Below are 127,134 nucleotides of genomic sequence, written 5' to 3'. Positions count from 1 at the left end.
ATGAAAATTGGGGTGAGGCTTCTGAGGATAAGGGCAGGTGGGTTCTAGGAGCTCAGATCTGGGAATGTGCACTCCATGATGGCTTCCAGAAAGGCTCTGAGAACAGGGAACTGGCCCAGGTGAGAACTTCGTGGAGGTGTGTGAATGTGTGAGTGTGAATATGTGTGTGTGACTGTGTGTGGGAGCATGTGAATGTAAACTGTGAATGTGTGTGTGAATGTATGTGAGTGAATTTAGTGACTATAAGTGTAAATGTGTGAATGTGTGTGAATTTGTGAGTGTAAATGTGTGAAAGAACGGTGAATGTGAACGTGAGTGAATGTGTGAATGTATGAGTGTAAATGTGTGAATATATGTGTGTAAATTTGTGAGTGTGAATGGGCAATGTGAATGTGTGAGTGTAAATGTGTGAATGGTGAATGTGTGTGAATGTGTATGTATGACTGTAAATGCATGAATATATGTGTGTAAATGTGTGTGAATGGGCAAATGTGTGAATGTGTAAGTGTAAATGTGTGAATGAATGGTGAATGTGAATGTGTGCAAATGTGAGTGTGTGAATGGTGAATGTACGTGAATGTGTATGTATGATTGTAAATGCATAAATGTATGTGTGTAAATGTGTGTGAATGTGGTGAATGGGCAAATGTGAGTGTGTGTGAATGTGAGTGTAAATGCGTGAATGAATGGTGAATGTGTGTGTAAATGTGTGAAAAGTGAATGTGTATGCATGATTGTAAATGCATGAATGTATGTGTGTAAATGTGAGTGTGAATGTGGTGAATGGGCAAATGTGAATGTGTGTGAATGTGGGAGTGTATGTGAGGAAATGTGTGAATGTGTATGAATGGGTCAGAGAATGTATGATGTGTGTGAATGGTGTGAATGTGTGTGTAATTGTGTATAAATAGGTGTGAATGTGTGCATGTGAATGGTGAGCGTGAATGTGTGTGCGACTGTGTGTGCATGTGAACAGGTGTGAATGTGAGTGAATGTGTGTAAAAGGGCAAGTGTAAGTGTAAGTGTGAATGGGTCAGTGTGAGTGTGCCTCTGTGTGTAAATGTATGTGAACGGATATGTGAGTGTGGACGTGTGCACATGTGAATGACTGAGTGAATGGCGAGTGTGCATGGGGATGGGTGAGTGTGAATGGTGAGTGCCCATGTGACATTTGTGGGACGCTTGCTCGGTTCACTTTATCCCTGCTGTGGCTGGCCTAGGGCAGTGTAAGGCTAAATGCAGCGTGCATGGGGATACTCACCCGACGGCCCCAGGCTCCTGGTCTCAGCAGCTCTCCCACTGGAGACTGTGTAGATGGCTGAGCCCCTCCTTGGCTGGGCTGTTTGGAGACTTGTGCGCTGGGGACGTGCTGCATCTGTAGCGTCCTGAATGGTCAGTCACTCTTGCATCCATTCATTCAGTGGCCATTTCCCAGGCAGGCACTGAGTTACAAAGAAGATCAAAATGCCCCCCTCAGTGGACTCGGGACTACTAGAAGAGAGAGGATGGAGGGGGCAGGGCTGAGAAACTCCCTATTGGGTTCTATGCGTACCACCTGGGTGATGGGATCAACCATACTCTAAACCTCAGCATCACGTAATACACACAGGTAACAAACCTGCATGCTTCCCCCTGATTTTAAAAGAAAGGCTGAAACAGAGAAAATAAAATAATAAAATGTGGTTCCTACCGCTGATGCTCGCACAGTGTAGGGGAGGCAGAGCAGCTGTGGCTACAGCGGTGCGTCTGGGCGGTGCATCCGAGGTTCTGGGGACAGAAGTGGAGCTGCCACCTGGCTTGGTATAGGGAAGGTGCCTCAGCTAAGGAGCTGGCACCTGGGAGGCCGCCTCCGGCCGGGACAGCCAGTGGAACAGGCAAGTGGACACCAGGTTGCTTGAGCTGAGTAGGCCTGGAGCTCAGGAGAGTCTGGGGCTGGGAAGAGGTGAAGGTGCTGGGAGAGCTCGTGGAGGAGGCAGAAGGAGGGCTGGGGCAGCTCATAGCCACCACTGTTAAGAGGAGGGAAGCTGGCCGGGTGCTGTGGCTCACGCCTGTAATCCCAGGACTTTCAGAGGCCGAAGCAGATCACCTGAGGTCAGGAGTTTGAGACCAGTCTGGCCAACATGGTGAAACCCCATCTCTACTAAAGAAAACAAAAACCAAAAAAAGAAAATTAGCCGGGCATGGTGGTGCATGCCATTCCAGCTACTCAGGAGGCTGAAGCAGGAGAATTGCTTGAACTGGGGAGGCTGAGGTTGCAGTGAGCCGAGATTGCCCCACTGCACTCTAGCCTGGGTGACAGAGTGAAACTCCATCTCAAAAAAGAAAAAAAAAATAAAGGAGGGAAGCCTGTAGTTCTAGCACTTTGGGAGGCTGAGGTGGGTGGATCACCTAAGGTCAGGTGCTCGAGACCAGCCTGACCAACATGGTAAAACCCTGTCTCTACTAAAAATACAAAAATTATCTGGGCGTGGTGGTGAGCCCCTGTAATCCCAGCTGTTCAGGAGCCAGCTGGGAAGCTGCGTGACAGGGGCCTCAGGTGGTGGGCATCTAGGGTTCCTCCACTTGTGGGTGCCCATTGGCATCAGTGGTGCAGCCGTTGGTGGAAGCGGGTTTTGGTCCTTTCTTGTTCGACACAGGGCAGGCGGCAGCCACGGGTCCGGCTAGCTTGAGGCTGGGCCCTGGGCGCTCCATCTTGTGCTCCAGGAGCATGTGGTTCTGTGGCGGGAGCCCCACGCAGGCCCTGAGGATGCTCTCGATGCAGCTGCGCTGGCGGAAAAGCGCATTGATCACCCGGCTGTCCCGCGGCACCAGCGGCGCCTTGAATAGGAAGCTGAGCAGGGACAGCACCGGGTGGATGGTCTGCGGCTCGGGGTCAGCATCCGCACAGAAGCTCATGCGCTGGCACAGGTCGGTCAGCAGCGCCAGGTCTAGCGTGATGGGTGCGGCCAGCAGCGAGTCCTCGCACGTGTCCTGCAGCACCACTGTGTTGGTCTCGCCCAGCATTAGCTCCGAGGTATACTCATCCAGCGGGAGCTTGCTGTCGCCCACTTACGGCATGTACTTGATGACCACGCAGGGGTCGGGCTCCTCGTCGGGCGTATGGAGCAGTGGGTTGCTCTGCACCATGTCATCCACCACGTTGCTCTTGGACACCTCCTTAGAGCGGAACTGCAACGGCGCCGACAGGTTCTGCCCATCCTTGTTGCCCAGGTGGTTGTAACTCACGATGGACATGGTCTTGAGGTCAGAGCTGATGAGGAAGTCCACGAACACGGACTTGACTTTGGTCTGGCCAGACTTGAAGTCATCTCCGCCCAGGAAAACCTGGCGCTGACACGCGAGCTCCAGCGCTCCGGGCAGCAGGGCGTTCTGCGGGGACCCACTGAGGAAGGCACAGCCCTCCAGGATGCTGGCGACGGCGAAGAGCGTGGAGGGAGACACCTGCAGGCCAAGCTCAGTAATGCGCAGCAGGTTCTCGGCCGTGTCGTTGAGTCCTGGAACCACCTCACAGAAGCGCTGTGTTGGCCGTCCACAGCACCATGACTCTGTCCAGAAATCTGGGATGTCCTTGTGGATCTGCTCCAGCTGCTGCGCGCGCGCGAGCCCCGGATGAGGTTGTCCGCGATGAACTCGGGATGTAGACGGAAGGCCGAGGCTGCAGGGCTTCCATGAGCTGCCACAGTTGCTCTTGTAGCTCCCAATCCGGCACCTTCGCGCGCCGCATCGCCTGGGAGAGGTGCAGCGACGAGATGTCCCAGCCATGAAACACGAGGTCGTGGGGCGCCACCATGGGCAGCAGCGCACTGAAGGGCACAAACACCTCCTGGCCCTCGGCGTACAAGTCCACGCTCACGGTCCCGCCTGAGACAGCGAGCCGTAATAGTTGGCCTCCTTGCGGCCGCTGCGCCTGGGCCAGGACAGACGCAGTGGGTTGGCCGGCACCGCGGCTGTGAGCTTGGAGCGGTTGTTCCCGCCCCAGCGGGCAAGCATGACCCCGAACCGGGGCATCTGCCGGGCGATCCGGAAGGTGAAGCGCGTGGTCGTGGGTGCACCTTGACGACGCGCATCGTCTGGTACTGGTATTGCGCCTCGATAGCCTCGGGGCCCGTAGACTACGTCTGGGCTCTCGAGGAAGACCTGGGCGGCGGCCTCCATCGCAGCGGGCGGCGCGGAGTCGGCTCAGGCAGCGCCAGCTGACAGCGCGGCTGTAATATTTTTATACTTAAGCCAAACGTTTGACGTCTAAACCTTAAAAACAAAGGGGAAAAAACCCACACGGATTTGTTGCACTGGAGGGCACTGTATTCCAGTGCTTCCTGAGAAAGAAGTCCTTTGGCCCCGAGTTTGCATTGCCGTTAAGCAGATGTGAGAATGTTGAGGGGAAGGCAGTGTTCCTGCTCTACTTTGAGACTTTCTCCATTCCAGGTCATAAGTCTAGTTTTTTAAAAGCAATATCCGTATCCACCTGTGTTTTTCCTCCTAATAATTAGAAGGATGATTATCTGGAAAACTAAGCATAGATTTTATTGTGCAAATATTTTAGAGCTTCTTTTAAAATTGCCTTGAAGATCTGATGTGCTATTTCCTTTTTGGGTGTCCTCAATGGAGTACAGCATTTATTTTTTGCAAGCAAATTTCTGGAAACAACCTAAAGTCACTTGGTACCAAGGACATGCCTATTCAAATCAGATGGTGCTAGATATACTTTGCCACTGAAAGTAACGGCAAAAACCACGATTACTTTTGCACCAACCTAATAGATATACGAAGGTGCGGATTGTGTGACATAGATTCTCAACTATCTGAGAGTCATCATTAACTCTCTTCCTGGCCACCCACATGAAAGTCCTGTTGCTTCTGTGATATGTTATTCATAATAAAAAATACCCATGCAATACTTCCCAACTGCAAAACTAAGGCATTGAAAGTAACTTAAATCTTTCTATGTGGCCCTCCCTAGCGCATGCGTTAACTCGGGTTCATTATTTTCTTGCTTCCCTTTTTATATACTTTTATTGTATAAAATGTATATATTATATAAAAATTTTATATAATTGTATTGTGTAAAAAGGGAAAGGTATTGGGTACAAATATATGAGTCATATCTATTAATGTGAATGGGCTGGTCTACTTAAAAATGTCCTATTGCATTGAAATGCAAACCCCAATTTTATGCTGTATGATAAAACACAGAGATTGAAAAGGCTGAAAGTATTGTGTTGTATTTTAATTTTAATTGTTTTAACGTTATAAAAAGAATATCATGTGTTACGTGATCTTTTGCACTTTTTAAACTTAAAATTATATTGCTATGATTCATTCAGGTTGTTATGTTTACCTGAACTGGAGTTCGTTTATCATGACTGCTATTGACTATTACATTCTATAACTTTGACATTATTTATTGATTTTACTGTTGGTGGGCTTTTAGGTCGTTGAAGGTTTTGCTCTGAAAAATAGTGATATCATGAACATTCTTATACATATGTCCTGATGCACAAATGCAACCATTTCTCTAATAATACACTTCGGTTAATTGTGTTTAACAATCTCCAGGTAAGAATGTAGTCATTCTGCTGTCATTTTCTGCATTCCAAACAAAGTTAGGCAGAAAGTCATGAAGAAAGTTTGCGGAAGGATTAGTTCAACTTATTTCTTACTGACTGGCTCAACTCGAAGGAGCCAGAATTATTTCTGGTCCCTTGGACATGTGTATGGTCTTTTTTCCTCTTAGTACCTGTTGTCAATATAACTGAGACAGAATAGTATAGATATAATACAAAATGTGTAGAAATAAGCAGCTGTAATATGCATATGGCTAGATGAAGTTGGCAGGCCCGGTTCCATGAGACACTTCAGATGAAGGTAGGCCTCGTTCTCATTCTAGTCCTTCTTGTAGTGCAGCCTCGTTGAAATCTGGAATGTTTTCTTGGACTGCCATTTTTCATAACCATGTGGGCGAGTGTGGCTGGAAATAGCAGGAAATCCTGTATCATCCATGAAAGCAGCTCTCCCTCCAACCAATATGATAAACAAAAGGATATTTCTGAGAGTCCACTACCTACACTCAACTTATTCATTGAATATGCATTAAATGTATGCTAAATCTAGCATTGTAAACCACTTGCTATTCTTGTACCATAGGCTTTTTATTTTGAAGCAGAAAGGTTACTAGTTTTAAAGGTGTCAAAAATGTAGCCTGGCCCAGCTTAAGTGTCCTTGTTTATTTATCTTAGATCTTTGGGACTGAGAAATCTAAAAAACAAAACCACCCATATTCCATAGGTGACAGAAAGATCAAAGAGCTTGAAGGAAGCAGTCAACTTGAACATCAGAGTGACGATGAGTTAAAATGTTTTCTTTCTTGCATTTATCATGTTTTTCTTTAAACTCAAATTCTTTTAATTAAAAAATTGTGTGGGTACATACATATATATATACTTATGAGGTACATGAGATGTTTTGATATAGGCATGCAAAGTATAGTAATCATGTCATGGAAAATGGAGGATCCATCTCTTCATGCTTCAATCCTTTGTGAACACGAATTTCTTGAAGAGCAGGATATGCATTCAGGTTTTTAAGAAGATGATTTTTTTATTCTGAAGATCTGACCGTTTGCTTTCCATTTACAGGTATGCAGTAGGATCACTCAAGTCACAGTTTTGAATGTGCACATGCGATTGTATGCCAGGTGAAACTTTCTTCAACCACAACAGAGTTCCAAGTCTCTCTCCCCTCTTAATAGGACCTTTATACTTAATTGGCTTAATGTAGAACATTTTGACACAAAAACCTAAAAGAAGAAAACTATAATTATTTATCTGGGTTTCAGTAACTTTGGATTTGAAATTCAAAAATAGCAAATTTGCAAAAACAAAAAAAAAGAAATAAAGTTGAATGAACTCAGGAGAGGAATAGATGAAAATGACAGAATGATATTACAAAGGAAAACTAAATTACAGGACGCCAAAGGAAGAATAGATTCAAAGGAAACATTAATAAAGACATTGAAGAATAACAGTGGGGAAATACTAGCTAGTTGGAAAGGGTGAATGATTCCTTAAGGCCGGGCACGGTGGCTCATGCCCACAATCCCAGCACCTTTGGAAGTCAAGGAGGGTGGATCATATGAGATTAGGAGTTAGAGACCAGCCCGTCCAACATGGCGAAATGCTGTCTCTACTATAAGTACAAAACATTTAGCTGGGCATGGTGGCAGGCACCTGTAATCCCAGCTGCTCAGGAGGCTGAGGCAGGAGAATTCCTTGAACCCGGGAGGCGGAGGTTGCAGTGAGCCAAGATCACGCCATGGCACTCCAGCTTGGGTGACAGACTGAGACTCTGTCTCAAAAAAAAAAAAAAAAAAAAAAAAAAGTGAACCCCAAACAATGTTAACTCCAAGACATATTCTAATAAATGATTGGACTTTAACAATAAAGAGAATGGAAATACTGGAACAAAAATGCAAACCTTGCTAAATATCAAAAGAACTAAAAAGGCAAAGACCCAAGTAGAGAAACAGAGTATAATACAGTAATTATAAAATAAAATGATGGTATTGGGTACAAATATATGAGTCGTGTGAATGGGCTTATCTCATCTATTAAAAAACGTTCTGTTGGGTTAAAAAGCAAACCCCAGTTTGATGTTGTATGGAATAAAAACACAGCGATTGAAAAAGATGAAAGTGAAGAGCTGGACAAAGATGTGCCAAGCAGTAAGAAAGCGAGGGCTGTTGTCCTGTTACCAGAGACTGGAATTCAGGCCAAAAGACACTGAAACAAGACAAAGGAAGATAATGTCAGAGGGTAAGTGCCACAAGTCACAATGAAGATATAGCAGTTACAACTATCCATGCACTAAACAACAAACACAAGTCATCTATATAAAGCGGAGACCACAAGACGCCAGGAGACACAGATAGAAACTCACCGATAATAGGAGACTTTAATACACTACTGGCACTGCGCACCTGTCAAGTTGGCATAAAAATAAGACTCTAGAATTATGCTGTCCAATAGGGTGTCACTAGCCATATTGAATATGTGGTTATTCAGCACGTGAAAGGTAGTTAATCTGAACTGAGATGTGCTTTAATGGTAAAGTATACAATGGATTTTGAAGACTTAGTACTTAAAAATGTAAAAGATCTCAATAATTACATATTGATATAATATTTTGACAACCTGAGTTAAATAAAATATTAAAATACCATGTTTCCTTTTAATTTTTTATTATGGCCACTAGAAAATTTAAAATTAAATGTATGACTTGTATTATATTTCTATCGTATAGCTCCACTATAGAAGGGCTAAAACTCCATCAGGTGGGTTTTATGAATATATATTAATCAAAAGATGTGCAAGACTTATACACGGACAACTACAACAACCGTTAATATAACAGTGAAGGAAGACCTAAGTAAATGGAGGATATGATATGTTCATTGATTGCAGGACTCACTACTTTAAAAATATCAGTTATCAATATGATCTGTATATTTACTGCAGATTCAGTCAAAGCTCTGTCAGGATTTTTGGTGGAAATTAGCAAACAGATTCTGTAATTTATTTGGAAATGCCAATGACCAAGAATTGCCAAGGCAACCTGAAAGAATAAGAAAGTCTATTCCAATTTTGCATTCCAGAACTAGGGAAAAAACCTCTTGGTAGATTTGAGGATGCACTGGGCTTAGTATAAGCTGGACCCTCCTGAAAAGCTACTTCAACCACCTGACTATAAGCCCCTAGTCTGGTCAACCACAGTGGCCTTTTAGATCTCCGGGTTTAGTGTCAGTTTTGAGCAAGTGTCCAATAATCTCTGAAGAGCCTGATAATTTCTTCCCCAATGTGCTGTCATCCTGCTAAACCATCACAGGTTCCTTTGGGGATGGCTAGAAGTAAGGTTTACATTATAAATCGTTGGGTGCATGGCAGGACCCTTACTCAAAAGGACTGAGCCTCCCTTTCATTCAAGAGGCTCTGGGACTGTGAACCGACTCAAGCCTGGCAATTTATTGGGGATTGCAACCCCTTATTGTGATGACTGAAGTCCACATTTTGTTCAACAGACCTAGAGCATTTCCATTTATACAAGTCCAATGAGGCTTTAGTTGGCTGCTCATCTATTCAGTTCTAGGGTCACAGTGATTACTAGCCAATGTCACAAATCTCAGATGTTTAGATGAATCTGATTACTTTCTGCTCTCGGTGACCTTGGCATTGACTGTTAAGTGCCACTTCAGAGGACCCAGTTCCATGGCAGAAGTTTCTCTTGTGACATTGGGCCCACAGAGGACAACCACTGTATAGCTCCTCAAGGATGTGGGTTCCCTCACGAGATACCTCCCACAGCCTTGGTGAGGCGGGGCTCCTCTGGACTCACTCCCAATAGGAGTGCATATATATGTTCATTAAAAGGTATAAGAAGCTTCATAGCAGCAATTTTATAATCACCTAAAACTGGAAACTACCCAATGGAAGAATGCAGACATAGATGAAAATAAATGTGTATAATGGAATATCATATATCCCAAAGAATGTCGATATAAAAACATAAATTACACAATCGTGATGTAGAATGTAAGAAGCCACACAAAAAGAAGGCGTGCTGTTCAATTCTATTTATACCATTTTTAGAAACAGGAGGAACTAACGCATGGTGTTAGAACTTGGGATAGTGATTGCCTTGCCGGGAATAATGTCTAAACGGTAGCACAAGGGATCTCTGGGATGCTGGTGATGTTTTTTTCTGGATCTGGGTGCTAGTTACACAGATGTATTCACTTGATGGAGTTCATGGAGTTGTACATGGATGTGTTGTGCACTTTTATGTGTATATTTTATACCTGGATGCAATTAAAACAAGAAACAAAGCCAATACCTGGAGTACCAGGAGACCTAGCTTCATCTGAAACTTAGAAGCTTTCAAAAATATTTCACATTCGACTCTTGCACAAGTAGCAGCATTTATGATGTGTGGGATTTGAGTAAATAGAAGTGTCTGTCCATTATGGTTAGCATTGCTGAAAGCGGCTTTGTTTATAGATCGTGAAGCGAAACCACAAGGGCCACAGGAAGGAATGACTCCAATCAGCTGCAGGGTTTCATGAAGTGTGTGCATGAGGCAGAAGTTTTCAGGGAAAGGGGTGAAAAGCCCTCGAAAGTGCATCAGCAGGAAAGGATCATAAAAAAATATCTATCAGCTACTAGGCTTATTACCTGGATGGCAAAATAATCTGTACACCAAACCCCTGTGACATGCAGTTTACAGTATAACCAACGGGCACATGTAGCCCTGAACCTAAAAAGTTTTTTAAAAAATGCATCAGCTTGTTTGGTATACTGTATGTCCTTTCTGTCCTAGGTTTTATCATTTTGAAAGAAGAACAAAAGCTCTATGTATGGGACCTGCATTAAACAAATAAGCATCACCACCTCCAGTAGGCACCCTAGGTGTAGACTCCACCTCTCTTCCCTCTTCCAGATATTCAAACAGCATGATTGATAGCATTTTTGCTTTGATAAGGTTTCTCCTGGCCCATAATCATTCCAGTGAATGGTGTAAACACAGTAGATCCAGCAGAGCACAAGACATCCACACCCTGGTGAGGCCTCTGACTTCTAGGATGTAAATAAGAATGAACAGACCGAAGAGCTGCCCTGGGGAGCTTTATGACCCAGGAACATGGTGTTAGCCCACTGATTCCAGACCAGGTACCAAAGCTTGAAGCTGCCAGAACTTGTTGGGATGTCCCAGTGTTTCTCACTCTGTCTAGCCCAATTTTAACCTCCCTCTCTGCAGGTGCTAATAACCATGTTGTAAAGATGAAAGCATTTAAAATGGTACTTGGTACATAGTAAGCCTTAAACAAATATATTACCTACTATTACTGTATGGCATTTGGGGGGAATGAGGCAGTCCATTTAAGTGCATTTTCTAGGTACCTGGATCTTGACTTCTTCAAGTCCACTTTGAAAACAGCTGTCTTTTTATGGGAACCTATTATAAAAGTATCACACGTTGCCCTAGTCTCATTGTTCTCTCAGTGATCTAGAAAAGTGATTGTAAACAGCACCTACTACATATGGTATTTTAATACAACGAATGATACCTCCTGGGTTTATTAAAGTGCATGGAGCCCAACCAAACAATTCCAGATTGTAATGTGTCTTGAGTTTGTCTTGGCAACCCCTCAGCTCTTGCATCATGCTGCTGTCACTATGCCTGCTCTCACCAGCCTCTCCTCCCTTCTAATAGGCTGCCACCTGAACAACTGGCTTCACCAGGAGTGCTACAATTATGTACAAAGCAACACTGAGCAGGCTCAAGACAAGAGCCAAGAAGTTACTGTATCAGTTAAGTGCGCACACTTTACAGTATGAGCTGTGTCTAAATTTTGGCTATTAAGGGGCCGTTTTCCCATATTTCCCATCTCTTAGTCCTGTTTCACTATTTGAGGTTGCTTTGTAAGTAGTATCTCTATATGTGGGAGTTCCCCTCTAGTTAGGATGGGGATCATTGAAATGAATGGATACATGGCTATTTATTTCATCACACTGGCACCCCAAGCTGATGCTGAGTATAACTGAAAATTCACAAGTGTGACCCTCATTGTCTGGAAGAGATAGAGGTGCTCTTTCGCCTGCTCTTAGGGTCAGCCTCTAATATTCAACCTCCACAGCCTTGGCCAGTAACACCGTGGTTTCGTGGGAAGAGGAACCAAAAACCTGAGTTCAGGTCCAGACTTCACCATCTCCAACTGTGCTTGGCAGGTCCCTTAACTTTTGGCACCTCAGTTCAAGTTCCTCATCTCTAAAATGGCATAGTCGTGTTTGATTCCCCTTTGGAAAAGGCAGGTGAGATAAGTCAATGTGTGAAGGCATTCAGATGGAAAACATTGTGTTTGCTCCCTGCTCTTTTCCTTCTTCCAAGTTTGGATCCCAATTCACAGCCCATACTTGAAGCCAAGTTCTTGGAAGCTGCTCCAAAGACAGTGGTGTAACTGGTTACATCTCTGGTTTTTCATACTGTCAGAACTGTGAGCCCTTGAGGCAGCCAACATTGGGCAAGGACACTAAGAAAAGAGATTGGGGCCAGGTGCAGTGGTTCATGCCTGTAATCCCAGCACTCTGGGAGGCTGAGGCTGGCAGATCATGGGGTCAGAAGTTTGAGACCAGCCTGACCAAGGTGGTGAAACTCTCTTCTATACTTAAAATACAAAAATTAGCCAGGCTTGGTGGTGAGCCCCTGTAATCCCAGCTACTCAGGAGGCTGAAGCAGGAGAATCACTTGAATCCAGGAGGTGGAGGTTGCAGTGAGCTCAGATGGTGCCATTGCATTCCAACCTGGGTGACTGACTGGGTAACAGAGTGAGACTCTGTCTTAAAAAAAATAAAGAGGTTAGGGACCAAAGAGTTGGATGGTTGTTTGTGCAACCCCATACCTTTGAGCAGAGTACCATCCAGAGCCATGGTGATCACACGTCTGGATCTCGTTGGAAGACTTGCCAACATATATTAGCCCATGGCCCGGCTAGTGCCAAAAAGGAGAAATGTGAGAGCAGAGCTCGTGGCGTCAGACATTTCCAATTTTCATTTGCCATATTAGTCATGCAGTGGATCCTGACAATTCTGCTTTCACTGTACCTTTCCCTGAACTTTCTGTAGTTTATGGGAAGGTTGTCCTTCCAGAATTTTAATATCCTAATTCCGATGTAAACTTGGTTATTCCCTGGCAACAGAATTCTGCTTCGCGATGTTAGCATATCAGTAAATGTATTTATTTATTAGCATTAGCCTCCGTCAATCTACTTTGCTTCAGGTCCATTAGTAAATGGGATAAGTTGTGCTTTTCTATTTTTCTTTGCTCATTACTGGCATGGGGATCACTATGGTTAGATTAAGCAAGAATAAGAAAACGACATGGCTCAGAAAATAATCTTAGAAGTTCTAAAGCAATGTTGAAATGGTTAGTTCTACTAATCGAATCCTACCAAATGTTGGAATTAAAGGAGAAATAAACTCTGAACTAGACAAGTTTGTTTAACACTAGATAAATCTCTTTCACGGTTGCAAACATAGAAGAGGGAGATTCTTAGAAATAATCTGAAATGTCAAAACAATTTAGCCTCAACTGAGATGAGGAGAGAAGGTGGGAAAGGATTAGAGCCAGTTATCTGAAAAGTTATGAAACATGGAGGAGAGGCTGCTTTCTCAGTGGACTTGGTGCAAACCTTGTTTTAGGCACAATATATCCTTCAGTATAGCAAGAACTCGATAAACGTTCAATTGAATTAAACATCTTGGATTTCTGGTGTTAACACTCACAGAGAGATACAGTGAGCGCACTCAACCTTGCACTTTGAAACAAACAAGCAAAAGCAAGAGCCTGGTTATTTGACTACTGATTTTATTTAAAGACGTTTTATTCTTGTTGATACATATGCTGTGAAGAGAAACTACAGAACGTGGCCATTAAGCCTATTATTTAAAATAGTTTTAAAAGATGGGTTTCAAAAGTTTTATGCCTTGTAGCCAAGCTCCAAGTCAACACCTTGATCAGGATATAATCCCATCACTTTGGAAACTAAAATTTATCCTTGGGAATTGAGGCAAATATCAGACAGTGTAGTAATTGATTCACTTTGTCCTCCTTCTGTGAGTATTAAGGGAGCATTCGCTTTGTCCTAATCCACACTAGTCTCTGTATTAGATATCTGTATTGGAATTTGATTTTGATCAAAACCAGAATCAAATTCTTATGTCAACTTTGACATGACCAGGTATTTATCTATAATAAAATATTCCTAATTCTTCCCACCTATCATTCACTAACCTAGAATTCTAGTTTAGGGGTTCCATTATCTGAACACTTTATTTTCCTCCACTAACTTCTTGCTTGCATAGTTTCTGAGGAGAAATCGGGTATAATTCTTATTTTTGCATCTCCATAAGTAATGTGTTTTCCTCTGGCTTCTTTTAGGATTTTCTTTTTAAAATTAGTTTTAATTTCTGTGTGTACATAGTAGGCACATATACTTGAGGTCCATGGGACTTTTGGATACAGGCATGCAATGCATAATAGTCACAGCAAAGTACAGTATCCATCACCTAAAGCATTTATCCTTTATTTGTGTTACAAATAATCCAACTATACTCTTAGTTATTTTAAAATATGCAGTTAATTTTTTTACTACAGTCACCCTGTTGTGCTAGAAAATACTAGGTCTTGTTCATTTTTTCTCTTTTTTACCCATTAACCATCCCCACTTCCCCCCACTACCTTTCCCAGCCTCTGGTAACAATCATTCTATTCTGTATTTTCATGAGTTCAATTGTTTTAATTTTTATGCTCCCACAAATAAGTGAGAACAGGCAAAGTGTGTCTTTCTGTGACTGACTTATTTCACTTAACATAATGACCTCCAGTTCCATCCATGTTGTTGCAAATGGCAAGGTTTCATTCTTTTTCATGGCTGAATCCTATTCCATTGTATATCCATTTGAATGGATACATTTTCTTTATTCATTCATCTGTTCATGGACTCTTAGGTTGCTTCCAAATCTTGGCTTTTGTGGATAGTGCTGCAATAAATAGGATGACTTTCTTTATGTTTGTTTTTCTGTAATTTGGAAATGATATGCCTCGATGTCATTTTTTGTTTGTTGTTTGTTTCTTTTGGCATTCATTTGGCTTGGTGTTCTCTGAGTTTCCTGAACCTGTGGTTTGATATGTCACATTAATATGGAAAAATTCTCAATCATTATTGTTTTAAATATTTCTTCTTTTCCTTTATCTCTTCTCTTTCTGTTCTTATTTTACCTAATCTTTTAAATTTATTTTTATTTTTGAGACAGGGTATTTGTTGCCCAGGCTGGAGTGTAATAGCATGATCTCAGCTTACTCCAGCCTCCACCTTCCATATTCAAGTGACCCTCCCACCTCAGCCTCCCAAGTAGCTCGGACTACAGGCATATGCCACCATGTCTGGCTAATATTTTTTATAGAGATGAGGTCTCACTATGTTGTCCATGCTGGTCTCAGACTCTTGCTTGAGCAATCCTCCCTGCTTGGCTTCCCAAAATGTTGGGATTACAAGTGTGAGCCACTGCATCTGGCCTGGAGGATTCTACTGATATATCTTCAAGATTAGAGATTCCTTCCTCAGTTGTGTCCAATCTCTTTATAAGCCCATTAACGACATTCTTCTTTTCCTTTACAGTGTTTTTTATCTGTAGCATATCATTTTGGTTCTTTCTTAGGATTTCCATCTCTGCTTACATTGCCCATATGTGCCCATCTGTTCTTGGAGGCTGCTTTATCCATTAGAACGCTTAGCACATTAATCATTGTTGTTTTACATTTTAAACAACAAAATAAATCATTGTTGTCTTAATCCCTGCCATGTCTAGTTTTGATGCTTGCTCTGTCTCTTTAAACTGTGTTTTTTTGCTTTTTAATATACTTGTAAATTTTTCTTGATAGCAGAACATGATGTACTGGGTAAAAGGAACCATAGTTAAATAGGCTTTTAACAATGTAATGATAAGGTATGGGGGGAGAAGCATTCTACGTCAGTCTCTTGGTGAGCCTGCGTCCCTCTACTTTGAACTTCACCAGTTCTTCTCAGTCCTCTCCCCATGTCCCTTAGGCCAGGCAGGATGATTAAAGGTGACTGGAGTTGGGCATTTCCCTTCCCTAGGTAGCTTAGTTTCTGATAAAAGCCCAATAGGTTAGGCTCTGGTAAAGCAGTTTCTCCTGAGAGCAGGCCTTGTTCAGAACAGAATGCCCTGGAGTGTTTCAGAATGGTTCTTTTTCTCCTGCCCACTGCTGGAAGTATGAAGGGATTTTTCTTCAATATGCACTGTGAGGACCTGATAAAACTCCTAGAGGTAAAACACATGAAAGCATGGGGCCCCACTAGGATGGGTCTTACTGTAAGAGTTTTAAACTCTCATACTTGTCCACACTGTGCTAGCAATTGTAAATTAATGTTAAGGTTTTCTTATCCCAGTAATGATTCCTTAGGAAGTTTCTGCTTGTGAATCTCTGCTCTACTAAGTTATGATTCTCTGAATCCACCTGTCTCTCCAATTTTGAGGAAATCAGTTTGCCTGTTGCCTCACTTCTCTGATGAACTTAAGGGTTGTTGATTTCTTTAGGGTTGGTTCAGCTTTTTACTTGTTGTTAGGATGAAGTGGTGACATCTAAGTTCCTTAAATGCCAACCAGAAACTGGTAGACTAAATAATAATTTTCTTCTTTGAAGAAACTGGAAGACTAAACAATAATTTTAAATAAATAGATTTGGGTCTGATTTTCAAGGCTATACTATCAAGCTCCAATTATGAAGGCAGGTAGGAGGACATTGGAAGTTTCTGATGGGAGAGATTTAATGAAAACAGTGCTTCATTGAGAAAATATCATTTAAATAGAGAAATGAATAGGAGTTAGCTAGATCCTGATAAGGGAGAAATTGTTGGGGAGACGGAAGGTGTCAGAGAGCAGGAATAGCCCAGGGTGACAAGATAATTCACCATCCAAATCAGGGAGACTTGAAAAGTGAAAGGGCACTATTAATAATTATGCTGGTGCAACAGACATTGGTCAGTACTTTCCTGGGTAATCTGGGATGTGTAATTTCACTACATTTGGGGAGCTACAAGAAAGTCAGAATGAAGAGAACAATATGTGGATGGTTTTATTGGGAGGTAGGTGAAGAAGGTACTCGTGGCTGGTGTTTCAAGTTAAGTTGGAGCCAGTGGATTGTGTCACTGTTCCTCATAATCAGATGGCCTTGAGAAGCCATTGAGCAAGGAGATGAAAGGATCAGATTTACGTTCTGAAAAACTGGATGGATAAGGGCAAAACAAGGTGGGAATAGCAGTTGGGAGATGATTATGGCTTAGATTAGGATAATGATGGTGGTAGAGATGGGTTCTAGAGATATTTAGACTTGGGGATGGGCTAGTTATGGAGAAGAAAATGAGAGGGAGGTGCCAAAGAGTCTTCCAGATTTGTGGTCTGTAGAACTGGCTGGATCATGATCTCTCTCACTCATTTAGGAAGCAATAAAAGAGGACCAGGTTTGGAGGTAAGGACAGGAGTTCAATTTTTAATACATTAAGTTTGAGGGGAAGTGTGAAGACGCCTTACGAGATGCCAAAGATATAGATCTGCAAATCAGAAGAAATCAGATCTAGAGCTATAATCCTTGGAGTCATCAATTTGTATATGGTAAGCAAAGTTACTGAGAAGATAAAAAGGCCCAAGATTGAGCCTTAAAGCTCATTTGGATATTAGGACAATGAGAAGGTTCCAAAGGAGACTGCCAAGGAATAAACAGTAAGGTTAGACAAAAATTGGGAGTGTGATATCACAAAAGCCAAGAGAAGAAATTATTTTAAATAGGAAGAAGTGGACAATGGTGTAAAATGCTATTGAGAAATAACTACGGTGAGAATTGAAAAATGACAGTTGCACTCACGTGACAGTTTACTTGCTAGCATGACAACAGCATGGGGGAACTGCCTTTGTGATCCAGTTACCTCTCTCCTTCGATATGTGGGGATTACAATTCAGGATGAGATTTGGGTGAGGCCACAGAGCAAACCCCCCATATCAGGTGGTAAAGGTATGAATTGCTATTATGCTTTGGGAGAATAATTTGGCAATATATATTACTGGTAATAATGATGCTATGGATAATTATATACTTTCACCCAGCAACTCCCATTTTTGGGATTTTTTTTTTTTCTTTTTGAGGTAGAGCCTTGCTCTATTGTCTTGCTCTGTTGTGCAGTAGCACAATCTCGGCTCACTACAACCTCTGCCTCTTGGGCTCACGCAATTCTCCTGCCTCAGCCTTCTGAGTAGCTAGGACTACAGGCATGCACCACCATGCCCAGTTAAATTTTCTTTTTCTTTTTTTTGTATTTTTAGTAGAGACAGAATTTCACCAGGTTCTCTCCAGGCTGGTCTTGAACTCCTGACCTCAGGTGATCCACCTGCCTTGGCCTCCCAAAGTGCTGGGATTACAGGCACGTGCCATCGTGCCTGGCCCATTTTTGGGAATCTACTCAAATTATAAAGACCTATATACAATGGGAAAAAATAAAAGAAAAGTGCCCATTGGATTTAGTGACATAGAGGCCTCTGTGAAAATCTATATGTTTTTCAATTTCAAAGGCTCTTATCCTCTACTAAAATACTCGAGTCAAATGGAAAATAAACAAGAAATAATTTACCATAAGACTGTTGTACACATTGACTTAAGTTTTCAAATATTTAACATTTTGTTTTTTCAAATATTTAATATTTTAAATGTTACTCATTTTTTTTGCTTATAAAGAAGTTTGGATTTTTAAAAAATTTTTGGGTTTTGTTTCTAAGTATGGATTTTTAATGGTTGGATATCCCAAGTTAAATAAAGGAATAGAGGGTTACCTACGTATTTTTTTAATGCTTACTTTGGAGATTTTATATTATACAATACTAAGCTCTGTGGTTGGATATCAATAAGGCATTTAGGCTTTTTTAGGAATGTTAGTGCTTTGATCACTGTAGTAATTGTTTAACCATTCGAGGTCCAACACCTCTACACCTTGCCGCACAGCCTTGCTCATTAGAAACATCAGTCTGTCTACTCTGTTTCAAAGCTGATTACACGCTTTCTGAAGAAAGAGGCTGGATGCCGATTCACTTTGCGGCTTTCTGTGACAACGTTTGCATCATTATTGCGCTCTGTAGGAAGGATCCTGGTTTGCTAGAAGCTGAGGCAACAGCTGAGTAAGTCATTAAGCACTTATATCAGGTTAAGGTTCATGTCTAGGCAATAATAAAAAAAACAAGAAGAAAGAAAATTAAATAGAATATAAATTTCTGCTTTTCATGGCTTGCCGAACACACTGCCACTAAAAGGCGATTGGCATGGGTAATTTGAAAGATATGTAAAGTTTACTCTGCTATCCTTTCTACTCACTGTCCCTAGAATTTAAAAAGACGAGAGCTCCTATCAACCTATGCATGTTTTCTGAAAGAATAAGGACTCATTCCTAGGGAGTTGTCCCTAATCTTGTTCCAATAGTATGGTTCTGCAGATTAATTTTTTCATGTTAAATGCTTTACTTAGTGCCCTGGAGAAGCCTGAGACTAGGGAGGGGAGAATTGCTCTACATTGGATCCTACACAACCAGGTGGCAGCCCTAGGACTTCAGATCAAATGGGATAGGCTTTGGATTACAGGAGAAATATCTAGTGGTATCTGGAAGAGAAATACATTAAAAAGAATAAAATAACTTTGAAATTAAAAAAAAAATCAGTCTTTTGTTTTACAATTTAGCTATGGATCAGCATTTAGGATACAGGTGTAACTTCTCCAGAAAGTACATTCTTGGCTGGAAATCTAAAGCCAGGTTATTATTTTGGATCTCTGAGCCTGATTTAGAGCTACTTTCATTCAGGTTTTTTAGGTTTTTGAATAACCTGCCCACTATTATTCAGTGGTCTAGGGCTAGCATAATGGCTTGTTAGTATGAGGGACACCAGCTTCTTCTTGACACATTTAACATGTGGAAGCCACCAGAGGAGGCTGGTGTCCCTCAGATGCCAAGTCCCACTTTCACCATCATGTCTACATTGTAGCAATGAGAAGAAAGAAGAGGCCAGGTACAGTGGCTCACACCTATAATCCCAGCACTTTGGGAGGCCAAAGCAGGCAGATCCCTTGAGGTCAGGAGTTTGAGACCAGCCTGGATAACATAGCAAAACCCCCTCTCTACTAAAAATACAAAAATTAGCTAGGCACGATGGTACATGCTCATAACCCTAGCTCTTCTGGAGGCTGAGGGATGAGAGTCACTTGAACTGGGGAGGCAGAGGCTGCAGTGAGCTGACATTGTACCACTGTACTACAGCCTGGGCAACAGAGTGAGACTCCATCTCAAAAAAGAAAAAAGAAAAAAAAAAGAAGAAGCTGGGAAATGGATAGCCAAAGAAAAGATCTTCACTATCTAAAAATCAGATAAGAGTTTTTGAGCAAAACTGTTAGTTTTTGCCACAATGAATAAGCTGGGATTTGAAAACTGGGCATCAAGTAATGGGTGTAACTAATTCCTGAGCTTCAGTTACATCATTTATAAAATGGACTGATAATACTTGCTTTGCTCTTTCCTTCACTTACAGAGTAGTTGTAAGACTTAGATAGGATAGGGTATTGTAAGAACTTTGTGCATTATCATCTTCCAAACAAATTTTAAGTCATGATAATTAAGTTGGGGAGGTGGGTAGGGACCCATACAAAGAATGGCATGGCAAAGGGGCAAATTCATTTACATGTAGAATACAGAAGATGGGAATTCCTAAGACCAGAAGGTGGTGGTGTAAGTCAGACTTACTCCAATTGCAATTTGAATAGTTTTACAAAAAGCAAATTTGACACTATATGTGTGTTTTTTCTTGTTATAGTATGTTTCTTAATTTTTAGGAATCAGTGCACTCCACTGTTACTTGCTGCCACTTCAGGAGCACTGGATACTATTCAGTACCTGTTTTCTGTCGGTGCTAACTGGAGAAAAACAGATATTAAAGGAAATAATATAATCCATTTATCAGTGTTAACTTTTCATACAGAGGTTTCAAATATATAATAAAGTTAAATATTCCTGAACTCCCAGTGTGGAAAACTTTGGTAGGTGAGTATAATCTCTTTATAAATACATGTTCTGATTATTATTTAAATTATTGATACTCTGAAAGAAAGAAAACAACATATGCATTATATTTTAAATATTTAAAAATCATGAAATAAACATTTTATTAATTAAAACCAGAAATAAAAATACAAATAATAAAGAGCTAAATTCTTGTGTGTGCAAACAAAGTTTTATTTCCAAGTTAAAATCAAAGATCGGTGACCCAAACAGACTATATTTTACACAACTATATTTATTTTTATTTTCCAACTTTCTCCAAAAGTTGAAACATCTCCTTCATCAAGAAAAAGGAAAGAGAAAATTTTAAGTGAAAAACATTCCCTCCAATTTATTCTTGCCTCCCAATTGTAGAGACAAATTTAGCAAAATCTTTTGTTATATTTTGACAAATGTTTTGTGAAAAATTCCACCTGAGTTTTTTTTTTCTTTCAAATTTGCATTCAGTCTAGCCAAAATAAGGTTAAGTTACTAGGCCAATTATATGGACATATCTAATTTTACTCCTTTTAATGACCCCCACTAAAATTACAGGGAGATTAAACAATAATAATACCACCAGCAGCAGACAAGCAAAAGAAAACAAGAAAGGATACAACAGCAATAAAATACTGGAAGATGGAAACAGATAGGCAGGGCTTAGGACTAAGCCTAAAAAGCTGAGAACCCCTTAGACTCACACATAAATCCTCAAAAGGCTTGAGAATTGGCAGTGCCCATTAGGAATGCTCTCCTCAGAGCCTAACTTGGCAAGACCTAAAGATGTCAAGGCTAGAATTCTCCCCAATAAATAGAAAGGAGAGAGACTCAGGAAACTAGAAGTCTTACCCATGCGTAAAGCATAGGGAGTTTCAAGGAAGATAGCAAAGGGAAGTTCCCAGAATGGAACTGTGTATCCAGTCTAGAGGAAAAAGATGGGAGGAATTATCAGTAGGTACAAGGAAAACTAAGCAGATGAAATAAATACAGCAGTCTCCCCTTCTCAGCGGCTTATCTTTTGGTGGTTTTGGTTCCCTGCAGTACTGTACAATAAGATATTTTAAGACAGAGGGATAGAGTACATTAATATAACTTTTATTATTATATATTGTTGTAATCTATTATTAGTTATTGTTAAGCTATTACTATGCCTACAGACTTTATTATAGATATGTATGTTCAGACAGTCTGGTTTGACTTATGGTTTTTTACTCTACAGTCATGCAAAAGTGATGCATATTCAGAAGAAACTGCACTTACAGTCTCCATACAACCATTTTGTTTTTAACTTTTAGTACAATATTCAATAAATTACATGAGTTATTAAACACTCTATTATAAAATAGGCTTTGTGTTAGATCATTTGGCCAAGCTGTAGGCTAACGTAAATATTCCAAGCACATTTAAGTTAAGCTAGGAATATTCCAAGCACATTTAAGTTAAGCTAGGTAAGCTATGCAGTTTGGCAGATTAGGTTTATAAATGCATTTTCAATTTATGGTATTTTCAACTTACAATGAGTTTATCAGGACATAACCAATCATAAGTTGAGAAGCATCTGTCAAGGAAAAAACATAGTATATACAGGGTTCAGTACTATTCACAGTTTCAAGCATCCACTGGGGGTTTTGGGATGTGTCTTCTGCAGATGAGGGGGGAACTATTGTAAAATAAGGAAATTATTTTTAAAAAAACAAAAATAAGAAATGAGACACAACCATAGTACATTACAGTCCTCAGTTGTGAATAATGTAGAGACATCATCATGTAAGTACCTAATATTGATTCAACTAAAAGCTATAAATACAGAGAGAGGGAAGTAAGAGGAAAGAGCAGAGCAGTGTTGAAAGAGTTAATTTCACATTTTTCTTAACATGAAGTCAGTCAATGAAGTCCAAATCAATGTAGCAAAACACAGCAGTGTATGTAAATATGTAGAAATAAGGAAATTTATAAATCATAGAAGGTATAGGGAGGAGTCCAAACTGTATATGGAGAGATGAACCCAGAACAGTGGGGAGGGTGGGGCCAAGAATCACTAAGTTTTGTTATAGATCTTTTAGTAACATTTAACTCTGAATCATGCACATGCTTAATTTGATATAAATAAAAAACGAATTAAAGCCAAAAAAGAGAAATTAATTGAAGAATGAGAACTGATTTTTTTCCAACAACTCATTTTAGGATGGGATAAGATATGTTTAAGATTTTCAACCCCATTCTACTGATTCAAGAAGTCTGTATATTCGGTTTTAAACTGGCTCAATACCTGATCTTGGAATTTAGTGGGTACTGGGAACATATCCCAAATACTGGATACGAGCTCCAAGAGATATTGGAAAGTGTTTTTAATGTTTATTTGTGTGCATTTAAATCATTTTGTAGTATTGTTAGGAGGAAGTTAGAGGGCTATCCTGTTACTTTTACTAGACGAAATTATTGTAAACACCTACCTTAATAGTAGGAAGCTCTGGCCCCTAACAGGAATGGCCTAAAAGAACATAAAAATTCACCAGAGCTGCTGCTTCCTACAGCCATTGTGGGGAAGTCCTGACAATGACACAAAGAACAAACAACAGTGAGCGTCTGGCCACTGCTGTTTTGCCTTGGCCCTGCAATAGCTTTCCCTCCTCACACTGCCCATTTCCGCTATGCATAAAAGAAAAATCAGTTAATTAGAGGTCTTAGGATTAGCTCTTGGAGTAGAAGCTGAATTCTAAGAGAATGCCACAGAGTAATCTAGCCAAGGTAGATTCAGGATAGATTTGATAATAGAGTAGCTGGCTAAAGACATGAGGAAAAGATAGTCTGTGTATCTTTTCTAGCACAATAGACATGTATATTTGTAATATCTTCTGTCTGTAGTAAAACTTCCTCCAAGATTGTATTTAAAGTATCTATTTCATACTCAGGAAATGTATAAAGCCTAATTTCTAATTTAATGGATATTAGATTTTTATTAACAGTACTATAGGTTACGTTGCTATTCTTGAAAACCCACATTGAAATTTGTTTAACAACTTATTTTAGACAAGAGAGAGATCTACTATTTTCCAAGGAAATTTGAAGTATGTGACCAGCCAACCTAAGCTATTCAGACCAAAGATGAAAAATTTTGGCTAGGCACGGTGGCTCATGCCTGTAATCCTAGCACTTTGGGAGGCCAAGGGAGGTGAATTGCTTGAGCCCAAGAGTTTGAGACCAGCCTGGGCAACATCGCAAAATGCTGTCTGTGCAAAAAATATAAAAATTAGCCGGGTGTGGTGGTGCATGCCTGTAGTCTGAGCTACTAGAGAGGCTGAGATGGTAGATCACCTGAGCCCAGGGAGATCCAGGCAGCAGTGAGCTGTGATTATGCCATTGCACTCCCGCCTGGGCAACACACTGAGACCCCATCTCAAAAAAAAGAAATTTCAGGATTTTTTCACTAATTATATAGACTATAAACCTCAAAAATCACGGGCTGATGGAATTTGTGAGTAATTCACAGGGAACCATGCAGAGAGGGGAATTTAATCCATGCATTTGGTGGTAATACTCGTGACCTCAACCCTTGGTTTTACTTAGCTGGTGCAAAAACAGAATTAAGCATTTCATTGCCTCTTGTGTAAATTACAGCTGTGCTTTTTTGTTGAACTCTTAACAGAAATGTTACAGTGTGAAAGCTATAAATGAAGGATGATGGCTGTCATGTCCTTGGAAGTAATTTGCTTAGCAAATGATCAATACTGGAGATGTATTTTGGATGTAGGTGATGCAAACTCTAATTATTTTTAATGCTATTTTATGTAATGCTATTTTAGTCAGCAGTCATTTTAAAATATATTTTTAATTGTAAAGAAAAAATTTTAGTTGATTTTAGGTTTCTTTTGCTAAGATCACTTCATTTACCTGTCAACAATGTTTTATTTTCCACATGGAAGCTGCATAGGATCAAAAAAACTACATAAATTCTATTCGTTTAAAAGCTCAAAAAATTAAAAACTGATGTTAAGTATTAATTTAAGTATTAAATTACTTTACCACACTACTCTTATTTTTACTTTTATTTAGAAATTGTTCCTAGTATGTAATCTGCACAATTTACTTTTGAAATTATAAACAGCAGATTTAATATCAGGCCTGGTTTGTAACTAGCTCTGCATTTAGAACTTAAGATAATTGCTTAACCTCTCTTAGTTTAGTTTATTCACTAATAAAATGGCTCCACCCCACTGGATTGTTTTGAGAATAGCATTGTCCATAATAACTTACTGAAATGATGAGAATGTTCAGCTAAGCATGATGGTTCATGCCTGTAATCCCAGCACTTTGGGAGGCCAAGGCAGGAGGATAGCTTGAGCCCAGGGGTTTGAAACCAGCCTGGGCAACATAGTGAGACCCTGTCTATATCTATATCTGTCTACCTATCTTTCTGTCTATACATACACACAAACATTATATATATGGAAAATGTTCTATTTGAAAATGTCCAATATGGTAGCCACTACCGTAATGTACTCATTGAACGCACGTGAGATGCTCCATAAATATTAAATGAATAAATTAAAATTTGATTGATTGTAGATGGTCCCCTAATATATTCCTGAAAACATGTACAAAAAACTCTATATCCAAAAGGTGAACTATAGACTTAAAGAAGTCATGAGGGATATTTTATTTCAGGTAGCCAAATAAATAAGGTTGTATTTATACCTATTATATTTTCTAGCATTTTGTGTGTGTCCTATAATGTGGTTTCTGTTTATCATTGAATTGATATAAGTAAAACAGGCATCCAACTGAAGCCAGATTTTCTATTTTCACTATGCCCAACGATTTTCATCTTTGAGCCAATTGTAATTGACACTAATGTTGCATTTTTACTAGATTCAGCACTTTTTGTTTTTCACATGCTGGTATAAAATAAGGATAACATATAAATAAAATGCTCAAATAATTGCTTTATCAGTGTCATACAAAGTTGATGCAGTAACCAAAACTGAACTCTACAATGTGGTAGCACAAATAATTTATCAATAATCTTAAGCCAGAATTCAGTGTTTCAAAGATGGCTTAAGGTTACTAATATAAAATGTATAGTTGTGCTACAGGAAAATCAAATGTATGAACAATGAGAGCTGCCCATACCAAAGACAAGACGGAAGGTTTCTTCATGTAGTTTCAAATGATAATTTTATAAATATTTTATGAAATTATTTGCTAACTGTTTATATTGCAATATCCATAAATATTATTTAAATATTACCATGATATATTGACCACGAATGGTTACCAATAATTCATGTTTTTTTCTTTATTGCTCTTTTTATTACAGGCACCATTCCTGCCTTAATCAATCTAATAAAAAGTTCCAAAATAGAACTGCAGTGCAAAACTGTCGGGTTATTAAGTAATATCTCAACCCACAAAAGTGTAGTGCATGCTTTGGTGGAAGCAGGAGGCATTCCATCTCTAATCAACCTACTGGTTTGTGATGAGCCTGAACTAAACTCTCGCTGTGCTGTCATTCTATATGATATTGCTCAATGTGAAAATAAGGATGTTATTGCCAAATATGTAAGTTCTTTTCATAGACCATTATTTTAATAATAAATAACTCCCTCATATAGAAGTCACAAAAATAGAAACCCATGTTATTATTCAGTGACAAAACTCTCAGGGAAGGATACAGCAGAGAAAAGGGAGGGAGAGGGAGCCTGGTGAAAAATATTTCACTCAGAATTTGGCATTTGAGTGCAGTCAAGAAGTAGATAACAGAGTATTTTCTTAAGTTAGCATATGTTGATTACTTCTTGCTGTTTACCAATTAAAAGTGCAGTATCTATAATGGCAAATATTTTTTTTTTGGTTTATTTTTAGAATGGAATCCCAAGTCTGATAAATCTCTTGAACTTAAACATAGAAAGTGCGCTAGTAAATGTAATGAACTGTATATGGGTATTATGCATAGGAAATGAAAACAATCAGAGAGCTGTGAGAGAACATAAAGGCCTCCCATATCTTATCAGATTTCTGAGTTCTGATTCAGGTGAGCTTCTATCTCTGTATTATTTTATAGTGACCAGATATATTAAGTGAAGCAAATATGGATTTGGACTTGTCATATATGAATAGATGTCCTAAATCTGTCTTTGAATAGATCTAAACATGTGTAATGTAATCTAAATATCGAAAACACAAATTTATTTATGTTTTCTAACTGCTAAACTATGTAGAAAACAGTTCTATTTATTTATTTATTTGAGATGGAGTCTCACTCTGTTGTCCAGGCTGGAGTGCAATGGCACAATCTCAGCTCACTACAACCTCTGCCTCCCGGGTTCAAGCAATTCTCCTGCCTCAGGCTCCTGAGTATCTGGAATTACAGGCATGCACCACCACACCTGGCTAATTTTTGTAGTTTTTAAGTAGATACGGGGCTTCACCATGTTGGCCAGGCTGCTTTTGAACTGACCTCGCCCACCTTGGCCTTCCAGAGTGTTGGGATGACACTCGTAAGCAACAGCGCCTGGCCTCTTCCCAGTTCTTTATCCACATCCCCTACGTCTTTCCTGAGCTTTAGAGCTAGTTTGGATTACTGAAGAGCTAAGTAAAGACACTTCTCTCCTTTCAGAATTTGGGTCCCGATGAGAAATAGACAGGAAACAGACAGAGATCAAAACGTCAGCCTTATTGTTGGAAAGCTTGCTCCAAGAAAACAACAAAAAGTACCAAAAAGAACCTAAACCATGCATTTGCAATGACTCATTCTTCAAACGAAAAAATTAGGTAACTCACTACTCTTCTCATAAGGAAGGATGAATAAGGAGTAAACTTTTATTCTTAATACTTCTGAGTTTGCCAGGGTGGAGGAATTTCTACTTTTTGTCCTGATGCAGGGTAAGAGAAAGAATGGTTTTCCCCACATTCTCTTAATTTTATTAATCTCTAAGGGTTAACATTCCAAGTGTTACTTGAGTGATCTATCTAAAATGTAAAGTTGATTATATCTTCTTGTTTAAGTTACTCAGTGACTGTGTATCACCTAGGATATGGTCCACATTTCCAGCATGGCCTATAAGCCCTTTTTACTTTGCTACTTCAAGAGGAAATGACCTTCCTGTCACTCCCCTCTGACATTACTGTCAAGTAATATTGAACTTATTGTTATGTTCTTTACTTTGGCCTTTCCTTTTGTTCCACAAGCTCAAGGACCTGGTTTTACTGGTTCACCATTTTTTCCCTAGTGCCTGGGACAATGGCTAGCATATAGTAGCTATTTAATAAATATGCATTGAATAAATAAATAATTAGATGATTAAATGAAGAAGAAAATACTCATAACAATAAAATAATATATTTGACATAAATTGATATAAAGTGAGTATAGAAGTTGGTATGAACAATAAGACTTTAATAGAGAGATGATTAATTGATAATACATAAAAAACAAATGCATTATGGAGCATTAAAGGATATCAGTAGATGCATGAATGCACAAACACTTTTCTATCTAGTTTTGCTTTTGGAAATATGTTGATATTCTACATAATAAAAAAATTAAATCTACAAAACTGGGGGAAATGAAAACTGAAAGAAATAAATTGTATAACTAGATTTAAAAAGAAAAAATGAATACAAATAATTGTAAACACAGTGCATTATATGCCCTCTTTCTAAGGGTAAACACAAAACAAACTACACACAGATCTTGAGTTCTTTTTAGTGAGCTTGTATGTCATAGTGATATGGGTAGAACAAATCTGAACCCACATGATAAGTAATGTAGGACTAAAGAAATGAATAAATTTGTTGATATTATTAGGTTCTTCTTGTGCAAAGAAATGTGCAGAATGTAGGATAACAATAAAGAACATTGTGGGGTTGGGGTTGGACTGGAATTGGAAGTATATGTGTGTATACGTATATTTGGATGAGCATATGTATATGGTGAGCACACCTAGCACCCAAATCTTGGTTTCTAAATATCATCCCTCATTAAAAGGAACCAGAGCATCTTGGACAAATAGTTGATGCCAGGGCAGGGACAAAAAAGGTATATGGTGAGTTAGGAATCATCATATGGTGACAGAAAGTAATAAAATACATTTTTTTAAAAAAGGGGGAGGCATATTTATAGGACACAAGGACAACCTGAAGGGGCTCCCACTGGCCAAATCTTAGACAATTTGAGTACCAACATAAATAAGAAAATACACTGGGCACAGTGGTTTGTGCCTAGATCTCAGCACTTTGTGGGGTAAAGATGGACAGATAGCTTGAGCTCATGAGTTCAACATCAGCCTGGGCAACATGGCAAAATCTCATCTCTACTAAAAATGCAAAAATTAGCTGAGTGTGGTGGCACACACCTGTATTCCCAGCTGCCTGGGAAGGGCAGGTGGGAAGATAGCCTGAGCCTGGGAGGCAGAGGTTGCAATTAGCTGAGTTCATGTCACTGCATTCCAGCCTGAGTGAGAGAGTGAGATTTTGTCTCAAAAAAAAAAAAAAAAAAAAAAAAAGAGAGAAAAGAAAATTAATGGGTTATAACTCATTGAATAAAATAGGAACCCATGCACTCATTCTGATAATAATTGGATAAATAGGGACACAAATAATAAGGTAGGGATCTTCCATACAGCAGAATGCCAACAAATGTGAAGGAGTGGTAGGTTTCGAAAATTAGTATTGTGCAAGCAGCATAGTAAAGATTGGTTCAGGCAAAAATTATAAATGGTTGCTATATCTTGGGGGCAAATTTTGATATTTACATGGCCTTAAAGTGTTTTGCTCCCTATTAGTTGCAAGAGGGAAAAATAGCAGCTATACAGTAGAGAAACTGTGTGATCCAAAGTAACATCACCAATGAGGAATAGATAGACATTATATAACTCCACAGAGGATATCCCCAGAACATAATGTCACCTTTCTTTTAAATGGGATTGCTATGTTGCCTGGGCTGGTCTTGAATCCCTGGGCTCAAGCAATCCTCCCACCTGAGCCTCCTAAGTTGCTGGAATTACAGGTACACACCACTGCACCCAAGCCATAATGTCTTTTAAAAAATATTCTGGATGGAGGTGCATATTTTGAGTCATGAGGAAATATCAAACAAGCCAACATTGAGGAAAATTCTCTAAACTAAATGACCCATATTAATTAAAAATGTCTAAGTCATAAAAGACCAAAAAAAAAAAAAAAAACCAACAACCTGAGAAAAGGTCCCAGATTATAGTATACTAAAGAGACATAACTAAGTGCAATACATGGCCCTGGTCTGGATCATGTACTGGAAGAAAGTAAATATGATAAAGGACATTAATGGGATAATCAACACGGTGTGATTAAAGTATTGCATCTACTAATTGCCCTGTAGTTACCTCAGAGGATAGCCTCGTTTTTAGTAAATATACACTGGATTATTGAAAAGATAAAAGGCCATGATGTTTGCATGCAACATATCCTCAAATTTAAAAAAGTAAATCATATAGATAAATGGATTAAGAAAAGCCAACATGGCAATATATTAAACTTATAAATCCTGTAAGTGTATACAGGAATTCTCTGACTTATTCTTACAACTTTTCTGTAAGTTAAAAAAATGCAGCTGGTTACAAGGATAGAAAATGTTCAGACTCACCAGTACCAAAAATATAAAACAAAATGAGACAGTATTTTCATCTATCAAAGTAGCAAAGTTGATGTATTTATTTTTAATGATACACATACTCAAAATGGATGCCACAAACCACCATGGTACTGTATACCTATGTAACAAACCTGCACATGTACGCCAGAACTTAAAGTATAATAATAAAAAAATAAATAAAATTAAGACAATCAAAACAAACTAAAAATATCCCACAGTGTAACTTGTTAAAAAAAATATTGAAAAATGTTTAGGCTCACCAATACCAAAAATACAAAACAAAATGAGAGCACTTTCATCTATCAAATTATCAAAGTTGATGTATTTATTTTTAATAATACCTATATTCAAAAAAATACAGTAACATTGATACTTTTGAACTCTGATTATGGAAGGCTAAGATGTTATTATCATTTTTTGATAAGTAATTTACTGAGATGTACTGAGTTATTCCAGTAATTCCTGAGCCCCTGTGCTAAGGGGGACAGATATAGACATGAAGGAAATAACTTATATGTCAAGAAGATTTCTCCTGGAATTGTTTAAAATACTGAAAAGTTGGATACAACATATTTTCAAAATGTGAATGGATAAGGAGATGTGATATACTCACCTGTTAATGGAATATTTAAAAGGCACTGGTGTTCATAAAGAATGGGAAAATGAGGCTGAGCGTAGTGGCTGACACCTGTAATCCCAGCACTTTGGGAGGCTGAGGGGGGTAGATCACTTGAGTCCAAGAATTGAAAACCAGCCTGGGTAACCTGGTGAAACCATGTCTTTATAAAAAACACAAAAATTAGCTGGGCGTAATGGTGCACTCCTGTAGTCCCAGCTACTTGGGAGACTGAGGTGGGAGGATGGCTTGAGCCCAGGAGGTGGAGGTTGTAGTAAGCTGAGATCACACCACTGCACTCTGGCCTGGGTGATAGAGCCCAACCTTGTCTCAAAAAAGGGGGAGGGAATGTTTTAATGGTAAGTAAAAATGCAGGTTATTGTTTTAAAATACAACTATATTAAATACATCTGTAACTATCTAAATCTATCTTCATAAGAAATAGGGTATAAGATTATGCCAAATGTTTGTGTTTAGGTGGTAAATCTAGCCAGTTTTATTTATTTATTTTTATTTTTCTTTATAAGAAAATGTAAACAAATATAATATTTCTATTTTTCTATAAGCTTTCCATAAATTTGATTTTATAATATGGGAAACGAATGATATGCTGCCCTTTGATATTATTACTTTTCATAAAGTTTATTTAACTTGTTCTTAAATTCATTTGAAGATGTGTTGAAAGCTGTATCTTCCACTGCAATTGCTGAGGTTGGGCATGACAATAAGGAAATTCAGGATGCTATAGCTCTGAAGGGAGCGATTCCTCCTCTGGTGGCTCTTTTTAAAGGGAAACGTATTAGTGTCCAAATGAAAGGTGCAATGGCTGTGGAATCACTGGCAAGTCACAATCCTTTTATAGAGAAAGCATTTCTGGAAAAATCATTAACTAAATATCTTTTAAAACTCCTAAAGGTAGGAATTTTATGATTACTGGTCATTTTTCTTAGATGATATATTCTATTTTGAATTGTTAAGTGGATAGAAAAACTAAACCAATTATATAATAAACATTTTATAAAATATGCATTCCTAAAATGTTCAATGAATATTCACTGAATTAATAAAATTAAAAAAAAATAGGCATTTCAAATGGATGTTAAGGAACAAGGAGCCATTGCACTTTGGGCCTTGGCAGGACAAACACTAAAACAACAAAAATATATAGCAGAACAGATTGGATACAGCTTTATAATAAATATGCTTTTGTCACCCTCTGCTAAAATGCAGTATGTTGGTAAGTTATTTTCCTTATTTTATTTCAATTTTTTAGAGACAGGATCCTGATCTATTGCCCAGCCTGGAATGTGGTGGGACAATTACAGCTCACTGCAGCCTTGAACCCCTGGGCTCAAATGATCCTCCTGCCTCAGCTTCCTGAGTAGCTGGGATTACAAGTGTGAGTCACCGTGTCCTCTGCATATTGTAGAACAGTTGCACTGGAGTATCATACAGGTCTCTTGCTTTTCTTTATCAGGAGGTGAAGCTATCATAGCTCTAAGTAAGGACAGCAGGATGCATCAAAATCAAATATGTGAAGCAAATGGAATTGCACCATTGGTTCATTTACTAAGAATTAGTAAGATTGCTGAAGGCACACTTCTCAGCATCATCAGAGCAATGGAATCCATTTGTACTAGTTTGTATACTTATTCTCAATTTCTTAAATATCTGTAAGAACAAGAATAGACTTGGGCAGAGAAGCGGCAATTAATCTCCCTTCCTCTCTATCCTCATTGTTTGAGCCCTAAATGGCATTTAATGTATAAAAGACTACTACAACTTTAAAAATTTCTCTAAGAACTTGGTCAGTGAAAGTAATATAATTAAGAATTTTATATCAGACTTGCCCTTGAACTATGACTAGAAAGGAGAATTAGGACAATAAGCCTGGGCTATTTTGACTGAAAGCAATCTCTTTTTTAAGTTCAAAAGAAAAATAGTACTTTTGACTCTCAAGAACTATATCTTTTGGAAGATACAGAAGAGTTTCTAATGCTGCGGCACATTCTTGAAGTCTCTGTAATGATCATTTGTTTATATAACATAGAATTTCATTGCAACGGAATTGATATTTCGGGGTTCATAAGAAAATGTGGAACTGTCAGTTGTGACTCACCAAAACTTAAAATTTGGGTTCTTGCTGACCTTAATGAACACAAGATGCTGACTGTAGACTGCTTCTTGCAAACAAGAGGAAATTGAATCTTTATTTCTAGATCACTGAATTTCCTCAAAAATAGTCCAGCTGAATGAAGTATAATAGAAATTGATTCTAACATTTCTTTCTTTTTGCTTGAGAAAAGTTTCTTGCATAAATTCATTCACAATTCCAAGACAATAAGCCAGAGAAGATGTTTCTTTTCTCAGCCAGACACTGACATAAATTACAGTAATTACTAAAGTTCTAGTAAATGATAACATATATGCACGGTTGCTTGATATGCATACACATGTACATAATCAAGTTTCTTCTCAGTTCATTTCAAAGCTGTCCACATCAGCTGAGCATGTGTGGAGGGGTTTGCAGGGATAAAAATCTTTTTTTTTTCTTCAAACTTCCCTAGATATAATATGTAGGTGATTTATCTTCACTGTTCACTGAAAGTGAAGAGAAAGGCTGAAAGGCTCAATCTTGTGTTCATACTTAACCCATTTATTTAGGGTTAACCCATTTATATAAACCCACTGTATATTTATTGTGACACTTATTGACAAAAGAACAGGATTAAAATTGTCCATTTCAGTAGAAAGAAATAAGTTTCTCAACAGGAAATTGCAAGGAGTGGAAAAAAAAGAGTCGAGTTTCTCTGGTGAGATTAGGCCTGCAATTTAAAGTAGTGTCATGAAGAGACATAGTAAGAGTATCTTTTAGTCGTGTACAATTTTAGAAACCTAGAAATTTTAACTTGGTGATTTACTCTAGTCATTTTTGTAAAAATAAACTTTTTATAGAAAACAATAGAAACTATAAACGTAAGTACCTCACATATTTCTTCAATAAATGATAGCTATTATTTTTCATTGATAGTATAACATTTCTAATTTCTTTGCTTTGTGACTATTAAGAAGCCATTCACAATTCTCATAATCTCTCTATGTTTATTCACTTTGCCTTTTAAATTATTAATTCAGGCCTATTAAAATAGTGTCAATGTAGCATACCGTTTTGTAATTTACTAACCACATTACCTTAGAACACTGTGTCAACCAAAAATATCAACCTATGTTTGACTTTACCATTTACAAGATGGAAAAAAATATTACCTCACTGGTGTGGACTCTTACAGGTGTAGCCTGTCAGCCAACAATGTATTGTAGATGAAAATGCCTTTCCAATACTTATCCAACTGCTAAAAAATCACCCTTCTCCTAACATTAAGGCATATATAAAGGTTTACTTTTTTTCTGATATGATAAAAATTAGCAGAAATATAATTTAAAAAAAAACTTTGTATCTTTATGCAAGTTCATAAATGTAAAAATATTTAATCTTTTAGACTAAATCCTATTTTTCTTGGAGAAATAAGCCAAAAATAAAAATAAACAAAATCCTAGAAGTTTTAAACAAAAAGTTTGCTTCAAACCATAAGATAACTAGTAAATTTTATTAAAAGAGGATTTCTTCAAATATGACAAGAAAATTTTATGTTTTTACTCTTCAAAGAAGTTTTTACCTTAGATATTTGATTATTTATTTACAGAACTTCTTCCCTACCTCCCCAGACATCGGTTGCTAAAACTGGGCAGGGATAATGGGAATGTGTGACTTATATGGCAATATTTCTCAAATATTAGTGAATCTTGTCAGTACTATACCTCAAACCAGCCCTGCCTTTTGCCAAGCAGCCTCTGCTGGCTGGAAGTAATAGTTTTAAAGGCAGGACATTACAAAGAATTATTGTGAGTTGTTGGGGGTCATTCAGTCTTCTATTTACTTCCACTAAAATACCTTTAATATAATGACATTCACATCTATTCAAATACTTTTAACCAGGCTTTAGAAATTCAGGACATCTATAGTTGGCTAGGCAAGAAATTATAACAGCAAAAAATTATTTTATCTTCAAAATTTGGTATGTACACTGTTAGAGATGAGAAAATAGAGTAACATAGGACAATATCTAAGTAGATACCTTTTTTTTCTTTTTTTTTTTGAGACAGAGTCTTGCTCTATTGCCCAGGCTGGATGGAGTGCATTGGTGCCATTGCAACCTTCACCTCCTGGGTTCAAGTAATTCTCCTGTGTCAGCCTCCTGAGTAGCTGGGATTACACGTGTGTACCACAACGCCTGGCTAATTTTTATATTTTTGTAGAGATGGAGTTTCACCATGTTGGCCAGGCTGGTCTTGAATGCCTGACCTCAAGTGATCTGCCTGTCTTGACCTCCCAAAGTGCTGGGATTACAGGTATGAGCCACTGTACCCAGGCTGTTTCTCTTTTTAATCTTTATTTATTTATTTAAATTGAGATGGGGTCTCTCACTCTGTCAGCCAGGCTAGAGTGCAGTAGTGCAATCTTGGCTCACTGCAGCCTCTGCCTTCTGGGTGAGGTGATCCTCCCACCTCAGCCCACCAAGTAGCTGCGACTACAGGAGTGCATCACCACGCCTGGCTAAGTTTTTGTATTTTTTTGGAGATGGAGTTCCGCCATTTTGCAAAGGTTGTTCTTGAACTCTTGGGCTCAAGAGATCCTCTTACTTTGGCCTCCCAAAGTGATGGGATTATAGGCATGAGCCACCACATCTGGTGCATTTTTTTTTAAACAAATGTGTTTGTTATCAGAAAAAAAGTATCCATCTATATTTCAGTGCATATTTTCAATGAGTTCTGAACTTTGTTTAAATAGACCATAAACATATTTCAATACTTTTTCTCAAAATAAGATTCTATAATGGACAAAATGTTTTACAATAATTCAGTAATCATATTTTTCAAATTCATAATGTTATTCATATAAATGCATAGTACAGCACTTTAAAAACCTATCTGAGTCCCAATAATATACAAGATTCATCTTCCTAATGGGCTTCAGAATGTGCATTAAATGGTTCCAAAACTAGAGGAGGAAAAAATAGCAGTACTATTCCTTAGTACTACTCCCCAAAGCTTTGCTTAAATTAATAGGTGCTGCATCAAAGCCTTACAACTCAATGATCAGTAGTTAACAAGCAGTTCAAAATAGCTTTTTAATCCATGTCAAAAAATTAAAACTTTTTTTAAATATGGAAGGGATACAATTATGCACTTAAGGTAATACCTTTTTACATACTTTGTTGGCCTTTATTCCCTTCTCCAGTGCCCTCACATGGAGCTCTGTGGTTGGTCTCTGAACACAGAGAGAAAGGATATCTTCTCAGCTGTTAAAAATTATGAGGGAGTTGTTAAGTGCAGCTATTTCACTAGTAAGATAACTGGAATCAATGGATTATATTTTATCAGATTTTTATAGTATCTTTCCACAATGTATCCTATATAAATGCCTGCACAATAAAATGTGTAATTTCATAAAGCTAAGTGAAAAATAATTTCTGAAAATCACATATTTAGGTTGAAGTGGCATTTTCCTTGGCATGCATTGTCCTAGGGAATGATGTGTTACAGAAAGACTTACATGAAAATGAAGGATTTGAGTATGCTGATGTTTTTCATCTTCTTCACTCAACAGAAAAGGTAATGCCTTTACAAAATATTGAGGGTCATTTAGATAAAAATGGTTTTTATACCATATCCTCAAATTATCTTCAAGTCTTCTTCATGGCAATATTCAGTGTATTATTTAAAGAAACGACATATAAAAGATCTCTTTGTAGGTCATTAGTTTATAATAATGTGATAATACTGCTCCATATTTTTCCGAGTTGTCCCATTTCATTATTGAAATGCAGTAATTTTAATGTTTGGCGATGAGTCAAAAAACAAATCTCTTATGTCCCAAATCAAAATTTAAAAATAATTTTATGTGCTTTCAGCCCTCAGCCATTCACTTCTTATCCAATATGCTAAAGTGGTGCTTCTCAAACTATTTGTGATGAAGAAGTAGCTTTTTCCCAGCAATCTATTATAAAGGGATTTTTTTTAACTTTAAAACTTTTGAAATAATCTTAGACTTTCCAAAAATTTATAAAACTAGTATTCTTGCATATCCTTCATCTAGTTTTCCTAAATGTCAACTAGAACATTAACACTGATACAATACTATCAACTAATCTGCAGACATTATTTAAATTTGGCCAGTTTTCTCAGCAATGTCCTTTTTTTGGTTGTTTTTATATATTTTTAATTTAAAAAATATTTTAATTTTTTTAGTGTCTACTTTTTGTTCCAGAATCTAATCCAGGGTCTCATATTACATCTAGATGTCTTGTCTCTTTAGCCTCCAGTTTGTGAAGCCCAGCCCTTCTTCGTTTTTCATGATTTCATTGGTCTTTTATGATTTCGACATTTTTAATGAATCCAGACCAGTTATTTTATAGAATATCTCTCAATTTGACTTTGATGTTTTCCCGTAATTAATTGAAGTTAGACCTTTTGGCAAGAATATCACAGAAGTGATGTAGTCTTCTTGACTCACCTTCCCAGTATATCATATCATGAGGCATATAATGTTGATGTATCTTACTGGTAATGTTAACTTTGATTACTTGGTTAAAATGGGGCTGCCATATTTCTTCACTCATTGTTTTTCCTTTTGTAATGAATAAGTATCTTAAGGTGAGACACTTTGAGATTATGCAAATATTTTGTTTTGCATCACACTTTTTCTCACCAGTGTTAACATCCATTGATGCAACAGTAATTAATGTAACATTTGCCTAAGGGCAATAAAAAATTCCCTTCTTCCTTCTATGATTATTAGTTGATATTAAACGATGAAGATTTGTTTCTGTTCAGTGTTTGTTCTCAGTTTCGTTATCCCACTGTTAATGATTTTGTGGACTGTCACTTGTTCACAGGCTACACTTTCAATAGCACTACCCTAGAGAAATGAGAACTATTTTGTACAGGGCATTTCACAACCAGGAAGAAAATTGCCAGTGATGTTTCTCTCAGTTCTGTGAGATTTTAAAGGAATCAAGGAGGGTCAGGAGGTGGGTGGGAATAAAGTCATGTTATTTTTTTAATATAAAAGTTTGCTCTACTGTGGTACACAAAAAGGAAAGTGCTGCTATAAAAATATGGAAAATATTTTGGGAGGTCAAGGTGGGCAGATCACCTGTGATCAGGAGTTCGAGACCAGCCTTGCCAATATAGTGAAACCCCGTCTCTACTAAAGAGACAAAAATTAGCCAGGCATGGTGGCACATGCATGTAGTCCCAGCTACTTGGGAGGCTGAAGCAGGAGAATCACTTGAACACGCACGGGAGGTGAAAGTTGCAGTGAGCCAAGATCGCACCAGCCTTAGGGACAGCACTAGATTCATTTGGTCTCAAAAAAAAAAAAAAAAAAAAAAGAAAAGAAATATATATGAAAAAGAATAGAGTGAGGAGACTAAATGAATGTCTGAGTGACTCTCTAAGCCACATTTTACCCTCTGTTCCTTCTAGATTTTACTCTCATTACTTTACTCATGTGCACCCTTCTTCTCTCTTTTCTTTTACTACACATTCCACTATCAAGAATTCTGCCTTCCCTCCCACTTTGTTACCACCAACTTCACTCTCTAGACCCTTGATTTGTCTTATAACAGATATATTCAGGTGGATCAGTTCTACAAATGATAGAGAATCTTAGAGAACTAGAAGGTTTAAGTATAAACTAAAGGATTTATCTGGATGTGACTAAAATTTTTAATTCTAAGGATCATCACAAGGCAAGTTAAAAGTCCTCTAGGGTTTCTTGTACTGTATTTTGTCTCAAACTACCTGCACTGTAGAGGCACATTAGTGCTCTTAGGGCTTTAGAAACAGTACTGAATTACTGTGGTCCTTCATTAAACCTATAGTGGGAGACTTCAGATTACAAAGACATGTTGTAGAAGTTAAAGGGGAGGGAGCGATGTTCAGCAGTTAAATATGTCACTGAATGAATACCTATCTTATGGATAATAACAGGAATGCAATAAAAACTAGGTCAGGAACCCAGGAACCTAGGCACATCAATATTGTCACATGGAGATGCAACAAGTTATGTGTTGTTTTTAAATTATAACTTAATTATTCTTATGCTACCAAATTAGAATAATATATGAAACGAACCATTGAGATTGATTTCCACAAGCCACATAAAATTAGTCACATTAATTTAGTTACTGTTATTCTACTCTTTTTAATAAACTCAAATATGTGGCCTAATTAATTATGAATATACTTTTGAAGAAATGTTAGTGAGCATAAAGAACAGGCAGTCTTCTCCCATTCATAAATCACAGTGTGTATAAAGTGAAAATAAGTAACCAGTGGGTATAACCACCTTGATATATAAGTAAATGAAAATATACATGAAGTAAAGAGTTTAAGACAGTTGACATTTGGGAAAAAAGGTATGGAAAAATATATCTTTCCTCAAGGATTAATTTCTAGCCCTCTGAACTGGGAATAGCCAACTTGGTTCTTATCCTGTATCTGATATTAGCCGGCATGGTAGAAGTAATCAAACTATGGGATTCAATTTGAAACATTAATATCCACTTTATAATCTAAACTATTTACTGTAGACTTCCACAGTGATACTGCAGGAGTGAACCCTACATGGAAAAGAAGTGGAAATCAGTCAAGTCTTGGCATGTTTCTCTTACTTTGCTCTATCTGACGTCCTTTGGTACATTTCCCATTGCCATTCTTTCCTACTTGGCTCTAGGTTCTATTCTGCTATCTGTTAATCCACACTTTGACCAGGACTGAGACCTAGTTTCTCAAGCTTGACTACCTAATACCTTTCCTTCTGCCTGTTGCTAGGTGACCATTGTGTGTGAGTGTGTGTGTGAGACTTTTATTATGGGAAATTTCAAATATATATAAAATGAAAGGGTAGCATAATGAATCTAAATATTCCTGTGACCCAGTTTCAGCAGTCATCAACTCATAGCCAATCTTATTTGATCTGTACATCCACTCACTTCTACTAAATTATTTTCAAAGCAAATTTCAAGCATCATATAATTTTATTTATAAATATTTCAATATGTACATGCAGCATTTTAATATTATGATTAACAGTGGCAGAAGAAAATTCAGGGCTGGCTGTGGTGGCTCATGTTTGTAATCCTAGCACTTTGGGAGGCTGAGGTGAGCGGACAGCTTGAGCTCATGGGTTCAAGACCAGCCTGGGCAACATAGCAAAACCCTGTCTCTACAAAAATACAGGAAATTAGCCGGGTGTGGTGGCACACACCTTTAGTCTCAGCCACTTGGGAGGCTGAAGTAGGAGCACTGCTTGAGCCTGGGAGGTGGAAATTACAGTAAGCCAAGATTAACACCACTGCACTCCAGCCTGGGTGACAGAGAGTGACTCTGTCAAAAAGAAAAAAGAAAAAAAGAAAATTCATTAAGATTAATGAGTTCTCTCTGTGTGTACTCCATTGTTCAAATAACATACTAATCATACAATATAATTCAATTATTTTTAATATTAAAAATAAAATTTAGTAATAAGATTTTATCTTTTGAATCTTTCTGGAAGATATACCACACTTATACAGCTTTGGCAAGCAGACTAATTCTACAGAAGAAACTAGCTTTTGCTGTCTGCCCAGCTTCAGAATGTTAAAATATGATTCTTAAAAATATTTTTCTCCTATTCTTCCTTAAAATATAGTACAACGGAATTTTACAAATGAATTTAAGAGACGGTATGAATACCTAATGAGGCATGGAATGCAATAGATAACATGCTATATAAGATAAGTTTTGATTTATCAACTCTACTTTGAAATGTTGAAAATTATAACATTCTGGAGTAACTCTGTTACCTATTTTCTCTAGTAATGTCATATTCTACTCCCAGTGATAAAAATGTAATATATTTTAATGTGCCAAAGTCTATTATGTTGAGTAACATGATCAATGAAGTTCACTGTAATGCATGTTTCTCCTATTTTTAGGATATTTGCTTAAGAGCAGGGTACGCATTAACCCTTTTTGCCTTCAATATTCGCTGTCAGCAATACATAATATTGGAAAGTGGAATAATGACCATATCTATTTTTGAACCTTTTCTTGAATCACCAATTGAAACTGAGAAGGCAATGGCAGCATTTCAGGTATAAAATCAGAGATTAACTCCTCAAATTAATAAATATGTCATTTTGTGAAAACTTGAAAATTACAACAATTTGGAGGCCCAGAAAAATGTTTACTTGTTTGTAAAAATTTAGTACTTTGTATATAAGCCCCTCTACCTCATAAAAACTTGGGAGCTATGAGGATTTCTTCATTAATATAGAATTTTACAGGTTACAAGATGATTATGCCTTTATGCCTCATCTGATGTTTATAATAAGCCTGTGGGGTTGACAATCGGTAGTATTATTTTCATTACCCCATATTAAAGGACATAGGTAGGCTGGTCACAGTGTCTTATGCCTGTAATCCCAGCAGTTTGGGAAGCCAAGGTGGGCAGATCACCTGAGGTTGGGAGTTTGAGAGCAGCCTGACCAACATGGAGAAATCCCATCTCTACTAAAAATACAAAATTAGCCAGGTGTGGTGGCCCATGCCTGTAATACCAGCTGCTTGGGAGGCTGAGGCAGGAGAATTGCTTGAACTTGGGAGGCGTATGTTGCAGTGAGCTGAGATTGCACCATTGCAGTCCAGCCTGGGCAACAAGAGCCAAACTCCATCTCAAAGAAAAGAAAAATGAAAAAAGAAATAGGTAGAAAAATATGTTAGCATCAAAGACAGGTTTTCTAACTGTAAATCTTTGGTTGATCACATTGACCCTTCGACCTAATAATGATTGTATGTATCTGGGAAGTCTTATTCTCTCTATTTTCTATCCTGTGCCTTTTAAGAGAAGTAGTGTCTATGAACTCATATTGAAAGGGTGCAAAAGTTGCAAGCTTTGTAGAAAGAATAATAGCACTTCCTATGGTCACTGCCATGACCAGACAGGAACAAGTGCTCTTAACTCTCTGCCCCCCACATGCTTCTTCTATTGAATCCTCTAAATACTTCATTTACTCTTCTAAGAAGTATCAAAGGAATAAAAAATTTTTTAAAAAATTACAAAAGTGTGGCCAGGTGCGGTGGCTCACACCTGTAATCCCATCACTTTGGGAGGCTGAGGCAGGTGGATCATGTGGTCAGGAGTTTGAGACCAGCCTGGGCAACATGGTGATACCCAGTCTCTACTAAAACACAAAAAAATTAGCTGGGCAGGTGGTGGATGCCTGTGATCCCAGCCACTCAGGATGCTGAGATGGAAGAATCACTTGAACCTAGGAGGCAGAGTGAGCTGAGATTGTGCCACGGCACTTTAGCCTGGGCGACAGAATGGGACTCTGTCTCCAAAAAAAAAAAAAAAAAAAATTACAAAAGTGTAATTAGAGAAGCTGAGTAGAAAATGTGTAAAAATTCTCTGCTTTTTTTCTCTTTTTTCTGTTTCCAGATTGTCGAATGGGCTAAAGTCATTAGAGATGTGGACCATATTACTTTGTCTGCAAGAGGTGTTACTATTTTAGTTGACAGTCTGTATTCAGTTCAGACTTCTACTACTGTCTTGACAGGTAAGAAATGACTAGAAGTCAATTTTAGCCACATAAAACTACTTTCAAAAACACTTTACTGTAATCTGAATAATAATGAAATAATACACCTGATACTCTGCCACAAGAACTCATGTTTATCTACATGGAACTCCGCAGCAAGTCTACAGGAAACAATGGGTATCTACTCTGTGCCCAAAATAGAAGCAGAGTAACTCTGAACACAGACTTTTTGCTTTCCTACTTACTTTTCCAAACCTTAATTATTTTTTTCCAGGATATAAATGAGAATTCAACTATGAACTACCAAAAGCAAAATCAAAAAACTGATTTTTAATGGTGGTGGCAGATTTACACAGATGTACTTCTGACTGTTATTTTTTTTTGTCCAGTTGTGCACATTTTGCTAACACTGAAAAGTTATTTATGTCACTATGTAACAAAGCAAAGCAAGATGGTCCCATAGAGTTCTCAACACATTTAATGCTATTGCATAACTGCATCTACTGTAGACCTAACCCAACAGCTCACACGTATTAGGTGATCAGTAATATTTAATTGACTTGTTATACCTCTTTCAAAGTAACATAAGACAGGGTCAGAATTATAGTAATATGCAGTAACCAATACCATTATAAAGAAACAAGTAAGTATTTCTTTTTTAACTAAAATGGATCTCTAAAGGAAACTTCACTTGATGCCATAGAATTCTATTTTTATGAAGTATATTTTCATAGCAAGGAAGAAAAAATGAAGCAATGAAAACTTTCTGATGGAAACTAGCTAGAAAAAAATGTTTAAAGAAGTTATTAAATATGTTTTAATCTAAATAACATTATTAATTCTGTGTTACAGTAATTCTGTGACTCTGAAAAACAACTGTAGTGGGTATACAGTCCACAAACTCTTATGGGAAAGAAATGCCTTATTACACTAGCTTTTAAATATTAAATTAATTTCCCCAGGACGAGGAGAAATGAATCTCAGAAATTACTGGACTTTCTCTGCACTCCATAACCAGAGTCATATGCATGTCCAGGGTATCTCCGGCAAAGCCCGATATTCAGGCCTCAGGTATAGTGTAAAAGTAACTGATGTGCTTGGTGTCAAGTTGACATGGTTCCCAGAAGAGTCTTCAAAGGCACAGAAGTTTTTAAGAGACTGTGATTTCTGTTACCAAGAATTCGGTTTTCCTATATATACCATTTAGCTATTCTCAAAGTGGAGAATACTCCTTTGAGAACTATAAACCTTAGTTCTCTTTCTTAGCTGCTCCCTTCATTTCCATTTCTAACTTCCCATCTTTAAAGGCTCTTTTTAACTTTAAATAGAGCTTACCTTTAGACTATTTTTGCTTTAGATGATACAACCCAGTTCTCCCCATTCTGAGGAAATAAACACAAAAAATTTCTTGGCTTATAATAGAGGCCAGACAAAAATACAAGGAAAACAAAATCTCAGGTCATATAAAGTATCCACACACAAATCTAAAAATACATTTTTATCTTCAAACACTAATATACATAAAATAGTAAGTTGGTAGCTACACAATTATTGGGACACTTTATTATTTTAAATCTGAAAACATTTCTTTTTATGGTAAAAACATCAATGAATTTAAACCCCAGTAAGCAATACATTGTTTGATTTTAAAGTATTAATAAAGCTTAAAGCCATTTCAACTGCAAAAAGGACATATTAAATGTTCTTATGATAATCAAATCATTATGTTCATAGTTATTTTTAAAACCCTAAAAACTTCAAAACAAAATATATTCTGAAGCTATGGAAGAAGGAAAACCTCTGATTTTCAAAATTGTCCACCTTTATATAAACCTAGTTATACTGTTTGTGACAGAAAACCAAACTGTAATTTTGGGGCGTTTATTCTATATTTACAATATGCATGCTTTTCCTCAGTGCTGCTTCACTGACAGAGGTGTCTTGTGACACAAACCTTTTTCAGTGCTATGTGCAATTAATGAAAATACTGTATGTTTATATCAATTAAATAACACAAACGTTTTTCTTGTTTAATTTATAGGGAATTTAATAGCAAGCCTGGCTCATTCTAGAGCTGGTATCCCAGAAGCATTTACCGCATTAGGAACAGTCCAACAGCTCTGCTATCACTTGTACCCAGGGACAGAAGAGGTAAAAACAAAAAGCAACCAAATCTAAAATTAAATATGCTAAAACTATAATTTACCTTTCTGTGTACTAATTTTTCCACTGGTTGACTATGTTATATAATATAGTTCCTGTTCCTAACTCAAAATTAGATGACTTTTCTAATACTAATTAGTCATACATATCTGCCATCTACAATTTTAATTCCTATAAAAATATACATTTGTTTTAACTCTAAGACTTAGGATTTTAATAACAAAAGCAGTATAAAACAACTGTAATTAAAGATTTAAAAAGAACTAACTACCTGTTCAAATTAGTTTCTGATTTAGAAAACAAAAAGCCCTATATAATAGGTGATCTCAATGCTGGAATTGAGTCAATTTATAAATACGTTGATGACAAAGAAATTTATAATTAAAATGTTTGTCAAGTAACAAAAACTGATGACTCTGATCTAAGTCATTTCTATGATTTGGAATGAATGAAAATGGAATACATAGGATAGTTTTCCTTATGTGCCAAGCAGGGTTAGATGTAGGAGGCTGTGCTGGTCACAGTAGTGGCTTGCCTCTGAGTGTTCCCCAACTCTCTTCCACTAAGGTCTAAAGCAGTGTTACTCCACCTTTAGAGTATATCAGAATCACCTGGTGGGCCTGTTAGATTGGCCCCATTCCTGGAGTTTCTGAGTCAGTACATTTGAGGTGGGCCCTAGAATTTGCATTTCTAACAAGTTCCCAGCAGAACTGCAGGTCCAGGGTTCAAGGTGTAGAAGACAGATGAGCATACAGAGCAACTGGATGCCAACATAAAGACCAATATGTTTACTCGATGAAATTTTTATGCTACCAACTATCATATTCCATAACAACTGCCCAGGAGCATACTTTAATTAGTCATATGACCAACCTATGGGTCATAGACAGAGGGAATTTTCCTCAAAGAACTATTTTTTTCTAGAGTCCTGTGGTCTGATACTTGCGCTTCTTTCTTTGTTTTGAACAGTGGAAAAGTGAGTTGCTTTAGTAACATCTGAATGTTAAAAAAAAAGTAATAAATAAATAAATGAGTTGCTTTCCCTAAGATTTCTGTTGCCAAGAGTTCAGGTTTTCTACATGTACCACTTAGCTATTCTCCAGTCAAAGTATCTGGTCCTACTTCTGTGAGAACTATAAACAAAATAATTAAACAAGAGTTTCTAGGAGTGGAACCCAGGCATAACTGTCAAAGTTATATGGGTGATGCTAATGGACTGTCAAGGTTGTGCTCCACTGCCTTAGTTCAAACTCAAAGGTTGTTTCTTGGGCAGTACATTAGAATTACCTGTCACACCTTAAAAAAGAAGAAGGAATTTCTATTTCTAAGGCCTTGAGGAATCGCCACACTAGAAATTCCATTTGACCCAGCAATCCCATTGCTGGGTATATATCCAAAGGACTATAAATCGTTCTGCTATAAGGACACATGCATGCGAATGTTCATTGCAGCACTGTTTACAATAGCAAAGACCTGGAATCAACCCAAATGCCCATTGATGATAGACTGGATTGGGAAAATGTGGCACATACACACCATGGAATATTATGCAGCAATCAGAAATGATGAGTTCGTGTCGTTTGTAGGGACATGGATGAATCTGGAGAACATCATTCTCAGCAAACTGACACAAGAACAGAAAATGAAACACCGCATATTCTCACTCATAGGCGGGTGATGAAAAATGAGAACACATGGACACAGAGAGGGGAGTACTAAACACTGGGGTCTACTGGGGGGAAAAGGGGAGGGCCAGTGGGAGGGGGAGGTGGGGAGGGATAGCCTGGGGAGAAATGCCAAATGTGGGTGAAGGGGAGAAAGCAAACAAAGCACACTGCCATGTGTGTACCTACGCAACTGTATTGCATGCTCTGCACATGTACCCCAAAACCTAAAACGCAATTAAAAAAAAAAAAAAAAAAAAAGAAGAAGGAAAAAAGCCCAGATTCTACCCTTAAAACATTTTGATTTACTTGGTGGGCTTTTTTTAAAAAAAGGTTCTAAAGGTTCTAAAATGTAGTTAAGATTGAGAACTAATAGAAATCAATGGCAGTTGACAGCTCTCGGTAAAAATATGACTGTTAAGCTTCCATCTATACATTGCCATTTGTTTGCATAATTTGCTTACACTTGCTCCCTCCCTTACAGAGACTTTCCTATGCAGTAGCTAATTAGATCACTAAGATATTTTAAGAACAAAGCCCATTGGTTAAGAAAGAACTGTTTCTTCATTTAGGTTCACACAGCTTGTTCCACAGCTCTTGGCTACTTAACATAAAATGCTTTCTGCATTCTATTAAAGGAATGCAGGAATGAACCTAATCAGTTCATTCGTATAAAAAATAATATCAGCAGAGATGCGAGTATTAACCCAGCATTTTTAAAGGAATTTCAAATGCAGCAAATGAAGAGACTTCCTTCCTTAAGGTATGGCCCTATATTAGAAGTCGCAGTGTGAAATTATTGATAGAGGAAACTTTAAGGAGGTTTAGTAAGAGCAAACAAGAGGAACTATTCTTTATATGACTGTATCTTCTATATAGCAGAGGATAAACTTCATTCTAAATGGCCATTGCCAAAACCTGTTTTAATTGCAACTTAGCACCAGAGTTGTGGGTGCAGACAAGAATACACCTAGATCTTGAAGATCCTCTCTGGCCAGGACTATTCATATTTTAGAAAGTTTTTGGGAGACTGGTGACCACCACATCTGATTGAAGAAGTCACTTTTTAGTAGACTAGGGGTGCATTTGACAGTTCTGAGACAAGCCCATCACCCCGACCTTAGCATCAAATGGGTCTTCTAGACTAGGCCAAATTCCCAGGGTAGAAACAGGGCTAAATCAGGCTTAGTGGTTAAAATTACGGTGAAGTTTTCCAGGAACTTAATTCAGAGGATTTCAACTCACTGTTGTGGTTTCATCACAAACTTAAGTCCCCTCCAAAAAGGAAGAGAGGAGAATCTCTTTACTATGGGTAAATTATCTGTTCTGTAAATGGAACTGAATTACAAGTTTTCTCTGCAAGTAGTGATATTCATACATAGGAAATAGAACTACTCAAAATACATGATTAACTCTATGATAATGGAAGAGAATAGGATCCAATAGAGCATCATGGTTATCTATGATTGTAGATAGCCATGTACAAACATAGATTCTCCAGCAATTTTAAGTACAGAGAATGATGAGTACATCTTTGGATCTACTTGAATTCTTTAAAAAACTAAAAGTCTGAAACGGGTGACCTAATTTTATGATAAGCCAAGGAACCTATATTATAACTGTTATAATTGATAATGCTAAATAATTTTCATTGGTTCAAAGAATTACAATAAATAATGTAAGTAGTATTTTACACATCACTCCCACGGCTAGCCCATGTGATGACTTTGTGGGAAGTAGAAAAATATACCCCTTTTTCAGACCTATCTTCTTCAAAACCCAGCTGAAGTCTCTTTTTCTGTAATACTTCCCCTGATCACTTCAAGCAGATTTAATGTTCTAAATGCTTACAGTAAATAAGTGAGTAAATAAGTGACTGAATATAAAATACTTACATGTAACATGCAGTTAGTGGAGGTAACATGTATGAATTAGGTCATTAGGCATTAAACCTGGTACCATTATTTCTTCATATATTTTTTTCTGGGTGCATTATGTCTTTATTTATTTTAATAATGACGAAAATGTTTTTCTTTTAGTCTGGAGATAAATGGAGGACCATTCACAATTCCTGTCTTTAAAAAAGGTAATTGATTGTTCTTTTATCTATAAAGTACCTCCTACTCCAGATACTTTATAATTCTGTATTCCATCTCTAAAAATTATTTGAAAAGTAGGCCGGGTACAGTGGCTCATGCCTGTAATCCCAGCACTTTGGGAGGCCAAGGTGGGCAGATCACTTGAGGTCAACAGTTCAAGATCAGCCTGGCCAATATGGTGAAATCCCATCTTTACTAAAAACAAAAACAAAAACAAAAACAAAAATCAGCCGTGCAGGGTGGCACATGCCTGTGATCCCAGCTACTTGGGAGGCTGAGGCAGGAGAATTGTCTCAACCTGGGAGGCAGAGGCTGCAGTGAGCCAAGATCACACCACTGTACTCAGGCCTGGGTGACAGAGTGAGATTCCATGTCAAAAAAAAAAAAAAAAAGATAGAGGCTATCCCCCCAGAAAAAGTTTACCTACATACTTTGCTTTTGTAATTCCGTCTACCTAAAGTATCTTCTTATTTCCAAGTCCATGATAATCATTTTCTTTAAGGCCTTCCCTACTAGTATCACTTGAAAGTGATCCCTGTCTTATTTTGCTTTTCTCAAACCATGCATAGAAATAAGTCATTATTTAAACAACCTGTAAGTATGACTTAAATTATGGTCTTGCTATTGTTGTTTCATGTACAACTTACTTATCTGAATTCTTAGGGCTGAGACTTTTTTTTCAATTGATATTCTATTATATAGTTTTGTACATAGTTGGTACATTATACTTGAATAGACTAGATTTGCAGAGATCAGGGTCTAGATCTCATTTGTCCCTTCCAGGGAATAGGAATTACTTGTTAATTTCACATATATTCTTGGTGCTTGTTCATGTAGGACCACAATCAGTCCTTACTTGGAATGTTGTCCTATCATGAAAATCAGGGATAGAAACATTCAGAAGTCAAGATCAGTTTGCTAGAGTCACAAACAGAAAGGGAGAGAATTTAAAGACAGTAAAAGGAGAGGAAACAACTTCATGTATTCAGCGAGTTTATGAGGGAAGCTAGGTATGTGAGGAGGCTATGTAGAAATATACATAGAATATCAATATAGAAATCGATATATTCATTTTTTAATATAGCTTCTTTAATGTAAGAGTAATTTACACACAAGAATAAAGTCAGTCTCACTCTTTCTTCACTTTAACACTGGTTTCTAAACAGCAACCTGTTTATCAGTCATGATCTGATGAAGTCTTCACAGGCTTGTGGTAACATAAGAAAAAATAAGGACAAGGTATCAAGTTTCTGATGAAATTCATTTCATTCAATGTCAAGTCTATCATTTGAGATGATGCCTTTTATATTTTCTTTTGGTACTAAAATATTCTTTATTTTACATAATGATGTTTAAAGTAGTATTTGTTCTTTTATTGGTGATAACTTATTAACAAGCTAGCAAACCATATAGTGGTCCCCATAAATTTTTGGCCTCTGACATCTAAAAGTCTGGAAGCACTGATCGGTTCTCTTAGTATGTTTTAGTTATGTAAAGAAAATAGAACTGCATAGAACTAGAAGTAATGAGACTACACCTAGGGCTCTCAGGAAAGACATTTAATTGAGGCTCTCTTAATTTTTAGGGAGAGAGCACCGAAGAAAATTAGAACCTAAAATTCAATCAAAAGATTCTTTGACTTTATTGCCTCCTGTAACTAACTTCATGGGACACTTCAAAGCAACAAAAAAGACCAAGGATTCCCATAATTTTTCTTTTTCACCTACGATTACATCAGATATCACAAATGTATCAAGACCAAGAATAGTGTGTTTGAGCCAACTTGGGAAACACGTCCGGAAAGCCAACCCAGAGCCTGAAGAAAGCTAATAAAAGCACTTAGTATGAAAGGATTCCTGAGCCATCTTTTAAAAACTTTTTTATTTTTAATTATGGTAATATGCAAATAACACAACTGAATAATCTTTTTGAATAGAAGTTCTTGATCTCGATACTAAGCAGATTTTCCTTAGCATGTCTATGGAATTTAGTATCAGGTCAGAGTTACGGTTTCAAAAACTAAGTAGGATTTCTGTAAAGATAAGTAGGATCTCTGCTTCCTGGGTTCAGGCAATTCTCCTGCCCCAGCCTCTTGAGTAGCTGGGATTACAGGTGCCTCCCACCATCCCCGGCTCATTTTTGTATTTGTAGTAGAGATGAGGTTTCACCATGTTGGCCAGGCTGGTCTTGAACTCCTGACCTGAGGTGATCCACCTGCCTTGGCCTGCCAAAGTACTGGGATTACAGGTGTGAGCCACTGGGCTCAGCTTCGCTGTGTACTTTAAAGCTCCCCTTTTCTCCATCCACTTGCTCAATTGCCTCCATACAGTCTGAGGCTCTTGCTATAATCCATTCTCTACCTGGGCTGCAGTTAGATTGTAAGCATATATTAATAAGCAGTTATTTTCCCCAATATGTACTTAGGGCTTTCTATGTGGCACAGTCCAGAGCCAGTGAGTGAGTGAATAAATGATTATTTATTTATTTGTTTGAGATAGCGTCTTGCTCTGTTACCCAGGCTGGAGGGCAATAGTGCAATCACAGCTAACTGCAGCCTTAAACTCCTGGGTTCAAAGCAATCATCTCACCTCAGCCTCCTGAGTGGCTAGGGCTACAGGTCCTCAGTCTCTGTTATGCTGAGTGTGGTGGTACAGGCCAGATGCCCTAGCTACTCAGGAGGCTGAGGTCTCTTCTCTGTTGCCCAGACTGGTCTCAAATTCCTGGTCTCAAGTGATTCTCCTCCATTGGCCTCCCAAAGCTAGGATGGCAGGTATGAGCTACCATGCCTGGCCCAAAGCTTGTGTTCTTAACCACTGAAAAATAAGAGACCTCTTTAATCTTCATATTTAATTCTAAATTATCTTAATGGTGCTGAGTCACAACTTTCTGGTGGATCAACTAAACTAATAGGAAATGTGGAGGGAAATTGTATATTTTATACTAGAAATCAATACATATTCAAATGATAAATTGTGTTATCTAGCACCATTAAGGATAAGAATTCATAAGAATGGACATATTAAGCTTCTATATATATTTTTAAAGCCTTTAGAGAGCAACTTTTGAGCTCTGAAACTGGTTTCAGGTATGCTCAATACTGTATTTTAGAACTATTTTCAGGTTATCAGAGTTTCTTTGCATTCAATTCCAGGAATTTCCTGAGTATCTCGGCCCAGCCAGACCATCTTACCACTCCTAAAATATATACTATTTCTTTCTCCTAAAGTACAATGCCCCCCATAAATATTATTTTTATTACTCTACATTTTTTTACTTTTTTTAAATGATATGTGAGAAGTTGGCCCTTGGAGGCTGAAGTTGGAGGATTACGTGAGGCCTAGAGTTTTAGTCCAGCCTGGGCAACATAGCAAGATGCTGTCTATAAAAATAAAAATAAAAAAGTATGTATGAGAAAGGCCTCCAGAAATAGAGGGTTATATTCAAAGAACAGTACATTTAGTTACTTTAATCAAGGCAGAAAAACAGTGATAAGCTTATGATATTTGCAGTATAAAGTCTTGATTCAAAAAAAATTAACCAAAAAAACTCCCAGATTTATTTCCATCTGATTATATACAATTTCTCAAATAACTGATGTGAAAATATATGGACAACTAAAGTGTACAATACATACTTCAGGGATTACTTACATGTTAAAATTGTAAAACCTCAAATTGTATGTATTTTAAAAAATGCATAGACATCCTATTTACTCCACAGAGCATACCTAATAACAAACTCTTTTTTTTTTTTGTCTTTTTGAGATGGAGTCTTGCTCTGCCACTCGGGCTGGAATGCAGCAGTACGATTTTGACTCACTGCAACCTCTACCTCCTGGGTTAAAGTAATTCTTCTGCCTTAGCCTCCCAAGTAGCTGGAATTACAGGTGAATGCCAGCCACCATGCCTGGCTAATTTTTTCTATTTTTAAGAGATGGGGTTTTACCATTTGCCAGGCTGGTCTCCAACTACTGACCTCATGATTTGCCCACCTCAGCATCCCAAAGTTCTGGGATTACAGGCAGGAGCCACTGCGTCCAGCCCATAATGAACTCTTAAAATTAATAACATATTATGTTAGAGAAAGTCAGCTTTTGTCTTGATTTGGAAATGTCTGCTTTTATATGACTTTGATCTAAAATTGCTCTCTCACACACACCTGTAATCCCAGCACTTTGGGAGGCTGAGGCAGACATACTGCCTCAGCTTAGGAGTTCAAGACCATCCTAGGCAACATGGTGAAATCTTGTCTCTACTGAAAATACAAAAAATTAGCTGGGCGTAGTGGTGGTCACCTGTTGTCCCAGCTACTCGGGAGGCTGAGGCAGAATTGCTTGAACCCAGAAGGCAGAGGTTACAGTAAGCCGAGATCACACTATTGAACTCCAGCCTGGGTGACAGAGGGAGATACTGTCTCCAATAAAAAAAAAAGGAAAGAAAAGAAAAACAAAATAAAATTACTCTCTTATTATAAAGTCAGGTTCATGTTTCAATAGAAGCCAAAAAATAGAAAAATAGCTTCTCCTATTCTGATTTGAGGAAGTGGGGATAAGTCCTAGGCCCATATGATACAGGGCCAGGATTCGGCAAAATTACTGTACTTCTTTCAAAGTTTTTCTTTCTACCTGCCAACATCAATACATTCCTTTCTCAAAAGATGTTTTATTTTGGTTTTTAATAATTAAAAAAAAAAAACTATGTTCTCTTGTAAGACTTTAATATTACAGTATCTCAGAAGAGCAGGTAAAACATCAAACATAAGAAAAAGAAATAACAAAAGAAAGTCTTGATAAATAATTAATATTATATTTCTTCTACAATTTGATATACAAAACAATAAAGACTTAATTTTAACATTAATACTACCTGTAGGGATTTTTTTGAACAGCAAAAATCATAGGTTCATTTTTAATCGTGGTACTTTTATGGCAGCGTCTTCAACTTCTTTTGATATGTCTACTCCAAGAGGACATCTACATCAGAACCAGACAAATCACATTATTTATTTGCTTCATGATCCATCACTAGGTCTGCAGACTATTTGCTTAGAATTCTGACGGTATAAGTATCTAATGTATTATTCATCATATGTGGTGATGATTCTTAAACACATACAAATATAGTGGGACCTCAAGTCAGGATCATGAAAGCTAGCCTCATTAATAAGAAATCTAAAATTTGAGACTTTTATTGAGAACATCTGTTTTCTTGTTCTCAAATACTGTACATAAGTAAGTTAAAACATAAAAGAAAATATAAAAATAAGAAAAATATCTTATAAATCTCTACAGAGCTAAAAAGGTAAAACATTTTTGCCACACAGCTAAAGTCAAACCTGCATTCATTCACATTTTACAAATGTCCCAGGTTTCTATAGGTTCTTCTCTATAGCACAACTGTCTAGTTATGGAATATAATGTTGACAAGTTTGTTTGTTTGTTTTTGTTTTTTTGTGAGATGGAGTCTCGCTCTGTCACCCAGGCTGGAGTGCAATGGCATGATCTCAGCTTACAATCTCAATCTCGTGGATTCAAGCAATTCTCCTGCCTCAGCCTCCTGAGTAGCTGAGATTAAGGCACCTGCCATGACACCCAGCTAATTTTTTGTATTTTCAGTAGAGACAGGGTTTTACCATGTTGGTCAGGCTGGTCTTGAACCCCTGACCTTAGGTGATCTGCCCACCTCAGCCTCCCAAAGTGCTGGGATTATAGGCATGAGCCACTGTGTCTGACCAATGCTGACAAGTTTTAAAACATCAGATGAAAAGATGTTTAAAATATAATTATGTTAGATTATGAAAATAATTGTCTTTTCCTATTCCAGAATTAACTTGTAACAGAATTATATAGTAAATTGAAAAACCAGCTAGGCATGGTGGCTCACACCTATCATCCCAGCACTTTGGGAGGCCAAGGTGGGTAGGTCACTTGAGGTCTGGATTTCGAGACCAGCCTGGCCAATGTGGCAAAACCCAAAAACTAAAAATACAAAAAATTAGCTGGACGTGGCAGTGTGCACTTGTAATCCCAGCTACTCAGGAGGCTGAGGAATGACAATCACTTGAACTCGGGAAGCAGAGGTTGCAGTGAGCTGAGAATGGGCCACTGAATTCTAGCCTGGGTGACACAGTAAGATTGTCTCAAAAAAAAACAAGTAAAAGAAAAAATGGTGCTATTTGTTGAAACTTTGATTTGGGAGAGGAAATAAGGCTTGCAGGAAATAGCTATCTTTTGGCCAATTCTCAGCTGCCTGTGTAAGAGCATAATCACAACCCATTTTCACACCTGAATGCTTTCTGCAGGTTTCCCTTAAATTTCCCAGCATGTTAGCTGGTTTTGAGATGTTATTGACATCGTAAAAGTCCAGGCCATGAACATGGTTTCCACTCTAATTCCAAAGGAGGGAATTCATCATCCTTACTCATGGCTTGTTTCTAACTCATCTAAACTTGTCAAGATTTTTATAATTTGATACTAAAGCAAAAATATTTCTTATACAGTATCAACCTTAACTAGGTTTATGAAAGACATTTATGTCACTTTCCTTCAAGTACCACCAGAATGTCAATGAAAACCTCATATAAAAAAACAAAATTCAGGCACTGACCTAAGTAATGTAACTTGCATAAAGAGAATGAATAGTACCACATACTTTGGTTCATAGCGGATGTCTTCTATGTCATGTAAGATGCCCACGCCAGCACGTAATCTTTCAATACCGTTCCTAAATAAGAATTATTAAAATAAAATCAATAGCTCTAAGATCTGAAGGAAGAAGGTTTAGTATGATAAAATGGCAATTAATATTTAGATGATTATGAGTGAAGCACATTTATCTTGTGGCCTACCATGCAATCATAATGCCATTATCAGTGCACAGTCTGGGAGGAGGACACAACAAAGTGCACTGTGTTGCGTTTGTTAAAATTTCCAGAGCTCTGCGGATATAGAAGTTACTTGCAACACCTCCAGATGCAACCTGAAGGAATTGAGAAAACCAAAAACTATCATATATGGATATGAATCAAGCTGCTAATTAAACCTGGGGGGAAAATATCAGCATTGTACAATAATAAACTATCTCATTTTGAGATGGGTAATGGGCAAGGTATATATCTATATAATAAAAATTTACAAAGAAAAAAATCACTAACATTTCTAATAGCATAGAAAAATTACTAGCATTTTTTGTAATTTTCTTCACACCTTTCGTCTCAATATTTAATATAATTACCATCAAACTACTATTTTAGAACTTGAATTTTTTATTTTGTGCATCTTACTATATAACTCTTAAAAAATTATTCTTTGATATCCATGTAAAAGTCCATCTATGAATTACTACCATTTAAACATTTTCCCACTTTAGTTTATAATTTTTAAAGAATAAAGTTTCAGATACAGTTAAACAGGATGTTTATCAAGGTTTTTAAGCACGATTAAAGGGATTTCAGCTGGTACAATGGTAGTGGGTTATCAGAACTTACTAACATTAGTGTTTCATGAAAGTTTTTGTACAACCTCCCACAGCTAAATTTGACTGGCTTATTTAAAAACAAAAAGGGATTTCATCAAAGGATGAAGGAAATCTGCCTATTTTTCTAAAAATAATGACAGCAATTACTGCATTTGCTTTCTTTATTGTAAACCCTCTTTTAAATCCAATAAGAAGATGCCGTCTTGGACTTTTGTGCTATAAAAGCTATATAGATGTTTCATGAAGCTGTCAAACTAGTACAAGAAATGGCGTTAGTCTTTCCTATCCTGCATGATTTCATACTGTCAGGGCTAGCACAGCGTATAAAGATCTGTTCACCTAAACACAAGGTCAAGGTCTTGGGGAAAAAAAGTAACATATTGCAAAGTGTAAGTATTACTATAAAATGAGATAAAACTTACCAGTACTGCATTATTTTGAGGTAACAAGTTTCTCTGCTTACAAAACAGAATAGCTCGATGTGTTCTTTTCACAATATGACATGCTGTTATGTGCTGTACTGCAGCAGCAATGTCTGCGGCTGAAGACAGGATTTGTCCCTGCTCAATACCTGCAGAAATGAGCAGGTATTTTTAGAAACAATCCAGGAATATTTATCTGTTCAACTTTACTAATTAGAAATATACCTTCCTCTTTTTCCTTTTGTATTATTATTTTATTAATAAGGTGTTGAAGTCCAGTAAAAGAAAAATCACAATTTTTAGCACGTTTCAAGGGAGGTGTGATGTCAAAATGAAATCTGTTTCCTTGTTTGGCCAAATGTTCTATGGCTTTCCCACCACTCATGGTGGAGCACTCTGGATGTTTGATTAAAGAAAGTCTTCTTGCCACCTATCAAAAAAATATATATTTTTAATGAGTCATAAAATTAAATACTTTGAAACCAAAAGAGGCAAAGAAAATAAGTTGAAAATTGCTAACAGGCTCCCCCTCCACCAAATGAATAAAACATGCTATACCTTGAGAAATATAGACTATAGCTGATATTCAGGTAAGCAGACAACCCTGTTCCTTATGATGACCTGAACAGCAAGGTCAATCACTGCCCCTGTCTATGTTTGCTCCTCTATTGGGGTTGGAAAATAGGCTTGAAGTTGACAATGACTGCTTAATGATGAACATCAGTAATAAGAACTTGCCCTATACTTTCTTCCTATCAGTTCACTGTGGGAAGCAGTGTTTTTTTTCGTTTTGTTTTGCTTTTTTTGCCCCCTATATATGGCAGTAGCCTCTGCAGTATTCTAAAACAAAGGCGGAGAAAAAATCCTGTCTCTGGTGTCAGCAATTATGTGATTTAATCATAGAACTCTGTGTCCTTATGTTAATCTTTATATATTCTCTTATTTTACCTTTTTGCAGTATGTTAGTTTACAAAGCACTTTCATTCACGTATATTATTTGACAAAATACATAACTGTATCTGCCAACTATTTCAGCCTTTATGTATAGATACTAACCTCTTACCATTTTATTAGGAAAGGCTAAGAAAGAATTCTAAAATTGTGTACTACTTTTAATTTTTTCTTACCATATGTGAATTTTTTTCAGTTTACTAAGATATCATTCAGAAATATTTAGATGAATGGTGGTAGCACATCTATTGCTACTTAGTTGAAATGGACAACATAACAAAAAAGAATGGAGAAATTAATTCTTAAATAATTACCTTGTCAAGCATGTCACCTGGTGCTATGTCCAAAGACTTTCCAAGAAGCAGAAAATCTGAAACTCCTTGAACTAATGCCAGCAGACAGTGACCTCCAGAAATCAAAAGAACTAAAAAAGGAAATTCTACTTTACTGGTCAATCTAATAGTAAGTGCATGAGCCTCCATATGATGAATGGGAATGAATGGCTTTTTTAACTGTCCTACCAGCTGTAAGCTAAACGATAAGCCCACTCCCAGGCTTAAAGCAAGTCCTGGTTTTATGGTAGTTGCAATTGCTGAGAGGTCACTTGGAGAGATGCTATTGGCAGAAAGAGCTTCCTGTACTATTCGTTGAATATTTTCTCTGTGAAGCTGTTGAGCTACTGGAGGAATAATTCCACCTGTTCTGAAAGAAACAAAGACAGCTTTTTGTAGTTTTAAGAATGGAAAAATGAAGAAAAATGATAATATATTACAACTAAACACATGTCCTCAAGTTAATCATTATATAGCTGAGTAAATCAAGTATTTTCTAATGTGTACTTTCTAATGTAGCACACTGTGGTTATAACTCAGTATGCAGTAATTAAGGGGATAATGTTTCTGACTTTTTCAACTTATTCACAGCAAACTCACATGGATTTATTTGTTGATTAATGAAATCACCAAAACAATCTTGCACAGCATTCCAAACAAGTTTTGAGCATGGGAAGGACAGGAAAAAAACTGTATTTAAGGAAAATTAATCTTCTTGCTGACAGGAGATTTTAAGAGAGATTACTGCAAAAGTATTTGTGTAAAGTGATTATATCTTAAACTGGGTGATTGCGGGAGTGGAAAGAAAGGGACAGAGAACCTTGAGAACTGTAATAACTAATTGAATATAAGGGTCAGCGGGACTAAGGCATCAAAGTTTGTTCAGCTATTCAGCTGGAATGACTGGGAGAAAAGAAATTCTAACAGAGAAACATGAAGACAGTTTTATAAAGATGAGCTAATTTTAAAACACATTCCACTTGAGGTCACAGCAGGACAGCAGATAGCTTGCAATCCTGAAATACAGTTTGGGAATCTGGTGTTCAGAACTGGTAATTTGGATTTTTAGTCCATGTAGGACAATGGATGGCCACTCCAAACATCAAGTGTAAAGAACTGAGGCAAATTTGCTATGTGACTGAGTTACAATATGAGAAGCAGAGCAATAAAATACAGAGTCTGCAAAATATACTGCTAGTCTCAAAAAAAAATTTTCAAATATTTTGTAAATCTACTAGTTCTATATGTAGAAATGAAAATCCTCAGTAAGTGCATTTAATGAATATTTGCTGAATAATTAAAATATTCTTTCAGGAAATGAGGGGGATATGAATGAAATGATCTGATTTCAGCACATCTACACTGTAATATAATTTTCCTTTATTTTTCCAAGCTACTTTTTCTCTTATCTCTGTCATCTCTGTTAGCAGCATCAAATAACCCTCCGGTTTCAAGTTCATCGTTACCTCCTTTCTCTCCCTCATTCTCCACATTTATCTCCACTTCCACTGCCAAGTCTCAAAAGCCCTCATCTCAGTCTATTCAACAGTCCTCTAATTGCACTTTCCTAACTATGTCCTTTGATTCTTAGAGGCCATCCTATATTGCTGCCAGAGAATACACTAAAGCACAGTGCCACCCGTTATTCCCCTACTCAAAACCTTTAGTTTCGCAGAATTTGGGAGACATCAAATCCAAATTCTCTCCCTGTCACTCATTTCTTCCTTCTCTGTCTTGCCCCTCTCCTTTCCTTTCTGTGCCTTTTCTGTGTATTTTATCTTCCAGGGATTATGCTAAACACTAGGGCCAAATAAGAACATGGTTTTATTCTCAAAGAATTAATAATAACAATGTATTTTTGTCTTGCTATGATTTGTAGACAGTATGGAGTGTGGATTAGGGAACAAAGCTAATAAAGAGGCAGAGAAACCATTGAGGCCTGAAGCTATATAGCCAAGAGTCTATATGAGCCTACACTCTAACCCACTTATATGGTGAGCAGCTCAAAGCAAGGGTCATATGTGTCATTCATATTTGTACCCCAAATGCCCCAAGTATTGCCTGGCAACTATTGGTATTCAAAAAATGCTGAAATGAACTAGGTGGATGGTATCACTGAAGGCTATTTTTCTCCTCAAGTGACCTATGCTCTAGCTAAATTGAATGTCCAGCACTTTCTCACTTCTTTGCCTTTGCTGACAATGCTCACTCAGTGATGCGGTTTGGATCTGTGTCCCTGTCTAAATCTCATGTAGAATGGTAATGCCCAGTGTTGGAGATGGGGCCTAGTGGGAAGTGACTAGGTCATGGGGGCAGACTTTCCCCTTGGTACTGTGTTGTGATAGTGAATGAGTTCTCATGATCTTGTTGTTTAAAAGTGTGTAGCACCTCACCCCTCTTTCTGTCCTGCTCCTGCCATGTAAGATACCTACTCCCACTTTGCCTTCCGCGTAAGTAAAAGCTCCCTGGGGCCTCCCAGAAGCAGATGCTGCTATGCTTCCTGCACAGCCTGTGGAACCATGAACCAATGAAACCTCTTTTCTTTATAAACTGCCCAGTCTCAGATATTTCTTTAGAGCAGTCCAGGAATGAACTAACACAGCCAGGTTATAATATTCTTTCCATCTCCATTTACAGAAGGCCTAACAAAAGGCCACTGAACACCTGTGATGTGTCAAACATGTTGGGCACTAGGTATAGCATTATTGATTAATACAGACATAGCTTCTGTCACCATGGCACTTAGACTCTACTAAGAGAGATGATACATAAATGAGCAAATGTATAAATTGTGAAAGTATTACAAAGTATATATGCAGGGTATGGTGAAACAGAATAGAATTTAGATGAAGTGGTCAGGATAGTCCTTTCTATTAACCTTTATGTGTTCAAAAGTTCAGTGCACTCAAGAGAAACTGAAAGGACTATGAAGCTGAGACGTGGTAACAATAGTTACTGTTTGCACCACTTGTTTGATATTTACCTTATGCTGCCTTGTACTATTAATTCTCCTTGTAGGTCTAGACATCATGTTTCCATGATCAAGTTAAGCTTCTTGAAGCCAAGGACTTTCCAGTACTTCATGGTGCCTTATTAATACCCAACACAGTCCCTCCTGCATACTGTTTGAGGCTTAATCTGCCTCTTCACATATATTATTTCTAATGCCACCCTCCTCTAATTCTATGAGGCAGATGTTAATTTTCTTATTTTGCTGATGTTAAAACAGAATCAGAGAGGATACGGAACTTGCCTACAGTTACAGAGCCACTACTAAGTACTTAATTCAGGATTCAAATACAGGACTATGATTTCAAAATACCAGGCTTTTTCACTATTCAGATGTTGTAAATTGATGGCTTAAAGACATACTCATCTGTAGAGTATTTTAATATATTTTGAATTAGCTACTTATTTTAAAAATCTCAAAATATGACATTAAAAATTTGGATTTCCATTTTTTCTTAAAAATTACGATACTCTAATAACACAAGCCCTGCATTCCTGCATGACAATTGGCTAGAGCTGAGTAGTGACCTCCTCCAGACATTTTCCTCTTTATATCTTGTCCATTTATTTGGATATCCTACCTGGTGGTCCTCTACAAACATCTCAGTTTATAATCCTTGCACCATTCTATGCTTATTATAATTTATTTAAGTACTAACACAACGTATATGTATAAATATGAGTAGGGTTTTTTTTTTTTTTTTTTTTCCAGTGATTAACACAGTTTTCCTAGGACATCAGCTGAGACCATGAAACACAGAAGTGGAGAAAAGAAGGAATGCATTACTGAAGGAAGATCATCGATAAATACTGAAGCTGAGAATGAGCTTATTTTCTTTTGGCAATAGGATTAGTTAACATTGGGACCTTATTGTGAAGACTCTTAAAAGCCAGGATGAGGTGTTTGAGGTTTTCGATAGCAGTTGTTTAAAGTGTTTGCAAAAACGAGTAAGACAGTAGCTCCTGAAAACTTTTATATATGACAAATAGAAAAGATGGTTTCATTTTACTTTTTCCAAAAAAAGTGGAAATGACTACGATAATGTCTACTTACTTTAAATGAACTTCAGTTTGGGAATGTATTGCTTCTCCCAACACATTTCCAGTTTCATCCACCACAGCAGCTGCTGTATCATCACAACTGGTTTCAATTCCCAATACTATTTTATGAAGAAAGGGTGTCCCAGGATGAAAATTAAAACTTCTTAAAAATTCATAAACTTTCCTTTTTGATGGTTTAAAAACTCCTGCTGTCTTATTCAAGATTAGCATACTTACTCTATAGATAATTCCTGAAAAAGAATTACAAAAACAACTTCTTATTTGCAATTGACATTGGCCTGCCAATCTTTCAATATATAGTTTTACAGAATTACAGGAAAGTCTGTAAAAGTCACCAAAATTTTGTAAAGGCTATAGCAACATGTGAATATAAATAACATTATGAATGGATATAATGTTCCTCAAGAGGGAAGACGAGTTAGATATAAAATTTTTTAGTACTAGTTGCATGCTGTTCATACCAAAAGACTTATTATTAAGACAGCTAATATTACAGTACAATAATGATAGAGTCCTCTGAAAAGTGCTATTTATTTTTTGGCAGCTAAAATTAAGACAAAATGTGGATTTTCTAAAAAGAATCAAATAACAAAGGCAGATGAAACAGATAAAAATAATGTTAATGTATTCTGTTTCCTAAAAACACCTTTCAAAATAAAACTTGATCATTTGTTTCAAAAACAAGAGTTAACATAAACACACACACATCAGATTTAGTCTCTGGGTTATAAACAATAGTGTTTTCATGAAGCTCTTCTTAAAAGAAGTATTTCGACTAAAATGACTGCAACCTAACTCCTATTTTATCTTTAATTTTAATCTTTGGAATTAAATCTCCACTTTTTGCTACAGGCTTTATCATAACAAGCATCTTCCCAAATCCCTTTCCCCCAAAATAACAGCCCATCACTAAAGCACGGTAGTATTTTCCCACTGCGAAGTACCTAATCTTATGCCCCCAAATCATCCGTTCTAAAACTTTCTGGGTGTTAAAGCAGATCGTTTCTCCACCACACTAAAGGGATACAGGGAATCCCAGGGATTCGAGGTGAGCGACCTACTTGCAGAGGACAGTTGCGGGCAGTGCAGCCCAGACAGACAGGAAACCCTAGAGGAATTAGATTTGCATTAACAAAATCTGGACAAGGAGGACTATGCAAAGCACTACCCTTTGGGGCCAAGAAAGCTGCAGGGTGAACCCACGTGACTTGGGAAGCGCTGGTCTCTGGTCTGCTATAAGGCGGCGAAGGGCGCGAACTAGAACCGAGTTTCCAGGTGCACACCATCATTGGGGTGAAGAGTGAGCAATTTCACCCACCTTCCTCTTGGGGAGCAGGTGCTAGCACTTGTCTCCTTTCCCTAGTAAAGACTGTCGACTGCCCCTATTGCTGCAGGAGGAAGCCCGAACTTGGCGCTCGGAAGTGATGTCATCAACACCGTGCCAGGTCCCTTCGGAACTGGCTGCTGTTTCACTAGAGCGGCATTCTTAGTAAAAACAAAAGCTCAAAGGCCGTCTTTGCCCAAAATGTCCTGCGTGCCCGCATGCATTTTTCTTCAGATTTGCAGGTGATGGGAGTTCTGTAGACTTACACAGCTAGTGACTGATCCAGCGGAGACCGATTACAGGTTTGTCTGACTACACATCAAGTTGCAAGCACTAAGCTACAATAAAAAGAATTATTTTTTTTGCCTTTTGCTGGAATTTAGTTGATATTGTGAGAAAAGGATGGGGTAGATTGTTCATTCCACTTTTAAGGGAACTATCACCAAATCTAAAGGTAAGGGTGGGGTGCCTGATACCTTCATCGGAGAAAGGATGAAACTAGCGGCGCCCGCTAGCGGGGCGAGGGTTGGGGTAGGGGTGGGGGTGGTCCAAAAGAACGGAAGTGTTTCTGGTCGGACAGTGTAAACCGTTACTCCCAATTCACTTGGAAAAAAGGGGCTGGCTTATTTTTGTAATTTTTTTTAAAAAGGCGGTGGTAAATATTCTGTTACCTTAAAAAATCCTATTTTCATATTGTTCTTACTTTGTACACGAATTCAGCATGGTATGTTTTCAGAGTCTTGCACCTGCTTTTTTTTCTTTTATTGGCTTATGAACTTGTTACCATTGTTTGAACAGATTTATTTCAAGAGTCTTTCTTTTCCCCTGCTGGTATTTAAGATTTCGGTAAGCAAGGATCTTAGAATGCACTGTTGTACAGGGCTGGCATATATTCCTGTACTTTGCACGTTGTGAAGCTCTGGGTATAAAAGATGAGTAAATCCCATAACATGTTGGGAAGTCACAGAGTAGAGTCTAGAGGTAGATACAGAATAAGTAAGTAAATAATTACCAGAATATGAGTGGAGCTTATGTCTTTCAAAAATTTCAATTATGTGTAACGATAACGATAATAATAAAGGGGCACTATGTACCAGGCACTGTTGTAGATTAATTTAATTTTTTCACCATCCCATGACGTAGTTATTGTCCTCATTTTACAAACAACTGGGCCAATGAGTTTGGGTGCGTTGGAGGTCACACAACTAGGAAAAGTGAGCTAGGATTAGAAGTCAGGCCATCTGGCACTGGAGTCTGTTTTCTTAACTGCGAGAAGATAAATAACTCACATTTTCTCTAGGGTGAATTGTTGGCCTAAAAAAGGAAAAAAATTAAAACCTAAAGTTTAAGAAAAATTATATTGTTTGATTACATATGGCAGGTCAGAGATTATTTCTGTTATACACTGGAATCCAGTTTGAATATAAAAACCTTTCACATCAATTATTATTTTTCTTACAATTCAATTACGTTCAGCAGGTGTATCCCAATACTCTCCTGTGCTGTCAAGACAAGCAAGATCCTGTTGTGTGTGCTGTCATTGGTAAATTCCTCATCTAGGCACTCTTTGGCCAGTGTTTAGTCCAAATGCTGTATTATGTGAAACAGCAGAACTCTAGGGCACATTAGAAAGGAATTTTATCTTTCCTTTGACCTAATATATGTGACGTGGCACTTATACAAGTCCCATGTATTTAGCAAGTGAAGGTGTACATTTTCTATGTTCTTTATTGGAGCACAGGAGAGGGTTATTAGGGAAAAGGCAAGTGTGCTCTCTGAGGCCTGTCTGTCCTTTATGTAGATATCGTATGGCTAGAGTGCCACTCATGGGCATTCTAACAAATATGGCCTATGTAATTTCAATAAAAATCAAGAGTTCCAGCTCAATCTAGATATGCTCATTTTGTCTCAGATATTGTGTGTCTAGCTTTCCATTTGTAGCCTTCAAGGAAATTTTAATATATAAATATGTATTAAAACATAGAAGAATCTTATTTTCAATATTTATTTCCTAATTATGTCCTACTACGTTAGGTTTTATTTTCATTTATTACATTTTTATTGGGTTCATTTCTTTGTGATAGGAACTTTATTAGTTGCCAGGCCAGGCTGTCTTCAGGATCTGTATTCTTAATCACCACACTTTGCTGAACACATAGCAGTAGTTTCCAATTCTGGCTGTGTACAGGAATCACCTGTGGCCCAATCTCAACCTAGGCCTAGGAATTAGAAGCTCTGAGGGTGGGATCCAGGTATCACTTTTTAAGAAAAGGGTGACATTAACCACTGTGCTATGTCTTTGGCTCTAAAAGTTTCATTTTCCTCATATTATTGTTGACAAAAAGATCTCTTTAACTTTCTAACCAGTGTAATGTTTTTTAATTCTTGAGTTCTTAGAATCTGTCCAATATAATTTTTGAAACATCCATTATCTTGTACCTTTGAAATTGAGTTATAGGGAATTCCTCAGATCTGGAATTGACCCATTTCTGAATTCATTCTCTCTTTTTCTGATTGCTTGTGGCTCAACACTTTCTTGTGGCTCAACTAAAAAAAAATTTTTTTTTTTTTGAGGAGGGTCTCTAGTTCTGTCAGTTACTGAGGAAGGAGTATATACTGTTGCCATTCTGGCTTCTTATGCTTGCTATTTGCATGGTGTATCTTTTTTCAGCCTTTTAGATTGCTGTGTCTTTGTACTTCAAATGTAATGCTTGTAGTTAAAGTTGGGTGTTACTTTTTAAATTCAGTTTGATAATCTTTGCCTTTGGATTTCAGTATTTAGTCCATGTAATATAATAACTGACATGGTTGGGTTTAGGTCAGCCGTTTTCCTGTTTGTTTTCTGTTGGTCCCATCTCTGTTTTGTTCTTCTGTTCCTTCTTTCTGGGGGGAGAGGAGGCCTTTAGGGTTAAAAAATATATACATTTTAGTATCTAATTTTAATTTCTTTATTGAGTTCCCGTTAGTTTTTGCTTTGGTGATTACATTATGTATGTATCCTTATCATAATCTACTTGGAGTTAAAAAATGGAAAAACCCTGTAAGTATATTTCACTTATATTTGGTGTCACTCCTTAATAGTGCACATATACTGGCAACTAATTCTTATCTTTATCTGAAAATGTCTATTTCATCTTCATTTTTGAAGGACTTTTTTTTTTTAAATGAGATAGCCAAATTCTGTGTTCTTTTGCCATTTAAAAGATTTCACTGCCAGCCGTGTGCAGTGGCTCACACCTATAATCCCAGCACTTTGGGAGACTGAGGCAGGTGGGTCACCTGAAGTCAGGAGTTTGAGACCAGCCTGGCCAACATGGTGAAACCCCATCTCTACTAAAAATACAAAATTAGCTGGGTGTGGTGTTGCATGCCTCTAATCCCAGCTGCTCTGGAGGCTGACGCAGGAGAATCGCTTAGAACGTGGGAAGCAGAGGTTGCAGCGAGCTGAGATCGTGCCAGTGCACTCCAGCCTCAGCAAAAGAGGGAGATTGTCTCAAAGAAAAAAAAAAAAAAACAGGTTTCACTGTCTCTTGCTCTTTATGATAGCCATTATTTTTGCTGTTTCCTCTTTGTACTGTTTTTTTCCCTCTCTGCTTTCAGGATTTTATCTTAATCTTTGGTTTTCAGCAGTTGAATCTCGTATACCTACGAGATTCTTTGCATTTATTCTATGAATTTATTCTTTGCGTTTATTCTGTGAATTTCTTTGCATTTTATTCTGTTTGGAGGTTTGCTGATCTTGCATCTGTAAGTTTTATTTCTCCAAGTTTGCTGATTATCAACCTGAATATCTTCATATTTTATTTTCTTTCCCAGTTTTCCATTTTTTATGTGGGACTCCAACGACATATATATTAGGTTGTTTGTTTTCCCATAGATCACCGCGATGCCTTTCCAGTTGTCTTCACTTTTCTGTAAAGTGAACACAACACATTTTATCATTTCTATTGATCTGTCTTCAACTTTACTGTTTCTTTTCCCTTCTCTGATCTGCTGTTAAGCCTATCCAGTGAAAATTTAATTTCTGATACTATATTTTTTAGGTCTAGAATTTCCATTGTAGTTTTTGTTTTATAATTTCCACTCCTCTGTTGAGATTCCCCCTTCTATTCTCGCATGATGATGACCTTTTAATGTTTAATGCTTAAGACCTTAAACATTTATTAAAATTTGTTTTTAAATGCTTTTTGATAATCCTAACATCTGGGTCGTCTTGAGGTTGGCTTCTACTGACCACTTTTTATTTTACCATGACTCACATTTTCCTGTTTTGTTAGAGTGGTAACTTTTGAATGTACAGTGGGGCATTGCAGATGATATGTTTAAAACTCTGGGTTCTGTTATCTTCTGGAAAGTGCTGATTTTTGTTCTACCAGGTATTTAAATTACTAACAGATCATCTTGAGCTTGTTTTTTACTATGTTAGGGAGAAGCTGTTCCAATTTTGTTCTTGGTCCCAGGACAACTTCCTAAGTTTAGGATGTAGGTTTTTTATCGTAGGATGTGGCCCTCTTCCAGTTTTAATTGAAAGCCCAGAGTGTTTCCCAGGCCATGAAACTGGAATTCAGCTTCCAAACTTTGTTTCCCCTGCAATGGGCAGAAGCTGAAATTTCTGTTCAGCTCATTTAGCCTTGTAATGGCTGTTTTCCTTTGGGTTCCCACACATGGGATTTTCTTTCTCAATTTTCAGTTGTTTTGGAAGCAGACAGCTCTGTGTCTTGGTGACTCGGGCTAATAACATTGCAACGTTCTGACTGAGTTCTGACCACGCTGCTTCCTCTTAATACCGGGGATTGCCCCTCTGGGTAAAAGTTGTTTAAATGTGGGTCTCTGTCTTTTTTTTTTCACTCCCCCAAGGAGTGAATCCGTAGCAAATTTTTCTACTTTTGGCTGTTCTTCAGTGCCCACTTTAAATAATTGAGTTTTGTTTTTGTTTTTTTTGAGGCAGAGTCTCACTCTGTCGCCCAGGCTGGAGTGTAGTGGCAAGATCTCGGCTCACTGCAACTTCTGTCTCCTGGGTTTAAGCGATTCTCCTGTCTCAGCCTCCCAAGTAGCTGGGACTACAGGTGTACACCAACATGCCTGGATAACTTTTGTATTTTTAACAGACAGGGTTTCTCCATTTGGGCCAGGCTAGTCTCGAACTCCTGACTACAGGTGATCTGCCCGCCTTTGCCTCCCAAAGTGCTGGGATTATAGGCATGAGCCACCATGCCCTGCCAATAATTGATTTCTATATTTTGTTAAGTGTTTATCATAGTTATATGCAGGAGAGTTAATCTAATACATGTTCCTTTGTCGTTACTATACCTGGAATGCCAGTTCTTTATTTTTATAAAATTTACCTCAGATGGTTAATATGTTTCTGATTATGATCTCATTAGTTCTATTTTATTTCTATTCTTAGATATGAAGAGAAGGCTACTAAAGACTTGGAATGATACAATAGTCAAATGAAGAGAGCCATTGAACAGGAGTCACAAATATCATTAAAAGATGGCAGAAAAAAGATAAAACCCACCAGCACATGGAATTTGGCCCAGAAGCACAAGTTGAAAACCTCATTATCTAATCAACCAAAACTTGATGAACTCTTTCAGTCCCAAATTGAAAAAAGGAGTCAAAATATTAAAATGGTACAGATCCCCTTTTCTATGAAAAACTTAAAAATAAATTTTGAGAAACAAAACCAAGTTGACTTAGAAGAGAAGGATGAACCTTGCTTGATCCGCAATCTCAGGTTTCCTGATGCATGGCTAATGACATCCAAAACAGAGGTAATTTTATTAAATCCATATAGAGTAGAAGAAGCCCTGCTATTTAAAAGACTTCTTGAGAATCATAAACTTCCTGCTGAGCCACTGGAAAAGCCAATTATGTTAACAGAGAGGTATGATGATGTAATATTTTTTAATTGTAAAAATATTTGTTATAATAGTTCATACTAGATTAGAAATTGAAGGTAGAAGGTTGAGAATATTTCCTAGTAAGGATTAATGGTTTCTTTTTTTAATCTTTTAAAAATTTGACTTCTAGGCCAGGCACTGTGGCCCACACCTGTAATCCCAGTACCTTGGGAGGCTGAGGCAGGTGGATCACGAGGCCAGGAGTTTGAGACCAGCCTGGCCAACATAGAGAAACCCTGTGTCTACTAAAAATACAAAAATCAGCTGGGTGTGATGGTGCACACCTGTAGTCCCAGCTACTTAGGAGGCTGAGGCAGGAGAATCACTTGAACCTGGGAGGCAGAAACTGCAGTGAGCCAAGATGGCGCATTGCTCTCCAGCCTGGGTGAAAGAGCGAGACTGTCTCAAAGAAAAAAATTTGATTTCTAATCCTTAATGGAATTGTTTATAAATAATATCAGAATACATAGTTCACTTCTACATTTAATAAATATGTAATTGATTTCTCTTGTACATTAGTAACTTCTCTGGGGCAGTTTTGAAGTTAAAACAATGTTATTGTTTTAACATTTTCCAACACATAATGAAATAGAAGTATACAATGAATATCTTTATCAGTAATTATCAAGACTTTGCCACGTTTGCTTTGCCTTTCTAGATAGTATGTACACATACATTTTCTTTCCTTTGCCAAAGAAGTTTAGAACAATTCCCCTTCCTACATCTTTCATTCTTCTCTCTCAAAATATGGCTGTTTTCTCACCTAACCGCAATACCTTTTTCATACCTTACATAATAATAACTCCTTGGAATTGTTCCTCATTATGTCAAAATGCCTTTTTTTACAGTCTTTAAAAATTTTTATGTTTAATTTGTATCTAAACAAGATCCATGTATTACATTTGGTTATCTTGTTTATATCTCTTAAAAATCATTTTATTATTGTACATACTGAGTCATTTGTTCAGTGGAATGTCCTATTGTCTCTATCTGTTTGCTTTCTTAGGACGTTCAGCTTCTTTTTCTCTCCCCCATGTTTAATTGGGAGTTCGCTCAGGAGGACTGAATACATTTAGATTCTACTTCCTGGTGCATCTACTTAATAGATTGGCTGTGTGCTTTATACTTCATCACATCAAAAGGCACTGTCACTAGGTTCAGCTAATGACAGCCTGTCTTTCACATGAAAGTTTCCCATCAATCTTTCCATGTAGTGGTGCCATTCATTGATGATTTTTGCCTGAAATAATTTTATTATTGGTTGTAATATAGGGTACTTTCTTTTCCTATTCTATATCAGCAAATTACTTTCTGTAAAAATAATTAACCTTGGATGACAAAGCCTGAGGAGACAAAAATAAATTTAAAGATTAAAAAATAATGACTAACTTATTAACATTTCTCTTTTTTAACTTAATATTTCTTTTTTCAGTCAAACACAGGTAGAAGAGAATCATGACGAAAATAATAAAAACCTGAAATTTAAAAAGATAATAATTTGTTCACTAGGACACATCATTAGATAACTGTTTTAGAACTTCCAAGAATAAAGCAGAAATCATTTATAAAATGTGTTAAAAGTCTTGTTAAAGATACTGCAGTCTTGGAGGAGAAGAAAATAAGGACAGAACACAGAAAAACATCTGTTAAGTCTATCTTTTTAAATAAAGCAACAGCAACTATATTAACCAAAATCCAGTATCTTTCATTGTGTTCTCTTGAGATTGGCTTAGGAAACTGTTGGAGGAAGAATTAGAAAATAGTTCCTTAGGCTACATTGAAACAGTTTAAACATCTGATGGTGCTTTTTGCTTTCTTCTCTAAAAAAGAGCTAGGGTACATCTGAATTTTCAGACTTGACTGCTTTTCTGAATGGCATTTGTAAACTTCATTTACATTTCAAAAATCTTTTTGTGCTTTTTAAATTAGAGGTTTTTAAAAGTATTTTTCTATGTGATATTTTGTTATTCAAAAAACAAATACATTAAAAGCTATTTTGGGACCATATTGGCCTGAAAATAAATCTTTCTTAATTGAGCCTAAATAGGAATAAAGATTAATTCAAAATAGTTTTTTTTTTTCTTCTTTTCGAGTGTGGTATCCCCATCGCAGTTAATGATGTAAGTTTTTCAGAATGGAGTCATGGACTAATTTATTCCCACAGTGTGACAATGTGGACAGGGTAATTATAGGTTGGGCTCAGTGTTCTTACCAGAGTTCTAATGCTGTTTGTGTAACTCACTTCTGAATGGAATAATTTTGGTATCTATAAAACATAAAGTAAGGGCTTAATAATTACAATGATGGCTAATATTTATTGAACATTTACTATATGATAGGAACTTGGCAAAGTTTAATTGTGGAGCCTGCATCATTAATTTCTATACAGTATCATAATCATTACCACAACCACCATCCCTACTGTCTCTCAGATTTTTAGGATATTAGTTAGATGAAACAGAGTACAGGTAAAATATAGCCAAAGCTCTCTTCTCTGTAATATCAGCTCTCACAGCCAATGACTGTAACACATCCTGACCAAGCCTAAAACCAATATGTGAGGTTGATTTGTACCCTAGGTAATCTTTGGCTTCCTCAGAATTTTTCACCACTTAGAATCCTTTCATATGCCACCTTTGGCAAACATGCCATACCTGCAGTAGACTGAAAGAAGCTCTCCCAACCTCTAAATTGATAAATATATAAGTTCCTAGAAGAAAGAGATATATGTTTATCTTTTTGTTACAGAAGAAACTTGGCATAGCAGTTATAAATCTGGCAGGATGGACCACCTAACTTGACTATTATTGTGTCTGTTTTGAAGGGATAAAATGGAATTATTTTTAAAGTTTTCATTTGTATTATATTTCGAGCCATTTTAAAAATTTCCCATTGATTTGTAACATTCTAGAAGACAGATTGTCCTGTTTCTGTTCCTCCGTTCTGTACACTGTGTGTAGTAGATAACAGAAATGTGAAAAAGTGGTTTCTCATAGGGCTACTTATATACCTTTGTATTTTGGTTAATGATAACACTTGTTCAAAGGACCTTGGATTAACTTTTTCTCATAAACCCTCTTATTTTGTGTATTTAATAAGTTAAAGAGCCATAATTTCTTTTGCAGTCTAATGGATCTCATTATTTAGACGTTTTATATAAAATGACAGCCGGTGACCAGAGATTCGTGGATCAACTTACCTGTCCGATCCTCGTCTTACAGCAAATGGTTTCAAGATAAAATTAATACCAGGTATGATAGTATGGTTTAATATTTTCTGATGTGGAAAAAATAGTCTTGTTCCAAGAGTTGCATTTGGGTTTCATGATCTACAGATATGATGGTAATTTTTTTCTCACTGTAAGTACAGTGTTGGCTATGTTAAAACATTTATTTCAAAAATGTCACCTCTGCTGAAACAAGCAAGTTTGGCATGTCTTTCAGTCCAACGCTTTACATTTGCATTTTCATAATGAATGAAGTAGTTTTACTGTAATTTTTGTCATTCTTTGACACAATACTCAAACTACCTGCTTTGTTTAAATTATTAAAATACTCTTTTAGATGATGACACAGAATTATGTAGCATACTAGAATGGCCTCACAGAAATGGACATCTCTTCTTTTTAAACAGCATTTGCTTGTTTTGCCAATTAGACATGTAAGTTCAGCAGTCATACTATATGAGAATGGATGATTTGATACAAAGACTCATAACTCTCTTTGCTCAGTATGGAAATTCATTGGGTGGATTTAAAAAAAAAAAAAAAAAACCCGTCTGGCTAGAGACTTCAGTTTTCCTGGCTGGCCCCTTCTCAGCTCTTTTGTAGTTTTCATACTCAACTACCTTCTGCTCTACCTTCTGTTACTTTCTCTTAAGGGTTACAGTGGGACCACGAGGACGGACTCCACTGTCTTCTTTCTGCCTCTAAAATTGTCATGCCCAAAGTATAGAAAAACAGAGTTCAACCAAAACAATGTTTGAAGATTTTTAAAGGAATGTTTTACTGAGGTATGAAAATAAGTTAAAAGAATATACAAAAGCCATGGAACTGGGTATATAAAGAAAATACTTTGGTGTCCCAAACATAAACTAATTTTACTTGACTTTTGTGGTTTTAAGGATACCTAACCTAAACTTCTTACCTGTCACCTCAATTCTATTAGTCCATATCCTAGCACTACCATTTAAAAACAATGTGTTTTGGGGTAAGTCAGCTGGCCACACTGTGTTTTTATTGATAACTAATAATTACTGAATTATTATGTACAGGGCTCTATTCTAAGTATTAAGTGCATTAATTTAATTTCCGTAATATCCCTGTAAAGTAGGTTCTATTACTGTCCCCATTTTACAGATGGAAAAATCAAGGCACAAGAAGTTAAGTTTGCTCAAAGGGACACAGTTATTGGTAGAACCAGGATTTGAACCTAGGCAATCTGCCTTTAGAGCCTAGCTGTTAACTCGTTTATTATATTGCCTTCATGTCAAAATTTAGATATTTACTCCGTGAAGTATTTGTGAGCATTAACCAAGGTAACAGTTAAATCAGTGAGCATGGTACTTGGCAATGGGAGATGCCCACATAGTCTCTTTTCTTACCATCCTTCAGCCCCATTTAGCAGACTTGCAGTCATTTCTTTTAGTCTTCCTAGAAATATTTCTTCCTCAGGGTCCCTGGCATCTTAAAATTTATGTGAAATGAATTTATTTGAAGCAAGGGATAGGTGAGTGTGTTTGTTTTATTGACTTAATCTGTTTTTCTAATTAACTATATGGTGTTGTTGGCAAGTAACAGTTTTTTCATGAATGATATTAAGCAGGCTGGGCATGGTGGCTCACGCCTGTAATCCTAGCACTTGGGAGGCTGAGTTGGGTGGATCATCTGAGGTCAGGGGTTCAAGACTAGCCTGGCCAATGTGGCGAAACCCTGTCTCTACTAAAAAATACAAAAATCAACCAGGCCTGATGGCGAGCACCTATGATCCCAGCTACTCAGGAGCTGAGGCAGGAGAATCGCTTGAACCCAAGAGGTGGAGGTTGCAGTGAGCCAAGATCATGCCACTCACTGCATGCCAGCCTAGGCAACAGAGTGAGACTCTGTCAAAAAATAAAAGATGTGAAACAGCAGGTGGTGGTGGTTGTTTTAAGGATAACTGTTCTTTCTTACCTCCCACTCAATTCCAAAAGCATATTTATTTTTGAGCTGCCCGGTAAGTTTATATCTGACAGATGCTTTCAGCTCTTAGCTTTTAGATAGTATTTCTAAAATCTTATTGAATGCCTCATACTTTCAATAGTATCAAAGATGCAAAAATGATTAAGTCACCTGCAAACTGATTTTATTTGATTGGAATTAACTTTACTTAAATTACCATCAGCATTATTTGCCTTGTCAATAACAGAGCAAGTTAAAGACACTTATGCTTTCTTTCTTCATTTCTTTGTTTTTTCATTTTAAAAAAATAAGTTGTATTTTCTTAACAGTCCTATCTTGTGAGAGTATTGTTGTATTACACTAACTTTGAGTCAACAGTTTGCCTGTAGTCACAATACATTTTTGGATAAGGATAAAAGCATTTGAAAGAGAAGGAATACGTCTGGCCTTGAGAGAGAATATTCTCAGTGAGACCCTAAGAACTTTACATGCTAATGGGAATAGCCTTCTGTCTTGCATAAATAAGAATTCCCTATTTTAGGAAGTGAAAACTGGTCAAACCACTTACTCATTTGATATATTTTCCCTGAAAATTGGTAAGCATTTCACAGTATTTTATGGAAACTTTTCAAGGTTATTGTTCCAAATGTCTCTAACTTTTCCATATCTGAATTTTGCAAACACAGAAGTAAAAATATTGCTCAATTTCCTTGTTTGTTGCCAGATACTTCTTACCCATTTCCACTAGTAATTCTGTGAAATGTATAATTTTCCAGAGCAAATGTAGTTACTATTAGACTTTTCATTCTAATCATACTGTAAAAGATTTAGGACTACCAATAGTGAAAAGTCACTTAGACTGATATTTTTGGAAATTTTCATATCTATAGGTAAAAGGGAACTAGAATATTCTGCTACTACTTCTTTGCCTATCCACACACAGTTTTGAGTTCCATTTACATTCCCCCTGTTGCTCAAACTCACTTTGTCTCCACTTTTAGTCTGTTTGTGTTGCTATAAAGGAATACCTGAGACTAGGTAATATATAAAGAAATGAGGTTTATTTGGCTCGTGGTTCTGCAAGCTGTACATGAAGCATAGTGCTAGCATCTGCTTCTGGTAAGGGTCTGAGGAAGCTTACATTCATGCAGAAGGGGATGAAGAGCCAGCATGTCAAATGCAAAAGAGGGAGCAAGAGGGAGATGCCAGCCTCTTTTAAACAACCAGCTCTTGTGTGAACTACCACAGAGACCTCACTCATTACCATGGGGATGGCACCAAGCCATTCATGGTGGATCTGCCCCTATGACCCAAGCACCTCCCACTAGGTGTACTTCTAACTGTAGAGGTCACATTTCGACATGAGATTTGGAAAGGACACACATCTAAATCATATCATCTTCCTTCATTGAACTCTGTATCTCATCCTGTAATGCTTGATAATACAGTATTATATATTATTCTCCAGTTGTTCTCTGGGAAAAATGTTAGGATACCGTCTCTGTAGTCTGCCACCATTGCACCTGTCATTCAAGTCAAGGATCTAGTCTGAAATTGGGAACAGGTAACAGATTGGATTATTGAAGTCTCAGGATTTGGAACTCTTCAAGTTACATCACATGTCTTTTTAAAAAAAATTAATCCATTGATAGCTACTACTTATCCAAGATTGGGCTGTCCCTTTTCCTTTAATTCCAGGTAGCATTATGTAGACTTCATGAAAGAACACTGTTGCACAGATACAGCCAAAGAAGACAAATCTTTGCTATTTTCAAAAAACATGCATTCTAAAGCCAAATCTGATGCTTTGAAATAGGTGCTGCTATGGATATGTACCCAGTTTTGCATCCGATCCTGTAGCTAGTTTTCAGTTTTATTTTTTGAGACAGAGTCTTGCTCTTTCGCCCAGGCTGGAGTGCAGCGGCACAGTGTCAGCTCACTACACCTCTGCCTTCTGAATTAAGTGATCCTCCCATCTCAGCCTCCCAAGCAGCTGGGACTGCTGGAACGTACCACCACACCCAGCTAATTTTTTTTTTTTTTTTGTATTTTTCGTAGAGACGGGATCTCACCATGTTGGCCAGGCTGGTCTTGAACTCCTGATGTGATTTGCCTGCCCTGGCCTCCCAAAGGGCTGGGATTGCAGGTGTGAGCCACTGTGCCCAGTCATTTAGTTTTATTTTAATCACTAAGAGTAATTTAAGTAACAGTTAACATGTAAGTTATTTTTTTTTGAGACGGAGTTTCACTCTTGTTCCGATCTCGGCTCACTGCAACCTCCACCTCCTGGGTTCAGGCAATTCTCCTGCCTCAGCCTTCTGAGTAGCTGGGATTACAGGCACGCACCACCATACCCAGCTAATTTTTTGTATTTTTAGTAGAGACGGGGTTTCACCATGTTGACCAGGATGGTCTCGATCTCTTGACCTCGTGATCCACCCGCCTCAGCCTCCCAAAGTGCTGGGATTACAGGCGTGAGCCACCACACCTGGCCAACATGTCAGTTTTATACATTGTCCTGGTAAAATATTTTGAACATTAGTATTTTCTTCTAATTAGTAATATGTTAATAAGTTACTGTGTGACTTTTTATAATTTGTAAGTTAAAATCACAGAAATAATTCAGGCCTTTAGATATTAAAATGGTACAGTAGAATTTGAAGAGCAGCAGTTGTTAAAACACTTAAACTGGTTTTATTTTAATAAATATCATGGGACTCCATTTTCTCTCCAAAGCAAGAAATGATCTAAACAAATGTAAGGAACAGAACAGCAATAACTGGGATTAAATTAAATTATAAAAAGCACATGTGTTGTCAGTGAGCACTTATGACTCAATGTGAAATCCTATGGGAAATTACGATTTGTTCTCCGACTAAGGAATAAAACTTTGTCCCGACTGTATTAAAATCTAATGAGTGTTCACTAAATTGTTTTAACAGCAATTTTTATTTTCAATGGACATGTTCTGGAATGTAAACTTAACTATGTGCGTTGTTTTCTTTCAGGAGTTTCAATTACTGAAAATTACATGGAAATAAAAGGAATGGCTAATTATCTCCCATTCTATGGAGTAGCAGATTTAAAAGAAATTCTTAATGCTATCTCAAACAAAAATGCAAAGGAAGTTTATGAATGTAGACCTCGCAAAGTGACAAGTTATTTAGAGGTATGCATTATTTTATACATATGTTGTTATGTACAGGGATCCCAACTCCTGGCCATGCCTGTTAGGAACCAGGCAACATAGCAGGAGGTGAGCGACCTGCCAGTGGGCATCACCACCTGAGCTCTGCCTCCTGTCAGATTAGTGGCAACACTAGATTCTCTAGGAGCACAAACCCAATTGTGACGTGTGCATGAGAGGGATCTAGGTTGTGCACATCTTGTGAAACAGTTTCCTGAAACCATCCCCATTTGCCATCTGTGGAAAAACTGTCTTCTGCGAAACTGGTCCCTGGTGCCAAAAGCTTGGGGACCACTGCTAATTCTATGTATTATATGTATTATAGATTGGCCAGACTTGAAGATACTTATTTCTTAAACTAGTAAATTATTTCCAAATAGTAAAATATTTTCTGTAAGTTTTATTATGTATTTGCAAGAAGAACACTATTTAAAACACACTTCATTAAAAGTTTTCCATCATAGACTGACTGTGGTAAACTCTTTCGTGAATTCTTACCATTTCTTGGGTACGTGAAGAAAACCCTTATGAATGAGATGTTTTGCAGTGAAGTTCTTTTTTTTTTTTTTTTTTAATTTTTTATTGGATTATAGGTTTTGGGGTACATGAGCAGAGCATGCAAGACAGTTGCATAGGTACACACATAGCAGTGTGCTTTCTTTTCTTCTCCCCTTCACCCACATTTGGCTTTTCTCCCCAGGCTATCCCTCCCCACCGCCCCCTCTCACTGGCCCTCCCCTTTTCCCCCCAATAGACCCCAGTGTTTAGTACTCCCCTTTCTGTGTCCATGGGTTCTCATTTTTCATCACCCACCTATGAGTGAGAATATGCGGTGTTTCATTTTCTGTTCTTGTGTCAGTTTGCTGAGGATGATGTTCTCCAGATTCATCCATGTCCCTACAAACGACACAAACTCATCATTTCTGATTGCTGCATAATATTCCATGGTGTATATGTGCCACATTTTTCCAATCCAGTCTATTATCAATGGGCATTTGGGTTGATTCCAGGTCTTTGCTATTGTAAACAGTGCTGCAATGAACATTCGTGTACATGTGTCCTTATAGTAGAAGGATTTATAGTCTTTTGGATATATACCCAGTAATGGGATTGCTGGGTCAAATGGAATTTCTATTTCTAAGGCCTTGAGGAATCGCCACACCGTCTTCCATAATGGTTGAACTAATTTACACTCCCACCAACAGTGTAAAAGTGTTCCTTTTTCTCCACATCCTCTCCAGCATCTGTTGTCTCCAGATTTTTTAATGATCGCCTTTCTAACTGGCATGAGATGGTATCTCAATGTGGTTTTGATTTGCATCTCTCTGATGATCAGTGACGATGAGCATTTTTTCATATGATGGTTGGCCTCATATATGTCTTCTTTTGTAAAGTATCTGTTCATATCCTTTGCCCACTTTTGAATGGGCTTGTTTGTTTTTTTCCTGTAAATCTGTTTGAGTTCTTTGTAAATTCTGGATATCAGCCCTTTGTCAGATGGGTACACTGCAAAAATTTTTTCCCATTCTGTTGGTTGCCGATCCACTCTAGTGACTGTTTCTTTTGCCGTGCAGAAGCTGTGGAGTTTCATTAGGTCCCATTTGTCTATTTTGGCTTTTGTTGCCAATGCTTTTGGTGTTTTGTTCATGAAGTCCTTGCCTACTCCTATGTCCTGGATAGTTTTGCCTAGATTTTCTTCTAGGGTTTTTATGGTGCCAGGTCTTATGTTTAAGTCTTTAATCCATCTGGAGTTAATTTTAGTGTAAGGTGTCAGGAAGGGGTCCAGTTTCTGCTTTCTGCACATGGCTAGCCAGTTTTCCCAACACCATTTGTTAAACATGGAATCCTTTCCCCATTGCTTGTTTTTGTCAGGTTTATCAAAGATTGTATAGTTGTATGTATGTTGTGTTGCCTCCGGTGCCTCTGTTTTGTTCCATTGGTCTATATCTCTGTTTTGGTACCAGTACCATGCTGTTTTGATTACTGTAGCCTTGTAGTATAGTTTGAAATCCGGTAGTGTGATGCCCCCCGCTGTGTTCTTTTTGCTTAGAATTGACTTGGCTATGCGGGCTCTCTTTTGGTTCCATATGAAGTTCATGGTGGTTTTTTCCAGTTCTGTGAAGAAAGTCAATGGTAGCTTGATGGGGATAGCGTTGATTCTGTAAATTACTTTGGGCAGTATAGCCATTTTCACGATATTAATTCTTCCTAACCATGAACATGGAATGCTTCTCCATCTGTTTGTGTCCTCTCTGATTTCGTTGAGCAGTGGTTTGTAGTTCTCCTTGAAGAGGTCTCTTACGTTCCTTGTGAGTTGTATTCCAAGGTATTTTATTCTTTTTGTAGCAATTGCGAATGGCAGTTCGCTCTTGATTTGGCTTTCTTTAAGTCTGTTATTGGTGTAGACGAATGCTTGTGAGTTTTGCACATTGATTTTATATCCTGAGACTTTGCTGAAGTTGCTTATCAGTTTCAGGAGTTTTTGGGCTGAGGCAATGGGGTCTTCTAGGTATACTATCATGTCGTCTGCAAATAGAGACAATTTGGCTTCCACCTTTCCTATTTGAATACCCTTTATTTCTTTTTCTTGCCTGATTGCTCTGGCTAGAACTTCCAGTACTATATTGAATAGGAGTGGTGAAAGAGGGCATCCTTGTCTAGTGCCAGATTTCAAAGGGAATGCTTCCAGTTTTTGCCCATTCAGTATGATATTGGCTGTTGGTTTGTCATAAATAGCTTTTATTACTTTGAGATACGTTCCATCGATACCGAGTTTATTGAGGGTTTTTAGCATAAAGGGCTGTTGAATTTTGTCAAATGCCGTCTCTGCGTCAATTGAGATAATCATGTGGTTTTTGTTTTTGGTTCTGTTTATGTGGTGAATTACATTGATAGACTTGCGTATGTTGAACCAGCCTTGCATCCCCGGGATGAATCCTACTTGATCATGATGAATAAGTTTTTTGATTTGCTCTTGCAATCGGCTTGCCAATATTTTATTGAAGATTTTTGCATCTATGTTCATCATGGATATTGGCCTGAAGTTTTCTTTTCTTGTTGGGTCTCTGCCAGGTTTTGGTATCAGAATGATGTTGGTCTCATAAAATGATTTGGGAAGGATTCCCTCTTTTTGGATTGTTTGAAATAGTTTTAGAAGGAATGGTGCCAGCTCTTCCTTGTGTGTCTGGTAGAACTCGGCTGTGAACCCGTCTGGACCTGGGCTTTTTTTGTGTGGTAGGCTCTTAATTGCTGCCTCAACTTCAGACCTTGTTATTGGTCTATTTATAGTTTCAGCTTCCTCCTGGTTTAGGCTTGGGAGGACACTGGAATCCAGGAATTTGTCCATTTCTTCCAGGTTTACTAGTTTATGCGCGTAGAGTTGTTTGTAATATTCTCTGATGATGGTTTGAATTTCTGTGGAATCTGTGGTGATTTCCCCTTTATCATTTTTTATTGCATCTATTTGGTTGTTCTCTCTTTTATTTTTAATCAATCTGGCTAGTGGTCTGTCTATTTTGTTGATCTTTTCAAAAAACCAGCTCTTGGATTTATTGATTTTTTGAAGGGTTTTTCGTGTCTCAATCTCCTTCAGCTTAGCTCTGATCTTAGTTATTTCTTGTCTTCTGCTGGGTTTTGAGTTTTTTTGGTCTTGGTCCTCTAGCTCTTTCAATTTTGACGATAGGGTGTCAATTTTGGATCTCTCCATTCTCCTCATATGGGCACTTATTGCTATATACTTTCCTCTAGAGACTGCTTTAAATGTGTCCCAGAGGTTCTGGCACGTTGTGTCTTCGTTCTCATTGGTTTCGAAGAACTTCTTTATTTCTGCCTTCATTTCGTTGTTTACCCAGTCAACATTCAAGAGCCAGTTGTTCAGTTTCCATGAAGCTGTGCGGTTCTGGGTCGGTTTCTGAATTCTGAGTTCTAACTTGATTGCACTATGGTCTGAGAGGCTGTTTGTTATGATTTCAGTTGTTTTGCATTTGTTGAGCAGTGCTTTACTTCCAATTATGTGGTCAATTTTAGAGTAGGTGTGATGTGGAGCTGAGAAGAATGTGTATTCTGTGGATTTGGGGTGGAGAGTTCTGTAAATGTCTATCAGGTTTGCTTGCTCCAGGTCTGAGTTCAAGCCCTGGATATCCTTGTTGATTTTTTGTCTGGTAGATCTGTCTAGTATTGACAGTGGAGTGTTAAAGTCTCCCACTATTATTGTGTGAGAGTCTAAGTCCTTTTGTAAGTCCTTAAGAACTTGCCTTATGTATCTGGGTGCTCCTGCATTGGGTCCGTATATGTTTAGAATCGTTAGCTCTTCTTGTTGTATCGATCCTTTTACCATTATGTAATGGCCTTCTTTGTCTCTTTTGATCTTTGTTGCTTTAAAGTCTATTTTATCGGAGATGAGAATTGCAACTCCTGCTTTTTTTTGCTTTCCATTTGCTTGGTAAATCTTCCTCCATCCCTTTATTTTGAGCCTTTGTGTATCCTTGCATGTGAGATGGGTTTCCTGTATACAGCACACTGATGGGTTTTGGCTTTTTATCCAATTTGCCAGTCTGTGTCTTTTGATTGGTGCATTTAGTCCATTTACATTTAGGGTTAATATTGTTATGTGTGAATTTGATACTGCCATTTTGATGCTAAGTGGCTGTTTTGCCTGTTAGTTGTTGTAGATTCTTCATTATGTTCATGCTCTTTAGCATTCAGTGTGATTTTGGAATGGCTGGTACTGGTTGATCCTTTCTATGTGTAGTGCCTCTTTTAGGAGCTCTTGTAAAGCAGGCCTGGTGGTGACAAAATCTCTGAGTACTTGCTTGTTCGCAAAGGATTTTATTTTTCCTTCACTTCTGAAGGTCAGTTTGGCTGGATATGAAATTCTGGGTTGAAAGTTCTTTTCTTTAAGAATGTTGAATATTGGCCCCCACTCTCTTCTGGCTTGTAGTGTTTCTGCGGAGAGATCTGCTGTGAGTCTGATGGGCTTCCCTTTGTGGGTGACCCGACCTTTCTCTCTGGCTGCCCTTAGTATTCTCTCCTTTATTTCAACCCTATTGAATCTGACGATTATGTGCCTTGGGGTTGCTCTTCTTGCCGAATATCTTTGTGGTGTTCTCTGAATTTCCTGCAATTGAGTGTTGGCCTGTCTTGCTAGGTGGGGGAAATTTTCCTGGATGATGTCCTGAAGAGTATTTTCCAGCTTGGATTCATTCTCTTCGTCCCCTTCTGGTACACCTATCAAACGTAGGTTAGGTCTTTTCACATAGTCCCACATTTCTTGGAGACTTTGTTCATTCCTTTTTGCGTTTTTTTCTCTAATCTTGGTTTCTCGTTTTATTTCATTGAGTTGGTCTTCGACTTCAGATATTCTTTCTTCTGCTTGGTCAATTCGGCTATTGAAACTTGTGCATGCTTCGCGAAGTTCTCGTATTGTGTTTCTCAGCTCCTTTAATTCATTCATATTCCTCTCTAAGTTATCCATTCTTGTTATCATTTCCTCAAATCTTTTTTCAAATCTTTTCTCAAGGTTCTTAGTTTCTTTGCATTGATTTAATACATGATCTTTTAGCTCACAAAAGTTTCTCATTATCCACCTTCTGAAGTCTAATTCCGTCATTTCGTCACAGTCATTCTCCGTCCAGCTTTGTTCCCTTGCTGGTGAGGAGTTTTGGTCCTTTCTAGGAGGCGAGGTGTTCTGGTTTCGGGTGTTTTCCTCCTTTTTGCGCTGGTTTCTTCCCATCTTTGTGGATTTGTCTGCTGGTCGTCTGCGTAGTTGCTGAGTTTTCGATTGGGTCTCTGAGTGGACACCCTGAATGTTGATGATGAAGTATTTCTGTTGCTTGGTTTTCCTTCTACCAGTCTAGCCCCTTCGCTGTACGAGTGCTGAGGTCCGCTCCAGACCCTGCTTGTCTGGGGTGCACCTCTAGCAGCTGTGGCACAGCAAGGGATGCTACCAGTTTCTTTTTCTGCTGTCTTTGTCCCAGGATGGTGCCTGCCTAATGTCAATCTTTTGGATATAGAGGGGTTGGGGAGCTGCTTGAGGAGACAGTTTGTACTTTATAGGGGTTTAATTGCTGAGCTGTGAGCTGTGTTGTTCATTCAGGGCTGTTAGGCTGCTATGTTTGATTCTGCTGCAACAGAGCTCATTTAAAAAAACCCTTTTTTTTCTCAAATGCTCTGTGTTGAGGGGTTTGGGCTTTATTTTTGGATGTCCGTTGAGGTCCTGCCCAGCTAGGATGCAGACTAGCCACTGTTTGCCTGCCAAGGCTCCGCCCTGCTGTTGTGAGGCTCGCCCTGGCTTAGCTGTTCTGCTGTTCTCCGCCAAGCCCTGCGGCGGAGTCTCTCTGTTGTAGCGGGTTGCCTCGGCGACGGCAGGCTGCATCAGCAGTGGGCGTGTATCTCAGTAGGGACGGGTTGCCTCGGCAACGGCTGGCTGCGTCAGCAGTGGGCGTGTATCTTAGTAGGGACGGGTTACCTCGGTAATGGTGGCTGCCCCTCCCCCTCAGAGCGTCTCGGGCCGTCTGCACGGGGCTTGTTTGAAATCGCGGTTTTGTTCGTCCCACTGGGCCAATCCTAACGCTCTGTTCCTGCAATCCCCTGGGCTGGCCCACTGTTCAAGTCTAGCTCAGTCTCAAGTCCAGCCCTCTCACGTCTCCAGTTGCCGGTTCAACGGGGCACCCGGACAAGTGCGCCCTGTGGGGAGCGCTGGGTAGGGCCGGCCGCCGCCACCCCGGCTGCCGGCTTCGCCAGGCAGAATATCTGCCTGGCGTCCCACGTCTCCTCTTCACTTGGGAATTTCCCCGTTCCGTGAGCAACAAAGATCAGTCTGGAAATGCAGCTCAGACTCACCTCTCCGCAGACACAACGAGAACTCCAATCCTGGGTTGTTCTCACAGCGCCATCTTGAGTCCTCCTCGCAGTGAAGTTCTTTTAAAAAAAAATTATGAATAATCCCCTTAGATGGGATTCAAAATAATTCTACCTTTTATAGCATATAGTTTTCTAAAAAGTATTGTAATATAATTCTAAGTCCTGATCTCATCAAAAGCAATAGAAGGGAAGGAAAGTGAAAGATCTGAATTGTTGAATAAGTGGAAATTTTCATTTTTGTGACAGTGTTCATCATAAATGAGAAATGTAACAATGGGTTAAAAAAAATAAAAGGATTAAGGAAGGTTATAAACTTTAAAATGTCCAAGTATAAGATAGTAGCAGGAAGACAATAATGTTTGCATCTATATCTATATCTTGTAGATATCCCTCAAGATTGACTGGTATTAAAATACAAATGTGAATTCTAATGCAGTTTTTCTCCCTTTTTAAAAATGAGCCATTTTTGTTTACAGTTGATAGTGTGCCTGCTGTTTCTGAAGGTCAGACTTCCTTAACAGGAAAGTCTGCTTGTTACCCCTTCTGAAGTATGTATTCAGTAATGTTCTGTGAATCCTTTAGGAGCTTTGTCCCATGGGAATTCCCAGCCTTTTGTGGGGGTGGCTTAACATTGATAATTTCTAGAGACTTCAAGGGAATATACTCTTGTGAAAGAGTTAGTATGAACCTTAAAGGTTGAGGGAGTTGTGGATAGTGTTTTGTGTAGTGAAGAACCCTGTGGGGAGAAATAAGATTTCAGAAATAACAGAAAAAAGGTAATTGGGACTGGTTTAAATATTTGTTTGCTAATACTTTACCTTTCAGTATATTAAGGGAATAGTGGTATGAGTGTTAAGAAAAATGGCCTGGAAAAAAGGAGAGAACTTAAATCACAGGGATGCTTCTATTTAAGGTCAATAGGATGAATCAGAGAGAAAGACAGGAAAGTGAAAGGAGAACCAAGAGAAGAGTGGATATAAAAGTCAAGGAAGGGACCAGGCGCGGTGGCTCACACCTGTAATCCCAGCACTTTGGGAGGCCGAGGCGGGTGGATCACAGGGTCAAGAGATCAAGACCATCCTGGTCAACATGGTGAAACCCCGTCTCTACTAAAAATACAAAAAATTAGCTGGGCATGGTGGCGCATGCCTGTAATCCCAGCTACTCAGGAGTCTGAGGCAGGAGAATTGCCTGAACCCAGGAGGCGGAGATTGCAGTGAGCCGAGATTGCGCTATTGCACTCCAGCCTAGGTAAGGAGCGAAACTCCGTCTCAAAAAAAAAGTCAAGGAAGGAACTAATTTTAAACATAAGCAGTATCACGTTCTGTATAGAAGACCATCAGATATGGCTGCTAGATGGAAGTGATAACATTGAAGAGAACCATAATGGCAAAGTACAATTGTCCTTCTGTATACTTGGGATTGGTTCCAGCACCACCTGTGGATACTAAAATCCAAGCATACTCAAGTCCTTCAGTCAGCCCTGCAGAACCCACATATATGAAAAGTTATTCCTCCGGCTATATGGATTTTGCATCCCATGATACTGTATTTTCTGTCACAGTTGGGGTTGGAAAAAAAATCCATGTATAAGGGACCCGCACAATTAAAACCAGTGTTGTTCAAGGGTCTGCTGTAGTAAGAATAGAAGACATTTGCCAGTGTTAAAGAGTGGAGCAGGAGTGGGAAGGTAGGCAGCAAGTCACATGATAGTGAAAGGAAGGAAAGAGTATGTTTGGCATGTTTGTATTGAATTGGTGTAAGACTGACGATAAAAAATTGCAGAGGAGGCCAGGCACAGTGGCTTATGCCTGTAATCCCAGCACTTTGGGATGCTGAGGCGGGCAAATCACCTGAAATCAGTCGTTTGAGACTAGCCTGGTCAAATGATGAAACCCCGTCTCTACCAGAAATTAGCCAGGCGTGTGGTGCACACCTGTAATCCCAGCTACTCAGGAGGCTGAGTGAGGCAGGAGAATTGCTTGAACCCAGGAGGTGGGAATTGCAGTGAGCTGAGGACACACATTGCAACACCAGCCTGTGCAATAAATAGAGTGAGACTCTGTCTCAAAAAAAAAAAAAAAAAAATTGCAGAGGAAATGTTCCCAAAAAGGCAAGAGAGAAGATAGGATATGAATGTAAGGTTTAGAAAGTAGAAACTCTCTGAATCAAGAGTGGAAAAATGAAAATATTTGTATGTAAAATTAAAAAAAAATGTCTTAATCATTAGAACCTGTGGAATTTTAGGTGAACTTGAGAGACATCATGTTGATATATGTGGTGAAAGAGTAGAAGTTACCTGCTGAGAGTGGAGGGGTTGTGGGAAGGCATTTGTAATTTAAATACAGTAACAAAGATCTGAAAATAAGATCTGTAGGTTACTTAGAGAGGATAAGATTTCCAGGTGTCAATGAGGGCTCATAAAAGTTAACATTTGTGTTGGGTCCAGCCAGAAGTGTTTTGTGACTCCCAACCATGCTCAGAATTGGTCCAAGGGTAGAGATTAGCAAGTTAGATATGGTGGAAGAAAAAGAGGTAAGTGAGTGAAGGAAACTCGAACACATTATATATAAAAAACTGTATTAGACCCTAGATGGGTATAAAGATAAATTAGATTCTAGTAAGAATGTAAAAAGAATGCACATTGCTTAAGCTAGCATCCTTAATGTCTTACTCACTATTCCTACCTTTAAGGAAAGATGACACAAGGGTGCTAGTAGGTCAGGAGAATAAGGAGAGATTGGCAAGATTAAAGGTCAAAGTGAAGAAAAACATGTTTAGTTGAAATAAAGGAATAGGATGGTTGGAAAGAAGAGGGGTGAGTTGTTAAAAAGAATGTTAGGACTCACGATCTTTGAAGTACAGCAGTTTTTTAAAATCTTACAAGAAGCCAGCTTTGCTAACACTATCTTATCCCCAGACCCTCAGTTCTCCTTTCCTCAGAAAACAGCATCACCATACCAAAAATATGGACATGATCCTTGATTCTGCATCCCTCATAACCAATCCATCAGGGAGTCTTCTTGATCTACCTCCAGCTCATGCCAGGAATCTTTATACCCCTTCTCCCTCTCGGTTACCATGACACTAGTCAAAACCTCTCACCAGGACTGCAGTGGTTGCCTGCAATACTCCTTGCTGCTTTTCTTAACCTGCCTACTTAAAACCACTTGCCTCAACCCACAGCAGTCAGAGTGATTGTTTTAAAATGTGAAATTTCAGGTTTTTGCTTAGATGCTGTCTGGTTACTTGCCTATTTATTCAGATCAAAACACCAATTTCTTACCCTGTCCTAGAGGGTGATCTAGCCTCTGCCTAATTTCCTTTTCTTGTTTTTCTCTTTTAACAACTATGTTGCACCCACACTGAACATTTGGTTCTTTCTGTTCTGTCTGCCTGAGATGCTTTTCTTTCCCCATGGTCTTTGCATCAAGGTTTCTTATTTATTTTGAGACAAGGTCTTGCTCAAAAGCTAGAATGCAGTAGCATGATCCCCGCTCACTGCCGTCTTGACCTTCAGGCTCAAGTGATCCTTCTGCCTCAGCCTCCTAAGTAGCTGGGAGTACAGGCATATGCCACCATGCCCCGCTTTTTTTTTTTTTTTTTCCACACAGACCGGGTCTCACTGTGTTGTCCAGGCTAGTCTCAAACTCCTGGTCTCAAGCAATTTTCCTGCCTTCGTCTCCCTAAGTGTTGAAATTACAGGCCTGAGTCACCCCACATCCATTGTGGTTCCATATTTAAATTCAAGCTTAAAGCCATCTCCTCAAGTAATCTTTTCCCAACTCTACAATTACTCTATCATTTGGCTCAGTTTAATTTTGTGCATTATTTATTGACTAAAATGTTCTTTTGTCTGTTTCCTATTTCTCTGCACTAGAATGTAAATTTGACAAGAGCAGGGGTCTTGTTTTTCGGTTCACCACTACATCCTCAGAGCTGACAACATAGTTGATGCTTAACAAATATTTGTTGTGTTAATTCATAATAAGATGAAAATAATCAATATTCTGTATTTCTTCTTGTCAGGATAATATGTTTTCTGCTTCAGGATTTATCATGGTAAAATGCGTGACTTTCCTTTTGGACAGGGAGAGCAGTGCGTCTATCCAGACAGTTACCCATGTACTTATCAAAAGAGGACATCCAAGACATTATCTACAGAATGAAGCACCAGTTTGGAAATGAAATTAAAGGATGTGTTCATGGTCGTCCATTTTTTCATCATTTAACCTATCTTCCAGAAATTACATGATTAAATATCTTTAAGAAGATTAGTTACCATTGAAATTGGTTCTGTCATAAAACAGTATGAGTCCAGTTTTAAATTATCTTTGTATTATGTGTCATATGGTTATTTTTTAAATGAGTATTCACTGACTTGTATGTATATTGAAAAACATTCCAAGTATTGTGGAAAGCATAAATAAACTATTATAAACTATTTTATTCTCAAGAACCAGCCATCATAATAATTACGAGTTATAGTCTCAGAATTGGAAAATAGGTAGTATTCCTGGGTGGTTGATTTACTAGGTCAGCTCTGTGCAGGGAGAAATGAAACATCACACATACTAGCGTATCTGATAAACAGTGTCAATATTTCTTAAACTACGATGGAGAGACAGAGTGGGAGATAATGAAAAAATGAAGTTCAGAGGAAGGAGAAAAAAACAAATCTTTCCATTAACCTCCATTTAGGGAGTAACGGTTAGATGTTGCTATCGCTTTGTTATTTGGTAATTATTGGATTTTGGGGTCAACATTTGTCAGAGAACATTGGAAGAACTAGATTTTTAACAGAAAATTTAGGTGATGTTTTTTGAGACGGAGTCTCGCTTTTGTCACCCAGCCTGGATTGCAGTGGCACGGTCTTGGCTCACTGCAACCTCCACCTCCCAGCGATTCTCCTGCCTCACCCTCCCAAGTAACTGGGATTACAGTTGCCCACCACCATGCCTGGATAATTTTTGTATTTTTAGTAGAGATAGGGTTTTACCATGTTGGCCAGGCTGGTCTCACTCCTGACCTTAGGTGATCCCCCACCTTGGTCTCCCAAAGTGCTGGGATTACAGGTATGAGCCACCATGCCAGGCCATTAGGTGAAAATTATTTATTGTACATATGCCCCTTCCAAAAACCAGGTCCCACAGTGCACCAAAATACCTTTACAAAAAGTTGAAACATGATTTTTAATGAGTACATTTGTTGTGTAAAGTAAGATATGTTATACTGGATACGATGTCTCCACACTCACATCATCTCCCATAATTTTCAAAGATCATCTTTAAATTCCTAAGATCCTTGTGTTAAGAAGTACAAATTGTGAAATCTGGATTCTGCCTTTTCTTCTGGCAACATCATCCTGTTTTGCATGACCCAAAATCCTGCTTCCCCCAACTCTCCATTATCCCTTTTATAAATGTGGAGAGCTTGCTGGGAGTAATCATTTTAAATTAACTGGGGAAACTGAGGGAAGAGAGGCTATCAAAAGATGAAATTTGCATCATACATTTGCACTTGCCCTAAGTAAAACGACTCATTTTTTAACCAATATAGTCTGTACCAATACAGACTATCCTACAACTATCTTGTAGATGAAGAAACATTTTTTCCTACCAGTTCTGAATTGTGCCAAAGCAGGTTGGTAGGAATGGCAGTAGGTATTTACCACCTATTTGCTAGATAGGTTAAGCACTTACCTTGGATTATCTCATTTAATGTTCACAAAGAATTTAAAATTGTAGGTACTGTTGAGATTCTAATCCCAGAGCTCCTGTTCTTAAGCACCGTTATACTGCCTGCCATGAGAAATGGGCCCTAAACGGTTATTTCGGTCAACAAAGCATAGGTATTTGGGGACTATTCAACACTTCCTGACACCACTTCAGCGAATGCTGGAGTAAACCAACCTTGGGGTGCAACTTGTTTTCTTTGATGACACCGCTTTGTCACCCACGCTAGAGTGCAGTGGGGCGATCTCGGTTCACTGCAACCTCCGCCTCCCAGCTTCAAGAGATTCTCCTGCATCAGCCTCCTGAGTAGCTAGGATAACAGGAGTCTGCCACCACGTTCAGATAATTTTTGTATTTTTGGTAGAGATGGAGTTTCACCATGTTGGATAGGCTGGTCTGGAACTCAAGACCTCAAGCGATTCGCCCTTCTCAAGCCTCCCAAAGTGCGGTGATTACAGGCGCCAGGAACCGCGCCTGGCCATGTTTTTCTAATGGTGACTGGAGTAGCAGCTGGGCGTGAATCAGCTGCTTTTTCCAGAACAGGAATGGGCTTCAGGTGAGGGTCTAGCGTCGCCCCACGGACCAATCTTGGTTCACGAGGCCGAGGGCAGCCCAGCAACCACGCGGAAGCCCGGCAATCACCCGCAGCGCTCCCGTCCTCCACAGGTCTTTGCAGCAGCCCCAGCACCACCCGCGGGACGAAAAGGCTGGAGCTGGGGGCGGCCACGGGGAATCGCTGGTTCCCAGGATGGAGGTAAGGGCCGCTGCGGGCTGGGACGCTTACCCGGAATTAAGGGCGAGGCGAGGAGATCCGAAGGAAAAGGAAAGCCTCACTCCAAGTTACCCATTTGCCTCTTTAGTCTGGGTTGCTAGAGCCCTTGGCCTGGGAGAAGGACTATTAAGATGTGAGTTCCAAAGTGCTCTTTAGACCCAATTGTGTTGCTTAGGATCCCAGCCTTGGCTATAGCCACAGGGCCGACCCAAAGCCATATGGAAGTGAAGCTTTCAGGACCCTCTTGGATGCACTTTTTTTTTTTTTTTTTTTGCTTGCCTGCAGAACTGATTTTGATAGCGTTCTCTTTTTTTCCTTTTTTAAAATTTTATTGTTCTTATTATACTTTAAGTTCTGGGGTACATATGCAGAACGTGCAGGTTTGTTACATAGGTATACACGTGCCATGGTGGCTTGCTGCATCCATCACCCCGTCATTTACATTAAGTATTTCTCCTAATGCTATCCCTCTCCTAGCCCCCCACCCCCTGCTATCCCTCCCCTAGCCACCATCCCGAAGGTCCCGGTGTCTGATGTTAACCCCCTTATGGCCATGTGTTCTCATTGTTCAACACCCACTTATGAGTAAACATGTGGTGTTTGGTTTTCTGCTCTTGTGTCAGTTTGCTGAAAATGATTGTTTCCAGCTTCATCCATGTTGCTGCAAGGGACATGAACTCATTTCTTATGGCTGCATAGTATTCCACATTTTCTTTATCCAGTCTATCACTGATGGGCATTTGGGTCGGTTCCAAGTCTTTACTATTGTGAACAGTGCCGCTATGCACAGATGTGTATGTGTGTCTTTATAAGAGAATGATTTATAATCCTCTGGGTATGTACCCAGTAATGGGATTGCTGGGTCAAATAGTATTTCTATTTCTGGATCCTTGAGGAATCCCCACACTGTCTTCCACAATGGTTGAACTAAGGTACACTCCCACCAACGGTATAAAAACATTCCTATTTCACCACATTGGGTGGACATTTTGCTGGGAAGGTAGCTATCCATGGTCCAGCCAGGCCTAGGAGGTTTTAGATATTTAACATACTGAAAAATATTAGGCCTGTATTCAGATGAATGGATTTTTGTTACTTTCATTAGCTACAGGATTCTCTGTGATTGTATCCAGATTTTGTGGCTCAAGTTGTAGGAATTGCAACTCAACCCAGCACAGCCTGTATTTCTCAACTAAAAATGTAAATAGGAGCTATTTTTCCCTCTCCAAATTATTACCTGTTTTATTTTCATCCTATGTTTGTCCTACAGCTTTTTTGTTTTTGTTTTTTTTTTTTTTTTAGGACAGGAGGGAGCAGGAGCCACTAAATAAACTTGGGCTTGAGTCTACACTGAAAATCAAAAATAAATTTAACTCTTGTAAACTAAAAGCATCTGAGGTAGGTCTCAATAAATTTAGAAGTTTGTACTATAGCTTTTGAAACATAATTTTTCTACAGTTTCCCATTTTATTAAAGACAAATCACGGTAAAACTGATTCATTTTATTATACTTGTCCTGATTATTTGTATACAGTGCAGCAAGAATAATGATCTGTTTTTACATAGGATTTTAAATTGACTTTGATGGAATTTTATTCCATAGAAGGAATCTCAGATAAAAATTTTTTAAAGCTAAGCCCAGCCATGGATTTGTATCATCAAATGCCTATGAGTTGGATGAATTCCTCTCTGAGGTTCCAAGACAAACTAGGGGCTCCTGGGCCTGTCAGAAAGTGGCATTCATTCTAAATTAACTGAGACCTGTCGCAGATTTTCAGGGTTCACAGCTTTATTCTAGAACTTTCGTTTAATCTCACCTAAACTTTATAAGTTTTATTTTTAAAGCCTTCTTCACTGTTTCCAGTAATAACTAGAATGAACCCCAAAGTATCTGAGAACAGATCTCAATCAATTTAGTAAGTTTATTTTGCCTAGGTTAAGGACTTGCTCATGACATAACCTCAGAAGGTCCTTACAACATGTGCCCAAAAGTGGTCAAGGCACAGCTTGCTTTTATACATTTTAGGGAGACATGAGACATCAATCAATAGGCATAAGATGTACATTGGTTCAGTCCACAAAGGCAGGACAACCCCAAGCAAGGGGCTTCCAGGTCAAGGTAGATAAGAGACAAAAGATTGCATTATTTTGAGTCCTTGATCAGCCTTTCATTGAATATGCAACTTAGTCTGGCTCAGTGAATCTCCATTTTTATATAAGGAGTAGGACAGAGGAAGCAATCAGGCATTTGTCTCAGGTGAGCAGAGGGATGACTTTCTGTCTGACCCCTGTTAGGATAAGCTATCAGTTTACATTGCCAGGGTGAAATTCAACAGAACTGTTTTAGGGTAAAGATCTTGAGGCCTACAAGGAATTTCCTTGTGGGCAAAATATGAGGGAGGTTTGTAGCTTTTTAAAATCTTTGCAGCTATCTTATTTAGGAATAAAATAGGAGGCAGGTTTGTCTGATGTATTATAGTTCTCAGCTTGACTTTTTCCTTGGCTTATTTTTGAGGTCCCAAGATTTATTTTGCTTTCACACTAGCAACACACTATTGGACTCTCATAACTGCTCTCTGAGGTTTTCTCTGCTTACTTGATTTTTGGTCACAACTTTTATTCTTCCTTAAAACACTACAAATTAATGTAGAGATATTTTCACTGGCTTTTGAAAATTCTGTCCCAGTTGTTATCAACCTTGAGCATACATCAGAATCACCTGGAGGTTCTTATTAAGTACTGATTGTTAGACACCATGTCCACAATTCCTAATCTTGAGGGTCTGGGGTAGGACTGAAAATTTCATTTCTAGCAAGTTTCAAGATGATGCTAATGCTACTTGTGGAGGAGCCACACAGGGAGAACCACTGCCCTATCTCATGTATCAAAATTCCCCTAACAATCTCAAGTTCATTTCTATAAGCCCGTATTTCTTACTGACTTTTACTAAAATCTGCCAGACAAAAAACAAACCAAGACTTAGAAGATCTCAACCTGACTATGCTGTTCTAGACATCCATTTCTTCATCTCTGAAATTAAGATGCTGAACTTGATCTACAAGTACACAGTCATTTCTAACATTCTGTTATTTTGTTCCTGTTTTTTTTTTTTGATTGTCAGCAGCAGGATTTGGAACAACCTCTTTTCCATTACTTATGTCTACTATTAAACATATTTAAATGCCTCTGAACTAGCTCACTTTTTCATAAAATCTTTTAAACTAAAGAGGGGAGGAGCAGACTTCTTCCACCTTGTATTAGTTGGACATGAAATCGCTGTATCAAACTCCTTCATCAGTAAGGTGATCAGCTTCATGAAGAAAAGTGCATTTGAGTTCAGCAGTGAGGTCTGGGAAGGTTTTCTTATTTGTTTTTTAATTAGAAGTGAAAGAAGGCATCTAGACTTAGGGAACAAAAGGATAGAGGTAGTAGGGGTGAAACATTCAGAACTGTGGCAGCAAGGTGTGAGGGAGAAACTCAAGTCCAGTTAGAGGCCTGTTGCAGTAGTTAGAGCACACACACAAAAAATGCATGAATTAAGGCAATGGCCCTGGCAACTGGAGGGAAGAAAAGAGACAAGTGGAGATACATGCAACAGGACTTGTGCTTGCTTTTTCTTTTTTAATTGCTTTTTAAAAAATTATCCTTTAAGTTCTGGGATACATGTGCAGAATGTGCAGGTTTGTTAAATAGGTATATACACGTGCCATGGTGGTTTGCTGCACCCATCAACCAGTCACCTATGTTAGGTAATTTTCCTAATGCTATCCCTCCCCTAGCTCCCTACACCCTGACAGGCCCCAGTGTGTGATGTTCTCTTCCCTGTGCCCATGTGTTCTCACTATTCAGCTCCCACTTATGAGAGAGAATAAGTGGTGTTTGGTTTTCTGTTCCTTTGTTAGTTTGCTGAGAATGATGGTTTCCAGCTTTATCCATGTCACTGCAAAGGACATGAATTCATCCTTTTTTATGGCTGCATAATATTCCATGGTTTATATGTGCAACATTTTCTTTATACGGTCTATTTTTGATGGGTATTTAGGTTGGTTCCAAGTCTTTGCTATTGTGAACAGTGCTGCAATTAACATACATGTGCACGTGTCTTTATAGTAGAATGATTTTTAATCCTTTGGGTGTATTGGTAATGGAATTTCTTTTAATCCTTTGGGTGTATTAGTAATGGAATTTCTGGGTAAAATGGTATTTCTGGATCTAGATCCTTGAGGAATCACCATACTGTCTTCCACAATGGTTGAACTAATTTACACTCCCACCAACAGCGTAAAAGCGTTTCAATTTCTCCACATCTTCTCCAGCATCTGTTGCTTCCTGACTTTTTAATGGCTGCCATTCTAACTGGCATGAGATGGTATCTCATTGTGGTTTTGATTTTTTTTTTTTTTTCCTAATCGCCAGTGATGATGAGCTTTTTTACATATTTGTTGATCTCATAAATGTCTTCTTTTAAGAAGTGTCTGTTCATATCCCTTGGCTACTGTTAGATAGCGTTGTTTTTTTCTTGTAAATTTGTTTAAGTTCCTTGTAGATTCTGGCTATTAATCCTTTGTCAGATGGATAGGTTGCAAAATTTTTCTCCCATTCTGTAGGTTGCTTGTTCACTCTGATGATAGTTTCTTTTGCTGTGCAGAAGCTCTTTAGTTTAATTAGATCCCATTTGTCAATTTTGGCTTTTGTTGCCATTGCTTTTGGTGTTTTAGTCATGAAGTTTTTTGCCTATGCCTATGTCCTGAATGATATTGTCTGGGTATTTTTCTAGGGTTTTTATAGTTTTAGGTCTTATGTTTAAGTCTTTAATCCATCTTGAGTTAATTTGCATATAAGGTGTAAGGAAGGGATCCAGTTTCAGCTTTCTGCACATGGCTAGCCAGTTTTCTCAACACCATTTTTTAAATAGGAAATCATTTCCCCACTGCTTGTTTTTGTCATGTTTGTCAATGATCAGATGGTTGTAGATGTGGGGCATTATTTCTGTTCTGTTCCATTGGTCTATTTATCTGTTTTGGTACCAGTACCATGCCAGTTTTGGTTACTGTAGCCTTGTAGTATAGTGTGAAGTCAGGTAGCATGATGCCTCATCTTTGTTCTTTTTGCTTAGGATAGTCCTGGGTATTTGGGCTCTTTATTGGTTCCATATGAAATTTAAAGTAGTTTTTTTCTAAATCTGTGAAGAAAGTCAATGGTAGCTTGATGGGGATAGCACTGAATCTATAAATTAGTTTGGACAGTATGGCCATTTTCACAATATTGATTCTTCCTATCCATGAGCATGGAATGTTTTTCCATTTGTTTGTGTCCTCTCTTATTTCCTTGAGCAGTGGTTTGTAGTTCTCCTTGAAGAGGTCTTTCACATCCTCTGTTAGCTGTATTCCTAGGTATTTTATTCTCTTTGTAGCAATTGTGAAGTTGCATTGGGAGTTCACTCATGATTTGGCTCTCTTTAAGTCTGTTATTGGTGTATAGGAATGCTTGTGATTTTTGCACATTGATTTTGTATCTTGAGACTTTGCTGAAGTTGCTTATCAGCTTAAGGAGATTTTGGGCTGAGATGATGGGGTTTTCTAAATACACAATCATGTCATCTGCAAATAGAGACAATTTGATGTCCTCTCTTCCTATGTGAATACCATTTGTTTCTTTTTCTTGCCTGATTGCCCTGGCCAGAACTTCCAATACTATGTTGAATAGGAGTGGTGAGACAGGGCATCCTTGTCTTGTGCCAATTTTCAAAAGGAATGCTTCCAGCTTTTGCCCATTCAGTATGATATTGGCTGTCAGTGTGTCATAAATGGCTCTTACTATTTTGAGATATGTTTCATCAATACCTAGTTTATTGAGAGTTTTTAGCATGAAGGGCTGTTTTCGAAGGCCTTCTCTGCATCTATTGAGATAATCACATGTTTTTTGTCTTTGGTTCTATTTATGTGGTGGATTATGCTTATAGACTTGCGTATGTTGAACCAGCCTTGCATCCCATGGATGAAGCCAACTTGATTGTGGCAGATAAGCTTTTTGATGTGCTGCTGGATTTGGTTTGCTGGTATTTTGTTGAGGATTTTCACATTAATGTTCATCAGGGATGTTGGCCTGAAATTTCTTTTTTTTGTGTGCGTCTTTGCCAGATTTTGGTGTCAGGATGATGCTGGTCTAAATGAGTTAAGGAGGAATCCCTCTTTTTCTATTATTTGGAATAGTTTCAGAAGAAATGGTACCAGCTCCTCTTTGTACTTTTGGTAGAATTTGGCTATGAATCCGTCTGGTCCTGGGCTTTTTTTGGTGGATAGGCTGTTAATTCCTGCCTCAATTTCAGACCTTGTTATTGGTCTATTCAGCAATTTGACTTCTTCCTGCTGTAGACTTGGGAGTGTGTATGCATCCAGGAATTTATCCATTTCTTCTAAATTTTCTAGTTTATTTGCATAAAGGTGTTTATAATATTATCTGATGGTAGTTTGTATTTCTAAGGGACCAGTGATGTTATCCTTTTTTTTTTAATGGTGTCTATTTGATTCTTCTCTCTTTTCTTCTTTATTAGACTGGATAGTAGTCTATATATATTGTTAATCTTTCAAAAACCCAGCTCCTGGATTCATTGATTTCTTGAAGGGTTTTTTTTGTGTCTCTATCTCCTTCAGTACTGCTCTGATCTTAGTTATTTCTTGTCTTCTACTAGCTTTTGATTTTATTTGCTCTTGCTTCTCAAGTTCTTTTAATTGTGATGTTAAGGTGTCGATTTTCGATCTTTTCTGCTTTCTCCTGTGGGCATTTAGTGCCATAAATTTCCATCTAAACACTGCTTTAGCTGTGTCCCAGAGATTCTGGTATTTTGTATCTTTGTTCTCATTGGTTTTAAAGAATTTATTTATTTCTGCCTTAATTTCACTATGTACCCAGTAGTCATTCAGGAGCAGGTTTTTCAGTTTCCATGTAGTTGTGCAGTTTTTAGTGAGTTTCTTAATCCTGAGTTCTAATTTGCACTGTGGTCTGACACACTGTTATGATTTCCGTTCTTTTGCATTTGCTGAGGAGTGTTTTACTTCCAATTATGTGGTCAATTTTAGAATAAGTGTGATGTGGTGCTAAGAAGAATGTATATTCTGTTGATTTGGGGTGGAGAGTTCTGTAGACCTTGTTCCAGAGCTGAGTGCAAGTCCTGAATATCTTTATTAATTTTCTGTCTCGTTGATCTGTCTAATATTGACAATGGAGGGTTAAAGTCTTCCACTGTTATTGTGTGGGAGTTGAAGTCTCTTTGTAGGTCTCTAAGAACTTGCTTTTTGAATCTGGGTGCTCCTTCTTTGTTTTTTTTTTTTTTTTTTTTTTTTTTGATCTGTGTTGGTTTAAAGTCTGTTTTATCAGAGACTAGAATTGCAACCCCTGCTTTTTTTTTTCTTGTCATTTGCTTGGTAAATATTCCTCCATCCCTTTATTTTGAGCCTATTTATGTCTTTGCATGTGAGATGGGGCTCTTGAAATAGCACAATGATGAATCTCGACAGTTTATCCAATTTGCCTGTCTATATCTTTTAATTGGGGCATTTAGCTCATTTAGATTTAAGGTTAATATTTTTATGTGTGAATTTGATCCTTCCTTTAGATGCTAAGAGGTTATTTTGCCCATTAGTTAATGCAGTTTCTTCATAGTGTTGGTGGTCTTTACAATTTGGTATGTTTTTGCAGTGGCTGGTACCAATTTTTCCTTTCTATATGTAGTGCTTCTTTCAAGAGCTCTAGTAAGGCAGGCCTGTTGGTGACAAAAATCTCTCAGCATTTGCTTGTGTGTAAAGGACTTTATTTCTCCTTTGCTTAGTTTGGATAGATATGAAATTCTGGGTTGAAAATTCTTTAAGGTTGTTGAACATTGGCTCCCACTCTCTTCTTGCTTCTAGGGTTTCTGCAGAAAGATCCACTGTTAGTCTGATGGGCTTCCCTTTGTGGGTAACCCAACCTTTCTCTCTGGCTGTCCTTAACATTTTTTTCCGTCATTTCAACCTTGGTGTATCTGACAATTATGTGTCTTGGGGTTGCTCTTCTCGAGGACTATCTTTGTGGTGTTCTCTGTATTTCCTGAATTAGAATTTGGCCTGTCTTGCTATGCTGGGGAAATTCTCCTGGATAATATCCTGAAGAGTGTTTTTCCAACTTGATTCCATTCTCCCCATCACTTTCAGGTACACCAATCAAATGTAGGTTTGGTCTTTTCACATATTTCCATATTTCTTGGAGGCTTTGTTTCTTTTCATACTTTTTTCTCTAACTTTGTTTTTATGCTTTATTTCATTAAGTTAATCTTCAGTCTCTCATCCTTTCTTCCACTTGATCCATTTGGCTATTGATACTTGTGTATGCTTCACATACACAAGTGTGTTTTTTAGCTATGATTTTGTGCTGTGTTTTTCAGCTCCATCAGGTCATTTATGTTCTTCTCTAAACTGGTTACTCTAGTTAGCAATTCCTAACCTTTATTCCAGGTTCTTAGCTTCCTTGCTTCGGGTTAGTACATGCTCCTTTAGCTTGGAGGAGTTTGTTATTACCCACCTTCTGAAACCTAATTCTGTCAATTTGTCAAACTCATTCTTCTTCTGGTTTTGTTCTCTTGCTGGTGAGGAGTTGTAATCCTTTGTAGAAGAGGTGTTTAGGTTTTTGGAATTTTCAGCCTTTTTGTGCTGGTTTTTCCTCATCTTCATGGATTTATCCACCTTTGGTCTTTGATGTTGGTGACCTTCGGATGGGGTTTCTGTATGGATGTCCTTTTTGTTGACGTTGATGCCATTCCTTTCTGTTTGTTAGTTTTACTTCTAACAGTCAGGCCCCTCTGCTGCAAGTCTGCTGGAGTTTGCTGGAGGTCCACTCCAGACCCTGTTTGCCTGGGTTTCACCAGCAGAGGCCACTGAACAGCAAATATTGCTGCCTGTTCCTTCCTCTGGAAGCTTTGTCCCAGAAGGGCACCCACCAGATGTCACCTGGAGCTCTTTTGTATAAGGTGTCTCTTTGCCCCTCCTGGGAGGTCAGGAGGCACAGGGTCAGAGACCCACTTGAGAAGACAGTCTGAAGTGCTGTGCTGGGAGATCCACTGCTCTCTTCAGAGCCAGCCAGCAGGAATGTTTAAGTCTGCTGAAGCTGCACCCACAGCAACCTCTTCCCCCAGGGAGATGGAAGTTTTGTCTATAATCCCCTGACTGGGGCTGCTGCCTTTCTTTAGAGATGCCCTGCCCAGAGACAAGGAATCTAGAGAGGAAGTCTGGCTACAGTGGCTTTGCCAAGCTGCAGTGAGCTCTGCCTAGTTTGAACTTCCCAGCGCTTTGTTTACACTGTGAGGGGAATTACCTACTCAAGCCTCGGTAATGGTGGATACCCGTACCCCCTTCAAGCTTGAGTGTCCCAGGTCAACTTCAGACTGCTGTGCTGGCAGTGAGAATTTCAAGCCAGTGCATCTTAGCTTGCTGGGCTCCATGGGGGTGGCATCCACTGAGCTAGACCACTTAGCTCCCTGGCTTCAGTCCCCTGTCCAAGGGAGTGAAGGGTTCTGTCTCACTGATGTTCCAAGTCCACTGGGGTATGAAAATAACTCCTGAAGCTAGCTTGGTGTCTGCCCAAATGGCCTCCCAGTTTTGTGCTTGAACCCCAGGGCCCTGGTGGCTTGGGCACCCAAGGAAATCTGGACTGTGGGTTGTAAAGACTGTGGGAAAAGCAGTCTTTGCATCTGGGCCAGAGTGCACCATTCCTGAAGACACAGTCCCTCATGGCTTCCCTTGGCTAGGGGAGAGAGCTACCCAAGCCCTTGCGTTTCCCAGGTGAGGCAACACCTCACCCTGCTTCAGCTCCCCCTCCATGGGCTGCACCCACTTTCTAATTAGTCCCAGTGAGATTGCAGGGTACCTCAGCTGGAAATGCAATCACCTGCCTTCTGTATTGATCTTGCTGGGAGCTGCAGACTGGAGCTATTCCTATTTGGCCATCTTGCCAGCCATCCTTGTGCTTGCTTTTGTATGTACAGTTGGCCCTCCCTAAACATGGGTTCTGCATTCCTAAGTCCAACTAACTGCAAATGAAAACTTTTGGGGAAAAAATGCAATAAAAAATAACAATAAAACAATAAAAAATCCAAATAAAAAATTAAGTATAAAAACTGTTTACATAGCTTACATTGTAATAGGCATTATAATTAATCTAGAGATGACTTAAACTATGTGGGAGTATGTACAAATGTTATATGAAAATACTATGCCATTTATTTTATTTTTTGAGACAGAGTCTTGCTCTGTCACCAGGCTGGAGTACAGTGGCGTGATCTTGGCTCACTGTAACCACTGCCTCCCAGGTTCAAGTAATTCTCCTGCTTCAGTCTCTTGAGTAACTGGGCCAGCTCATTTTTTTTTGTATTTTAGTAGAGACAGGGTTTCACCATGTTAGCCAGGATGGTCTCGATCTCCTGAACTTGTAATCTGTCCACCCCAGCCTCCTAAAGTTCTAGCATTACAGGTGTGAGCCACCATGCCCAGCTGCCATTTTATTATAAAGAACTTGAGCATCTGTGGGTTTTGGTATCTGGTATGTGGACTGGTCCTGGAACCAATCCCCTGGGCATACCAAGAGATGAATATATATATATTTTCAAGGTATCATAGACATTGCAGGTGACTCAATTTTCATTTCTCTGCATAAATTATACTACCATTAGTATAATGGTATATAATTATGGCCACAGTATATGGATGGACACTGGTGGAAGGGTCTGGGTTCAATAAAAACAATTATCTCTGAAAATCTGTTTGTCAAATATATATCCTTTGTACATTAGGTAATAGACCAAGAATGTCTTTAGATGCTGCTTTTAAAAATAAAAATTAGTGTAACATTCATGTCTTAGAAGAACAGAATGAATACTTCTAATATCATACTTATACACAGAATCTTTGAAAGATGAATGAGCTTTGCTGCTAAAGTGTAGATCAAAATAATTTTCTTTATAGCACATTTATGAAGTAATATTCAGTTTAATCTCCCTGATCTTATGCCCCTTTCTCATAGAATGGATATCTGAAGTTGTTTTTCTATTTTACTTATATCTTCCACAGGTAGAATTGACGTCTACCTCTTTTGGGCATCCTCAAATAAAATCTTGTTTATTACTGAATTAGAAACAAGAACTAAATCTCACTGAGCTCACTAAGTTTTAATAATGCCTGAAACTAGCTAATCAATTTTAGACTTGTTTCTTCTCGGATCACCTCATCTGATCTCTCTCTTCTCATGGCCATATCAGGCAATTAAATTTTATTTATATAATTCTGCTTCTACTTTTAGTTTTTCTCTTATATAGTATTACATAATATTATTTGTTACTACATTATCATTAGAATATATAATATTAAATATACAGAAAAATAAAATTATATAGAAAAGTTAATATATTGTTATGTAAACAATATAATGTTTCTTATGTTTGAAATAAGTCTCATTTTCTTAATGTGGAAGTTTTTTATGTCTTTTCTTAAAATACCTCTCATAATATCTGATTTCAAATACCAGGAAAGTTTTGCTCTTGTGTTTATATTTTCAAAATTTAAAGGCCATACTTAAAAACCTTCTTAACTAAAAAGTGCCAATTAAAATTTAGAAAATTTAGAATCAAATATAAAATATTTAATATTAAACACTCATATTAAATATTTAAAACATCTCAGTATGGAATTCTAGTCAATTGAAAGGACAACACTAATGAAAGAAAAAAAGACTGAAATAAAAAGGTGACTTGAACACTATTTACAACAAAAAATGCAATTGGTTACAATTAATGAAGAAATAAAATGAGATCACAACCATTAACATAGAAGAAAATATTCAAATGAAAGAGCAAAGGAAAGAGAAAGTGGAAGAAAACATTCTGAGTAGGGAGGAAGAAAGGAAGTGAAAAGGAAGATCACCACAAAAGTTCTTCCCCCATTTTCTCTTCCACTAACATTTTATACGGTTCTCCACCAGTATGTAATCCTAACGCCTGGCCAAAGTCTCCTATTTTTATTTTTAACACTGAAGTAACTCTTATACCCTAGCACTTGTGTTTGCAATTCATTCAGTGCTTATATTAAAGTCAGTAAGTATTGTGATTTTTCTTATATAGCTTCACTTCTGTTTATCCTTATTGCCTAGCATGAAGGCTTATGCAGAAGGCAATCTATTAATATTTGTGTATTTGAATAAAACATTTTATTTAGCTCTCTTTTTTTCCATTTCCAATTCTGCAGGTATTAATGTACCAATGCTGGTCTTAATCCCCACACTCTCCAAAGGAGAAGCATCATGGGAAATAGGATTAATGTTTTATTTGGGACCAAATCTTGAGGGGACTTGAGTATCAGACTAAAGGTTTTCAACATTGGAAAGAACAACTAAATGTTTTTGAGTAGGAAGGTAACACAATCAGAGCCATGTACTTTAAAAGCAAGTTTAAGATGAATCAGAGTGAATAAGAAGAGAAGTGGGAGATCAGTTCAGAAAATCATAGTGCTATGCCAATTAGAATGGCAATTATTAAAAAATCAGGAGACAACACATGTTGAAGAGGATGTGGAGAAATAGGAATGCTTTTCCACTGTTGGTGGGAGTGTAAATTAATTCAACCATTGTGGAAGACAGTGTGGCAATTCCTCAGTGATCTAGAAACAGAAATACCGTTTGATCCAGCAATCCCATTACTGTGTATATACCCAGAGGATTATACACCATTCTTTTATAAAGACACATGTACACATATGTTCATAGCGGCACTGTTCACAGTAGCAAAGACATGGAACCAACCCAAATGCCCATCAGTGATAGACTGGATAAAGAAAATGTGGCACATATACACCATGGAATACTATGCGGCCATAAAATAATGAGTTCATGTCCCTTGCAGTGACATGGATGAAGCTGGAAACCATCATTCTCAGCAAACTGACACAAGAACAGAAAACCAAACACCGCATTTTCTCAGTTATAAGTGGGTGTTGAACAATAAGAACACATGGACACAGGGAGGGTAACATCACACACTGGGGCCTGGGGGGTGGGGTGCTAGGAGAGGAATAGCAGGGGGTGGGGGGATTGTGGAGAGTTAGCATTAGGAGAAATACCTAATGTAGATGACGGGATGATGGATGCAGCAAACCACTACCATGGCACGTGTATACCTATGTCACAAATCTGCACATGTACCCCAGAACTTAAATAAAATGAAGAAAATCATAGTGCAGTTACGGTAGTTCCAGCTACTCCAGAGGCTGAGGTACAAGAATCACTTGAACTCAGCAGGCAGAGGTTGCAGTGAGCCAAGATCATGCCAGTGCACTCCAGCCTGGGCAACAGAGCAAGACCCTGTGTAAAAAAAAAAAAAAGAAAAAAAATACTGCTAAAATTTTATTTATGTTATGTCTGTTTTAGTCATCTTACATTCATTGTGTTCTTTCAATATATTAATAGAAGAAGTTTCTTTAGAAAAACTTGAAAAAGAATTAGACTTTCTTGACATATACAAATATATTATTTCTAAACTTAAATTCAATCGTAAAATTTTAAAGCATATATATTTTTTCAGTTTTCTAGTTCTGATACTTGCCAGTAAAATGTGTTAGTGACTTTGGAGGATGACAAAATGGAGCTTAACACGAATGTTGCCATACATAGACAAAAAGATGCTTTAAATTTATTTAATTTTATCTTGATTTTCATAACAGCAAATATTCTTATATTTGCCTAGGGGAAAATGTACATTTTGTTATCTTTCTTTGTGTATTAGGATGATGTTGGTCTCATAAAATGAGTTAGGGAGGATTCCTTCTTTTTGTATTATTTGGAATAGTTTCAGAAGGAATAGTACCAGCTCCTCTTTGTACGTCTGGTAGAATTCAGCTGTGAACCTATCTGGTCCTGGACTTTTTTCGGTTGTTAGGCTACTAATTGCTGCCTCAACTTCAGACCTTGTTATTGGTCTATTCAGGGATACAACTTCTTCTTGGTTTAGTCTTGGGAGGGTGTAAATGTCCAGGAATTTATCCATTTCTTCTAGATTTACTGGATTATGTGCACAGAGGTGTTTGTAGTAATCTCTGGTGGTAGTTTCTATTTCTGTGGCATCAGTGGTGATATCCCCTTTATCATTTTTTATTGCATCTGATTCTTCTCTTTTTTTTATTAGTCTGACTAGCAGTGTATCTATTTTGTTGATCTTTTCAAAAAACTAGCTCCTGGATTTATTGATTTTTTGAAGGGTTTTTTGTGTCTCTATCTCCTTCAGTTCTGCTCTGATCGTGTTTCTTGTTTTCTGCTAGCTTTTGGATTTGTTTGATCTTGCCCCTCTAGTTCTTTTCATTGTAATGTTAAGGTGTCAATTTTAGATCTTTCCTTGCTTCTCATGTAGGCATTTAGTGCTATAAATTTTCCTCTCGACACTGCTTTAAATGTGTCCCAGAGATTCTGGTACATTGTGTCTTTGTTCTCATTGGTATCAAAAAACATCTTTATTTCTGCCTTTATTTCATTACTTATGCAGTAGTCATTCAGGAGCAGGTTGTTTGGCTTCCATGTATTCGTGTGATTTTGAGTGAGTTTCTTAATCCTGAATTCTAATTTGATTGCACTGTGGTCTGAGAGACTGTTATGATTTCCATTCTTTTGAATTTGCTGAGGAGTGATTTCCTTCCAAATATGTGGTCAATTTTAGAGTAAGTGTGTTGTGGTGCTGAAAAGAGTGTATATTCTGTGGATTTGGGGTTGAGAGCTCTGTAGATGTTTATTAGGTCGGCTTGGTCCAGATCTGAGTTCAAGTGCTGGGATTACAGGCATGAACCACTGTGCCCAGATCTATATAGTTACTTCTCAAGACTACTTTGCTGCATCAAATATGTTTTGACATGTTGTGTTTTCACTTTTATTTATCTTAAGATACTTTCTGATTTTCTTTGATATCTTCTTTGACCCTTTGGTTGTTCAGGAGCATGTAGTTTAATGTCCAAATATTTGGGAATTTCAAAATATTTTTCCTGGTTATCAATTTCTAGTTTCATATCATTGTGGTTGGTAAATATATTTGATATGAACTCCAGTCTCCTTCAATTTGATAAAACTTGTGTTGTGGCCTAACATGTTATCTGTCCTAAAGAGTATTTCATGTGCACTTTGGAAGAATGTGTATTGTGTGGCTATTGGATGGAATGTTTTGTGCATATCTCTTAGGTCTAATTGGTCTACAGTGTAGGCCAACTCCAGTGTTTCCTTATTGATTTTCTGTCTGGATGACCTGTCTAGTCTTTAAGTGGGGTATCGAATTCTCTTGCCACTATTGTATTGCTGTCTATCTCTTCCTTCATATCTATTAATATTTGCTTTATATATTTACATGCTCCAATGTTGGGTACATATATATTTACAGTTGTTACAGTGTCCTGATGAATTCACCCTTTTATCATTATATGATTATCATCATTGTCTCTTTGTATAATTTTTTATTTCAAGTCTATTTTGTCTGAGTAGAATAGTCACACTGCTTTCTTTTTGTTACTATTTGCGTGTAATATCTTTTCTTCATCTCTTTGCTTTCAGTCTATGTGTGTTCTCAAGGCTGGAGCAGGTCTCTTGTAGGCAGCTTATAGTTGGGTCTTTAAAACAAAGTTCATTCAGTCACTCTGTATCTTTTGATTGGATAACCTAATTTACATTCAAGGTAAATGATTGATAAGACTTACTGTTTATCTTGTTAATTATTTTCCACCTGTTTTGTAGATTCTTTGCTTATTTCTGTCTCTCTTGCTATCTTCCTTTGTGATTTGTTGCTTTTTGTAGTGGTTTGCTTTGATTCATTTCTCTTTATCTTTTTGGTATCTATTGTAGGCCTTTGCTTTGTGGTTACAATGAGGCTTATATGAAACATGTTATATTTGTAATCTATTTTAAGCTGATAACTGTCATTGCATACAAAAACACTATGCTTTTACTTCTTCACCCCTACATTTTATGTTTTGGATGTCATAGTTTACACCTTTTTATATTACAAATCTATTAGCAAGTTATTGTAGTTATAATTATTTTCAATATTTTTACCTTTTAAGATTTCTGAATTGTTTTTTGTTCTTGGGCAAGGAAGTCAACACTGATATGGTAACCTGTAATATTTACTGTATAAAACATTTGAATAGTTATTTTTATTAATGGTCATTTGTATGTTTCTTATATGTATCAACCACTTTGATGAATAACTGCTAGTTTCAATAGTGATAATTATGTGTCAAGGTATTTTTTATAAGTATAAAACTGATTTCTGTAACACAGGTCACATGTCTGTAATAAAGACATATGCTTTGTTTTAATTTATGGTAGGATAGGCTTCATATATGTATAAGGTCTTGTGTTATTGAATATATTCTAAATTTAGCTTTATTTCATTCAGTAATTTATTTGAAATTGATGGGACAGACATTTACATTTGTATTATGAAATTACTGAATAAACAAATATACAACTATAAGTGAAATGGTTATTTAAATTACTTTAGAACAAACATTAAAAGTTATATTTGCATAAAAGTAATGATAACTTATAACACCTAGTTTTTATAAAAGAAATCTTGTAGAATGGGAAGCATGGTTTTAGGAACTAGTTTGATAGACATTAAGGATAATGGTTGCAGCCTTATGTCAGCATAGGGTACAGTGTATTACTTTATTGTAGTTTGTTGTTTTGGCTTCACAGTATCACAAAGTCTTGATTCACAGATAGCAAGATTGTTGACCTTACCTGAATTCTTTCCTAAGAGTGAATATGGTTGGGTCAAACTACTATAAACCAGTAGCTTCATGCAGAACTATACTTTCTTAACCAATTGTAGTATCATAAGAATTTGGAATGTGTGCAGAGATGGGAAAAAAAGATTTTAAGATCTATTCTCTTTTTCTCCTCCCTCTCTCCTGCCATCTCTAATTGTAAGAGCTAAAGCATAAACATTTTTTTTTTTTGCTGATAATCAGTACTTAAAACTGGAATTCAAATTAAATTGCTAATATGGTATCAATAAAAGTCACTTATTTAAATTCTCAATGAACACAAAGACACAACTCTTAGGTGATATATAGCATATGTAAACTTTTAAGAAGGTATTTATAAGGACTATTTTGTAACTTATTACTTGCACTAGAGATTGGATGTTATTTGATAGAAGCCAAACCTCAGTACCTATTTTCTTTCTGAGCACTGTTCACATGTCAACTAAAGGAGAGGCATAGTTTATTCCACAGATTTAAGTTAAGCTTCTGCATATTTCTCTAAGGGACATTCCCTTTGTATTATTTCTTTCTATGGATTTACATATTGATTAAAGTTTATTTGAATTGTTGGAAACTAGAAAATACACATGAGGAAGAATTTTACTCCCTCTGAGGAAATGTTGCATATTAGACAGTGGAAGGAAAGGAGACTATTTAGGCTTATTACTTAGTGTCTTCAGAATTTACCATATAGATAGCCACATCTTGGTTGTAAGAATTACAAGCAACACTTTGGGATCTTTGAAGTTTTATGGGACACAAAAAGCTGAGATGTGCTACTCTTCATACCATTTATTAGGACCCATTATTATTTGTTACTAGTTTTAAAGGATGTATGTTAGTTTTTAAAATTGAAGTGGAGGTACATGCATTATGATACTGAATTTTGAAGGGGATTTCTAGATTTTATTGATCTCTTATGTTCTTAAAATTTTTCAAGTGACAGCTGTAATTTATTATTTGATTGTTAAGTGGTTTATAGTAGCTACTGAGGTACTCTGTAATGTCAAATATTATGCCAGTATTTATCTCATGATTCTGATCATGTTTATGTGTGGTAGAAAAATAGACAAGTGTTTAATGAAGAAATTTGACCAAATTTATAGTTTACTCTAGAAATTTGACTAAATTTACTGCATACAGTACGAATTAGAAAAATTCAGGAAAGAAAAGTTTTTGGTTATTTGAAGCATCTATTCTATAGTTTCTTTAAAGGCTGATTGTTCAAATTTGTGACCATTTTTATGGAAAACATCTGGGGTAATTATAATTAGTTCAGGATGTGTATTGTTTAAAAATAATCGTAAATTCATGGAGAAGGAAGCGTATCTTTTCCTTAATGACTAGAATAATCCAAATAATATGAAAAAAAACCCCTTTAAGTTATTGGTAGCTGTACTTAGACTTTGCTTTAGAATATTCCATAAGGAAATGAGAAGTAACTTTTATGTAAAATGCCAAATTGGCACTTTACACCTGTTAGTGTGTTTCATTTAGAACAGCTGTGTCTTTTATTATCAGTAAACAGATGCAGAAAGTAATGGAATGTTTTAAAGCAATATGTTAATCCTGTCTTCCACTACTGAACTGTCTCACGATATAGTGATTAAATATTGACTCTGCAGCTGTTACTTACAATTATAGAATTTCTTAATTTCTCCTTCCCAAACCCAAATCCTTTAATATTTAGAGATCTAGTTTCTAATCTTAAAGTGTTTCATAATGTAGTTTATTTATGACAAATGGCTTTCTGAAGACAAGTTATCTCAGTACTACAAATTCATATTCATAAAATTCTTATTAAATGTTTCTATGAATTGATTAATGTCCTTTGTAGGATAAACAATTTAAAATTTTTGTTTATTTTTCTTCATTTGTTCATGAGTATGAAGATGATTATTGACTATAACAATTTTGTTTAATTTTATACTTGAAAACTGCCAGCAGTAAGCTAAATAGGAAATTATGGTTCTTTCATCAGACATTTATGAACCAGAGTGTATAATACTTTCTTAGAATGATGACTATGAAAGTTATTTCAGTTACAATAGCCCTTTTGCAGTTTCGTTATGATTTTAATTCTTATATTTTACCGTGTCAGTGAAGATATTTGAAATGTTGCTTCATTATCGTATTTATTCTTAAGCTTGAGGAGCAGTTGTATTAGCCAAGATTATTATTAATGTCCATAAATTGTGCTCTTAGTATAGGAAAGGTATTGTGTGAAGCACTTTATTATAATATTCTTGTCTGATTTTATAGATGAGAAAATTGAAGCTTAGAGACATGAAATAAATTGACCAAGCTTTTACAGCTAGGAAGTAGTAGAGCTTGTATTTAAACCAAGGCATTTTCATTCTCAAGCCTCTTGTTCTTAACAGCTTTACATTTTGCTTGCCATTAGCATCTGATATCAACATTATACTAATGGGAAATTATGTCAAAGTAAATTTTGACAGTGTTCTTTTTTGAAGCCACCTTGTTCACTGTGTGTGATTATTAAATTGTTTAGGCAACTTGCCTAAAAAGAAAACATGATTAAAACATGCATGGCAAGAGAGAGAGCTTCCCTTTTTGGTATCTCCTCACACAATGACTGTGTTGGTAGTTCACAGTCTACGCTACTTTTTTTTTTTTAATTTTTTATTGCATTTTAGGTTTGGGGGTACACTACTTTTTTAAAACTCCTTTTATGATGTTACACTCATTGTACTACTTGTTGAGACAACTCCAGCAATTTATTTGTTCCTCTTCCTAAAAATGACCTTGCTTCTTTACTTCAAGTGTTTTGAAAAGGCAGCATGATGTAGTTTTTACCTATGTTACATGATTTATGCATTAACCAGGCAATGTCAGTTATTATCAAAACTTATTTTTATTAAATGATATTCCTTTGTCAGAGCAGTCATTACTAACTACTTCTATATTCTTAGTTTAGTATATAATTTGTCATAGGATGTAACCCCATTTCATAGATGAAAAAACTGGGACCTAGAGATATTAAGTAAATTGGCCAGAATCCCAGCTAGCAAATGTTGTTTGTGTCAATTTGATCTTTTTCTCAAAAGAAAAAAATTAAAAATCTAAAGTGTACAACTAATCATTTTTTAGAGCATTTTAAGACTTCAAATTACACCAGATGGTTACTTAAATATCCTATCCCTTGACACTGATAAGCATGCCTATAAGATTAACTAGGATCACCAATGTCATGTGGTATTGCTGGGGGGATTTAATATATATTAGAAATCCATTATAAGGTAATTTTGAGGGGACAAAATGTTTTTGGTTGCAAGCTGCCTAAAATATAAGAATAGATGTATCTTTGCATGCAATAAGATGAAATGTTATGTTTATAATAGATTTTAACATGAAAAATACATTTTTGCTCAGTTTAATGAGCTATTCTATACTTATTCAGCATTATTGTTTTATTTAAATTATTTTTATTAGTGTCTTTATCAAAACCTGTTACCCAACACACAGAATATAAGATAAACAATTAAGCTATCACTTTATAGTGTGTAGCATAAAGCTTTCCCAGGCAGATATACTTATTTGGCTTTTGTCTTTGTTTTACACTTTCAAAGTCTTTAAAAAATTAAAACTTTTTAATTTGAGATAATTGAAGATTTACATGCAACCATAAGTAATACTAAGAGATCTCATGTACTTTTCACCCAGTTCCCCTCAATGGTAATATATTGCAAAATATATAGTTCAATATCATAGCCAGGACATTAATGTTAATATACTAAAGACACAGAACACAGAACATTTTCATTGACCCCTCATATATTATACTATTATACTTCTATAATTTTCGTTTTCTTTTTTTTTTTTTGAGAGCTGTTGAGGGCAATGGCAGGATCTTGGCTTACTGCAGCCTGCACCTCCCAAGTTCACACAATTCTCAAACCTCAGCCTGAGTAGTTCAGATTACAGGCATGCACCACCATGCCTGGCTAATTTTTGTATTTTTAGTAGAGATGGGGTTTCACCATGTTGTCCAGGTTGGTCTAAAGCTCCTGGCCTCAAGTGATCTTCCAGCCTCAGTCTCCCAAAGTGCTGAGATTATAGGTATAAGACACTGCACCCAGCTTATTCTTACATAATTTTAATATATCCATACTATATTTCTACACTTTTTTCATTTCCAGAATATTATATCAAATGGAATCATACAGAATGTAAACTTTTATGATTGCCTTCTTTTAAACTCATTTTAATTCTCTGAATTGTCATTCAGGTTGTTAAATATATCAGTGGTTCATTCTTTTTTACTCCTGGTAGTATTCCTTGATATGGATGTATCACAGTTTATTTACTCATTTATCCATTGAAGGACATCTGAGTTATTTCTAAAACAGAGTAAAATGTGGTTTCATTCACAGTACAGTGTATAGTTTTGCATTTTTCTCTTCAGTTTATGATTGATTTTGAGTTAATTTTTGTATAAAATATGAAACATAAGTCCAAGTTCTTCTGTTTTTTGTTTGTTTTGAGACAGAGTCTTGCCTGTCACCTGGGCTGGAGTGCAGTGGCACAATCTCTGCTCACTGTGACCTCCACCTTCCAGGTTCAAGCAATTCTCCTGCCTCAGCCTTTTGAATAGCTGGAATTACAGGCATGTGCCACCAGGTCTGGCTAATTTTTTATATTTTTGGTAGAGACAGGGTTTCACCATGTTGTCCATGCCGGTCTTGAACTCATGGACTCAAGTGATCTGCCTGCCTTAGCCTTCCAAAGTGCTGGGATTACAGAAGTGAGCCACTCTGTCTGGCCTTTTTCTCTTTTTCTTCCTTTCTTTTCTTCCTTTTTTTTTTTTTTCCTATTTCCTTACTTTATGTTGTCTCTGTAGAGTCAACTCTAGCTTGAGTATGAGTGTGCTTCCGTGTGTTCCTTATCCTTCCCTCTTGCCCTTCCTCCATCCTCTTCCTGTATCTGCCTTCTTCCTTCCTTTTTCTCCCTCCCTCCCTTTCAGGGCTTTGGTACAAAATAGCAAGTGGCAGCCTACACGTACCAACATTCTGAATTTTTCTAACAAATTTCTATGCCTACAATAATTTATCTTCCAAATTATTGTAGGATACAGTTTTGCCAGATATTTTGTTGTGGCTTAATCAGGATCATTTACTTTCCAATCTACCATTTCTATGCCCTCACCATTGCTGGTCAACCATATATTATCCATTTTGTTCTAGTAACACCTGACTTCTAGTATTGTATTTTATATCACATTTGTTTACTATAAAAAATGTGAAAAATATAAATGTATTCTTCTTTCATGGAGTCATCAATATAGGACTGATATGGCAGTTTGAAGATGTCAGATTCCTGGGCTTCTACTCTTTTCTTGCACTATCATCCTCAATATGTGACTTTTGTCTCATGGTCTAGGATGGCTGTCCTAGGTCCTGCCATCACATTATGTTCCCACCAGTAGACAGAAGAAGAAAGGAGAGTAGAGAGCATTATGTTGTTTTCCTTTAAGGTACAAATAGAAGTTGTACACCATTCCGCCAATACCCAGCAGCAAGCAAGGCTGAGAAGCACAGTTTTTATCTGGATGAATATACCTAGCTAAACTGTAAGTGTTATATTCCTGAAGAAAGATAGGTGAATAGAGATCTTAACAGATAACAAGCAATCCTGCCCCAAGACCTGAGGGTACCACTATTCAATGTGTATATTTCTGCTTAATTCTTGTTTTCCATCCAATGGTTCAGTCCCATTTTCTACTATGTCTGGTATCCCAGTGTCTGAAATCCTTTTTGTTCAAATTCTCCAGCCCACAAATTTCTATCATACTATGGGAGAAAGAAGGAATGAAAGAATAATGACCTGGCTGAGTGGTGGAAAGAGGAAAGACCTTGGACCCCAGTTCTCAGCCTGCCCTCTCATCCCCTCCTTCTGGTACTTGATGCTTTCAGGAGTTTATGCTTTCTAGGATTTTCAGGATGTATTCTCTCTCATCAGGATCTCCCCATCAGGGTAACTTATTCTGGCCTCTTCCAGAATACTGGAATTGCTATACCTCCATCTACTTTATATCATCAGGAAACATGAACTTTCTTACCCACTGATATATCTTTTTTTCTCTTGTCTTTGTGGAATTATACTTTTATGATTCCTTAACTATCATTTCAGTGGAGTTTCTGAAAGGAGAAGAAAAAAATACATGGTCAATTTGCGGTGTTTGCCTGAAAGCTTTGTGTTTACTATTTTGAGTGAAATGTGTTTAGCAACCACACCATAGTTTCTGTTGGTATTGTTTGCCTTATACTCTATTTTTAGAGGTTGTTAGAGGAAGACAAGCAAAGAAGGCTGAGAAGAAATAGTCAACAAGAAAAGAAAAGTCAAGAAAATATATCATAAAAGTTGAAAGAAGAAATTATTTCATAAAGAATAAAATGGTCGGCTGTGTACAGTACTGCTGAGAGGTCAAATAAGATGAAGACAAACCTGTGACCACTGGATTTGATAATATGAAGTTATTGGTGAATTTGTCAAAAATAATTTCATTGAAGTGATGAGGATCCCCAGTGTGGTGATTTGTAGAGATTAGGAGGTGAGGAATTAAAGGCATAAACTATACATATCCCTTAGAAGATTTTCTTTAAAGGAGCAGAAAAATGGATGATAGTGAAGAAAGGTAGAGAATTATGGATGGGTTCCATTCATCCTTCCTATTTTTAATATGGGCAATAATAGCATGTGTATGTTGTAATGGGAATGTTTCAACAGAGAGGGAATACTTCATAATGTAGACCAGAGAGCAGAGAGGACCTAGAATTAGTTTGAGTAAAAAGAGTTGTAAGATCATCAGAACTTGTGTAGTATAATCAGCTGGTAGTCAGGAAGGTGTGCAGATATACCACCCTCTCACATACTTAGGGATTATAGATTTGTTCACCTGACATTAAACAGATATTTTGAACATGTGGGTATGCAAAGTACTGACTGGGTTAGGCTCTAGGAAAGGGTGATAGCAGTCTCTGTCCTAATGGAACTAGTAATCCATTACAATAGAGAGAGAATTTAAAATGAATTGGTAAGTATAGGGAAGTAAGTATAGAAAGATAGGGGAAGTGTAGGGTGCTGGATGAACGCAAAGCGGAAAGGTTCTGGAAGAGGTAACAATAAAGTAGAAATGTGAAGCGTTAGTATGAGCTAGCCAGGTAAAGAGGGAAGAATAAACCTGGCAGAAGAAATAGCATATACCAAAGCCTAATAATAAGAGAAACCGTAAATTCTGTTTGGCTGAAGCTCAGTAGAAAAAAGGGTAATAGTAAGAAATGAGGCTGAAAAGACAAAGATCATATCATTGTAACTTTTGTTAAAGTGTTGGCTTTTGCTGTGGCTGATCATTGAAACATTTTAAACAGGAATTATATCAGATTTTAGAATAAAAACAATTCTGGCTACTGCTTGCGGACTAGATCAAAGGAGAGCCAGAAACAAGTCAAGGAGACCAGTTCAAAAACTATCAGATTAATCCCTAACCAGTATGAGTTGTCTAAACTAGACATGGGTATAGAGGAAAGTAGGTGGATTCAGCAGATACAGTTGATCCCTGCTGGTGAATTCTATATTTGCAATTTTGCCTACTCACTAAAATTTGTAACCCCCAAATCAGTACTCACTGTATTTTCACAGTTATTTGTGGACACACAGCAGCAAAAAATTTATGTTGTCCAATGCACATGTTCCCAGCTGAGGTTGAACCAGGCAACCCTCTGTCTTCTTTCAGTTGTTATACTGTAAACAAATGTCTTTTTCACCTATTACTCATTGCTATGTTTTTCTCATACCTGTGCTTTTTATTGGTGATTTCACTGTTTAACCTGGCCCTGACCATACTTTTAAAGTACTATCTATATAGTGTTCCTAAGTGCAAGAAGGCTATGATGTAATTTATGGGTCAAGTATGTTTGTTAAGCTAAGCTTTGTTTTGGTCTGAGTTATACTGCTGTTAACCATGAGTTCAATGTTACTGAATGAAAGGCGTATTTAAACAGAAACACACCTTCTGTCCGAGACCAGAGTCTCTTATTATACTCACTAACCTTGAGGGAGGGGGTTTCACCTCACATTCCTGGCTTCAGAAACCATGTATTGCACATATGAAAGTGAACCCAAAGATTATCCTATCCTAAACTGTTCCTGAGATTCATAAACAGACCTGTGGACATGTCCAGTTGGATGTCTTTTAGGAATATCTGACAATGTTGTGTGTTGACCGATTGCTGAAAATCTGTGAACAGAGGCTCACAGGAATGTAACCCTGTATTTCCTCTAGGAATGATGGTTTAGTGTTCACCAAGTCAGTGTTTATAGCAACTTTATAGAATATAATGCATGCAAATGATAAGTGATAGAATGTACAAGACTTAATAGTTTCTTAAATGGAAGTAATGACAAATGAGAAATAAAAGATAATTCTCAGGTTTTGGTCCTGAGAAAATGATAGTGCCATTTATGAAAAGGGAAGAGCAGTTTTGGGGGAGGCAGGAACCATAGGGACTAGAGATAATAAGTTTGGTTTTTGACATGTTGAGTTAGATGTTCCTGAAAGATATCCAATTGGATGTGTCCATAGGTCCATTTGTGGGTATGAATCTCAGGAACATAGGATGATCATTGGGTTCACTTTCATATGTGCAATACATGGTTTTTGAAGCCAGGAATGTGAGATGAGACCCCCTCCCCCAAGGTTAGGGTATATAATGAGAAGAGATTATGATCGAGGACAGAATTTTGAGAAATGTCAATAAAGAGATGACTAGAGGAAGAGTGGCATGCAAGGATACTAGACGCAGAGTAGAGAGAGAGAGAGAAATCAAGAAAGTGTACGTCATCAAAGCCAGGAGAAAGGACCATTTCATGAAGGAAAGTATTTGTATTATCAAACATTATCAAGAGATGAAGGACTAAAAATATGCATTGGATTTAGTGAAAAGTACATTTATAGATCTTTCTGAGGATAGTCTCATGAAGTGATGATGGAAACCTGGTTATACTGGATTGAGTAGAATGTGAAAAAAGATAAATCTGATTTGAAACTAATCTAGATAACTTATTCTTTAGTTTTTAAGTTTTCTGTTCACCTTTTGCATTATCATTGCCATTTGGTTGATAACATGTAAGCAGGACACATAGGCATTTTTTCTTGATTATTTGCCAAGGATGAACCCACTAAATCTCACTGTTCATGGAGCTTTCCATTTTACTCTGTGGGAATGACAGGATATGTTCCATCTCTGCAGAGATTAAAAAAAATACCCAAATGATTTTATGCTTTCCTCAATTACCTTAATTTTAATTAATCAATTAATTATTTTTTTAAGAGCAAGGATCTCACTCTGTTGCTCAGGCTGGAGTGCAGTGGTGTGATCATAGCTCACTGTACCCTCAAACTCCTGGATTCTAGTGATCCTCTTACCTCAGCCTCCGGAGAAGCTAGGACCACAGATGCACACCACCATGACTAGTTAATTTTTTTCTTTTTCTTTCTTTCTTTTTTTTTTAGAAAGAAAGAGAGAAAGAATGAAAAAAAGGGGAATGAAGAAGAGGAAAAAAGAGGAAGAGGAGGAGGGAGAGAGAACGGGAGTGTTGCTTAATTGCCCAGGCTAGAATGCAGTCTAAAAATGGGTATTGAAAACCTCCCTTATACCATCAATTGTGCTTAATAATGGCCAACCAATATTTCATTTAAACCTGTGAGTAGGTGTGATGTGGTGCTGATAAGAGTGCATATCTTGTGTGTTTAAAGTGGAGAGTTCTATAAATGTTTATTAAGTTTACTTGTTCCAGATATGAGTTCAAGTCCAGGATATCCTTATTAATTTTCTGTCTTGTTGATCTATCTAATATTGATGTTTAAATCTCCCACTACTACTGTGTGGGAGTCTAAGTCTCTTTACAAGTCTTATGTATCCTTTATTGGGTGGGTACACATCCAGAATCGTCAGCTCTCCTTGTTGCGTTGATCCTTTTACCATTATGTCCTCTTTTGATCTTTGTTGCTTTAAAATCCATTCCATCAGAGGTGAGAATTACAACCTCTGCTTTTTATTTATTTATTTATTTTTGCTCTCCATTTGGTTGACAAATCTTTCTCCATTTCTTTGTTTTCACATTTTATGTATCCTTGCATGTAAGATGGGTCTGGATGCAGCATACCGATGGGTTTTGGCTGTATCTTTTGATTGGGAGATTTAGTCAATTTAAATTTAAAATTATTGCCATTTGATGTTAGCTAGATATTTTGCCCATTAGTTGATATAAATTCTTTGTTATGTTGATACTCTTTACTTTTTGGTATATTTTTAGAAAGGCTAATACTGGTTGTTCCTTTCTACGTGTAATGCTTCTTTCAGAAGCTCTTGTAAAGCAGGGCTGGTGGTAATGAAATCTCTGAGTACTTGCTTGTTCATAAAAGATTTTATTTTTCCTTCAATTGTAAAGCTTAGGCTGGATGTGAAATTCTGGGTTGAAAGTTCTTTTCTTTTTTCTTTTTCTTTTTTTTTTCACTTAAGGGAAAATTACATGAAATCATGTAATTTATTTTTTATTTTTATTTTTTATTGCATTTTAGGTTTTGGGGTACATGTGCAGAGCATGCAATACAGTTGCATAGGTACACACATGGCAATGTGTTTTGTTTGCTTTCTCCCCTTCACCCACATTTGGCAGTTCTTTTCTTTAAGGATGTTAAATATTGGCCCTCACTCTCTTCTGGCTTGTAGGGTTTCTGCTGAGAGATCTGCTGTGAGTCTGATAGGCTTCCCTTTGTGGGTAACCTGACCTTTCTCTCTGACTGCCCTTAGTATTTTCTCCTTCATTTCAACCCTGGTGAATCTGATGATTATGTGCCTTGGGGTTACTCTTCTTGAGGAATATCTTTGTGGTGCTAATTTTTATTATTTTTTTTATAGAGACAGATCTCTCTCTCTGTTGCGCAGGCTGGTCTCAGACTCCTAACCTGAAGTGATCCTCCCACATTAGCCTCTCAAAGTGCTGTGATATTAGGCATGAGCCACCATGCCCAGCAATGAACTTAATTTTGAAATACCTTTGCTACTTTTAATATTCAGTACTCAGGCTGAAAGCTCAGTTCTATGCTCTTTCTTTCTCTGCTAACTATAAAAGTCTAGAATAACTTAATATAATAACTCTGACTTATGGTCAGAGAGTGAATATTTTGTTTATAGAGTATAGAAGAGGTAACAATAAAATAGAGTTGTGAAGGGTTAGTATGCGCTAGCCAGGTGAAGAGGGAAGAATGAACATGGCAGAATACTTGATGACATAGACATCAAGTATTAAAAAATGAAAACCAAACTAGCAAAGACATCAATTATTAAAAAATGAGAATCAAATTAGCAGTTGAACACTCACATTTCAAGAACAGTGAAAAATAGTGATGAGTAGGAAAGAGCAATTCCTTCTTTTTTGAGATCACAACTATGAAGTCATGTGGTTATTCAAATTCTGCGTTTGTGTGCAAAATGTGAAACACCATTATACTTATTCTACCTGCTTCATTTTGTCAGTCAGCTAGCAGGACGTAAGAGATACCTTTCCAAGAAACAGGGAGTAAGATGTGTTTTATGTAACGTCTGTAACCTCAGCACTACAGTAATGAGAGATGCAGTATCCTTTTGCTATGATTCAAGACAAGAGGGAGGGAGGTCACAGGAAACAGGATAAATCAAAATTGTTACAACTGAGTAACTATTTCTCATGAGGTCTCACCATGGTGCCACCTTCCTTTGTCATAAACATGGTGGCATAATTCAATCTCAACAAATCAGGATGCTTAATATTTAAAATTTACCATATAAAAAACATACCTAATATGTTAATTGTCACCATATTAACAACCAAAATAATTAGATAAAACACATAGGAAAGTGTAATATTAAACCCCACTTGAGTAGAGTTGGTTTATTGATACATTAACTTATTTTTTATAGAAAAGAGATAATGCATCTCAGTTTGCTTACGAGCTAGAAGATCACTTTGAATTCTGCATTTCCTAACTGCAAACAGAATATAGTATTTACGACAGATTATAACTGGTTTCCAAGCATACTAGTGGCCTCAGTGATGATAATACACTATTTTAAAAGACCTAAGGCAATGAATTCCATTTCCAATGGAAAAAGAGAACTGTGCAAACAAGCTTAAAACTACTTTTTGTGTGTGTGCCAGTGTTATAAAATGTAGCTTTTAATAAAACCTTGACCCAAATGCCAGCAACATTAGAAAAGAATTTGGGTAGGAGGGGGAAGAGAAGAATGATTTCATTTAGGAAAAATAACTACCATCTTTTTCTTATCTTCAATATACACAATTTAAACAAACACAGCTGCTATAACAACACAATTCCTATAGACTGGAGCAATAACAAGGTCAAAATACAGTTATATTTTTAAATCTTGATTCAAGCCTTTACATAAAAATACATCTTACTTTTCCCCGTAAGTTTCTAAAATATCACTTATTTTTCCCCCAACAACTGCAGCCATCCAGGAATTTTAAGGAAATTTTTGTGCATGATCTTAATTCCTAATCATGGCTCTTTGGGCTCAGTGACAAAAGATTAAAACCACCCAAAATGATGGTTCACTTGATGTCAGATGAGAGATCCTGGCTCAGTAGTCTCATAGGATGAAAGCAGTGCTGCATCAACTAACTCCATGCAGGACAGGCACGTGAATGCCGTCATTAACCAGTCATCTCTACAGTGCAGGTGATAGATGCACATGTGCGGTAGAAATTGAATTGGGTCCCCCTAAACAAGGTTCATCATCAGATCACACACTCCTGGATCTTTTTTTTTCCGATCCATCTCTTTTAGGGTCAAAAATTCTTTTAGGCAGATGTTGTATAATGCCTATTGTTTGAGCTATCCTAATTTGTTCCTCTTCAGTCAGCTGAGTTGCTAGCTGAGTTGGGCTAGGTGTTGGAAGTAGATTGGAACTGGAACTTGATGGCAGACTGGAACTGGAACTAAGCTGGATCATGGCTGTGGCTCCTAATCTGGCTTACTTCCCTCGCCAAAGCTAGCTCAGTCGGACTGAGACTCCTGAAGAAGTGAGATGTCATCCAAGGTGGGGGATTTGAGGCCGTTCCCCATCTTCCAGGGCTGGGGTGTGTGATCTGTGCACTGACAGTCTTCTCCATTTTCTACTTTGAAATTAATAAGTATGTGGGATACTTTGAGACTATGTAAATATATTGTTGCTCATACTTTCATCCACTAGTTTTAGCATCTACTGATGATGATTCTCACTTGAAACAGTTACGGTGGTTTGTGAAATAATAGTTTTTTTTTTCTTTTTAAAGTTTATTTTGAATTAATTTACATTTACAAAAATTGTAAAAATAGTACATTCTTCACCCCAAATGTTAACATCTTACACAATCATACTAATTGTACCGTGTATGGAAAACAGGAAATTAACATTGATGCAATATTGTTGTTATTTTGAAGACTGAGTCTCACTCTGTAACCCATGCTGGAGTACAGTGGCGTGATCGTAGCTCATGTTAACCTCAAACTCTCAGGCTCAAACAGTCCTCCTGCCTCAGCCTCTCTAGTAGCTAGGACTACAGGTACACACTACCACACAAAAGAAATTTTTCATAGTGACAGGGTCTCCCTGTGTTCCCCAGGCTGGTCTCAACTCTTGTCCTCAAGTGATCCTCCTGCCTCAGTCCCAAATACGAGCAATCATGGCTTGCTGCAGCCTTGACTTTTTGGGCTCAGGTGATCCTCCCACCTCAGCCTCACAAGTACCTGAAACTATAGGCATGCACCACCATGCTCGGCTAATTTTTTTGTAATATTTTTTGGAGAGATGGGGTTTCACCATGTTGTCCAGGATGGTCCTGAACTCATGAGCTCAAGTGATCTACCTGCCTTGTCCTCTTACAATACTGGGATTACAGGCATGAGCCCCAGCCTGATCAATATTATTAACTGATTTACAGACCTTATTTAAATTTTGCCCGATTCCCAACTAATGTTCTTCAAAGCAAAAGAAAAAAGTTCTAAATTTTGCCAAACCCCTCCTTGTATTTAGTTGTCACGTCTTTCTTTTTCTTTTTCTTTTTTTTGAGACAGTCTCACTCTGTCACTAGGCTGGAGTGCTGTGGCACAATATCGGCTCACTGCCACCTCTGCCTCCTGGGTTCAAGTGATTTTCCTGCCTCAGCCTCCTGAGTAGCTGGGACTACAGGCCAGTGCTGCCATGCCCAGCTAATTTTTGTATTTTTAGTAGAGACAGGGTTTCACCATGTTGGCCGGGATGGTCTCAATCTCTTGAACACCCGCCTCGGCCTCCCAAAGCCCTGGAATTACAGGTGTGAGTCACCATGCCTGGCCTGTCATGTCTTTCTTATGTGATTAGTAGAGATTAACAGATGATCATCTTCATGCATATGACCAACAAGTCCAAAAGGGAATAATTCCTCAGTCTTTTTTTTTTTTATGACAAGTGGTCATTAAAAAGCAAGGTCAGGAGTTCAAGACCAGCCTGGCCAACATAGTGAAACCCCAACTTTACTAAAAATACAAAAATTAGTCCGGTGTGGTGGCATGTGCCTGTAGTCCCAGCTACTTGGGAGGCTTAGATGGGAGAATCGCTTGAACCTGGGAGGTGGCAAATGCAGTGAGCTGAGATCATGCCATTGTACTCCAGCCTGGGAGACAGAGGGAGACTTGTCTTAAACAAATAAACAAACAAACAAACAAACAAACAGAGTAATTCTATTCATGATAAATAGTGATTCCACCACTCCCTCAGCCCCCACATACCACTACTACCTTTATACCACATTTATTAGTTGGGATTCTACTTTTTGGGAAGAATTATCCCTTTTCCTTTATTTACTGCTATTAGTAGGAACTCACGTGCACCTTTAGTCCCAGCTACTCGTGAGGCTGAGGCAGGAGGATTTCTTGAGCCTGGGAATGTCAAGGCTTCAGTGAGTCATGATTGTGCCACTGGACTCCAGCCTGTGCAAAAGAGCGATACCCTCTCTCTCTCTCAGAAAAAATGAATACATAAAATGTCCATTGGTATCATTAGTTATTTCAATGCTGCATTATCCTAGATTTGCCCATTGAGAGCCTTTCAAGCAGGTTTATATCGACTGAGTATGTCTCCTGGTAAAAATGATATTGTTTTGCATTATTGGTAACATTTAATTAAAAGCCACATGCAATATGGCATTCCCTGTCGGCTGAATATCTTAAAGCTATTTAAAAGATTTGAATCATTGTTATTGTCCTAAAAGGCATAGATTATGAATATGATTGCCTGTATCTCATATCTAGATTATCCTATGTCTCATGCCCATCTCTGAGAGCAGTATGTCATCACTAGCATCAATTTATTAATGTTTAATTTGGACAGACATTCAGTTTCTTCAGTTTTCAGTTTTGAGAAAACACTTATAGAATCAGCATTTAGTTATTAACATTTCCTTGCCCGTTAAGTGCCTTTACTAATGTTAGTGCTTATGAAACTAGGTTAACACTATATTTGGGTTGAAATTGATAGTTCACTCATGTAACAGAAGTCTCAAAAAGACTTCTACTCCTTTTGGGAGGGAAATGTGAGAGTGGGAGCAGGAACAGTATCAAAACTGTGTACGTAGTATCTAGCATTATGTTTGTCACAGTTAAAGCTCAGTAAATATTTGTTGAATGAATGAATAATACCCAAGGAAGGGCTTACCTTCCCATTTCTTTTATTTTCAATTCTTTTAGATGATTTTTTTAACATAGTCATTTTTCATATGTGGGCCATTTTTGCTTTGCACATTTTACTGCCTAAATATCTAAAATTATCAAAGCCTTTCCAAATTGTCTTCTGTGGGAAAATATGAGGGTTGAAATTTTCAAAAATGGGTAGAGATTTCATGTACAAAAATTAAATTGATTTCTTTTTTGCACTTAGCTCACAGAATCTTTAATATATTAATTAAATACTGTGAATCTCTTAGAGGTGGAAGATAACATGACATTTTTGAAACTTGTTTATGAGAAAACTCATTTTTCTCAGTTTCTAAGAGACTATGGGAAATGCTTATCTGATTTTTAAAAAAACCTTCTTAACTCTCTTTAGGCTTATTTCTTTGTTATTATTTTGTATCATTTTGTCACTTTTAGACTACTTGATCTGCCCAAAATGAATTTTCTTTCTTACTAACCTGGATAGCCTTTTCTCAGCTAAATATGGCATGTTCTAAGAAGTCCATTGATTGCCCAAAAAGCTGAGCCCACAGATTAGAAATAGCCTTAAGATTACTCATTTAAACATTTGCTACATATTTATCAGAGAAATTTAATGCAATTTTCCTCAGTCATCTAAATTCTTTGTAAGCCATTCTAGGCACCTTGGTAGGAGATGTTTCATATTTGTAGAAATTTCAAATATTCCAAGAATGTTGAGTCAGTTTCTCAATTGGCAAAATTATGCAGAGTAAGAAAAATGTCCATAGAAATAGAACCAAGAGAAGTCTGTATAAATAGTAGGGTGAAGAAGAGTGAATTCCTTTTTAGCTGTAACATCACATTTTTTGCATGTTGCACACATTGTTTAGCCGTTTCTAAACACATTTCCGTTTACGTCATTTGTAAAAACTGCGTAGCCTCATATTCTGGAAAACTGACAAAGTTGTAATGAACAGATGCAGATTCCATAATTGTAATTGGCCTTTATTCTAAACTAATTTTTGGCTCATGCATGTTAATGATTCCAATTTTATTCTAATTTTACCTTAAAATTGAAAAAAGTATTTTTTACACGGAAACATTTTTTGTTGACTTTTAAAAATCAGGGCTTATTATGGCCTGTAGGTTCTCCAATTACTGATATTTAAACCTAGAATTTTAAGAGTGCCTTTTTAATATTTCTGTTAATAATTAATTTTACATAATCTTTTAAAATTTTCTTTTATAATTCCCAGATAAATATATCAGTTTTAAATAAAATGCCTTTTTAATTATTTTGTAATTAACAATTTATTGGTTTTAAATAATATATAGATCATTTAGAATATAAAAAATTGTAAAGAATTATTTTGTCTACGTTTTTACAATTCAAGTCTATCTTAAAGTGAATAATAAATTTAGTAGAGCCTCAAACAGAAACAAAATGATATGTTCTCTTATTGTTTTATTACTGTATGATTTTCTAACAATGCCATTTAAAAGACTTTGACTTTCTAAAGTAGGACTAGTTCAGGTGAATCTCTGATTGTCTTAAAGAGACTATATGATCTGGCTTCAAGCATAATACATGTAACATTTTGAAATAAGATGAGATAAACCTGAAAAAATCTGATCTTTGAACAGCTACTATGACAGCTTCTGAGTAGTGCCAAATTTTGTCATGTGAATGGGGAGTATGATATTTATTAATGAAGAAATGGGTTTCTAAAATAATTTTTAGTGTTTATAGGTCCTTTTTATTAAAGTATGCAATACAGAACAAGTGTTTTGGCATATTGTTGCTTGCTATAAGGAAGATTTAATAGCTTGTTTTAGACTATTAATATGAAGAGAAGTCATTTAGAATTCAGATATATATTTAGAACTAGCATGTGTGCAAAAAGATACAAAGTGAATCAAAAAATTCTGGAAAAGATTGTTTGAAGTAAAGACATTGCTATTTTCAAGCTAATATTGGTAAAGTAAATATCAAAAATAGACTTACATATTTTCTTTATTTTGAATATTTTATTAAAGGTCTCAAATAAAAACTTAAATTTGACAGAATTAAATCAGTGAAAGTATGAAAGTCCTGTTCTAAAGTAAATAGTTACATAAATATAATTTTAAATGTAGTCTAGGAAACCCAAAATGCTTACTGCAGTTAGATATAGGAGATGATTACAAACCGAACAGCTGTCTGAGTTTAGTAACACAATGCTACTTGTTACTGCTTATAGCAAATTTAGTTATATTAATTAGTTTTCTCTGATTTTGAAAATGTCTTGTTCATACTTTTTGCATGAAGAGAAAATCTTCACATTCTACATTCTTTTTCAGCAAATGTTAATAGAAATTCAATGATTTGTTCTTTAACTTTTAATTTGTTGATTAAAAGATACATATAGTATTAAAAATACATGCCAAGTAAGTTTGCTGCATGAATTTTATAGCATATAGTAAATGAAAACCCTGGTGACCTTTTGGGCTTGTTTTTCACATGCATGAAGATGATCATCTGTTAATCCCTGCCAATCACTAGTGCATCCTTTTACAGAAGACAAAACAGTTTTTAGTTGTGCTTCATTTGCTTTTTTTGCAAAGTGCTTTAACAAGAAACTTTAGCAAATCATTTAATATTGTAGGATTATAAAATAATGAACATTTTCTATCTAAAGACAATAATTTTACATTTAGAGAATTTTTATAAAATATAAAAATTTTATACAGAATTTTTATATTTTATGCAATATTGAAAAAAATTCAACATGTATATGTCTTCACATTTTATTTGGATATTTTTATGAGTTTGTTTTAGATGCCAGTAATAGTTTTCTGAATGTCATAGGCACGAATGGCTCTGTGAGACCACACACACACACACACACACACACACACACACAGCTGTTTCTCACTTGCACATATACAATGCATTATTTTCTTGTTATAATTGTGAAATTTTAAAAGCTCGAAAAAAACAGTGCCTTTCATACTTGATATATGTATGATTTACCTAGGACTTTGTTAAAATCTGGATTCTAAGTCAATAGTTCTAGTGTAGGTTTTGAGAATCTGCAATTATAGCAAGTACCCAAATCATGACTATTCTGCTATTCCAGGGTCAGAAAACTGTTTTTATTAAGGACCAGTTAGTAATATTTTAGGCTTTGCAGGCCAAGAAGCAAAATTGAGGATATTCTGCAGGATATTTCCTACATTACAAGATAAAGAAACAAATGTCCACAAATTTTTTATTGATGAAATTCAATTAATAATAATTAAGAACTTTTTTTGTGGTATAGCTGTATAATGATATACTACTTGATAAAAAAGAATAGACAAATCTCAAAAACATTATGCTGAGTGCAAGAGACCTTACATGGAAACAATATAACGTGTGATTTCATTTATGTGAACTGGGCCAGGCACAACGGCTAATGCCTGTAATCTCAGCACTTTGAGAGTGCTGGGATTATTGAACTTGAGACACTTGACTTACTGAACTTGAGAAAGCCAGCTGACGTGCTGTGAGGACACTCGAGTTGTAGTGGGAGGATCACTTGAGGCCCACAGTTCAAGACCAGCCTGGGCAATATAGCGAGACCCTGTCCCTGTCAGTAGAGAAAAAATTAAAAATGTATGTAGACATAATGGTGTATGCCTGTAGTCCAGTTACTCGGGAGGCTGAGGCAGGGGTATTGTGTGAACCCAGGAGATTGAGGTTACAGTGAGCTATGATCATGTAACTATACTCCAACTTAAATGGCGGAGCAAGACTCCCTGTCTTTTCAAAAGAAAAGGAAGAAAGAAAATACAAACTAAAAAACAATAACAGAAAGCTAATGATGGTTATATGGAGACAGGAGTGAAGAGATGA

General features: G+C 37.4%; 2 protein-coding genes and 3 pseudogenes across 17 annotated transcripts; 2 read left to right on the top strand and 3 right to left on the bottom strand.

Annotated features, from left to right (window-relative positions):
• Positions 1-2,172: 2,172 nt before the first annotated feature.
• LOC100390993 (inositol-3-phosphate synthase 1 pseudogene) lies at positions 2,173-4,155 on the bottom strand (annotated as a pseudogene).
• A 26,253-nt stretch (positions 4,156-30,408) lies between these two features.
• Positions 30,409-45,323, top strand: LOC100391710 (ankyrin and armadillo repeat-containing protein). The gene is made up of 11 exons (XM_078375636.1): positions 30,409-30,430; positions 31,613-31,854; positions 32,023-32,176; positions 32,417-32,572; positions 32,867-32,961; positions 34,236-34,322; positions 36,490-36,612; positions 40,983-41,141; positions 42,488-42,605; positions 44,629-44,738; positions 45,318-45,323. Exons 1-11 carry the CDS (start codon positions 30,409-30,411, stop codon positions 45,321-45,323), a joined length of 1,272 nt encoding a protein of 423 aa, XP_078231762.1.
• On the bottom strand, positions 40,025-63,168 carry LOC100390627 (tRNA N6-adenosine threonylcarbamoyltransferase, mitochondrial). Of its 14 annotated transcripts, none has more exons than XR_013519387.1 (10): positions 62,933-63,168; positions 61,757-61,994; positions 57,676-58,063; positions 56,636-56,840; positions 56,411-56,559; positions 55,360-55,490; positions 55,164-55,235; positions 53,379-53,485; positions 43,923-43,969; positions 40,025-40,392 (listed from the first exon to the last, which is right to left on the bottom strand). XR_013519387.1 is itself a non-coding variant. In XM_078329147.1 (9 exons), the coding sequence occupies exons 3-8, from the start codon at positions 57,841-57,843 to the stop codon at positions 53,407-53,409; spliced, it is 804 nt and encodes a 267-aa protein (XP_078185273.1). In that variant the 5' UTR covers positions 57,844-58,058; positions 61,757-61,994; positions 62,968-63,168; the 3' UTR covers positions 46,625-49,720; positions 53,379-53,406. The 14 variants fall into 14 exon arrangements, 9 of the variants coding, with proteins under 9 accessions (XP_078185273.1, XP_078185274.1, XP_078185267.1 ...); XR_013519389.1 differs by having other exon boundaries at positions 62,968-63,168; XR_013519390.1 differs by having other exon boundaries at positions 57,676-58,058; positions 62,968-63,168.
• A 412-nt stretch (positions 63,169-63,580) lies between these two features.
• LOC144582942 (PMS1 protein homolog 1-like) lies at positions 63,581-88,644 on the top strand (annotated as a pseudogene). The gene is made up of 5 exons (XR_013536479.1): positions 63,581-63,669; positions 68,496-68,978; positions 72,120-72,245; positions 77,161-77,321; positions 88,292-88,644. The product of XR_013536479.1 is annotated as a PMS1 protein homolog 1-like (transcript).
• Positions 88,645-117,576: 28,932 nt separating this feature from the next.
• LOC144576824 (RING finger protein 11 pseudogene) lies at positions 117,577-120,671 on the bottom strand (annotated as a pseudogene). Its single transcript, XR_013519386.1, has one exon. The product of XR_013519386.1 is annotated as an RING finger protein 11 pseudogene (transcript).
• Positions 120,672-127,134: the final 6,463 nt, after the last annotated feature.

This window comes from Callithrix jacchus, chromosome 6 (assembly GCF_049354715.1).
Source record: "Callithrix jacchus isolate 240 chromosome 6, calJac240_pri, whole genome shotgun sequence".
Classification (NCBI taxonomy): Eukaryota; Metazoa; Chordata; class Mammalia; order Primates; family Cebidae; genus Callithrix; species Callithrix jacchus.
The sequence above is the reverse complement of the archived record's forward strand: the minus strand, read 5'-3'. Positions and strand labels throughout refer to the sequence as shown.

Bases quoted from the DNA above. Each gene is read 5' to 3' on its own strand.
- LOC100391710 (XM_078375636.1), top strand. From the start codon at position 30,409: ATGGATGCCACAAACCACCATG. The intron at 31,855-32,022 runs GTAGGAATTTTA...AAAAAAAAATAG, and splicing joins ATCTTTTAAAACTCCTAAAG to GCATTTCAAATGGATGTTAA. The intron at 32,962-34,235 runs GTAATGATCATT...TTACAGGTGTAG, and splicing joins GGCACATTCTTGAAGTCTCT to CCTGTCAGCCAACAATGTAT.
- LOC100390627 (XM_078329141.1), bottom strand. From the start codon at position 63,053: ATGATGGTGTGCACCTGGAAACTCGGTTCTAGTTCGCGCCCTTCGCCG. The intron at 61,995-62,932 runs GTAGTGCTTTGC...ATTCTTTTTCAG, and splicing joins AGCTTTCTTGGCCCCAAAGG to GAATTATCTATAGAGTAAGT. The intron at 53,486-55,163 runs GTATGTGGTACT...GTTCTGATGTAG, and splicing joins GACATCCGCTATGAACCAAA to ATGTCCTCTTGGAGTAGACA.